General features: G+C 32.0%; 9 protein-coding genes, 1 long non-coding RNA gene, 1 other non-coding gene and 2 pseudogenes across 25 annotated transcripts; 5 read left to right on the plus strand and 8 right to left on the minus strand.

Moving 5' to 3' along the window:
- The first annotated feature begins 8,188 nt into the window (after nt 1–8,188).
- On the plus strand, nt 8,189–10,316 carry LOC111281084 (LOB domain-containing protein 4-like). Of its 2 annotated transcripts, XM_089756949.1 has the most exons (3): nt 8,189–8,561; nt 9,688–9,981; nt 10,121–10,316. In XM_089756949.1, exons 1-3 carry the CDS (start codon nt 8,385–8,387, stop codon nt 10,130–10,132), a joined length of 483 nt encoding a protein of 160 aa, XP_089613075.1. In that variant the 5' UTR covers nt 8,189–8,384; the 3' UTR covers nt 10,133–10,316. The 2 variants fall into 2 exon arrangements, with proteins under 2 accessions (XP_089613075.1, XP_022724417.1); XM_022868682.2 differs by having other exon boundaries at nt 8,190–8,561; nt 9,688–10,316.
- Nucleotides 10,317–14,184: 3,868 nt separating this feature from the next.
- On the minus strand, nt 14,185–15,190 carry LOC111281184 (photosystem I reaction center subunit III, chloroplastic pseudogene; annotated as a pseudogene).
- A 1,191-nt stretch (nt 15,191–16,381) lies between these two features.
- On the minus strand, nt 16,382–22,579 carry LOC111281315 (cyclin-T1-4-like). Of its 4 annotated transcripts, none has more exons than XM_022869038.2 (7): nt 22,448–22,579; nt 20,653–20,997; nt 19,554–19,635; nt 19,080–19,214; nt 18,240–18,415; nt 18,005–18,156; nt 16,382–17,678 (listed from the first exon to the last, which is right to left on the minus strand). In XM_022869038.2, the coding sequence occupies exons 2-7, from the start codon at nt 20,877–20,879 to the stop codon at nt 16,654–16,656; spliced, it is 1,797 nt and encodes a 598-aa protein (XP_022724773.2). In that variant the 5' UTR covers nt 20,880–20,997; nt 22,448–22,579; the 3' UTR covers nt 16,382–16,653. The 4 variants fall into 4 exon arrangements, with proteins under 4 accessions (XP_022724773.2, XP_022724774.2, XP_089613465.1 ...); XM_022869039.2 differs by having other exon boundaries at nt 20,653–20,945; nt 22,448–22,547; XM_089757339.1 differs by lacking the exon at nt 19,080–19,214.
- Nucleotides 22,580–22,818: 239 nt separating this feature from the next.
- Nucleotides 22,819–29,859, minus strand: LOC111281314 (vacuolar sorting protein 3-like). 3 transcript variants are annotated; one of them, XM_089757338.1, is made up of 15 exons: nt 29,098–29,816; nt 28,574–28,886; nt 27,840–28,115; nt 27,303–27,499; nt 26,918–27,059; nt 25,710–25,982; nt 25,525–25,597; nt 25,300–25,348; nt 24,692–24,977; nt 24,437–24,492; nt 24,230–24,298; nt 24,003–24,114; nt 23,736–23,825; nt 23,496–23,666; nt 22,849–23,142 (listed from the first exon to the last, which is right to left on the minus strand). In XM_089757338.1, exons 2-15 carry the CDS (start codon nt 28,706–28,708, stop codon nt 23,050–23,052), a joined length of 2,022 nt encoding a protein of 673 aa, XP_089613464.1. In that variant the 5' UTR covers nt 28,709–28,886; nt 29,098–29,816; the 3' UTR covers nt 22,849–23,049. The 3 variants fall into 3 exon arrangements, 2 of the variants coding, with proteins under 2 accessions (XP_089613464.1, XP_022724772.2); XR_002689112.2 differs by having other exon boundaries at nt 22,819–23,142; nt 24,437–24,478; nt 28,574–29,859; XM_022869037.2 differs by having other exon boundaries at nt 28,574–29,843.
- Nucleotides 29,860–30,843: 984 nt separating this feature from the next.
- PEX1 (peroxisome 1) lies at nt 30,844–39,642 on the minus strand. 4 transcript variants are annotated; one of them, XM_022867863.2, is made up of 17 exons: nt 39,290–39,642; nt 38,998–39,171; nt 38,768–38,867; nt 37,982–38,458; nt 36,373–37,113; nt 35,857–35,948; nt 35,326–35,399; nt 34,930–35,152; nt 34,659–34,752; nt 34,365–34,519; nt 33,837–34,067; nt 33,048–33,248; nt 32,458–32,583; nt 32,315–32,376; nt 31,864–31,981; nt 31,316–31,600; nt 30,844–31,229 (listed from the first exon to the last, which is right to left on the minus strand). In XM_022867863.2, exons 1-17 carry the CDS (start codon nt 39,488–39,490, stop codon nt 31,191–31,193), a joined length of 3,393 nt encoding a protein of 1,130 aa, XP_022723598.2. In that variant the 5' UTR covers nt 39,491–39,642; the 3' UTR covers nt 30,844–31,190. The 4 variants fall into 4 exon arrangements, 3 of the variants coding, with proteins under 3 accessions (XP_022723598.2, XP_022723597.2, XP_022723600.2); XM_022867862.2 differs by having other exon boundaries at nt 34,885–35,152; XR_016335156.1 differs by lacking the exon at nt 31,864–31,981 and having other exon boundaries at nt 34,885–35,152.
- A 357-nt stretch (nt 39,643–39,999) lies between these two features.
- LOC111281377 (E3 ubiquitin-protein ligase WAV3-like) lies at nt 40,000–44,350 on the minus strand. The gene is made up of 2 exons (XM_022869120.2): nt 43,994–44,350; nt 40,000–42,191 (listed from the first exon to the last, which is right to left on the minus strand). Exons 1-2 carry the CDS (start codon nt 44,177–44,179, stop codon nt 40,236–40,238), a joined length of 2,142 nt encoding a protein of 713 aa, XP_022724855.2. The 5' UTR covers nt 44,180–44,350; the 3' UTR covers nt 40,000–40,235.
- A 5,578-nt stretch (nt 44,351–49,928) lies between these two features.
- LOC111280497 (putative potassium transporter 13) lies at nt 49,929–54,838 on the plus strand. The gene is made up of 9 exons (XM_022867960.2): nt 49,929–50,222; nt 50,857–51,088; nt 51,186–51,434; nt 51,684–51,734; nt 52,006–52,266; nt 52,353–52,405; nt 52,670–52,784; nt 53,236–53,490; nt 53,581–54,838. The coding sequence occupies exons 1-9, from the start codon at nt 50,181–50,183 to the stop codon at nt 54,558–54,560; spliced, it is 2,238 nt and encodes a 745-aa protein (XP_022723695.2). The 5' UTR covers nt 49,929–50,180; the 3' UTR covers nt 54,561–54,838.
- A 194-nt stretch (nt 54,839–55,032) lies between these two features.
- LOC111280498 (uncharacterized) lies at nt 55,033–55,599 on the minus strand. Its single transcript, XM_022867961.2, has one exon. The coding sequence runs from the start codon at nt 55,486–55,488 to the stop codon at nt 55,273–55,275; it is 216 nt and encodes a 71-aa protein (XP_022723696.1). The 5' UTR covers nt 55,489–55,599; the 3' UTR covers nt 55,033–55,272.
- Nucleotides 55,600–56,507: 908 nt separating this feature from the next.
- Nucleotides 56,508–56,589, plus strand: TRNAS-AGA (transfer RNA serine (anticodon AGA)). The gene has a single exon. It is a non-coding gene; the product is annotated as a tRNA-Ser (tRNA).
- A 313-nt stretch (nt 56,590–56,902) lies between these two features.
- Nucleotides 56,903–62,094, minus strand: LOC111280557 (uncharacterized). 5 transcript variants are annotated; one of them, XR_016335088.1, is made up of 7 exons: nt 61,577–62,094; nt 60,767–60,954; nt 60,598–60,669; nt 60,123–60,196; nt 58,319–58,524; nt 58,065–58,128; nt 56,903–57,975 (listed from the first exon to the last, which is right to left on the minus strand). It is a non-coding gene; the product is annotated as an uncharacterized LOC111280557 (long non-coding RNA). The 5 variants fall into 5 exon arrangements; XR_016335087.1 differs by having other exon boundaries at nt 56,903–58,213; XR_016335086.1 differs by having other exon boundaries at nt 58,065–58,524.
- An 11,868-nt stretch (nt 62,095–73,962) lies between these two features.
- On the minus strand, nt 73,963–78,099 carry LOC111281208 (zinc ion binding / transcription regulator). 2 transcript variants are annotated; one of them, XM_022868866.2, is made up of 6 exons: nt 77,944–78,099; nt 77,737–77,850; nt 77,587–77,667; nt 75,733–75,834; nt 75,407–75,460; nt 73,963–74,384 (listed from the first exon to the last, which is right to left on the minus strand). In XM_022868866.2, the coding sequence occupies exons 1-6, from the start codon at nt 77,944–77,946 to the stop codon at nt 74,160–74,162; spliced, it is 579 nt and encodes a 192-aa protein (XP_022724601.1). In that variant the 5' UTR covers nt 77,947–78,099; the 3' UTR covers nt 73,963–74,159. The 2 variants fall into 2 exon arrangements, with proteins under 2 accessions (XP_022724601.1, XP_022724602.1); XM_022868867.2 differs by lacking the exon at nt 75,733–75,834.
- Nucleotides 78,100–94,511: 16,412 nt separating this feature from the next.
- On the plus strand, nt 94,512–95,140 carry LOC111281375 (auxin-responsive protein SAUR71 pseudogene; annotated as a pseudogene).
- Nucleotides 95,141–99,487: 4,347 nt separating this feature from the next.
- Nucleotides 99,488–100,726, plus strand: LOC111281224 (uncharacterized). Its single transcript, XM_022868889.2, has 2 exons — nt 99,488–99,779; nt 100,109–100,726. The coding sequence occupies exons 1-2, from the start codon at nt 99,621–99,623 to the stop codon at nt 100,589–100,591; spliced, it is 642 nt and encodes a 213-aa protein (XP_022724624.2). The 5' UTR covers nt 99,488–99,620; the 3' UTR covers nt 100,592–100,726.
- The last annotated feature ends 12,605 nt before the right edge of the window (nt 100,727–113,331 follow it).

Genomic DNA, 113,331 nt, shown 5'->3' on the forward strand with positions numbered 1-113,331 from the left:
TAGAACTTTTGCGAAACTTAAAATCTTGTGAATTTATCCTTCTTATGAATCTGAAAGTCCCTGTGAATCTAGAATCTTTGTGAATCTAGAACCTTTGTGAAACTTGTAATCTTGCGAATTTATCTTTCTTGTGAATCTAAAAGTTCCTGCGAACCTGAAATCTTTGTGAATCTAGAACTTTTACAAAACTTGAAGTCTTGCAAATTTGAAAGTCCTTGCGAACTTGGAATCTTTGCAAATCCAAAAACTCTGCCAATCTTGGAGTCTTGCAAATCTTTCATTCTTGCGAATCTGAAAAACTTTGTAAATCTTGAATCTTTACGATTTCATTAAACTTGGAATATTAGGATCTTTCAACTTTTGTTACGGAACCTCACAAATTTTTTGAATGTCCAAATTGTGAATCTTTGGATTTAAAGTTGAAATTGTGAACTTTATTTTTTTGACTTGTGGTTTAATCTCAACCACTCATTTCGATCTTGGCTCAATGTAGATCATTTTATTTTTTTGACTAACGGTTCAATCTCAGTCACCTGTTTTGATCTCGATTTAGTCCAAATCGTTTTGTAGTTCAATCTCAATCCTTCTAGCATACTTTGATCACTTTTTAAATCTTGACTTTCAAACCCGAACAAAATGGATGTCTTTTATCTTTGTGCAATTCATGTTTTACAAAAAATGCACAAATAGGGGTAGCTGTAGATACCCTATTTTGTCTAAAAATATTTTTTCAGAATTAGGCTTCAATCGTAATTGAGAGATTTTTAGGATTTAATTTCAGAATCAATTGACATTAAAAATGATGTGGAGAGATTATCAGGATTTAATTCCATAATCAATTCACATTAAATTGATAGAGAGAGATTTTGGAATTTGATTTCAAAATCAATTCTCATTAAAATGGAAATCAAATAAAATCATAGATTTAAGGGGAAAAGATTGAGCATGAATTTCTATATAAATCTGTGATCAAAGCAAATGGGGGAGAAAAAAAAGATTATGTAGAAACTCTTGAGAGAAAAGAGAAAATTTTGTTTAGCAACCAAGAAGTTTTAGGTTCTGGATTTGATTTGTTTAGATTTTCTAAAGTTAGGATTTGGTGTTTTTGAGTTTGAATTTCTGTAAGGTTCTGCATTCTAGGGATTCCTAGGTTTAGCTTTCTAGACAATTTGTTGGGTTTCTGAAAATTCTCTATTAGTTTTTGAGATTTTTTCATCAATTTTTAAAAATCAGTTAGAAAAAAGACAAAAAGAATAATCATTTTAGAAATAGAGGTATACTTAAACACTTATGAAGAAAAGCCTAAAATTTGAGGCATCTAAATTTGTATGTTTTAACATGACACAATCGCAAGTATTCTCTTCCTATTTTTCACTTCATTTTCTTTTTAACTTTATTTTTCTTATTTTATTTATGTTATTGTGTTTATTTTTATTTACTCTTATTATTTCTTATTTTAAATTGAAAAAATACATTAATTATATTGTAATTTTTTTTTGCGAGTTTCATTTTACTTATTTACAAAAGAAAATAAAAATAAAAAAAATTTTCAAATAAATTTATGAATCCTACCAAATTATTGGAGAATTTTCATAAATTTAAAATTTTATAGAATCCACCAAACTATTAAAAAATTTCATAAAATTAATTTTAAAAAAGACAAAAACAAAAACAAAAACAAAAAAATGTTTTAATCCTCCAAACGATTAGATGATTGTTTTCTAAATTAAGTCTTACCAAACTATTGAAAAACTTAATGAGATTCTCAAAATTTTTATAAATCTTTTTACAATAAAATCTCACCAAACTATTAAGAGATCTACCTTAAAATAAGTCCTACCAAATTATTGAAAAACTTTACTAATTTTTCTAAATAAAAATACATTAATAAATTCGATCGTGAAGCCTCTTAAGAATGGGACACTAGTCTCCATGAACACTCTTGAGGTGAGAGATTATCTTAAATTGCTACTAAACTATTGAGACAATTTTAAGATATATTTTTTATATTAAATTATCTGATAAATCATAAATATGATTAAAGCTTGGATAATCTGAAATTTAATTGGTACCATCTTTTGGATGGGCGTTGTGAGGGTGCTATAACATTTTTCACGTGTAACCATACTTCTAAATCTAAGCTCTGATTTCGTAGATCAGAATCTACTATTTAAAAATACCTAAGTCAATCTTGAAACTCCTCTTGAGATATGATAGATTTAATCAAGTGGTCAATCACACCTAAACAAAAAGATTGGTGGTGACTCTCTTTCATCCATGTCTAATAGTAGGTCCACAGATCTATACGTTATGATATATCACAAATAATAAGATTAACAATATGTGCAATGCATTTCAAATGAAGATATTTTTCTCTCAAAATACTAGTTCTAGCATTGTTAAATTTCTTCCTCAAATATGCAATTGCAACATCATTAGAACTAGCATTATCAACTATAACAGTAAAAATCTTATCAATCCCCCAATCACGAAAATATTTTTCAACTGCTTTACCAATGACTTCGCCTTTGTGACTAAAAATAGAACCAAAATTTAACATCTTTTTGTTTAGTTTCCAATCTTTGTCTATGAAATGAGCCATAAGACACATATAAGTGACCATTTGTAATGAGATACATGTGTCAATGGTAAGAGATACTCTTGTGGAAGATGATTTCATGAATTGCTTCAAATGAATCTTTTTCATCAATATAAAGTTAATAGCAATCCCTAGCAACTGTCTATCGTGATGGTACATGAAATCTAGGACATGTAATTGACATGCAATACCTAAATCGTTTCGCCTCCACAAATCTAAATGGCAACTTATCTAGAATGATTATTTTGGCTACACCTTTTCTAACAACATTTTGATTAAATTTTCATATGCCTAAAGATTCCACTCCTCTTGACGGCAACACCAATTCTATTTGAGTACCATCATCCTCACTAATACAAGAAAGCTTTTTATAAGAATTCATGTGATTCTTTAAAGCAGGTGTTTCATTCTTTTTAGGATGAGCAAAAAATTCTCCATCACAATAATTACACCTGGATTTACGATTACATTTCTCATTAACAAATTTAGTAATATGGTCTCATACCTCTACCATGGCTTAGATGCTCGTCTTGTCACTTTAAAATTTGTAGTTTTACTTTTTGTTACTTCATCACATGCGGGAAGTTGAGAGGCTAATTGTGTTTTATTAGGTGTAGAATCTAAAATCATATCATCCACTTCATTTGACATCTTAAAAAAAATAATAATCAAATTAATCCAAACAATAAATAATAAATAATTAAATTATATTCAAATAATGAAATAATAATAATATAGTGGCCACACAATTATTGAACACATTGGATATTCAAATAATGAAATAGTCTGTTGATTAAACTATATATTATTGTTTGTTTTATCAACGAACAATTTAAGTATTTAGCATAGTTTAGGCTAATTTATTTTAGCTTTTATACCAGACGGGAAGAGTAAAGCCCTAAACAAGGAAAAAATAAAGGTTATCAAGATTCAGGAACTTACGATAGCTAAGTCTCGTGCAACAAAGAAAGATCTCTACAACTATCAAACTCTGATATTGTGCAAATCTTGTGCAACAAATTAGAGGGAGCGGGAGACTAAGAGGGAAGCAGTGGAACAAGAGTCTAAAAGGAAGGCAAAGATGTAAGAGACTGAGAGAGAGGCAAAGAGCAGAGAGGGGCACGGCGTAGGTGAGCTAAAAATAGTAAGTTAAATTTAGGATTTTTTGAGAGAATATACATATTTATCATTAATTATTATAAGATCGGTTAATTCGGTTATCAATTTTGAAAATCGATAACCGATCGATTTAACCAATTTAATCGATCCCAAAATCAACTACAACCGAAAATCGACTAGATCAAACCGGAATGACCATATTTCATTGGTTTCGATTGGTTAAATTAGTTTGAATCGATATTTACTCACCCTTAATGAAAAGTATCATATTTTAAATGTGTTATCACTATTTGATACAAATATGATACGAGTAATATTATGTCCTAATCATAGACACGAAATACGATTATATTAAATTTATATATAATTTTTTTGTAATATTTTTATATCGTATTATCGTATCATATTTAAAATTATTAAATTTAAATTCGATTCGAATCAAATTTTATCTGTTTATTAATTTTTTAAATTTAAATATTTTATTTTTTATATATTATTTTGATATAATTTTTAATGTTTTTTATTATTATATTTTTTTTGTTCTAACGGACGGGTCCAAAAGTCAACTGCTCGGTGCCCAGGTCCCGCATTAGGATTGAGACTATTTCTTCCCCCCTGATACTGACATTTGCACGTGCTCTCTCTCTCTCGATGTTCCACAGCAATAGATAGATGTCATGATTTCTTGTTTGTCTTTGCAAGAGCATAAAAAATAATTCATATTAATTAATAATTATCGTAATTCGTACCAATGTTTTGGTTTCTTACTTATAATTTGCTATAATTCATCAAATTTTGTATATTATTTAATTTTTTCCCTATAACTAAAATTGATTAACTGAAGAATAATAAACTATCCATATTTGAGGTCAACTGATATTTTTTTATTGCTCTGATTGGCCAACGTGATAAGTTGTTGTAATATCTTTCTTTGTTGGAAAAAAAAAAGGCCAATTTTGTTACAAAGGTATCATTATTAGAATCTTATTGGGTCGAATTAGTTCATTGGGCTTAATGAAGCGGCCGTACTATTCCTCCTTTTACGTTGAGTCACAATTAAATAATCAATTTCTACAAATAAGAGTGTTCTTTTTTTTTTTTTACGTAGAGTGTTTTTTTTTTAATTTTAATATAAATTAAATTAAATTAAATTCACATAAAATAAAATTTAGTTTAAAATTTCATAATTTCCTCTTTATTGCTAGAGTAAAATTTCATTGACAGGAATCATGCATTATATAATTTCAATGCTATGATTTGATGCCACATTGAAAGTCACATTCTCGTTGGAAACATATTCTAATAATGAACTAACAAACCTAATAATGTATATGCAAGAGTTTTGAATTTTACCGCATTTATTTGTTTATTTATGCTTATATTATCTGATTTTTCACCTGATCACACCGAAAAAGTGAAAGCTGAAAATGGCCAGCTATTTTAAACATATTTTTAACTTTTGAAAGGTAAAGGAGTTGAAATTTATAGCTAACCCATCCACACACACACACACACATATATATATATATATATATATATATGGACTATCAATTTTCAAAGGGCATTTCCAAAGTTAATTATTCAAGCACTTCCAAGTTGGAAATATTAAGCATGCACAAAATCCACCTGACTGGTCCCCCTTAAAATGGAGAGTGAAAATATATATATATATATATATAAATATTTATATTTGTCAATGGAAGTGGTATAGTAAAATATCTTATCCATGATATCCCATGATTATGTTGGTTTGGTTAGTGTAGTTAAGGCAGTAATCACTTCACTTTGCTTAATTTTCAATATCTATAATTTCATCATCTATCTTTAGATTACAGACTTTGATTAAAAATTTTATTCATTCATATATATGATATATATATATATACACACATTAAAGATAATAAATGGATACCCATAATTATGTTCGTTAATTGGTGTACGTTAAGATACTAATCACTTTAATTTGCTTAAATTTTAATATCTATAACTCCATCCTCTATTTTTAAATTACTGTATAAAAAAAATTATCTATTCATAAAAATATATACATACACATTAAGGATAATTAGTAGATACGCATGATTATGTTGGTTTAGTTAGTGTTAAGGCACTTGATCACTTCAATTTGCTCAAACCCATTAACACATTAATAATAACAAGTAGATATCATTTTGCAGTGCATGGGGTTATATATACTATAATTTAGTGTAAGCTTTAATTATTCATGATGTATAAATATACCATTATTGCTTAAATTATATAATTTTTTGTAATAAACGAATCGCAGTTAAAATATGAAAAAAAAAAAAAGAAGTTAAAACAAAATTAACAAAGTCAATGTTGAAATGTTTGTATACTTTGCCAAACTAGGCACTGTTCATTAATGCACTTGCAACTTAGAGCTAAAACAGCAAATTTAAAAGAAGGCCAGCCTTGTATAAATTTCCTAAAATTAAAATTACATAACAATTAACAAAGTAGCTTTCCTACTTTTTAATTTTCAAATTCCAAAGAGCTCAGTATTTGGAATTCCAGATCAATTATTGTAATTGGCATTAAAATCTAGATGGCATGTCAATATTTTCCACATGACTTTTATTACATGTTTTCAAAATGTGAAATTATATTTAGAAAAATGAGTAAAATTGTCACGTTTAATAGTATTTAATTCAATAATTTATACATATTTTTTTGTTATTCAAAAAATTGATTTCAAAGTCCTCGTTCCAATTAAAAAAGTAAAGTTATCATATATGAGTACGACAATGCCCTAAGTTTCAGAAAGAACGTTCTTCCACACACACATATATATATATATATATATATTTTTTACTATGATACATAAAGATATAAATATAATAAAATAATTATTATTTTATATTATATTTAATTTATATAAAAAAAATGATAGAATCATACATTCTTTTAATATAAAATAATTTAATCTTTTCAAAATAAAAAGAACTTTAAAATTATATAAATTTAAAATTTAAAATTATATTAATAATTTAAATTATATAAAATTTTTAAAAAATAATTTAATTAATAAATAAATTATTTTATCGTACTTTTTATATATATCAAATATAAAATTATTTAATTTAATTTAATTTATAATACTTTTTTATTATATTTTATTATAATATTATATATCAAATATATCTTATATGTGTACCGTAAAAACTTTGAAAATTTGTTGTCTTCTCGAGTTGAAATTATTGACTTTTTGTTGGTTATATCTTGAAACTGTTGAGTTGTGTGAATACAGCCTAGGCGTACGCATGCTTCTTAGTTGGGTTGAGTAGTTTAAAGCAATAGAACAAACAAATGAAACATAGAAACAGGTAAGATTGGTTTGTGTTTTTTTTTTTTAGAATATCCCAAAAAATTAAATTTATATTTCATTACTTAAATGCCTAATTTGCTTGCTTAACTAAATCTTAATCTCATCGTAATCTTGCAAGCAAATCATCACTAAGTTGACAGGTCGTCATGGTTATTTACTTTTGTACAAAATAAATTAAACCTTCTGTTTTGAAAATTAATAGTAATCATGCAAATTAAAAAGTAAAATTGAACCTGAGATTTAATTTAATTAATTAATATATTTATTTTTTAAAATTAAGATTTAATCTTTAAATTTTTTGTTACATCTCATATTCGTCTTTATACTTTCAAATGTCATTTATTGATCCTCAAAATTTTAATGTTATAACAAATAGTATTTCCATCAATCATTTCATCAAGTTTGACTTTAAATTTTATTTATTTTATACTATGATAAAATATATCAATAAGATAATGTGAATGAAATATTATTTTGAAATCTCGTTTCAAAAGTCACCATGTCCGATGTCCATGATTTGATCTTATGAAGAAGAAATAAGAAAAAGAAATTGAATTAAACCAATTAATTCCAGTATCTTCAACTTATTGATCAGTATATTCCGATTCCCTAACCAGTCCATGAGTTCACACTAGCACATGAAGAGAAAAAGGGAGAATTACTATAATGATTAATGTTGAATTATTCATTAATTAGCATGTTATGCTCCTAGGCATGCTCATGCATCATTTTCACACCACTTGAAAAGAGTTCTAACATGCAACATATACCGCAATCAAATTTTATGGACCCTACCAAATAAAATTACCCAACTTAAGCAAATCCCTAGAAGAAAAATCAAATCTTTCCTCTTATATAAAAAAAAAATTATCACAAGAAATTAAAACATGATCATTTTCTATAATCCAATATCAATAAACGTTTTATGAGAGGATTACTACTAATACATTATATATCTATAAGAAGGGAATAAAATAGAATTAATTAGAAAAAGTTTATAATAAAATGCATAAATAAAAGATAGGAAATTTGGAGCCAAAGGTGTCATGTCACTGGAGATGTCTTTTGTCCATCTCAGATGTACTGACCTTTTTTGCATATTTAATACCACCCCACTTCTCCCCTCTAAACCCAGCATACCAAGTCTCTTCTCTCTCTTTTGCTACCTTTTCTTCTTCTCCTTACTTACCTGCTCTTTTCTTTTGTCCTTCAGCTTCTAGTAATCTAGGTTATATACATCAGCTGCAAGAGAAACTAATTAATAATTAAAATTAGTAGTGAGGGTAGCCCTAGGACATATAGATAGACAGGTGGGCAAGCATGAAGGAGAGTGGCAGGAAGCAAGGTGCAGCCTCACCATGTGCAGCATGCAAACTTCTAAGGAGAAGGTGTGCCCAAGACTGTGTTTTTGCTCCTTATTTCCCTGCAGATGAGCCCCAGAAGTTTGCTAATGTGCACAAGGTGTTTGGTGCTAGCAATGTCAACAAGATGCTTCAGGTTTCTATATTACCACTTGTTCCGCTTAGTTTTTTTCTTTTCTCACCAACACACTTGGTAGTGTTTGGGAGCGCCCTCTTTGCTAAGAGTAAAATATGACTTCTTCATTCTCCCAAGCTTAAACTTCACGAATTAAGATTCACTAAACCATGAGAAATTTAATTATCTTCATCCTACATTACATGCCCACAATTAAAGCCATTACTTGATTAACTTATTACTGTATGCTAATAGCTTAATTTGAGCAGATAAAAAGTAATGATCATCTTAATTTGTTGAAGTGTGTTGGGAGAAACTGCTGTCCAAGTGAGGGGGAAATCATATGCTAATAGTCTCAAACTTTGGCACAAAAGTAGAGATTAGGCTAGTCATGAGTTGTTTCGTTTCATTTCATTTCATTTTAATTAGGTGGAGATGAAACCAAAAATAATCAACAGTTCGTGTCCCTGTATAGAGAGCCTCCAGATAAATGACAAGAACTTGTTCCATTCTTTTCTCTTTTTAAGTTGCCTAGATTTGCTATCTAGGACCTAGCAAGCTAGAAACTCTAGAACTGAAAATCAAGTGTTCAGCTCTTTGATTACTCCACCCACACGTTTTAATCCTTTTTCAACATCATTTGGAGATCACGTGCAGATGTTTCCTAGTTGCTTTTCTAATGAAAATTACAAAAAAAAAAAAAAGTTTCTTTGACCAACTCTTTTTTCTTTCGATTGAAATAGGGAAATATTGTCTTTTCACTAACTAATAAATAAATGAGTTATCAAAATCTAGCCCCAAAAGCAAGCTGCATGGATTGAGAGCATCCAGTAAAATATAAATCAGAAGTTGGCGCCCTCGAATCACTTAGTAAAGATAAAAAAAACATAAAGTAAAAGAACATACCTTTTCATGCTTTCTTCCTCTTCTTTTGGACTGTTGACAAGTTCAACTGAATGCTATTGGAGTTCTAAACATGGAAAATGCTGCAAGGCGAAGATATCAAAATGATGTCACCAATGAGCTCATAATTTTGGGTTTCAGGCCCATCGGCCCACACCATAACACCGATGATGTGGCGAAGACTATTGTTGTTTCCCTCCCTTTTGGGCTCTCCAAAGCTGACCAATTATTACAAAACTTGCAGGAGTTGCCGGTTCACCAGCGTGGGGACGCGGTCAGTAGCATGGTCTATGAGGCCAACGCCAGGGTACGTGACCCCGTTTACGGCTGCGTCGGAGCTATATCATCACTACAGCAGCAGATAGACTCCCTTCAAACCCAATTGGCGCTGGCACAGGCAGAGGTGGTGCACCTCCGGGTGTGGCAGACCGCAACCTCTTCACATCATGGGTTCGGTCCTGACAGCCCCAGTAATAGCGGGTCACCCTCATCTAAGCTCGTGGGTTCACAAACCAAGCCCATTTTTGACATGGATATGGTAGTGGACCACGCTAACTTGGGAGAGTCCATGTGGTCATGCTAGCTTTATATATATATATATATATATAGGCTAAATTTTTGTCACCCTATGCTTAATTTCCCTCTTAATATAATCCTGTAATCCTTTTTGTATACAGCAATTTGAGTAGAGAAAAAGAGAGATGGTGGCAGCAGCCGCGGCGCTGTGGCGGCTAGAGTGGTGGTCGAAGTCATTTAGCTTTGGTTTGAAAAGGGTTTTAGTCATTAACTATATATGATGTACATATATAATTTTAACTATATATAGTGAGTAATTTATATAATGGACTGAGGCTGGTGCACCAATTTCTTCTCCATTTTATCTAATTGATGTGATGACTGCTTTATACTTTTTGTAGTGTTTGTTTACCTATCATGTGCTGCATGTCAACACCATTAGTATACTTTGCCTTGGCTAATGGATAGCTTTTTATTTACCTAATTTATGGACTGAACCTTTCAACTCATGAAAAAAGACGGGAGAAAGAAAAGTGAAAGCATTCCATTGGTTTAGTTGAAAGAAATTTTATTGCAACTTTTTATTCAAGTTCAAAATTTTAACAGAAAATCAAGGACTTGGGAAATCAAGATATGGTGGTAAGAAGGAAAAGTCTAGCAAGCAATTGACAAAAAAAAAGGGGGGGGGGGGGAGTGCTGGGAAAGAACAATTTCCTTCTGTTTCCATGATGAATCTGTACTTTGATTTGTTTAACACTTTTGGAGGGAACGTTTTGAACAGAAATTGGTCTCTCTTCAAAAATAGAGACAAAACACCTTGAGCTTGAAGGTCTTGTCATTTGTGAAGCATGTGATCTAATCATAATTCAGTTGGTTAAAGCTCATGGAATTGCTATGTACTGAAAGGTCAGTTGTTTAGGTTGGTTAATGTGGCTAACATGCAAATGTAGACTTCTTGCCTACTTTTAATAATTTCTTTCAATCAATTATGTCAAATATTATATATATATATATATATATATATATTAAGATTTGGAGAAAATAAGTGTTGGATATGAGGGTGCTGTCAAATAATGCAGCACGGGATTCTACAGAAAGTCCAACCCTATACCAATCATGTCCAGATCCAGTACTCTAGCCTAGACTGAAAATGGTGAAATGAATATTTCCCATCTGTTTAGACTTGACCTCACATGGGGGAGGAAAACATATAAACCTAATTATCTTAATGTTGAAACAAAAGCAAAAGAAAAGTGATTGGCCATGAAAAAAAAAAATCAATTTTGGAGGAAGAAACTTGCCAAGAATGCAGTAAAATTGTCAAAGGTTTTACACTAATTACTATGAGCTAAAAAATTGTTGACAAATTTACCAAAAGCAAATCACTACCTCTACCAGTTTCTTTATGCTCCCCCGTAGGGTTGCCAATGGTAAAGTGGTAGGTGTATTTGAAATGAGGAATTGAGGATTGCTAGTTCTCCTCTACCCCCTCTCAAAGAAGGAAAGCTTGGGGTTGGTGGAATGTGTACATATGTACCCACCATTATGGACTTCTATAAGTCAAATCACCCGCTCATTATGTCCCTTTGCTATGATTTAGACAGGCTAATTAACCAGCAAACCCACATTTTATTTGGACCCTAAACTCTAAACACTAAGAAGTTGATTATGATTTTGAATTCAAGGGATAACTTATGGCCATTATTTACCCTGTCATCAAGTCAACGCTAGGAAAAGGACCCTTTTCATACATGCCAAGGCTGCAATTCAGATTCCATTAAGCAAACCAATTAGATTTGTTTTTATACAACTTTACATTCACTATTTCTTTCTCAGATTGCAGTTTCAGTTGTGGATGTATCAAGGGTGATTAAAACCAAGAAATAACCAGAACTAGAATGATCAAGGCCCAAGTTGGTTTGTATGTAGTCCAATAACAATGTGGAAAACTTAGCTGAAAGGAAAAAATAATTGCAAGTTTACAACTTAGATTAAGGTCCAACATTGAGGGCTATACAACTTCGGACATTGGCTAAAAAGATGGGCTAACAACGGGACCCGAGTTTTCCTGTTTCAACCGCTTGTTCACGCCTTCTTTCTCTCGCATGACTATCAGGTAGCTAATGCCAAGAAGGCTGGTTTATAATAATCTTGACCATTTATAAATATGAAGGTTTGTAGATTGAATGTAAATTGACAAGAATGCCAGTGTTATGAATGGAGTTGCCGCTCAATGGCGCTGTCTGGCATGCAAGAGCTGGAAGTGTAAATCGGCTGTCTTATAGAACACTGGTATTTGAAGACAATTTCCAACGATGCTCAACTACTTTAAACAAAGTTCAATACTAACGAAAAGACAATTTCCCACATCAATTTCTGTACGTCAGAGGAGATTCTTAAATAGATGAATGAAAACGGCTAGAACGTTGCCTTCACAACGTAATTGAACTAGAATTAACTCATAAGCTTTAAAGATATGGATTTAGTTTGAACCAGACCAAGTTCCTGGCTCTCTAATACCAGTCTCTTCTCTCCATTTAGTTTGTGCCATAACAAGGTGACAGGAGCGAACCAGTTGCAGAATGGCCATTTATCTTTATTTTTGGCAAAAGTACCCGAGTTAGCCAAGAGGCTATTAACTATTGTATTAGATTTGGACCATTTTTCAGTTCTTCAGTCTCTCCTACAGAACAGAGCAATTCTTTCTCTTTTTTTTTTCTCACTTTATTTTCGTGGAAACCCCCCCAACCTAACCTGCAACTTAAAAGTTTCACCATATTTTTTTATAAAAGACGCCTCGCAAATATTAATTAAGTTTTTATATATATTATAACGAATCCTCACAATACCCCCTTGTGAGATTAAAGTGTTATAATTTTCTATTAATCTGACCATGCCAACTTGAAACATATGTATCTCTTGTTTAGGTTTTCTTGTCTCTTGGTAATTAACATTATATCTGGATTGAGAAAAGGAGAAGGAAAGGAAAGGAAAATAAAAGAAAATAATAGAAATAAAAATTTTTTTTCTTTGTTTGAATAAACTTTTGATTTAAAAAAAAAAAAAAAGAAAAAAACTCAATAACTTTTAATTTTTCTTATAGTCATCTTTTTTTTAATACTTCAATTTAAGACTACAAACATAATTTTCTTTGATAAGTATTTTATATAATATCATAGTTTATAAATATTTTATGATTTTTCAAGTTTTAACAATAAAACAAGCTAAATTATTGTTAGAATAAATTAAAAGATTAAATTAAATATAAAATTATGAATATAATAAGAATAAATTAATACATATTATTGTATTAAACATACTCAATTTTATTTAGAAAAATACATTTATATAAGTTAGGTAGTATAAAAATGTATTAGTATATTATGTTATTTTATAAAAAAAAAAAGGTTATAATTAAAAAAAAAATTATAATGAATTACTTACTTTCTTTTTCACTATTTGTTCAAAAAATGGTTATTAGATTTTTTTTTATTAATTTTAATTATCCAAACAAGAGATATATGTATTTAAAAAAAAAAAACTTTTCTTTTTTTTTTTTTATTAATATGTATCCAAACATAATGTAAACATCTAAATTGATGCTAAAAGATTTCTTGGTATTCTAACATTATTATAACACTTTGTCACATGAATTTGGATGACAAAGATTGAAATGGAAAGTCGATCAGCTCCAAATGTTTTAACACTAGCATTACATGCACTTGAGTGAAAAAAAAATTTCATTTCAAGTACAAGAAATTTCCCAAGACGCTTGTCTTGAACAAACAATATTCAGTCTAATGCATCTCCATCTTCCTCCCTATACCAGTGGTCGATCCATTTTATCACTGTGCCCTGGAAAATCACATAGAACAAAAACTTAATAATAAACAAAAAAACAAGACAAATTTTCTGTTTTTACAATTCCCTTTCGTTTTATCTCATGAATTTCACCCTTATTTCTAAAATTTAGAATAGTACAAGACAATAAGACAACTCACAGGATGGATATATCACAATTTAAATCTGAATATGGTAAACATTTTTTTTCCTACATACTAACATACAATATTTCATCCTAATTATAAACATATCATTGTTAAAAAGAATAATATTTTTGATAATTCAAGAAAAAATATATGGCAAACAAGATACATAAATTAATCTAAAAATATTAAGAAAATTTTGATGAGATAGAGGAGAGACAGACCTGAGGCTGAGGAGATTACACGTCCTTGACAACAAGGTCATTATTGAGAAACTCCCTCTAGGCAGCGAAGGCCAAAGAAAGCCTCTGAAGAGCGGACTGGTAGCCAAAGGCACATCGATGATGATCTCATTCATGGCTGGCTTCTTGTCATCGCTTATAGCAATCAGGTAGCTCCTTCCAACCCACCCAATCCATCCAGCGATGCACAAGAACAACAGACCTGGCGTAATGAACTCACCCCAGTGACTCTGGTCACCGTTCACTATCAAATGAGGCAACCCATCAGAGCCACAAAGCAGTCCGTATTTCTCACAGTTGTCGAACGTCTCTTGGTTTTCTCGATGGTGGCTTTGATAACGAGAGCTGGTGCGCTGTCAGGGGCGTGAAGCTTCAACGATGATTCAAGCTTCTTGATCTGCTGCTTCTCACGTTTGGCAAATTGCTTGGACTCTTTGCATGGTTTTAGCCCTGAAATGTCAACTACAGCAGGCTTCGGAGCTGAAAGAAGAATGGAAGAAAGAGCAAGAGCAGCTGAGAAAGCTTGGAGTGGAGAAGCCGATGGTGTTGAATTCTTGTCTGAGGATGGAGTGCTTGAGCATACCACCAATGACCTTGAAACTTTGAGGGTTACTTAGGAGTTTAGCTTTGGCTTCAAAAGCGATTTTGAGAGATTAGTTGGGGTTGTAAGAGACATCTTGGGCTTGTTCTTTTTTCTTTGATGATGAAGAAAAAGAGAGAGAGAGAAAGAAGATAGGTTTTAGAGGAGAGAAGGGAGAGGGGAGGGAGGGATGGATTTTAGATTCTGGCAGAGAGGGAGAGACAATGGTGGGTGTAATGAGAAAATACAGGGAGTAGTACGAAAGCTAACTTGGATGGTTGTGATTGGTTAAAGGGGGTTTGATTGTGAGTTTGAAATTCTCTCTATATCTATCTTGTGGAAGTTTGGATAAAATAGCTGCTGGAGGTAGCAATTTGTATTTTTGTTAATTTGAAATGTGTAATAATATGAATTATTAAAAAATGAATATGATTTAAATTATAAAATATATTTAAATTTTAAATTTGAATACGATATGTTTAATATATGTGTCACAAGTAACATGACATAATTAATACGTATATAATTAATTTATTTTAATAAAATATAAATAAACACGAATAGTATAAATATATATGAATAGATATAATTAATATAACTATATATAAGAATACAATTAAAATAATAAATAACTATAAATTGTCTATTATTTAAAACTTAATAAATTTGATATATTAATAATATAAAAAAAATATTTACATATTAAAAGATTAAAAAATATTTAATAATAATTTAATATGTATTTAATATATTTATATATTTTAATTTTAATTTATATTACATTACTATATTAATTTTTAATATCAAATTTAAAATGATAAACTATTAAAGAATAAAGAATAAAATATTAATATATAAGACTCATATTAATATTTATATTGTATTTATATTATTAATATAAAAAAAATTATAATAATTATTAAATAAGTATTATAATTAAATATTTAAAATAATTTTTATATGAAATTAAATAACTAATTAAATATTATAAGTAAAAGATTAAAAATTAAAATAATTTTTATATGTTTATATTAAATTAAAATAAATATAAAAATATATTAAACGTGTTAGATATATTAATATGATAAAATTAAATTAAATATGCTTTTCGTACCATATCATATATTTAGACAAATTAATATATATACCATATGAATTGTATATTGTTAAAATTTATATAAACACAAATAAATATAAAACACATATTTTAAAATATATACATAATTTTTTTATATTATTTTCGTATCGTATCATAATATTATATTTAAACTCAAATAAATATAAAAAAATCATTTAAAATATATATATATATTTTTTTTTTATACCGTACCATCTGCCTTTACAATTTTAAGGGTCTAGAATTGTCATTCTAGTGGCTGGCTTGTCGTCAGTTCGTGTGCTCGACATGAGCTACTAACTACTGTTGTAATAACTCTAACGTGTGACTAACACAAAACTCTGACAGCCTTTTATTTTGTTTGAATAACCAAAACAGATATAGCTGTTCTCAAACAACCCCCACTTCAGAATGATATTTTCACAATTCAATAATAAGATGACTACGGTTAATATCTTTATATATATATATATATATATATATATATATGAAGGAAATAAATTAACTGCCTCTTTACTTTCTCTTGATGCCTCTGCCGTTGTGACGACTCAAGTATCCTCGTTCATAACATTCTGTTACAGCCAAGATATGCGCCATTGTAGGCAATCAAAATGTAACTAATTTTAAGTACATTTCAGCCAATGTTTCAGTTTCCAAAGGATCATTCTGACCATTTATGGGAGCACTGTTCAAAATATCGATAACAGCGGTCAGACATCATATCCAAAGATCATATGGATCACGCGTGAAGCACCACGACATTACTGCATCACAAATGATTCTCGTGTGCATGCCTTCTATGCTCTTTATCTGCATAACTACTCCGACCTATTTTGTGCCCATCCTCTACGGTGTCATGTTTGAAACTCGACATGTACTCATGACGCTTCTTCCCTTCTAACTGCCTCTCAGGTGGGCTGCCACCTTTTCTCTTGCGGATGTTTACCATGGGAGAAGTATCATCCAGCATTTCTCCTTCTTCAGCAGCCTCTGTTTCAAACCCCCTAGCTGACTGCCCCTTTGTAACAAAGTGGTTCCCTTCTCCCATTTCCCCATGGTCCTTAACATGATCTCGATTCTCATTCCTAGACCAGCTCTGTCGATGTTCTCGCTTGATTTTCTCATCTTCTACAGCCAATTCGACCCCATCCTCTAGCTCCCTCTCGATAAGATCATCTTCATCCATGACATCCCTTTTCTTCGTTGTTTCCCCTCGAGACTTCCTCCTTTTCTCAAGTGCAGCCTTCAGCTTATCTTTATCAATTTTAATAGCTTCTTTGGGGGACTGGCCAACTGGTCCTTCCCTAATGTCCAAGTTTCGCCCAGTCACACTGCTAGCCTTACGTGATACTCCATCATCTCTCCATTCTCCTGTTTCTACAATTTCATTTCTTCCACCAGTTCTTCTTTCCTGGTCTTCCCCCCCAGCTCGCTCCATTCCGGACCTAAATTTATTTGAAACTTCCCTCATGTTCTCCTTTGGAGGCAATTGCTCAGGATGTTGATTATCCTTGGTTTCTATATCCATCTTTTGATCAGTAATAACACTGCCCATCTCCCCACTCCCATTATCATTACTTTGATTTTGGGCAGTTCTTGATGACATCCCATGATTGTCTGCAGATGAGTAGTCGGCTGATGCCCGTGATGACATTTGTTTTTCCTCACTTCCAGATGGATGTTTTGCTGGGCCTCGATTAGATGTACCACCACCAGCACTTCCTTCTACTTCACTACCCAGAGATTGGGGGACTCGGTTTTGCTCATAAAGTTCCAGCATTTGATTGCTAACTTCTGCAAGATAAAGCAACCACAGTTACTATGTAGAAAACCCAACTAAAACCACATGAAGAAAGACACAGAAGAACAGCTAAGCAATCACAGCAGCGACCATGGGATTTCACACATGGCAATAAGCAGACTGCCAACCAAAAACAAAGGAATTACATGAAACAGATAGCTATAATCATGTATTCAGTGGGTCAACTTTAAGAGAAGTAACATCTGACAAATGCTATAAGCAAGCAACCAAAAGCAACATCAGTTCCATGGAGCCATTTAATAGCTGTCCAATAGTATCCACGAGATATTTATTACAACATTATGAACAGGATACCAACCCTCCAATTGGCGTGGGGTGACATCAAATTCTTGCCACCAGACCTTCTCACCATCTGATGGAAGCTTCACTTTAAGGAACTTGGCAGCAAGGAAAATGGCACCTGCCGCAATATGATGGGGCTTAAATTGCAGACAGAGTGATGTTCTCAGCCTGCAATCCGCTTTTCAGTGTGTCAAAAGTGATCAGGAGGAAGAGATCATTTTAAAAACTTGAAGAAACACAACTTAACATACCCATCATTCACAAAATTCCATGCAACTTGAGCAAGAGCATTCTGTGCAACCTTGAATTTCTTTATAGCCTCGACAAGAGGTTTATATGGGTGATGAACATTGAGGTCAAAACCCAAAGTGGCAAGTACAGCCCTCTCCCCAAGTAAAATTAGCTCCTTTTGTTGCTCATACACTTCCTGCAAGATATATCGAGGCTAATAAGTAACTCTAACAACTAGAATTATGCGACCAAAAGTTTAAAAACTATAATAAATAGGATAATAAGAAAAGTTATATTTTAGCAATAATTCAAAAAAGTGAGGTTGCAGGGAGATATTTTACCAAGGACACAGCTGTTGGAGGAAAGAAGAGGATTTTGAGCAAGAATTTGAGTTCAAGAGGAACAGAAGAATAAATTCTGACAGAAGGAAAGACCACCACAATGCTAGCAAGTTATATGTCTTTGCCAAGTACTTTACAGACATTGGCAATATATCACACAATAATCAATAGATTGGACAAATTTGAAACGTAACTAACACCTCAAAGGTGAAGTTCTCATAACGAACCACGCATGGGAATTTCAGCTTGTTAGGTTTTATAAGAAGAAAATATAATTAAGGGGCGGTCAGTCTTATATGCCTGAGGAATAAGAAAATGAGTGAAAAAGATACCTAAAAAAAAATGAGGGCAAATGAAACCAGAAAGATTACACAAATGGAATGGCAATTGAGAGCAGGTTAGAGAACAACTGCACAAGTCAGGGAGCAAGAGACACGAAATGGAAGAAAAGTGGCAACTCAAGCATCAAAGAGTGGAATGCAAATAAACTGGTGAAAGCATCATTAATTTAAAGAACACCTTTTGTTTGATCCTCTGGGCTGCAGCAGGATCTTTTTTGTGTATTATCTCATAGGAAACAAGAATAACATCCTTTAATGGACGAGGTGTCTCTTCAACCTTCCCAGCAAAGAACATACACACAGTAGCAATGGTCTGTCAAGCAAAGAAATGAAGTTAAGCACATGATCATAAAAACGTTCCTACTCAATGCTCTTTCTTAACAAAATTCTTCATAAGAAATACAAATGATAGGTAAAGTTAAAAGCTACTATTATAAGACTTTTCACAGGTTTCACCCCTCAACCATACTAGCACGCAGACCAACATTATGTCATCCAAAACAAATGCTAACTCAGTAAAAATTCATAATGAAATGGAATCAAAATACAAAGACTACTTAGATTTCTAAAAGAAAATATCTAGAGTAGATGGATTTAGCTTAAATAAAGAAGTTTTAACACAATTCACCAGACAATGAGAATAATAACTCACCCTTCTATCATTCTTTGCATGTGATTGTCGAATGAAGAACCGGTGACAAAAGATTATTGCTGTGGCTATTGTTACCTGGGGACTGCATCAGGTAAGAAATTCAGTCAAATTCATTCAATATGAGCCGACAAATATGAATGTGTCTATCCAAAAACATAATGTCAGAAGTGCAGATCATTGTGTGATTTGATCAGACAAAAAATGTCTAAACAACTCCTTTCAGCCTTATGATTGTCAAAAGTAAAAGAAGAAATAATGATCACATAGTATGCTTTCAGGGTTTGATTCTCATATGAAAAGCTCAACTAACACCCATTATTGGTAGAACATTTTTTCCAGAAATATAATACCAAAACCAGGCAAAGTATGACAGATATTCACACATAGACAAAGCACTCACACGTTTATGTGCATGAGTATTTTGCTCGAGAGATAAAGCATATGAGTATAAAAAGAAGGATAATAACAAACTGACACACACAGACATGCATGAGCACGGATGCACACACAAGATCATCTCCTGCACCAGTCTGCTTGTAACTATTCGTTAAGATTCTTTAACTAGAATCCAGGAATTGCTTAACAAAAGCATCCTATCCAAACCAGGAAATGTTGCCTAAATTATCAGTAGTAGCAGCTATGAACACTAATGACAGGAAAATGAATGATATTTTATATTTTTAAAAGTTTAGATCATTTCTTTCTGTTATAAAATTATGATTAAGTGATTTCAAGTTCTACTTTCCATGCAGATATCAGCACTGAAACAATTTGGGAGTTGCAATAGGTAATATCTCAATGTTTGAACATTTAGATATAATCATGTTAAATACACAAATTTAAAAACTTTCTACCAAAAATAAACATCAAAAGTTACTTTAATTTTCATGCTATAAATCATGGAGAAATTGAATAAATAAATTAATCACAGATGGGACAGACATGCATGTGCACGCAAACACACAAAACATGCAAAAAATTACAATAACCTTCTATTTCCATTATAAATGATGCTTCGTAATCAGAATGTCTACTAATGAAACCCAATATTCAAGTCCAACAGGGCAAATCAACATCTGAACGTAAACCATGAACTTACACTTTCAGCCTCATGCCCAAATCCTGCAAAAATGTACAGTATGACTTGCGTAAGTATGTCTCTTTCTTCAAGTCAATACCATCCCTTCTTGATGAGGAATTTTCTTCTATTTCTTTTCTTGAAAAATACCAATGACCTACTTCCTCTTGCTTTTCTTGAGAATTTCTAGAAGGCCCACTATCAGAGGTTGAATGATGTGAGGAATCCCCAGGTAACATGCCCGCCATATATATATATATATATATATACACACGTATGTATCTCCCAACACTATGATACAAAAAGAGATCTCCCTATAAAAGGAGGAAGACTTTATTTCTTCATAACCAGCCTTTTAGTATTATTCTGATCGGAGATATAACAGAAATGTGAGAGATCTTGACAAGCAGAACTAAAAATGTCATACATATGATGCACCTAAAAGAACAATGCCTTCATTCCAGTTTAATGACCAATTACATGACATGATAAACCACAGATGACAGAAGTTGTCAACAAAATAGCAAGGACATCATAACCAAAAAAAAAAACAAAATGCCACAGAACTGATGTGACATAGAAAATTAGGATGTTCAGCATTGCCTAATCACGTACCCCATCCTAGATTCTGGTCATGGTGCCCCATCTTGTACCAAAAACTAAATTTCCCAAAAAAGTTGTACAAAAGATTTAGGTGGTTCTTGTCATTGAAATATACTGTAAGCATCTTTAAGGATTCCATTGTATTTATAATCAAATTCTTTTTGAAGGCATCAAAACCTTAACTTTGGAATTACTTGATGAAAACCACCACAAAAACTCATTCTTCAACACTTATGTAGTAAAATGAAATTAATTAGAAAAAAGCACAGTCTAATACCATCATTCTTCCATATTTTCCTCTGACACACTCCAAAAAAGAAACCTAATATTAATTACCATCAACAATAAAGAACACAAAAACATCACATCATCAAAACATAGAAATTATAAATTGAAAGTGAAATTTGTTGACATTTAAATAATGATTATCTTACACCTATCTGTATACCCATTAGTTCAGAATAGCATAAGCACATAATTTGGAAAGACTAATCAATCTTTTATAAGAATAAATCATAGTATCAAATAATTATCCATAAACAATAAAAAAAAATTTACTAAACTTACAAACGCTACTACAAATTTCGATAATAATAATAATAATAATAATAATAATAATAATAATAATAATAATAATAATAAAGAAAAGGAATGCTATTATCAGCATTAAGAAATATATAAAAGTAGCAAGTTAAATTTCCATGAAACAAATAAGATTCACAAAAGAGACAAAAATATCATGGATACTTAAAAAAAAGAGAGAGAAAATCGCCCAAAACACATAAAAATGAGGTTTTTAAAACCAAAATAAAGGGAAAACCTGTAACTGAACTATAATTTTAAAATTGTGAGCTTAAAACATGATATTTATCATTTATCATTTACAGTAAAACTTTAAAAAACAAAAAAGAAAGAGAAGGAAAAAGCCGTATTCCAAAAACTTAGGTCACGAAGAACCCACTCGAACGAGAACCAAATTCCAGGATTGCGATTTTAGTATCCTCAAATTCGGATATCGGATGCTTGAAGCTTAAATTCTTCGAATTTTGGATCCGAAACCTTTATCTCTCGAAAAAACTAAAAAAAAAATCCACCTATTTTTTTCATTTCGTCTTTCTCTCTCTAAGATAATAAGACCAAAAAAAAAAAAAAAAAGCAAAGAATAAAATCTAATAAATTTGAGAAATAAAAAGAAAATGAAAAAGAGAATGACCTGGAGAAGGAAGCAGGCTCTTCGCTGCTCTCTCACTGCTTGCTTCTCTTTTTTCTTTTTTTCTTTTTCTCTGCGTCTGGTAAAATGAAGCAGAAATATGCAAACAAAATTGAGTTTTATATTTTAAAATGGTTTTACTAATTTACCCAATTAGCCCCTTTTCTTTTGGGTAATAAAGAATGCCCCTGAAATAATTAATCTTCTGCTATTCAGTCCTCCAATTAGTAATGCTAATGTTCATTTTTTCGTCCATATAATTTTGTGACAAATGATAACCACATGTGCCATGTTTCCGCTAAATTTGCAATCCAATAAGTAACTTAATTCACTTAATTTATAAAAAAATTATATTGATAATCCGAAGCTTGGCATTTAGCTTTTCAAATGAAAACATTCTTCAATTATTAAATCAAATACTCCAATAATTTTTTTTTTAACATGAAAAGAGTGTCAGTGTTCCATCGTTACTTCAGTATAGACAAAATTTCCTGTTCTAATGCTAGCCATGAAGTTTATCCATGACCGAAGCAAAGATAATACAGTCCCGTAGCATCATCAATACAAGACTTTGTCGCCAACTTTCGACCAAACATTCCTGTGGCTTAGCGGCTAACCAGCCAACCAGGTTTGAACACGACATCTTGCTTAAAATCACGGCCGGTGATGGAAGTTGTCTCACCTTGACGACGGAAACACTGCAGATAAAGCAGATGAAGTTTTTAAACAAACAACTTCAATGCAGATGTAGCTTCTAAACGTCAATGCAAACTGATATTAATTGAATAACTAAAACAGGCTATATCATTATGTAACATCTTTTAGCACCTAACCCAAGTTTACCTAGGTTTGCAATTGATTTAGCAGATGTTTCCTGGTAGGGATTTAAAACTAAAAACCGTTGGGGTTTCCAAATGGTAACTGTAACGAGTTAAAGAAATAAAAAGTCACTCATCCGTTGGGCAACTTAAAGTAGCAACATCGCAACCCCATTTCTGATCCAAAGTTTTGGAAAGATGAAGAAAATATGTAACGGTTAGTCATCACCAACCTTGTAACAAACAACCGTATCGTCTGGATACATGGCAAAAAGCTTGGTTCCAAGGCGGGCATGACAAGAATCACAAAGGCTCTCATCATTAATCTGCGCAAGCCGCGATCTCTCTTCCAATCTTGCAAGCTTTGCATCTATGTGTACAGCACGGGATAGATACTGCACAATCTGGGAAAAAGAAAGATCAAGACGCAGCTCAAATTATAAGGAGTTAGACAAGTCCAAAAGGTATCTTACTTGTCCTTGACGGTGATGATGAAGCCGAGCCCTCAACATTCTCAATATTGTATCCGATGCAAGCTGAAGAGGCATGTCAGGGGACAGTGTCTGCAAAATCAACACTCAGATTACCCTAATAAAAAAGCCATATGGAAAAAGTAACAATGAACTCAATAATTCCAGCACAAGTAACTCGTTAGGTCTGGCCACATGATAATACAAGAGCATGTTAGATCACATGCCAGCATAGAATCATGCATGCGTGAGAAAGAGAGAGGGCTCGACCTCTAACACTTGCAAAGGGTCCAGTGACTCTCCATGATTATGGAGAAGGCGAACAGCAGCCTTAAACATAGGCTCTTTACCATCTCGTGGATCCAAATACATATCAAGTAACCTGATATGATCATTGTCACAAACAGGTTAAATAAAACAAAAAAAGGTCAGATGCATAAGTAGAGAAGGAGAGGAAAGAAATTACAAGCGAAAAAGAAAGAAAATAAAAAACTAACTGCATGTAAGCATCTGGTTGGCCAATCTCAGCACAATACTGTTCTGCCGCTTCGCTATCCTCCAGTTTCCTGATAGGCCATTGAATGTTAAAAATAAGAATACAATAATTCTTTTTTTTTTTTTAAATCTGTAACCTTCATGACTAAAGATTATATTTACAAACTGCCTAATGCACCTAACATCCTAATTAATATTCTGGAACTTACAGCGCCAAGATTTGGAGCACCAATGACTCTTGTCCCAATTTTCTGTATAAAATAGCCTAACGAATCAAATCATAATATTAAATCAGCAAATGCTAAATGCAACAACTACTCATATAAACATTCAAAAAAAAAGAAAAAAGCAATTTATAAATAAATAAACAGTTGATCTAGGAGTTCTACTAGTGTATAGTGTTAAAAACTCAGCCAACGTAGTCAACTGAACAGCTCAAGACAATGTACAAAGTTCTAACAGACCTTTTCAAACCATAACTCTGATCTTTCTATCAAATAAAGGACCTCTTCTGGATCATACAAATCTGAAGACTGTAAAAATATCTGCAGTCGCTCCCGCACAGGACTTCGAAATATCGAATCATTCTGGATATCAGTGCTTTTCACTTGCTCTTGCCTTCCAGCATCAGGGCTCTGGGTGCTTTCTGAATCAAAGGTTTCAATAGCTGACTTGGCAAGAGAAAGAGCATAGAATGTATGGAACCGAGCGTCATCAGAATCTTGATCCTCAATTAACCACTGGAGATACCTGCATGGATAAGATATCTTTATGCAAAATCTATGCAGTGAAGATCACATCTAATATTAATAAGAGAGAAAACTTGTATATTAAAAAATTAAAGAGCTCATGTGAGCAAGGAGAATACTATGACCATACAAATGAACAATGTTTTCAGTATGAACATGGGATAGAAAGGTAAAATGATGATAAACCAAAAGTAAGAGTTTCCAAAGAATAACCCTGAGTACAATGTGACTATAATAGTGAGAGGAGATCCCAGAAACCAAAAGTACAACCATTAATTATAACGCTTCAAAAGTACAATCCATAAAATAAGATATGCACATACCTTTGGAGAATCTCAACCTTTTTTGGATCAATTGCTGCAATCACATCATCTGCTGCAAGATACTAATTAATAAATTGTGCATCATCTGGAGACAAAATTTACAGCTAAAACACTAAGCATCGTTGCATAACAACATGGATATTGTGCATGTCGATTCCAAAATGCAATTGACTGTGTACCACAGCCATAGTCCTAGACAAATTATTAACTTAAAATGAGACCCACCAGGTGAAAGCTGATTTGTTCTTTTTTCTGATGTCAAAACTTGAACTGCAAGTACTGGGTTTATGTCTGCAATCTGATAAGCAATTTCCATGGTCCATAATTAACCATTAAGTTCAAGGATCACAAAACCTTCAATTTAAAATAACATGAAAATAAAATCATTCACAAGAAATACAACTACATACCCATGAAAGATGCTGCAAAATCAACCCCTGATCAGATGAATCCTCCAGAATCTTTGATGCCTCAGTCACAGCAGTCTCCCTGCCAGATGTTACACACGCACTGCCATCATGTACACCATTTTCCACAGCAGGGTCTTTCCAGAGACCAGAGGAATAATTTCTTGCCAAGATGTGCCAAATAGCAAGAGCCTTTGAGCTCATCCCTTTACTAGCATATAGGAAGGCAAGTGTCCGCAAATGCCCAGAGCCATCCAATAAAGTTTCTAACTCTTCCTGCACCGCCCATGCAAGTGGTACAGTCACCTTCAAGCAACCTCCTGACAACGGTCTCTCTGTTTTCCAATGCATTGGAATTCTAAGATTCCACATTTTATCAATGTTTTTTTGCACACAGGGCCTAAGGCCATAATTTCAACTTGATTACAACTAACCAAGAAAAGAAAGTATTCGAACCTGAAAGAACTAGTTACTTTCCCATTCCAATTTGTGAATACATACTAAACTCATTTTACAAGGAATATTTTTCTTTTAGGCTTTGGTTGGTAGGAATGATGGAAAGAGGTGAGGATGAAAATTTTTTTAATCTAATGGTTAGATTTCTTCATAACCAGCTTCCTATTTAGTAGCTTAACCATTGGATTACACACCATTCCATCTTCACCCTTTTCTATCCTTCCTAACAAGCAAAGCCTAGTATCATTAAAAAAAGAAAAAAAGCAGTTAAATTGATGAACAAATCACTAGAAGATGTTCAACTTGAGAGTAGACTTTCTATTTATTTGACCAGAAATCTGTCATTCTTTTGTTTTGACAAGGAAATTTTTTCTTGGAACAATAAAGTTCTAATCTAACAACTAAAACATACATAATATTCTTTTTACTTATATATTCAAAAAGACTGTCAAAATCTTGTATTTTGTATATTTTCTTTATTAACTTAAGAATAAGCAAAAATGGGTAATACCAAGAGCTGAGTAATTAAAATACAATAATTATTAAGAATTTCTTACTTCCAAGCATATCTTCTTTTGTTACCTTGAAACCATCCATTCTAGGCAAATCATTGATTCAACATTTTATGTATGCATGCATTACCAGTGGGTTTAAATAACCCACTCCAGCAGACCACTGATTTAATGTAGCAAGGATATCATTCCAAAACTGATGTACGATTATCAAATAAAATAAGCAAAGAAAAAAGCACATACCACAATACAACAATTTTCAGAAGATGCCAGCTTCTCCATATCATCAACATAATTTAGGGCTCTATATAGGTACATTAAAAGTGTATCAACCCCCTCCTTCACTGACAAAGTCAAATCTTTCTGATGAGAAACCTCTAGATACCTGTAGCAGGGAACAACAACTTAGAACATTGTTAAGGATATTTCAAGCCACAAGCCATGACTGCAAAAGAATACTAAAATAAGAACAACAAATTAATAAGTGTCAATTAAAACTGGAACTCAAATCATTTCACTACCCCTTATGACTTCATCTTGGCAAAGGGAGAGAGAATATAGGGGAAACTGAAAAAAATTGCAGTAATTATATATGTAAAGCACAAAAACAGACTACACTGGAAGGCACCTGATAATGTTCTTAATTGCAGACTCCAGCAATTCAGACCTGGTCGGTGGATTAGATAAAAAATGTTCATCAACCACAGTTTCTACACCTGCTTTTCTGAGGAAAATTGCCCTTTGAATAGCCAACAACCCATCATCCACAACATCTTCGAGGGGTACAGGAGGAGGATGTAAACCCCAATACCGGTTTCGAGGAACCTGAAAAAGGTCAATTAAACTGCTATGACAGCAAACCTTCAAAAACTTGCACAAAAGAGTTCTACATGTTCTCTGCAAGCAGAGATCAGAAAAGAATGGTCATTCGACAATTCTAGTCATATCCAAACAATGCAACTCTTCTTTTTCTTCCTCGTTCATTGATCAGTTTTACAAGTATTCTCATAGATGAAATTTTATTATTATTAGTTTAAGTTGGACATTACATAGCTCATAGTTAGATTAACATAACACGATTAACACATTATCCCCCAGAATCACATGGACTACTACAGAATGTGCAAAACAAACCATCAAAAGAATGCAGTTATAAAAGACATACCAGGAGTGACCAGCGATTTGGGTCTCGCATTATAAATGGAAATACTTCAGAAGGCTGCATTGTTTCTGATTGCAAAAATTGATCCACTGCTTCCTCAAAGTGCAAGTCAAAGAGCAAAAGGAAACCCACTTGGGCAGGAAACAAGGAAAGCATTTCCTTAGACATTTCACCTTCACATGCAAGTTCCTCCACCAAGGAGATGGCTTCCTTGAAATTCTTTTTTCTCAACAAATCTTTTATTTGTTCTTCTGAAGGCACTTTTCGATAGCAAATGACCTGGAAATATTTAGCATGAAGCAGGATGATGTATCACAATATATATTATAATAACAGACAAAGCAATGCATAGGGGTTGCAACTGAGGTCATGAACCTAGCCTGGATAGCAGCATAGGGCACTAACATACAAATCATTCAGTGGGCTCAGACCAAAGAAGTCAATTCTCTAAGAAGTGATAGCTTATGCAGCACAGTAAAGTTGATGCACCTAGCTTCTAGTAACCAATATTAATATATCCACAATATTTCTTTAACCATGAAATGCAAACCATCAGCCACCAAGCTGCTAAAAGTCTTTTTCCATCAATATATAAAAATTTCAGGGAGTATACGTAAATATGTACCCATATGATTTCAATCTCAACACTGAAACATCACATCTAATAGAAATTGCATATGTAGGATTTTAGATCATATTCACATTTCAAGCAACGTGAACTACTATGATTCACATACCTTTGTGGGAGTAGCAACAGCAACAACTTCCCCACTCCTATTTTCCTCATCCGCAACAATACACTGGCCGGTTCCTTCAACACCAAAAGTAACTGTTTGAATGCAATTACCTGATTTCTTATGATACAGCTCCATCTTCCCATCCCTCACAACCACTGCAAAGGAGGACAACTCCCCAACTGAATCTGGACCACCCCTACGAAACACCAAACTCCCACCAACTGGCTGCCCATGTGCATCAACAATCACCCCTACATTGTCCACTAACAACAAAACCTTCCACTCTCTCCACAAAAGCTTCAACAACGGTGGCCTAGATAAATCGGGTAATGAAAAAATCACGCCACTTTGCCCGGTAACACACGAAAATAAACTATACCCATTAATATTACCGACAATTATTGAATCATCAAGCCAGACCATAGACTTCACTCCATCAAAACATTGCATTTCTCTTAGGATCACAAACGAATCATTTAAAAAAGTACCGTCTAAAATAAGCTCTACTAACATCAGTTTCTTACCAATAACAAGGGCAAAAACGTAATTACGTCCTCGGTTCTGCTCTAACTCCCTTGTTTTCACTCCATTTGCCCTAACTCCTCCAAATTTATCCAAAATTCGTTGCCCTTTTGACGAATTCGATGAACTATCGACTAAGTCGGCGCTTGTAGAATGGGTTCCTCGGAATCTCCGAGCAATTACTGTGACTCCTTTTAAACCATTTAATTTTTTGACTGGTTGAATCAAGAGCGAATCCGTTAAAAGCAAGAACCCATCAGATAATACTAAAACGACACCGATCTCGGCGAGAACGGATATTGATTCCACGGGAGAGTCAGAAAGGGAAACAGTGCGTAGGAGGGAAACGTTTCGGGAAAGGGAAGAGAAAGAAACGGATTCAATTAAAGGTGGGCTTGCGATTGGGTTATGATTAGGGTTAGGGTTTAGGGAGAGTAAAAGGAGGGAGCCGTTTTGGGTGCCAAGGTAGACGGTGGATTGGGAAAGAGAGACAGAGCAGATGGAAAGGTGGTGAGTTGGGAGGTCGAAGTGAGCCAAGGGCTCGACGGCGGTGCGAAACTTGGGCTTGGCCATGTGAAGGAAGGGAGGTAGAGTTAGGCGATATCGGAAGGGATCGCCATTGAAATTGCGTTGGAAAAGTTTAGAAAAGGAAAATGTCTTCAGACCACCTACCAGTAAATGATAACCGAAGGCAATTTTGTTAGAATTAGGTTAGCAATAGATCGGGTCCAAGTAAGTTTTTGCTAGCTATGAATCTAATTTGATTTTATATTTAACTCGAATTCAATTCAAAAAAAAATTTTGTTTTTTTTATGTTCAAATTCGACCTAATTTAATAATATATAAATAATATTTGATTTGATTTAAAATTAATAAAATATTATTTTTTAATTATAAATATTTAAAATATAATTATATAAATATATATATATATAAATAATTAAAAAATAAAATTTATATAATATCAAATCAAATCAAATTTACCTAAAATTTAAGTTTGATCCAATTTTAATTTTTTTTAATAATATCTTACCCAATTCAAAATTTGATTTAAAAAAAAAAATTAATCTTGTGAGATTGAACAGGATCAAAACTGTCAAAAGCGGTTAGATTATCGACCCTTATTAGAGCTTAGAATCCAAGCTTCTTTCTTAAGTCAAATTTTTTTAATATTAAAAAATTATTTTAATATATAGATTTTTATGTTTAAAAAGAGTATTAAAACTAGGGTTAATATGTAATTTCACCCATTGAATTATTTTATTTTTAATGATTTAATACTTATAAAAAAATTTATCACTTTGTTTCAAATTAAACATTTTATACAATTAATTATCATCACTAATTAAAATATCGATATGATAAATATTAACTAATTAAAATAAATCACATGCTATAATATGATTTGTTATTTTTTATCAAATCAACTTATCATTACCAAAATTAATGCAAAAGACAAATCTTAACAAAAATAGAATTAAAAAATTTAATCATGATTTCTTTTTATAAGTGTAATATATAATGTAAAAATTAAAATTAAATTTAAATTCCACCCCATCTTCAATGTTATATGATTGAATTTATCACACTACAAATTGAATCTAAATATTAATTTCAATAAAATTTATGCAATATAAATTTTTAATTAAATTTTTTTTTTCAATTACAATCACTTTTTTTTTTAATCACAATTACAACAACTTTTTTTTTTTTTTTAATTTTATGAAACCAGTCTTACTGCCCTAAAATAAAAATAAAAAAGTGATTCACATTTTGATTAAAATACATAAATAACTAATATTCAATATATTCTGGGCCCGGCCTTACCCAGATACCTGCAAGATACCTGTTTAAGCCCATTATTCTATTGGCCCTTGTTTTGAAACAAGGGAATTAATCAAGCGTCACCATCCATGGCAAGAACAACGTAGAATTTTTTTAACATACAACAATTGCGACACCAAAACTATCCTCAACCTTCATGGATTCAGGTTTGAAAGAATGATTTAGGTATAAAATTGAAAAGAAAAAAGAGGAATCCAACGTAGATCTTTCAATTCCACGAAAAATGGGCAGCGATGACTCTTTCTATTGGTCATGCCAGCGTTGCCCTCTTGCCTTTAGAATCCCTCGACTGCAAGTAGTTTTATAAGTTGGGTGAGTGACTAACGTGACAAGCTGCAATCTAGAGAGGAAAATTAGTTTGCAAGAGAGAAAAACCTGTGCACCGACGGATCTCTTCGAATCCAGAAACTGACTGTAGATGCCATAAAGTCTCTTCTTCTCAGATTCTGAAACTGACGGTCTTGCTTTCGAAGCAATAGACTTCAGAACACCATCAGTTATGACTGGCATTTTTCCAGGCTCATTGCTATTCGCACTGTTCAAATGTTCATGAACTGCAGCGAGCTGCGCATCTGAAAGAAGAGCTTGGAGATCAGCTCCACTAAATCCTTCTGTCATATAAGCTATGGCGCCTAAATCAACATCCCTGGCCAATGGTAGCTGCATTATTTGTACAAAAACAAAGATGCGTCACAAAGGAATCAAACTAAAACATTAAATCAAGTTAAATTTCCAGTTCCATAAGTAGCAAGATCGTTTTCATTCTTCACTCTGTTACAAATGTTAACAGAGTTATGAACTTCTGGGAAGCAATGCATCGCCGACAGACTAATTTATATTTTGGTTTCTATGACAAAATAAAAGAAGAAAGAAATCAGGGCAATAAAAAATTATACATTGTCTACCAAGTATCTATCACTAACCTTTCTAGAAAGAACAGTCAGAATATCCAACCTCTCACGCTGAGATGGAAAATCACAGAAAAGGAGGCGATCAAGCCTACCTGGTCTCAACAATGCAGCATCAAGTAGATCTGGTCTACTGCTTAACATAAGAATTCAAGTCAACTTTCATGAAAGGCATGCAACTAATAAGAAAAACAATGAAATAAGAAATTCGCATGCAAAATCTTGAAATCAAGTGATCATTTTGGACAAGAAATTTGAAAATGTTTTCAAAATTTGTGCTATTGGCACAGCTATATTTTACGGGTTATGCATCTCATGTCAAAATCAATCCCATCAAGATCTAGTTGTTAAGTCATCAACTCCCAGATCTATGTGCATTGGGACAATGCCTAATTAGTGAACCATAGTTAATGACATTGTGAACAGAGATGTTAACTGGAGATTAATAATAGATTTGAAAACTAACCTTGTTGCAGCAAACACAAATACACCAGTCAAGACTTCGACACCATCTAATTCAGTTAGGAACTGTTTGAAAGGAATATAAAATGAGAAAGAAGACAAAGTAACTGCAAATTTATAAAATGCAGCAAGCAAAAAGATACTGACTTGATTAACAACTCGATCAGTTACTCCAGTGTTGTCATGCCCTCTTTTAGGGGCAATGGAATCAAATTCATCAAAAAAGAGGAGGCATGGTGCTGCAGCAGCTGCCTTTGAAAAAATATCTCGAACCTGAAACAATAGGCATAGGACATGCACCATAAGTTACATTTCTTCAGTAGAAATGCATTAACATATGTCCAGAGTATAATGATGAGCTGAACTTCTTAATTGGTAAGCATAATGTTTCTACAACTCAGTATCCTGGGCCTTTGGACTCCAGAATAAGTTAACAAGTACTACAAGTTTGCAGGTTTACACAGACAATAATATATTATGGCTTCCCACACCCTTCAATTCAATACTTGTATAGCATGTAACATGAACTTGCTGCTACAATTCATTTTAGGCAAGGTTATACATACACTTTATGCATTTACATAGCTCATTTCGAAAATTATTGTTTAAATCTGCTATTCTCTAAAAATCAGCTTTTGCTTATAATAATATTACTGGCATATCAAGAAACAAAAATCAACTATCAAGGCATCTATAAAAGATAGTAAAAGAAAAAAGGCTTAATTATACTCTCTTACAGCTTGCTCAGAAGCACCAATGTATTTGTTCAGTAGCTCAGGCCCTTTCACCGATATAAATCTTAGTGAACAAGCAGCAGCAGCAGCACCAACAATGTGAGTCTTGCCACAGCCAGGAGGACCATACAAGAGAACATTAGATCGCAACCTTAAAGGAGCTTGTGCAAATATATTTGGGAACTTTGAAGGCAGTTCAATCATCTGACATTGGAGTATAAGTATTAGCAACAGATAGAGCATAAGATGCTTTCAGATTGGAATAAAACAATGAATGATTGAGAAAATGTACGTATTGGAAGATGAAAATTGGACATAACATCAATAGATAATTGAAATGATAAATAAAGACTCTTATTTTGATGGTAGTCTTAAGCCAGTATTTTACTGATACCAACTACAGCGTAAGAAAGTGATAAATGCTAAAGAACAATACCATACAAAGCACCCAATATCAAGATCCTACGGGGGAACAACATATTAAGTTAGATATCAAGATCCTATGGGGAACATCATATTAAGTCTTTTTTACAAACCTGACTAAATCTATCAAAAGAAAGTACTATCAACAGAAAGTAGAATCAAAATGTTAACAAAAAAAGGGTCCAGGTTTATCATATTCTCTTCTCACATACACAAAGAAGATAAGCATGCTGGGTGCAACAGAGAAGAATGAGGTTTACATTTTGGCTGACACTAGAAGCAAATCAGGAAAACAATACAACCTGCATAATCCAAATATAAATTTAGAATAATCATAGGCAACTTAGAAGGCCAGAAGGAAACTTGTACCTCTTTGATAGCATCCTGAATGTCATTAAGACCACCAACGTCATCCCAACCAGAGCGACCAACTTCAGGAGCAGATTTAGTAATGTCACGCATGGCAACTGGAAGGAAATCATGCATAGCATGAGAGAAATCATCCCTAACTAGTACAGGCTTCATGTGTTCCTCAGAGCCAGAATCAGAAGGTAAAAATCGACCAATGGCAGCATGAACAGCTCTATCAACCAATATTTCCTGAAACAATGAAATTCCTTGGTATCAATTTTTTTGCATAATTTTAGGATAAGCAACATAAAAGAGTATGCAATCTCTTTCCCATAATATATCACAGAATGCAACTTATCATATCCAATTTAAACTACATGCAGAATCAAAACATCGAGAAAATTAGTAACAAGAGGGATAAAGATGTCAGTAACATACAGATAGGAAGTAAGTGACAAACTTATCCAGAGGAGAAAAAAACATTAATGCCTCTTAAAAAAATACTAGGCAGAAATACATATAAACACAAACAAGAAACAAAAATACCAGATCATATGCATCATATCCATCACATTTGGAAGCTACATCCATTAAGATATCATCATGACATTGTAGGGAACGCCTCTGAATTTCATGCTTCAATATGGCCCCACGTTCAGAGGGAGCAGGTACAGGCAGTTGCACATGAAAGTCAAACCTTCCTGATAATAACCAAATTCAAGAATGCAAAACTATTAGAAAATGAGAAGATAAAGAAATTATAGAGTCGAGGTTCGTTATAATTCCAATACAACAAGAGGTTAGAATCCTTAAACCAATAAAGTAAAGATGAAGACAAACCTGATGAGCTCAAAGATTGGGGGATACTCTCCAGAGATTGCACAGAAGCTATAAAAGCTATTGGACCAATACCACAGGAGCTCTTCCTCTTTTCCTGCTCAATGTTACACGAAAATCTATTAGCTGACCATGAATTATTAAAATAAAATGCATCAGAAAAAGTGTTTGGATCAAGAGCACTGGTTTGACAGAATGGAATCAACATCTGTTAAGGCTTCAGTACTACCAAATAGGGAAATGAGGGACATATGGGCATCACAAAGATATATACCCCATATTCATCCATAATGTCAGTGAGAAAGTTAGTAAGTGCAACAACTGAGGTTGAAAGCTGGGATCCTTCTGAGTAAGATGAAGATTGGATGATGCTATCAAGATCATCAAAAATGACAACTGAAGGTGCATGATCAAGAGCTTCAGATATGAAACTTGAAAGAGCTTGACGAATGGTCACATGCTTCTCTAAAGCAAGTTGTGAGCAACATATAAAGATTCTGCATGCACAGACAAATACCAATATGAGTTTTTCACCCGTAGAAACCACCAATCAGAATTAGAAAACCATAAAGCAATGAAGATTTTTCCGAGACAGAATCAGCCATACTTATGGCATTTCCAAATGTCAACATTGAGAAGGATGCATATGCATTTTCAAATAATTTCTTACACATGAGCTAACAGGTCTTCTTGTTCTTCAAGGGACTTTGCAACAGCTCTTGCCAATAATGTCTTTCCAGAACCCTAACACAAAACAATACACCAATTTTTATTTAAGTCAAAATTATCAGAACCTATATGTCAAATAAATACAATAACGCACTCTTAAGAACAACAACAGAAGTAGATTCTAAAAAAATACTCTCAAAGAGTCATCCCTAAAAGAAAGGTAAAAGAATATTATGCACCAACATCTTTATCACAAAACATAAAGAGAGAACAAAGTTGAGAATCTAAGATTGTCAAAGAAGAAGGTCAACATAAAGTGATATCTAATTGCAACATAATAAAGATTTCTACAAGATACAGTTGAGAATTTAAGTTTTGTTTTCAAAAGATTAGAAAATGCAGCTTGTGGTAAAATCGTAATTTGCAAAAAGGGTGTTGTATGACATTTTGCGTTCTCCCCAAAGTAAAATTTAGAGAAAAGCAGGGATTTCCCTTTAATACCCAAAAGAAGCAATACATTGTAGTAACTCACCGCAGGTCCATATATTAGAACATGTCCTGGGAGAGGAAGATTGTACGTACTAAACCAAATTCCAGAAGCAGGAGATAGCAACACCATCATTCCTGCATGTAGTATTTTGTCAGGGGAACATGTTATAAGATCTTAGTTAGTTAACTCAAGGTCAAAATAGAAAAGCAAATTGTTACTAGAAAAGTTATTATCATGCTCAGCCTTGGACAAGTAACATGTGCTACCCTACTTGTCCACAAGGAGAAAAATGTAAGACAATAAAATGTTTCTCTATCTGCCATCCCTTCAAAATAACCCAGGTTGAATATTATATCAGATTTTGGCATAAAACTGAACTCAGCACACTGAAGCTTTTAGTCACCATAACAATTTCAAGAAGACCCTAAAAACACCTTACATAACAGGGTGCTGTAAACCATAAGAGATAGAACATAAGCATGGTCAGTTGTTCCTATAAAGTGGCAGGCAACTAATTCTGTTTAACTGTAAAAATTTTAAAAATAGAAAAATACCTACTATTGATAACATCAGAAGCAGTCGCACCCATCCAGCTTAATGAAGATACATTTGTACTAAACCCCTTGACAGATTTTCTGTCTTTAACAGAATACAAGGACACAGGGTTACCCAAATTTAGCTTTCCAAACAACTCTACACCTCCCTGAACATTATTCGTCTTGTTTTTATCATCAAGGGCAAGTTCATATGCATTAACCTTTCCACCGTGCAGTGTTTCCTCTGAGATGGTTAATATGTATGAAATTTCCATTGACAAATCTTTTGTCTTATTTCTCTTCTCTGAAAAACCATTAGATGAGACAAGTCCATAAGCCCCAGAATCATATCTATTCACCTCAAAGTGAAGTAGATTTTCATTTCCCAAAACCAATGTATTAACTTCCATCCCTGCAATTGAAGCTATAGCATCAAGTTGAGCAAGAAACCATGTCTGAAGAAGACACTCTAAGCCCTTCTTAGTGTCTTGATGACTGGAGTCTTCACCATCTTGGCCAGTAAATTCACAAGAAAGAGCAGCAACAACATTATCATGGATTGACCAATTTACTACCTCCAAAGAGGTTCCTGAACCAGATATAGGAAGTGAATTTTTTGTCCTAAGAGTTTTATGGCCATCAAGCACTTCAAGCCCATTACCAAGAGCCTTATTATTTGCAACCATCTTAAAATGGCATGGAGAAAGTGAAAGTACAGGAATTTCCTTCTTCAAAGCAACATTATACCCCTTTAAATAAACCCCTGCATGCATGGGAGCCTTCTTTCAAAAACCTTAACCATAAATGAAAAATGACAATGTGCATGAAATTTCAATAAAACAGCAACATAATAACTAGGAAGATAAGTTTTTCTCCTCTCCTTGTAAAATTAGCAAGAGCAAACATTGAACAAAAGTAAAGCAATGAAAAGAAACACATTGAACAGAAGGTGAATTCACTTAAGTTGGATAAAATAGCACAGGTCAAAGAACTTAGCAACGACAAATTTACCCTATAAGATGCATCTAGAAACAGAAATCTAAATGTTATATTCGTTAAATAAAAGGAAACATATATCATATAAATCAACAATTCTACAAAATTTCTTTCCCTTAATACTGTCCCTTAATACTGGAAACCTTGCAGAGTTAGTTGGCATCTAAAAAGGCTTTCCCATGTCACAATGTTTGTCTCAAATTTTCTCATCCCCATATACCCCTCATTACAATGGAAATTGCTATTTGTAAATAAACATCTACCACTTGAATACAAAGAAAAGGTAATTTCAGAAGAGAAAACTAGAAGAAATTAATTATCCTTGCATCATTTGAATCCCCTAAAGACCAAGCAATTTCCAATGAGGCACTCTAATGGAATGGAGCAAAGAATGAAGTTTGTGTTCAAAGCAATATAATAGCCAGGAAGACATTTGATGCATTCAAAGAAACATCTCATCAGACTATTCAAAGTTTCTCAGGATTGATACATAAACATGTTTAAACCGAATACTTCAATTCAGAAAAGCATCTTAAACCGCTCGTTCAATGATATCAAAAGAAATCCAGAAAACCTTTCCAAGCAAGGTAAATAGAGTAAGATGAGTAACTGATTTCTTGAAAGAATTAACATACATGAATGTAGTCCTGCTCTCAAATAAAGTCGAAGAGAGCGAGTAATCATTATATGTCCTTTAGCAACAGAATCTGAAATTAAAAGGCGAACAATCACTTGACGAAATTCCTTGTTATCAGTTGAAATTCCACCATTTACTTCCTTCGAAGTTAGACTTCCTTTCATTCTCGAGGCATCATTTTCCAGATTATTCACGCTCTCTTTGGATGATAATCTTGGCACCATAATAACCAACTGAAGAGACTCCAATGAAAATCTTTTAGCTGTTTCTTGATGAATAAAGGCAACAGAAGTAAGTGCTACCCCTAGCTCAACACCTTTGACATTACATTTATGAAACAATCTTCTGTCTGAATCTTGTATGCGTAGTAGTGCTTTTGCACCCTGAGATTCTCCAGTAGATGATTCCATGTTGTTTAAATTTTTCTTACGTCTCTTTGGAGCGACGGCAACTTCGGTTCCAGGAACAAGTTGAACTGATAAAATATATTACAAGTCAGAAAAAATTCTGTCAAGCCAAGATTAAAATTAGCACTTGACATGATTTAACAGCTACATGACAAATAATTCTTAATATGCATATGTGAATCTCTGAAAATTGTCCCTTGACATGATTCAACAAACATAATGCCTTCATAATTTCTACATGTAAAAATTATGCACTACGTTCACAATTAAGTTAATATAAAATTGGTTCTATTATGAAGCAATGGTTTTACAAACATCTAGAAAACTAGGTAGAATATCTATGTTCAGTTAGGATAATCGTATCAATATCATCTTACCCACTGCTTTCTTGGGAAAGGTTGAAACCACAAGGAAGGTTATGATCGTACGGCCATGCAACCACAGAGGAAATCGCATTCCTTCATGGAGAATCCTGACCTATATTTGTTGAAATTTATAATATAACGTATTTAATATCCATTAGAAGTTGATTTAAATTGCTTTCAGTTCGATTGCGAAGGAAATTCATCGATCATTCATTTGCTTCATTACAATATTAGTTGATTACCTGGTTTAATATAGCAGCTTCAGCTTGCTCAGAGTTAAGCTCTAAAACTTCCCAATCATCCTCGGTATGAGGTTCAATTGTGACTAATGTAGCCTTAGCCAAATTAGAAGTAGCTCGTACTTGAACGTTGGCACGATTTGGCAACGATATACATTCGGCGAATTGTTGAGAAACCTTCATAGCCAAAGAAAAAAAGCGAAAAGTAGGGGAAAATAAAAATTAAAAAAAAAGAAAGAAATCCAAGTCAAATCGAAGTCTAAACTCTAAAGGAATTGTTGAGCTGTTAGTTTACCTCAATAGCGGTGGAAGAAGACGTAGCGCCGGACCAAGCAACGATCCAGGGGTGGGCGGATTCGCTTGGGAGGCGAAGCTCGAGAGAGAGAAGGGGAGGGAGGAGAGAAGAGCGCGTTGATTGAAGGGTTTGGATAAGTAGTAGAGGAAGAGATACAAAGCAGTCTTGTACTCCTGCTACGTGTCTCACCTCAAACTCCATGGAAATGGAGAGAGATGGGGTGGGAAAGCAAAGCCGAGGTTCGATGGAGATGTAGTAGGGGAAGGGTAACTCCGGGAAAGGATAAAGCAAAGAGAGTGGCGAAGAAGAAGAATAGATAATTGGGTTGGACTTGGCCCTAACTGAAAATATTCGTCTTTCTCTTTCCCAAGGTTTTAGGCTTTGTAGGACGACACTTTCGTTTACTGTTTCCTTTTATTTTTTGTTAATTTGGTACAATGCGTTTTTTTTTTGTTGCCAAGGTATACATTTCATGAATCGATCCTTAAGGCAATTGAGATTTAAAAAAAAAAACAATCAAACTTTTAATTAAATTGATTTATGAAAAATTACCAAATTCATTGAAAATTAATAATTTTAAATTTTAGTATCTATATTTAGAAAAAAAAAAAAAACAAACAAACAAACACACACGTTCTGGGTACTCCTTTTTATGTCAAATAAAACTGAAGTTATTCAAAAAAACAAGAAGAAAAAGTTGAACCAAGCAGTACCAATCAAAATCTTTTGCTGCAATATTTCTACCATAAAAAAGCCAACTTAACATAATCCACTCGCAGAAAGAAATAATGTAAGACCGGCTAGAACTCAATCAACGGAATAAAAAATATAAAGATTGCCCCCAAAACAGTGTTGAATCTCCATATCAGTTACTGCTATCAACCTCAATGCCCCTTACCATGCTGGTGAAAAAATTGCCATACCCAGTTAAACTATGACACCACCCTTATTTATGTTGCTGAATCAGGCTGCATGACTTGTTAAAAAGCCTTTGAGGTTGATGCAAAGATCCATTAGTGAGAATCTGTGATTTCGACACCATGTTGACCATAGACGGTGTCTCATAACAAATTGTTGCGTTAGTGCTCGTAGTTGCACCTTCTTCAAGTATGATTGTTGAGTGGCCCCTAGTTGTGGCCCTCTGCCATGAGTGTGCGCTTAACCCTGAGAGAACATATGCCCGCCCAGTCTGTTCATATAACTGCATATTTGCCATTCTCTGTCCGGTTTCTCTCAGCTCTGCCTCAAGCCAGTTGCACAGGCCATCCCCAGCTTGGGCTGATACTGAAGACAACAAAGCTCTTCTTTGCTCTGACAGCAAAGCCTGCGCATGCTCTAGATCTCCCAGTTCAGCCCTCCGTTGAGCATTTGCAATAGCTTCTGCCACAGAGAGACGGTTCCTCTGTCGATCAACCTCCAAGCAAACCATGCTGTCCGTAGGAGACAAAACCTTAGGTCGTCTTATGTCAACTCTCTCGTGTCTCGACTGAACAATCTCCATTGTTGATGAATCTTTGTTCGAGCACATGACATCCAACAATGACATCTTATCCAACTTTTTCTCACCTTCAGCATGTGATGACGCTGGAATTGAGACATATACCAGAAATTCCTTCTCTTCATCTGCATATAAACTTCCAACATCAATGATAGCTTTCTGCCCCTGATAAAAGATTTCACTCTTATATCTCCCCGAGTGAATTGAACCTATTTGCACTCCAGGAGAAATTGACTGTATTGTCAGTTGGACATCTTGAGCCACAACACTGAGAAGACCACCAATGCATCGAGCAAATGCATCCTGTAAAATGTCAATGGAATCAATAAAGGAATATGTGCCACCTGATATATCAGATATGGCATGCATTGCATTGGAATCATGTTCTGAGCCAAACCCAAATGTGTGGACTGGTATGGTAAGCTGTCGGGACTCATCCCCAGATGCATTATTCCGGGGACAAAGTGAAGCTGGCAAAAGGTAAAGATACTGCAAATTATGCCTTGGATTTAAAGTGTGATTCTGTACACTGCGGTATAGGCTGTGAGTATCACCATTTAACGTATCATGGCCATCAGATAAGAGGATAATGCTTGCAATGGGATTATGCTCACGTCGCTCTTCAAGAACCTTAACCGCTTTCTTAAGACCTTCCACAATGTTTGTCCCACCACTAGAGGAAAGGGCATTGACGGATCGGATAGCATCATCATGACCACTACTGCACATCCTTCGCAATGGTAAAATTCTACGAGCTGATGATGAGAAAATAACTATGGATAACCGATCTGACGGGCCCAAGTTTTGTATGATAAAGCAAACAGCACGCTTAAGAAGAGCAAGCTTGCCAGCCATGCTGCCACTTACGTCAAGCACAGCGACAAGGTCAATTGGTGCACGATCAAATTGTTGAACATCAACATGAAAAGGTGGAGCGCTAATGCCAACAAGAATAGCGAATTTTGAAACAGAATCTGAAGCTAAAACAGCAGGAAACTCTGGTAATGCCTTAATGGTTATGGCTTGTAGACGAGTGGATGATACAGGGCCAGCATGGATGACTGGAAGTGGTTCATCATCAGAAAAGTGGTCAGTTTCCAACTCAGGCGGGGTTGGTTGATGCAGATTATGACCGAAGCCAGATACAAAAGTATCTTCAAGTGGAGCATTATAGGGAGACAGTTGGGGTTGGCCCATGCTGTTATTACGCCGAGAACCAGCAGCATTTATAGGTGCTTGGAAGGGGATGTCTTTCCATTCAGAGCGGCAAATGGGGCAAATTCGATTTCCATGTTGCACATTGGTTGCAATACAATTGAAGTGGAAAGGATGAGAGCACTCAGCTGTGAAGATGGCCAGGCCTTCTCCCTTTTTCAAGCTTCCCAAGCAAATTGCACAAATCTTCTGAACCCATAAAGAGAGGACTTAGGGGTAAAAGATTAAGAATATGATGCAAGATAGTATTAATTTTACCATATAGCTAATATCTACAACATGCATGAGAATGACTAGTACTTAACTTCATAAGAACATTCCACAACATTTGAACTACCATACCTTGGATGATTCAAGTTGGACAAAATAAGAAATCCGAAAAGAAAACACAACATTCTTAAGAATAAAATCAATTTAATCAAACTGAATGGGAATAGACTTAACCTATAATGAATTGAATGTTTAGCTTTGATTGAAACAATTCAAAAAGTGAGACAAGAAAGATGATATGATTAGAAGGAGCTCAAACTTATGCTGGAATTTCAATTCATAAACATGGATTTGGGAACAATAAAAGTTCAACATCTCTCCCTTTTTTGGGGAGGGGTTAGGGAAGCAGGCACAATTTGATGCAGGATCATGGAAAGAATTATGAAGCATTAGTGCAAAATTAGCCTTAATACCAACATATACCAACCACATAAAAACACTAATGCTTCGATCTTTCACAAGTTGGTCACCTCTAAATTGACAGAAAATAACAGAGTCCATCTCAACAACTTTGGTAGCATTAAGTTACTTAAACTCCCAGCAATACACTATTTCATTATTTACCAAGTTTAGACCCATATCCTGCTCATGGAAAATAAAATGAACAGAAACAAAATTCAATGCATGATTTATGCACTAGACAACTGGCACACTCATTGTTTTCACTAGCCAAAAAATGGAAAGATGATTCAAAGTTTTTCTTCTACCAAACAAAAATTTAAAAGTTAAAAACATTTGTACATGAAAGTCATAGCCCAAAAAAAAAAAAAAAAAAAACTCATGCATTTGCCAAAACCAAAAGCTTCTTTCTCTACTCCATGTCCTAATCATTTTTTATGAAAGATCAAGTTTTAAGATGGAGGATTCGAACCCCATTATTTATTAGTTCCGGCTTAAACGTCAAATGAAACAAACACCTAGGTGTTAAACTCCGTCCATGCACGCAGTCATCTCTCAAAAGATGGTATATAACCAGAGGTTCAAATCCATATATAACACATTCTTTGTAAAAAAAAAAATAAACACCCAGGTGTTATGCCCTGAACTTTTATCCGAATTCAAGCTGTACAAAATGCTTAAACGCCCCACCAAAACCATGTTTTCATTATGCTAAATTAAATTTCTATCAACATATTTAGCAACTTCTTTTGACTACGCTTAAAAAGCTTTGTAACCTGGGCAAATGTAAGTCCAAATTTTTTTTTCCCATAACAAAAAGTAATATAAAAGCGGGCAATGTCATTTTTAATGATCGAAACCGTTATGTAACAGTAATGCGAAGAGCATTGCATTAACGTTTCAAAGTCAGATACAGTACCCACAGTAGTTATAAACAACCGTGGCATAATCCGTAATTAACTCCCATATCTAGTTTGACTATGATCACCGTTTCCAACTCCAATAATCACTCAATTTAACAAAACGTGACCAAACAGCGATCCTTATATGTAACTTTACCCGGATACCCTCACTAGAAAAAGAAAAGAAAGAGAAGAACAAGATAACAGCAGGAGGTAATTCAGTCAATAAGCGTAAAAAACTCAATTCGGTTGGGCAAACTGAACAGCCGATTTTTTCGCGGCAAACAAAATTCACTATTTCGCCGGGACAAAAAAAAAACTCGGCCGCAGCCGGCGGGCAAGTAACCACCAAAGCGAAAAAAGAAAAAAAAAACAAAAAAAAAAGTTGAAGAGAGAAAGGAAATGAAGGGGAAAACCGACCTTAGAAGAGCGGAAGCTGAAGCTGTACGAGAGGAGAGAGGAAGAGCGAGAGACAGAGGAAGGAGAAGGCGAAGAGGCAGTGCCGTTGGCTGAGGAACAGGAGGAGAAGGAGGAGGAAGAGCGGTGTTGGTGGGTAGAAAGCTTCGGAATCAGAGATTTCTTCAGCTTTTTCCAAGCGCTCGCCATTTTCTTTGCAGGGAGAGAGAAAACAAAAATAAGAGAAAGGGAAATTTGGTTAGGAATTGGAATTACGAAAATGGCATTGATGGCAGCGTTTGTGCCTTTGTGGATATTTGGAAAACTGAAAAGAGCGGAAGTTGAAGGAGGGAGAGTGTTTAAGAGTTAAAAACGAGATATTCAGGGAAGTTATTTACGAGATTATATCCTTTATTAAATTTTTAATATTATTTAAAAAAAAATAAATTCGAGTTTATCTTGATTTATCTATTTATATATTATTTTATTAAAAATATAAAATTGATTAATTAATAAATCAATTTACATGATATTAAAATTGATATTTAAAAATTACAAATTTAAATAAATTTATGTACGTAACTTTTTTTTTAATTTTATAAATATAAAACTAATAATTCAAAAATAAATTAAGAATTTCAAAAAATATATATAAATATACTCTTCCAGAAAATAAATCAGTGGATTGAGTCAAATTTAAAACAAAAAAAAAAATTATAGAATTATATCTTTGTAACAAAAGCTTCGCATCATTGCCCTTACCGTAAATTTAGATGAACAAAAATATCACCAAAACCCTATTCATTTTTTCTCCCTCACATTTAGGAATATTAAAGAAAATATATATATATATAGCTCAATGTTTACTCTTTAAGAGATTATTATCATTATTTAAAAATCAATTAAAATATTAAAAATAGAAAATAATTCTATGATTATCACAAAGGGTGTAATACAATATAGACATCGAGAAATTTCTTTCACCGAAGCTTGTGATATCGTCTCAAGCTTCAGTTAAAATAAAATATCAACTAGAAAAGGAATTAAGATAAAGTAAAATTTAAAGATTCTTTAATGGTATTATAAAAAATATATTAGTAATTCATAATGAACAGCAATTATGAATTATAGGAAAAAAACATGATTTTTTAAGTGGAAATGATAATTAATATTGTGTTGATAACCTAATAATTTATATCATTATATTGTATGAAATATTATATTTATATCATGTTTTATATAAAAATTATGTATCACGATTCATGTCGATACAAAAATGTATAATATAATTTTTTAATTTTATTAAATTTATTTTCTAATTTTTTTTATTTTAAATCATGTTATTTTTATATCTTTTATTCATATCATTTTTTATATTATATTATTATATCATATTTTAAATTATCAATATCAATAATAATTTGGTAAGCAATAATCAAGTATGCAAGTTCACATTAGGCTTTAAATATGCCTAAAAGTTTAATATTGAGCTTTTAAATTTTGAGACAGTGAGCCCAAATCAACGAAAATGAGTTTATTTCAAAATTAGATTTATAACTATTTAAAGCTTTGGCTTAAAACGGGAGGGATGAATACGAAATTTAATTTAATTTATTTGAATAATTAATTTTTTAAATTTTATATATAATGAGTATAGGACTCAAAATTTATCATATGTTATTTTTTATTATTTTCCCATCATAGTCTTTTTTTTATAAAAAATAAGCAAGGGAGATACATATTTTCATTATATTATATATATAAATATTATCAAAAGTTAAATTATGATAGTTATAATTAAAATTTTAATATTTTATCAATATATTAATGATTATTGGTATTTATTATCATTTTAAAATAGTTGATCATGTTTTTCAAATTTAATAATCTAAAATATGACATAATGACATAACATGAATATAATACAAATATAAAATATAATTTTAAAATTTAACAATAATTATATAAAAATTTAATAAAATAAATATATATTTCATATTTTTTTATCAAAATGAATTATAATATATAATTTTTATATAAAACATGATATAAATATATAAATTTTAATAATTTATATAATATAAATATACGAATCATCAAATCTAAACACTTATAACATATAAAAATTACCTTTACTTTATTACGAAAATAATCATATCTAAATTTTCTTTCCACTACTTTTCAATACATGATATTGCAAATTAATTAAATATAATTCAAATACCCTTTTCAATACTTATCTATAATTGATTCCATCTTCAACTATGTGATTATAGTTAAATATTTTGGTTCATATCATTTTACGGGAACAATTGCAACATCCAAAAGAAACAATAGTTTTACATGAAAGATAACGACTTCTCCAATAGTATCATTTAAAAGTCAATAGTGTTTGGTATCATGTACTTTCAGTTCCCACAGTTCCCACTATTTCCAAATTCAACTCCATTAATTTTGATGTGACGCATTTAAGTACATTATAATTCACTAATTTTATCTTTTTATCTTTTTCAATCAAACAATTATTAAATACAGATTCAATAATAGATTAAAAAATCATATAAAAAATAATTTATTAATTCTATCATTAATATATAAAAATAATAATTAGATCTGATAATTTGTATATTCATAATTTTAAATTATATAAAATATTAAAATTCATATATTTATATTATATTTATATAAAAATTATATGTTATAATTTTTATCGACATAAAATATAAAATATAATTTTTTAATTTTATTAAATTTATATATAATAATTATTAAAATTTTAAATTACATAATTTTTATATTTTATATTTATATTTATATAATATTATTATATCATATTTTAAATTATTAAATTTAATAATAATTCATAAATTATTAACAAAAGCAAGAAGTCTTTTTTCCTTTTCCCAGTCAAACAAGGAAGATATTTTATTTTGCTTTGGTTTGATATAAAATATTACAAGTATTTCATGCTGTCGCCATAGCTTATCTAGAAAGTAGAATATTTAATGGTAACATAAATACTGATTATTTCACGAAATTGACATTAATTAATAAGGACGTCTTGTAAAATATAATTTTATTTTTATGAACTTTAGCAACCAATATAAGATCACAACGAACCGAAGGTACCATAATCTAAATAATTGAAAATGTCAAATACGATAATAATTTATAGAATATTCTATTAGGAATGGGGAATAAACGTGTAGTAATGGTTGGTCAAGAGTGGTGATTCTTAAACATAGAAAATAGATCATGTTGGTCCGACTTCGACGTAAGTAATTTTAGATTTTAATTTTATCGACACTTTTTATTGGTGTTAATTTTGAATGTATAATTTCGATAAAACAATGTATGTATCGTATTAATTTGGAAGTTGACTAACTAAAAAATATATATATATATTGTGCAAGCAAGCACACTACCACAAGAAAAGAAAAAAAAATCAAATTTAAACCACATATTTGGAGTAATAAATGAGAATTACGAATTTCATTTAAAAATGAACAAAAATTAATATATTAAAAATATATCAATTTTTATGATAGAATCACATCAGAAAAACTAGATATTAATATGAAAAAAGTCTAAATCCATATAAATCTCATAAAAATTTCATATTTTCAATGTGAGATTCAAGTCTTATACGTTACAAATAAAATCATAACATTTTTAGACCCCAATAATAATAATAAAATAATGGCATGATTTTCGCATACGAAATCCCAAGTTTAATGCCAAAAAAAAAAGGGCACTCGGAAAAAGTACTTCCTTTTTCTTCACTTGCTTTTATAGGAACTCTTTGAATTATTTAGTTCAAGATTCCTTTCCTTTTTTTCAAATTAAGTACGAAATGTGGGCCTCATCATAATTTTCCTTTTTTCTTAATTGTTGCTATTAAAAGGTTAATGCATCACCTCTTTTATCAAGCTACTTACCCTTTTAGGTTGCCACTCTTGCACTCTCAACACTTTCTTAATTATTATTAGTCACAACATTTAAAATTTCTTAATTAATTTATATATCTCACCATTATTTAATTTTAATTACATGATATATAAATATATGTCATTAAATTTAAAATACCTTATATATCAACGATTATTTATATTTTAATATTTATTTAAAAAAATTTTAAATTTATTAGACTCGACAAATCATATCAAACTTTGCATAAAAATTTTCTAATACCAACGGAACCTAATTTGTTTTAACCATAAAGAAATGCCGTCATAAGCATTTCCATACAAAGTTAAAAGCATAAATACAAATTTTTTTTTCGTTTTTGTTTTTTGCCCATTACATAAACTATAAAGTCATTCTATTTCCAAACAAAAATAGCATAGATGCCATCCCAAAGTCGAATAGAAAAGCCACAAGAATTTTGAATTATTTAAATTCAAGTTGGTGTATTTTTTAGGGCATAGTCCAACCCAAAATTTCAATCATTTCTTAATTAATTCGGAAAGTCCATCACCAATCAAATCACTCAATAAAATGTAAAATAAAATAAATAAATTTAATAATTTTTATATTTATATCATATAAAATATTAAAATTTATATATTTATATCATAATTTACGTTAAAATTATATATTATAATTATTGTCAACATAAAAATATATAAATGTATATTTTTTATTTTATTAAAATAATATATAATAATTCTTAAAATTTTAAATCGTATTTTTTTTATATTTTTATATTATATTTATAACATATTTTATATTATTAAATCTAAAAAATAAATGTGATTATAAATTTTTAGCTAAATTTTGGAATAACGATAAAATCATTGAAATATATAGGGATAAGGTTATCCCCTTAAAAAAAGGAAGCAAATAAATATGTTAGGCAACTTAGATAATTTGTACGGTTCAAATTTATTAGGAATTAGGCTTGAGTTTGATTTGTTAATGTAGCTCTTGTTTAAGACAAATACTGAAAATTAATAATTAATCAAGTATTAATTCAAATAATAAACATATCGAATAGATTTTCGTTATTATTAATTTAAGAAAATTTAGATACATAAAAAAATTTTTTAGAGAAAAAATAAACGATACATAATATTCTTTCTATATGAATAAAATAGATAATGATTAAAGGGTTAAATGTAGATTAAGAATTAAAAAAATAATAAAAATAGTAGAATTATTAATTTTATGAAACATATGCATAACTCAAACTTCTCAAATAACCTTATGGAACTCTTATTATAACTAAATATTTACAAAAAACAAAAAAAAAACCCATGGCCATGACCTGATCTATATCAAGTTTCATAATGCAATAAATACTTTATTTTTAATAAATAATGACTCAAACTTGTATTCCCAAATGCCAATCATGTCAATTTTTTTTTTCTTTCCCATCCAAATATAAAAGGATGGAAAAAAGAAAATAAATGCTGAAAAATGGATCATGAGATATTATTATTGAAAATTTTTAATTATTTTAAATATATCTTAAAAGAATGTATCATATTTCAAACTTTATTTGTGGAATCTAAAAATTTTATTATTAATATATTTAATAAAAAATTTTATCTGTTGGTCGAGAAATTCTCAAAGTATTATGTAAAATATTCCCATAAACATTTTCAATAATGGGATGATTGCTACATTTTCATATCTATTAAAAATTTTATTATGAGTATTCAAACATTTAATTTTATCAAATTAAATTTTTAAATATTTATTTTTATACAGTTGGATGATAGAAATGGATGTTAACAATTAATTAATTTCCATTCAATAAAAACAATAAAATAAAATAAATTTTTAATTAATTATAATAAAATAATAAAAATTTAAATAATTATTTAATTTTAATTTTGGTGCTTTTATTATACTTAAACGGGTTACGGGTATAATCAAACAAATTTTTTTTCTTAATTTTTTTGTTTTGTTTTTTTTGTCAGCGTTGTTAAAAGCAAGTCTCTGTTCCTTATTTGACACGTTCTTTTAAAAATATTTTTAACCGTCTGCCTCTAAATCCAACTTACTATTTATCTTCTCTTTCTCTCATAAAGAACCAAAAAAGGAAAAACACACTATTTTACAACTGTCTCTGCTTCTCTTCTCTTTTACACACTCTTTTTGGATTTCTTAAAGCCCTTTTCTTAAATTTTAGTTGGAATTTACGATTTCGTTTTCAATACCTAGTTTGGCTCTGTTTTTGCTTAGTAGAAAGAAAGAAGACTGTTGTATGGATCCGGAAGCCGGGTCCGTGACCTGGGAGTCTCGGCTGGTAGCGCTTTTATTTTTTTTATTGTTTTAAATTTTAGATTTTTGGGATTTTGATGTTTGTATTTGTTCTTTTGTTCATCTGGGTACTTCTGTTTTTTTTTTTTTTTGTTTTTTGTTTTTTAGTTGTTGTTGTTGTTGTTTTCAAATGTTTGTTAGTTTTGGGTTTTGTTTGTTTGCTGAGAAAATGTGAAAGAAAACCGTAGGAATGTTGATTTTGTTAATGTTGTTGATAATATTTTTCGTATAGGTTTATTCAAAGTGAAGTAAATGTGACAAGTTGTCTGAGCTTACGTTAAGTTTTGAATTTATTTTTTTCATTCATATTTTATTGAATTTGGTTTTGCTTGTACATTCGTTCTATTAATTTCCTGATAGCTTTTAATATTATGTTTTAAACAAATATTTAATTTCTTTGAAAAATTTGGAGTTTCAAAATTAGTTAAAGTTTGTAATTTGCTTTTTCTTTTTCTTGCACGTAAATTGTTGAACATGCTTTTTTTCTTTTCCTGTGTTCCATTTATTGAAGATGTTTAGAAATTATAGCATAGCATTTTTGCTTATTTTATTATGTGTAAGAAAGAATTTTGATAATGAATGAGAAATTCTAATATGTTTGATGCTTGTTTTACATGCAGAAATTTTACAAGACTACTTTGTCTCTCGCTTATCAGAGTTTTGGTGTTGTATATGGTGACCTGAGCACTTCACCAATCTACGTTTACAAAAGCACATTTTCGGGAAGGTTGAGACTTCATGAGGAAGATGATGAAATTCTAGGGGTACTGTCTTTGGTTTTCTGGACTTTGACTCTAATCCCTCTATGCAAGTATATTATATTTGTTTTAGGGGCAGATGATGATGGTGAAGGTGCTTTCAAAGACCTGCATATTTTATCACCTTGTTTATTGAGAAAAATACGTCTGCACTTTATAAGGATTTCCTGAAGGAGGCCTCATTCCTGCAGGTGGAACCTTTGCTTTATATTCATTGCTTTGCCGGCGTGCAAAGCTGGGTCTTTTGAGTGCTTCTGATGCACCTGATGATGACATATCTGCCTACAACTCTGGACTAAACAGGAAGGAGACTGTAGCTAGTTCTATTTTAAAAAAGTTCCTTGATAAGCATCATAGTTCTCGGCTTGTGTTGCTTCTGGTTGTGCTCCTGGGGACTAGCATGGTTATTGGTGATGGCATCCTAACCCCATCTATGTCTGGTATTATCTTTCTTTTTAGATGACTTGGAATTTGATTACCTTTATTCTTTTCAGAGGGATGAATCTGGAAATTCGATATTTGCAGAGCCTTTTGTTGTTGCTTTGCAGATGAACCCTATGAAATTGCATATGATTGTTAGTTGCACTTACTAATCACAAAAGTTGCATCTGTTACTTCATCAGCTAATTTTTTTCCTCTCCTTCATGGTCGCCCCCTGCATTTACTAATGAGTTGCATTCTTTATACAGTTCTTTCTGCAATCAATGGCATCAAAATTAAGGCTACTGGCCTCTCTGAGAGTAAGTCAAACTAGCGTTTTCTCTCTCTCTCTCTAGAGTGTAGAATTCTATTGATTCAGAGTCACTCAAGTTGCTCCTTATTACTGATACATTTACCATGCCCACCTGCATTCTTCCTGTTACTAGATGGAAATTTGCAGGAAAGCTTTTTGTGTATTACATTTGGACAGGAGTTTCCATAACTCCCTTTTGAATGAAGCTAGTATTTTCATCTTTGATCAATATTATTTATGCACATTGGCACATCCTTAATTTAGCTTCTCTCATGCAGCCTATACTGCATTGATTGCATGTGTGGTTTTGGTGGGGCTGTTCGCACTTCAGCATTTTGGGACTCGTAGGGTTGGATTTCTTTTTGCTCCTATTTTGTTAGCATGGCTCTTTTGCATTAGTGTCATTGGCATTTACAACATAATACACTGGAACCCACATGTAATAAGTGCTCTGTCACCATATTACACGTATAATTTTTTCAAAAAGGCTGGAAGAGATGGATGGAGTTCTCTTGGAGGAGTTGTTCTTTGCATTACAGGTTTGACTGTTACCTCTGTTGCTAAACCCATTTAATTTAAGGTAATGATGATTAGAATAATGAATTTTCGTTCTTCAATTTATCAGGTGCAGAGGCCATGTTTGCTGATCTTGGTCATTTTTCGCAGCTTTCAATCCGGGTAAGTTCTTACCTGTGCTTGTACGAAGTTTGAATAATTTGGAAAGGAATGAGCAATTATCAAATGCATGCTATGATCGGTTCCTATCTAGTTCCTTGTTTTAAAAATTGTAAATGTCTTAATGAATGTGTCTTTATATTTCTCTGTTTCCTATCTTTTTCTGTTGGTCGATTGTATAGGAGATTTGCGTATTTCTTATGTGAAAGCATGACTTTAACTGATCTGCTTTCTTGATTTCTATTAACATATGTTTCTGATGAACAGATTGCATTTACTGTTGTTGTATACCCCTGCTTAATTTTGGCATATATGGGAGAGGCTGCCTATCTCTCCAAGCACAAAGAGGACCTTCAGAGAAGCTTCTATAAATCAATCCCTGGTAAATCAAATGAATGACTCTTGTAATATTTCATTGGAGAATGCTCCATAATATTGCTCTATAAGTAAAGAGTGGTTTTGGTGTGTACTGTGTTTGGTCGCAACAAAAACATGTCATCCATATAGATTAGTAAGAACAATTGTAAATGTTTATTATATGTAAGCCTTTTGGATGAGTTTAAAGGGTAAATGTTTAAGTCTGGTCTACTGCTGAGCCAAAAAAAAAAAAAGAAGTCTGGATTGATTAAATCTTTAAATATCTGCTCCAATCAAATAATTCTACATTTTATTGTTAATGATACTATTGCTTTTTAATTGTTTTGCTGGCATAGAAGAATGTTAATGATACTAGTAAGGGTGAAAATAAGAGATACTTTTTTCCATTATTATCAGATATAGTACATTGGGCTTGAGTGCATAATCCCATGGCAAATTTCCTCTTTTCTATGCAGAGGTTGTATTCTGGCCAGTGTTTATCATTGCAACCCTTGCAACAGCTGTTGCGAGTCAAGCAATTATTTCTGCTACTTTCTCAATAATCAGCCAGTGTAGGGCTTTGAAGTGCTTCCCACGTGTCAAGGTGGTACATACATCAAATCACATACACGGACAGATCTACATACCAGAGGTGAATTGGATCTTGATGGTTTTATGCCTTGCTGTTGTGGCTAGCTATAGGGATACTGACACAATAGGCAATGCATATGGTACAATCTTGAATGCTTTCTCTCTTATCCCTCTCTTCTCCCTGCAGCTTACTCACATTCGACCTTGACTTGTTGCTATTCATTTTTTAGGTCTTGCGGTGATTACTGTAATGTTGGTTACCACCTGCTTGATGTTTCTGGTTATTGTTATGGTTTGGAAGAGGAATATTTTGGGAGCTCTAGCTTTTCTTGTTGTTTTCGGATCTCTGGAGTTTTTTTACTTCTCTGCATGCCTTGCAAAAGTTCCTAAAGGGGGTTGGTTCCCTCTGATTTTCTCCCTAATAGTTCTGTCTACGATGTGCGTATGGCACTATGGGACTGTAAAGAAACAGGCTTATGAGTCGCACAACAGGGTTTGCTTGGACATGCTTCTAAGAGTGGGCCCAAACCTTGGAATAAATCGTGTTCCTGGAATTGGACTAATCTACTCAAATGTGGCCACGGGGGTTCCACCAATGTTTGCCCATTTTGTCACAAACTTTCCTGCCTTTCATCGTATCCTTATATTTGTTACTCTTCAAACTCTTACAGTTCCAAAAGTTCCTGCCAATCAGCGATTTGTTATCAGTCGCATTGGCCCACCAGAGTTCTGTCTCTTTCAATGTGTTGTTAGATACGGTTACAAGGATCAAAGGAAGGATAGTCATGATTTTGAGAGTCATCTGGTTGAAACCATGGCAGATTTTTTACAGTGTTGCAGTGATGATGGTGAACTTCGAGTCTTTGAACGGGAATTTGCCCTGAATCAGCAGCAATCGAGTCCACCAGAGGATGTAGCTGCTTTGATGCTTGAGAATGTAGTCAGTACTGGATCTAGCAAGAAAAAAGTGAGATTTCGTGGTGTTGGGCGTAGCAAGGAATTGGAGGATCTCACAGAGGCAAGGGAATCTGGTCTGGCATACATGATGGGTAGCACTTGTGTTTTGGCGAGTGAAACATCTTCCTACTTGAAGAAGTTTGTCATAAACGTTTTTTACGGGTTCTTGAGACAGAACTGTAGGCGTCCAGCCACAGCACTTGGGGTTCCACATACCTCTCTGATCGAAGTAGGAATGGTTTATAGAGTTTAAATCATAGCACAAAGTTTTAAAGAAGTTGATATTCTTGAGCAGAGACAGGTTGGCAATTGCGCTTAGCCTTGCTGTCCGGTATACCAATTGATGCAAGCCGCAAATAGTTAATAATCGAACTAACTGCCTGATTTTTTTTACCACTGCTTCTAATTAGATTTTGAAGTTTTTAGGTTTTTCTCACATATAATACAGTTTTACTTTTGGTTTGGAGGTTTTGCAGATTTTAGTCCTTGTAGGAATACCGAATACACAAACATCAGTATTTTTCAGTGTCATCCTATCTCTCTGTGACTCTTCTTTGTACATGAAATGGAATGTTTAAGTTATTAGAGTTCAAATTCTGACAATCTCAAATAAAAAAGAAAAAATCCATTAGCTAATGTTAATTTATTTGATTTCTTATTTGCAGGCATTATCAAAATGACTGGATTAAACTGCGTTAAGCAAAAGAAAATTCACTTCAAAAGTTTAAACTAAATTATACATCAGAAAATAGACATGCTACAAATATTATTGATTAATATTTCAGCCAATATGCACCAACACAATATATCTCAATTTCACAGAAGTATAAGCATCAATACCACAAACAATCAACCTTTCTCTACACCCAAAAAGTAGAGATATGTGAAAAAAATTTTCTAAAAGAAACCCAGATATGAAATCAAATCTTGGACCTTAGAGTAGCTTCAAGTCTGAGATTCCCCTATCAAACATTGGCCAAGTTGTCGGGCTTGGTGTGTGGCGGAGGAGGAGGAGATGGGAAAGAGGTTGTTGCACCAGGCGGTGGAGCTGGTACCCCGTAAATCTGAGGGTTGGTACGGAGATCTTGTCTCCCTCTAGCTCTTCCCAGGAAGTAACATCCAACACCAAGTAATATGCAGAAGAAAATCAGTGGCAGAGAGATGACTACAACCAAACCCATTTTCACTTCTTCCCAAGATTTCTGTGTGTTTGTGAATCCCTGTTTCTTTTGCTGTCTGAAAGAGGATATGGGGGAGAATATATATAAACAGGTTTTGGGTTTCAGGTTCTATCCAGGACACAGTGGAAAGAGGTGACAAAGGGGTTTTTAAAATGTGCTTGCTTTGCGAACGGTCTCCAGCTCAACGGTCAAGCCTCTAACGGCTACTTTTTTGGTGGGCCTCAGCAGAGATCCAATCCATATCCAATGTAGACAGTTAGCATTGCCGGTTGAGAAAGTAAGGGTGACTCGGCATATGATTCTCCTAGGATGTTTCTTAGAAGTAGTTCAGTATTATGCTTTGTCCACCAATGAAAGTACTTCTCTAGTAATGCTCAATTTTGTACAAGCAGTACTTCAATCAAAGTTATTTTACGAATTATGTTTAAAAATTAATATTTAATTGATTTGAAATTTTAATTTTAATAATTATATTTTTTTATCTTGAGATTAGAATCCCATTTATACTTAAAAAAAAGCCCATAAATTTACCAAAAATTGTAGGTGACAAGGGCTACTATTGTGCAATCATTTAAATAAAATCGATATAAATATATATATAAAACATAATCCTCGAGTTAATATAAAATATTTATATTTGATAATCTAAAAATAATAATTTTAAATTATATATTTGAGATAACTTAAATAAAATATTATCGACTGAACTCAAATTCAAATCTTTTATGTTAAAAAAAATAATTTTTATCAATTAAGCTAACATTTTGTTGGTGCAAAAAATCATATATTCATCTTTATTTAATGAACTTTCATGTCTCAAATTTTCAATGTTTTGAATAGTTTGAAAAAACAAGCAAATGATTTAATTTTTTAGAGTATAATTTTGACTTCACAAGCTAACTAAATAAAATTTAGTTTTAATGGTAAAACAATTCAAAATGCCACCTTGCTATTTTGGCAAGCAATACTCTTCTTGTTTTGTTTAGAAAAAAGGTTATTTTGACAACCCACAGAAAGTTGTGGACGTGCCGGAGTGGTTATCGGGCATGACTAGAAATCATGTGGGCTCTGCCCGCGCAGGTTCGAATCCTGCCGTTCACGACATTTATTGTACACGATGAAAGTAGTTTAGTGAAAAAATTTTAAAAAAAACCTTTGAGCGTAGCAACCTCACCAAGGGCAGGATATTGATAAGGAGGGGCTGGTGGAGAAGTGCTTGTGGCCATAACACCATCTGCAACTGCAACCATTGTGGGTGGCTGAGGATTAATGCCAAGTTCTAGAGCCAGCCATTGCACGCCCTTCTTGTTGCCCTTTGTTCCTTCCCATTACATAGCAACCAAAGCATAACAAGATAAAGAAAACCACCGTGGGAAGTGAAACTATCAACACATATCCCATTTTTCAGACTTCTCTCTTCCGGGAATATTTTGGAAAAAAGTTGTTTAAAATCTGACTTGGGTTTCTTTGGAGCAAAGGGTATCCATCTAACTTCTGCTATATGCTAATGCTCATCACATGGAGAGAGACCAAACACAGAGGGACTAATTCTGTCTTTCGTCGTAAATCATGAATGTCTATCTTTGGGAAACTGTGAGCTCCAAGTACTTCTTGCTTGTCTGAACTTTGTGGAGGTTTTCGGCTTGACTTTTACCTCGTCAACTAGTGGGCTTAATTTTCTAGTTTTCCCTTCCAAAATCTTTATCGCTTTGGTTGGCAGCACGTTCTGAATTCCTTTTGATGTTTGTGTTTTAATTAGTCATGTTGTCATTTTCTATCCACCTGTTGCTTCCCTGTCCTTCCCCTAGAGTGGAAAGGAAAATGGGTGGACACTATGTTTCACATCAGCCAAACAACTTGCACAAAATTAATGCAGGTTTTGCAACACAAAAGAAAAAAAAAAAAGGGTTCAGTTTCGCATCTTCACTTAATTTTTTGGTCTCAATCTGTTTACTTTTGCAACCGACTATACCAGGAAGAAATTGGTCCTAGCAAATATTCCTGATCATGATGATTGTAATGAACTTCATAGCAAATTCCAATTCAAAAAACAATGTTATTAAAAGAATTTCAGTTCTGTCTTGATGACATAGCAGCAAGGACATACACCTCTCACCTTCCTTCAATAATGTCACTGAATACTGTGACATTTACTGGAGAAAGAATTGGTGCTGCCCCTGGGTTAATTCTTTTCTTACTATTGTTGTCATTATTATCAGATATAGTGGATGTGTGTGTATCTTCTGTCACAAAGCTGCCTGTTAAATCCTTAAAATCCCAGTCAGTTAGATAGCTTGGTCTTGTTATGACACCGCTTACTTCAATATCTCCTGCAAGCAGAGCAACTACATGGGCGGCCGCATCGTTGGTGATCCCTGAGTGCACAGAAGTGCCACTCTCACCACTCGGAGAGCTTCATTTTCATCAAACTCAACCAAACTCGGATCAACAGATCCGACCTTTGGTTATTTTCAAAAAAACCCATGCCTGGAAACATTGTAGAAATAAATCTCATGCATCATGAATTATATTTCCACAATGAGTACTAGACATGAACAAGATTTCCTAATACTCACCCATTGGAGAAAATAGATCGTCATCCTCCAAGCTATTATCAGAGTTTGGTCTACCACTGAGAATCTACAAAGCAACAACACCAAAGCCAAAAACATCAGCTTTCTCAGTGAGACGCCCACGCATTGCATACTCAGGTGCCAGGTAGCTTCTTCAAGATAATTAAATTACATTGGTTAATAATGTTTATTGAGAAAACTCCTAAATCTAGCTACTTGGGTACAGAAGCTCATCAACAAAAGGTTGACAGGCCTACATGTGTTTTCTTGTCGTCATAAAGCTTTGACAATCCAAAATCAGATATTCTTGGATACAGCTCTGTATCAAGCACAATATTGCTTGCCTTTATGTTTCTATGGACAATCCTTGGCCTAGACTCCTCGTGAAGAAAAGCTAGCCCTCTTGCAGTTGACAAACAGATATTGAAGCAAGTTGGCCAATCAAGATGCAAGTCATTATCTCCTGCATTTATAGCGCAAGCAACCTCATAAAGTTATTCATTAATCAACAAAGAAATAAATTTGACTGCACATGTATTGCATTTTCCTGTCAAAATACTGAACAAGAGAAAATAAATCTTGCACATATTATCATACCATTCAAATCCATTCTTTTATTTTTTTTCTTTGTAAAATAATAATTTGTAACAAAGAATAGAAAGCATGAAATGATTACAGAATGTTCTCATAAAAAAGAGCGCCTGATCAAGGCTTTTGTTCTCAAGATACTCGTAAACAAGGAGATGCCTATTTCCTTCAATGCAACAGCCGTACATTTTGACAAGATTACGATGTTGCACTGCTGATATGGTAGCTATCTCAGCAAAAAATTAATTCTTCCCTTGGTGATGACATAGATTCACATAAAACATTTTTGCTGAAATTTTAAAAATGCATTTGTATTTTACCATGTGTATACTTGCAGATTACGATAAATCATGCAATTTTAACATAAAAGAGAAAGAATAGAAAAAATCTTTCAAGTGAGTTTGCAACTAACACTTTTGAGGAGTCTCGGGAAAATCTAGTCCATATAAGTTATGTCAAAGAAAAATGTATGAATGACATTTATCATTATAAGTAGTATTAGGAATAATGACTCAAATCTCATAATAGATTTGTTTAGAATTAATTAGATATTACTTGATGGCAAGTTGACTTGTAGAAGAAAAATTTTTTTTAAAAAAAAATTCTTAATAGACAAATTTATATGTTTATAAATATGTGAAATCTCTATAAGGTTAGATATAAGAAAAAAATGAAAAAGAATTGTAAAGTTTTATGAGTAGACATTCCATAAGACTACTTGAGATTTATGTATTATGGATGTGTATATTTGAATATTTATGAGTGGACTAGATAAGATTAAGAGGGTCCACATAGGTATAATGTATATGTGTATATGAGTATGCATTTGTTTGTGTTAAAATGATACACATGGGTATGCGTTTGTTTGGGTTAAAAACACATCATAAGATTAGAGGAGATTAAGAGGATCTATAGGTATTAGTTATAAATGTTTGATTTGATTGTATATTTATAATTCTCTACAACTATTGGATATGATTTCTCATCAGTAAATATAGGTCGGTTGAATCGAATCAAATTAAATTCTTATCTCTTATATAATTGATTAATAGTTTGATTTTGTTTTTATTGGTGTAATTAAATTAGAGCCATTTGGACCTAACAATTAGATGGTATGTAGAGATTAGGGTTGCAAGCTTAGACATAGTTTTCTAGAAGCTAACTTTTGTGCCATTTTTTTGGTGACTTGGGCTTTGGAGGTAGTGAGGCTTGTAGAGTGTTAGGTGTTAAAAAATTTAGAGAGGGTATTTTATGAGTTGCAAGGCCTAGGTCTTTAGATTGTAAGCGGTAACAAAAGGACATTGTACAAGTTAACTACATCTAGAAGCAGCAGTATCCTTCCAATCATTAACTAATTTATCATTTCATGGGCATATGGTAGCATTTAAGAGTAAATGCTTTCTTAAAAACCAGAACTATCTGATGCTTTATATGGTGACAAAAGGACTCATTGAGAGTTTTTTCAAGTCTTACAGCATAAATAGCTCCAGAAAATTTCCAAGCTCCTTTGGAATGGGTCCAGATAAACCATTGTGGGAAATTGACTTCTACAAAGTAAAATCAATAAATAAATAATCCAAAGAATAGTGTCTTCTTGAATATAAGAAATTAGCAGATAGTAGTAGTAAAAAAATGAAAAAAATATACCTAGAAATGAGGAAAAATAATGATTTCCTATTCTAGTACTGTCTGTCATGCATAAAACAGAGTGGAATTAAGATAATGACATATATGAGAGTGACATGAAAAACCATTTAGGCTAGGAAGTGGAAGTGTTTAACCATAAAGCAGCAGCATATATATTTTCTGCCTTTCTATTATGTTTATTGGAAACTTGATCTTAAAGCCTGAAAATCATTAATTACAGAGCTAGATTTATTTGAAAATTTTCAGAGAAATAACGTCTACCATAAATGAAATGCTTTACAGACCATCTTTCAGTACTCACAGAAACTGTAGTCTAGACATATTTCCAATAAATGCAGGCAAGGGACTAGAGAGGAAGTTTTTATCAATATTCCTGCATCACCAAACAATGAATGAATAAGTCAGTTATATTAAACTAAGTTACTGCAGTGAATATGATTAACTAATGAGTACTCAGAGTGCAAGCATACAGTCTAATGATGTGGCAGATCGTGTTATTGTTGAGAGAACAATCACAAGTGATGGCTGGGTTATTAGCAGGATTCACAAAAAATAGAAAAATCTTCAGCGGGAGTAAGTAAACTGCATGGATCTCCATTATTGTTCCACAAATCTGCTCGTAAATTCCATTGTTGGAAGATTGAGTTCAATGCCCACACTGTTTTCAATTAACAATAGTTCCAAGTAAAAAACATGTTAGGAGATTACCAACAGAATTAACTATGAATAATTATGATAGTTTCTCACTACGTTAATACAAATGATTATGAAGTTTTATACTAACTTTGGGAGATTAATTAATAAAATGTTTTGACAAAGAGATCAATGAGAGATAACTTAATTATCACTGACGGACAAAATTAAATTCTTTGATGACGGAGTATATCAAAGAAGAAAGTTAATGGAAGGCTTCCAGGGAGTATCTGTAAAAGCTTACTAATTATAGGATAGTATATAGATGATCTTGATACTTTCATTTGTTTCTTATTTGCTCCACTGATTCCTATACTAGACATATCGCTGGCGAATTCAAAATTTTTTTCTGAATGTTCAATTATTATATATATATATATATATATATATATAAACTGTTGAGGAATTTACTAATGTTATAAATAGAAAAAAATGTTTAAGGTAAATTTAATTTTGTTGTTTTTCAATATTTAAAGTTGTCAATGGAAACTCTACTACCCCATTTGGATCCTTCTCTGGAGATCCATGGCTAGGAATTTTTGCATAGACCGAAAACATGAAGGGGGAGAGTCAGAGAGAAAGAGTACCTTCGGAGGGATCAGTGGTGATATCCTGGGCATTGGATTTGGTGCATGAAAAGAAACCAATGAAGAAAAATAAGAAGCAGAGCAAGCATATGGAAGAAGACTGACTTTAGCCTCAAAATCATCTTTTTTTTCTTTTTTGTTTTTTTTCCTTCTGTCTTCACAAACAGGACATTGGACGACTTCCGAGCACTGGGCACTGCCTTCGGATGGTGGAATGTTAGCTTCAACTTGAGACCGCTTTGAAGCTTTACCCAAGTTCAACTTATCATTATTTTAATGGTAAGGTCAAGCCAAAACTTAATTGCTATTGCTGCATTCTACGTGAAAAGATGGTTTCTATGCGAAAGTTTCTGCAAGTAGGATGCAAAGCATAGAAGGCAAAAACGAAGTTGGGTTTCAATCTGCAAAGCTTAAACCCCACCAAAAAAATTCGACCTAAATTGCAATTTTTTCAAACTCAGGGTGGAATATGAGTGGCTACGTAGGGTGGAGTATGAGTGGCTACGAAGAGAATGTTATTCATCAATCTAAAATCAATTAGTTAATCAATTATCTATAGGTGAAGAGACTAAATTTGAACATAAAATTATAAAAAAATTAAAAAAATTATTAAATATGAGATAATTTATTTTAATAAATTTCAATCACGTATAAATAAAAATAAAAAACACATTTTACGTGATAATTAGGAAAGAAATAAAAATAAAGTTTTTACTTTGATACTACATTAAATATAAAAAAAATCTTTCACGTGATAAATTAAAAAAAAATAATGAAAAAAAAATCGTAACTCTGATATTATATTAAATATATAATTCAAAACTAATTGAATGGAAATAAAAAAACTCAACTTGAATATAAAATTATAAAAAATTAAAAATTTATTAAACATAAAATAACTTAAAAAAAAAGATTGTATGATCTTTTCTTTCAAATCATTCAAATTAATTATTATATTATTAAAAAGTTAATTATTTATTATTATATCTGATCATTAAATAATGATATTTATTTTAATAAATTAATATATAAGTAATAATTTATTAATTTTTTATTAATATAATTTCTTCACATAATTTAGGTGAAATGAAGATTGGACATTAAAAGAAAATGATAACTGGGTCAATTTTCCAGTTATTGATAAATACCATGTGCTGAAAATGGATAAAACCTTTGCTGGCTCAATTGTTATTAATAAATTTATTCGCGAATTGTGATTGCATACCACAAATAAAAGCTTTGGCGGATATAAATTTTTTTTTTGAAAATTTTAATTTGTTCTTAAAATTTTTCTGTCATACTACTTATCGAATTAAAAAAAATATTACACTAATAAATTTTTTTATAATTTATAATTTTCAAATGTCTAATTCTAATAAAATATGAATTGATGAAGAGATAACCCACGATTAATCATTAGAAAAGCGGATAAAAAATGTTGACTGCTGAGTCAATTTTCCAACTATTTTTGTCAATTAAAAAATAAATATCATGTCCACAAAAAGGTGAAATTCAACCAACCAGGTTTTATCATTATCCAATCAATTTTGATTTTTTGTTTGGTCGATATTCCAATGAATTGTTTACATATGAGCATTCATCTTTTACCTTGATTCGAAATTTAACCATAGAAATATTTAGCATAAAAGTTATTATATATTCTTATAAAATCCAATAAATGTGCAATTCTTTTAGACTTTGAAAAAAAGAAGTGGGAATTGATTTTATCATTGAAAAATCTATACCTATATTTAGGTTTCATTTGGATTCAATTGTACTTTTAGTAAAAGTACTGTTACAAAAGAAATTTGTGCCCATCATTGATAAACATCCATTTAAATGTCAAAGCAGTATTAGGATTGAATATTTTTGTTGCTAGATGATTTTAGTTTCAGTAAAAAAACGCAAGTCTTCATCTTTTTTTTTTTATCCCTCATTTTATATTACAAAGATAAAAATATTTTTATAATTTTATTTTTTATTTTTTATTTAAAAAAATGCAAAATAATTTTATTAATTTATTATATTAAATAGATTTTATTTATTATATAATAAATAAATAAATAAAATCCTAATTAATTTTATAAATATTACGTAATTTAAATTTTTATTAATATAATTTTTACTTTGATGTTTTTAACAATATTTTTCTTTTTATTACAATTAACCTTAATGTCATCTTTATCTTTATATTCAAATACATATGTTATCAATAATTTTAATTTCATCACTAAAATATTCAATTTTATTACAAAAATAACAAATCTCACTTTTATTATTATTTTTAATCTCAACAAAATTAATCTTATCATCTATCAAAATAAACCCTTAAATATATAAAAAAACAACGAATTAATTTGTAAGGTGTACAGTAATTATTAGCTAAGATACCCAAGTAGATGTCTTTAATATTATCATTGGATTGTCACAACGCATCATGCTCATGCATTTCAAGCACTAAAAATTAACAAAGTGCAAGTGTCATGGACAACGCACGAGTCCTAGACCAAGAGGGTCACATAAAGGGACTTGCTCGAGACAATGCAGGTGAAACACTAAGAAGGATTGAAACTGAGGCCTTAAAGGCACATACGTTATTCAAGTGTACGGGCCAAGGCCAAAAACAGAATACAACAATACGTTCGAGGTGAGCTGCATGGTGCCTAGCAAGAAGACTGCTCATTGGAAGGTTCTTGAATACCCCAGGATATGGTGTGGGCAACCGGGCATGGAAGGGCCCAGAACCACTTAGAGACAGGCTAGGCAAGTAGGCACAGAAGGGTTTAGAGAGGCCTGGAGGTAGGCCAGGTGTGCGAGCACTAAATGTTCCAGAAAGGTTAGGAACGAGCATAGTGCTAGGCAGTGTAGCACCTAGGCGAGGGAAGTTTCTAGATAGCCCCAGAAGAGTGGTGCAAGTACTAAACTTGAAAAGGCTCTAGATAAGCTAGACCCAGGCCAAAGAGGGGGCATAGAACCTTTGAAGGGCTAGATGTGCAAATGAGCAGAAATACTGTAGTATCAGCCAGTGAAGCTTTTAGAAGGCCCTATGTGTGGGCACTCAGCAAAAGTGCCTGGACCTTTCTAGACCCAGGGGCTTAGCAGGGTGCTTAAAACCAGCAACTCTCTAGAAAGACGCTAGCCAACCTTATTAGGGCCAGGGCACCCTAGAACTCTTTAGAAGGCTTTTAATGGCCATATACTTAGACTAATAATAGCCATAGGTATCAAAGGGACTCAAGTATAAATAGGAGAGCCTCTCCCTCATTTGTGCATATACATAAACATAGAGATAGATAGAAAGGTGACAACAAGAGAACACATAAAAATTATGTTCCAAGAGCAAATGTAAATACACCAACAAGTAAATAAATTACTCTTGCCTTAATCCTTCATTTTTTAGCTTTCTCCTAAACTCCAAAGAGGTTGAGTTCTAGCACAAGTGCACGGCACAGTCAGTTAGTGCACAGCATAAAAGAGTTGGTTAAAGGCTTACTTAGGCATATGAACTGTAGTTTCTTGTCTAAGGCCGCTCGATAACTAGGCTTAAGCTCCCAGCATGTGACAGTTGGTATCAGAGCTAGTTCCAATTGAAGTTGGTGTAAGAGTGGGTTCTGACTGTGGTGAGATTAGAACCTTTATTACGATTGGTGTTGGTGTCAATTCAGTTGCATGGGTAGCTTGTGGTTATGCTATTGACTTGCTGTGAAAAGTGTTGTGTGGGTGAAAAAATGGCTAGTGACCCTCATACGGAGTGCATGAATGATATGCAAGAGGGCTGCCCATCTACGGGCAATGGGAAAAAGGCTAGCTCGAAGGATATGTTGTCATCCATGGACTCTAAGTTGGCTAAATACGAGTTAGCCATAGGAGATTTGAGAGATCGTTTAGGGGACACCGAGGATCTCATCCAAGAGCTTGACTCAACACAAGAGGAGCTCAAAGAAGAGATGCACGGTGCCTTAACCCGAGAGATGAAAGTGATCACGCAGCACAATGAAGCTTTAAAAGCTCAAATAGTAGCTTTATGAGAAGAGCTAGAGCAACTTAGATGGGAGTTTACTATGTTTCGAGCTGTCATAGTTACAAATGAGGGTTTGGGACCTAGAGTGGAAGTGCCCAAGCCAAAGCCATTCGCGGGAAGTTACTCAGTAAAAAAAGTTGACAACTTCGTGTGGGGCATGAAGCAATACTTTTGAATGGCTGGTACAATAAAAGAAGCCAAAGTAAGCACTGTTGCCTTATATTTATCTAATGTGGCCCTATTATGGTGGCATCGAAGGTGCAACAGCATGCAGCAAAGGGAAACTATAATCGCCATATAGGATCAATTTGTGAGAGAACTAACAAGATAGTTTAAGGCAATATATATGAAAGAAAAAGCTTAGGCGAAGCTTAGCCAACTTACTCAAAAAGAAAGAGTGGGAGACTATTGTCGAGAGTTCTTGAAACTATCGCTTATAGTTCCTAACATGGGCGAAGAAGAATCCTTGTTTTATTTTTTTGATGGATTAAAGTTGTGGGTAAGACTCAAATTGAAAAAGCTTGAGGTCCAAGACTTAAGTTAGGCAATTACGGTTGTCGAATCATTAGTAGAGTATGAGTGCACCAAGTTTCCTAAACCTAGAAACAACAGCTTGAGTCAGGAAAGCAAAAGTAATTACTCTTCATCAAAGGATGAGGCTAAGAAAAAGCCTCGACATCGCACGACAAAGGTCGAAGAGCTTAACAAGGACAATGGTAAGAAGGTTATTACCTTTAATTGCCTTTTGTGTTCAAGACCACATAGGCCCAGTGATTACCCACAACAAAAGAAACTTGTAGCCATTATGAAGTCTTGTGAGGAGTCTAATGGCAAAGATAATGGTAAAATCAGCACCCTAAAAACTTCATTAGTGTGAAGAGGCTCGATGCTATTTGGTTGAGTAAAAAAAAACAGACCTCTTAGGCTCTTGATGAGGATCAGTAGAGTGTAGCCGTAGAGAGCCACCAATCAAGCTAACAAGATCAGTAGAGTGTGGTTGTGGAGAGCCATAAATCGAACCAAAGGGATCAGTTAGACCCTTTTCATTAGAGTATGAAATAAGTTACTCTTAGCAAGAAGACGGTTTGATAGCAGACACGATAATGTCAAGGCAAAAGAAAGCGATAACCACAAAAGCATGTCAACAACCATCGGGACAAGGGTCAGACATTGATCCAGCATCAGCATGCGGTGAAAGATCGACATCCCCTAGCAATGAGGGCATTGCTAGAACAAGTGAGAAAGAATGTCACGAACCGCGCACGAGTCTTAGACCAAAAGGGTCGTGTAAAGAGACTTGCTTGAGACGATGCGAACGAAGCACTAAGAAGAATTAAAATCGAGGTTTTAAAAGCACATATGTTAACCAAGTGTGTGGTGTCACGGGCTCCGATCTTAGACTCAAAATTCGTGTAACCTTAGGCTTAGAATCACCTCATTATAGCCTAAATCAGCCTAAAACATCAACGTGCAGGCATTAGAACAATAGAAAGGGCTGAATGCGCAAGTTTGAAAGAAACAAAAAAATAAGATAGCTTGCTGAAATATGCTTTGTATTCATTGAAACAGAAGTGTATGAAGGTGTACAAATGAGGGTGAAACAGCCCTCTATTTATAGTTGAGGCTCACAACTACACTTGTTAAATCTCTAGGATCAAGGTTAAAATCAAGGAATTACAAAGATTATAATCAATCGAGATTCTATCTCCTGATTCTAAGAGTCAACCAAATATGTCAAAAGGTTCTTGCTAATCTTGTGATCTTTCAAAAGATCCTCTTACGTATTTCCCATCTTGGGCCCTGCTGGATGTGGTACGGGTATCATGCAGGCCAAACCTTGGCCTTGCGGGTTGGCCTATAGGTTGTGCGGGTGTTTTGGCCTTGCCTCCAAAGCCTTGCACTCTAACTCCCGCTAGTGCACCTGGTGCGCGGGCCTCAACCTCAGGTCCTCGTGCTGGTGCGCCTGATGTGCCTGGTGCGCCTGCCCAGGGCGTGACATTCTCTCTCACCTGATTGTGTAACGTCCTCGTTGCGTCCTCTGCATGGTACTACCTGATCTGGTCCTCAAACTGTCATAAGTCCTCTATTGGTTCCCAGCTTGCCTCACTGTCTAAAAGTCTTTTCCAATGCACCAAGTATTTTTTTCTTGGTTGGTAGTTTTTTCGTCTCACCTTCCGGTCAACTATGATGCTATGGACCTCATTCTCATATAAGGCCCTTGCTCCTAATGGTGCACGCTTTGATTCTGTTAATACTAGGTCTCCCTCATCTTCATGAAATTGTTTGAGCATGCTTACATGGAACATCGGGTGTACCTCAGCTTGGGTGGCATAACCAACTTGTAGGCAACCTTGCCTACCCTCTTGACTACTCGAAAAGGTCCCTCATACCTTCGAATTAGTCCTTTGTACAGCCCCGTGGAGCACAATAGGATACAGCTTCACCAACACCAAGTTTCGAACCTGGAACTATACGTCCCGTCTATTCTGGTCTGCCCACTTCTTCGACCTCTTTATCATCTTGTGTAGACAGATTCTAGCCAAGTCAGTTTGCTCATGCCAAGCCTTGACAAACTTGTATGCTACTGGATTCGACCCTGTATAACCTGTAATAATCGAACCGGGTGTTAGTGGTTGTTGACCTGTCACAACCTCAAATGGGCTCTGGTTCGTTACCTCTCTCTTTTGCAAGTTGTAGGAAAACTGCGCAACATCTAGCAATTTTGGCCAGTCCCTTTGTTTGGCACTCACATAGTGCCTGAGGAAGACCTCTAATAGTCCATTCACAAGCTCAGTCTGCCCATCGATTTGTGGATGCATGCTAGTGGAAAAGTTCAAGTCTAACCCCATCAGCTCGAACAACTCAGTCCAGAACCTGCCCGTGAAATGCCCGTCTCTATCACTAACAATGGTCCTTGGCACTCCTCAGTATTTAACCATGTTTTTCAAGAATAATCGAGCTACTTCCTCAGCTGGACACTCCTTGGTTGCTGGAATGAAGATTCCATACTTGAAAAACCTGTCCACCACTACCATGATGCTTCTAAACCCTTCTGCCTTGGGTAGACCGACTATAAAGTCCAGAGAAACACTCTCTCATGGTCGCTTTGGCACTGGCAATGGCTTCAAGAGACAGCCTAGTTTTTTGAGCTCCACTTTGTCCTGTTGGCACACAAGATAAATTTTCGCATAGGCCTCCACATCGTCCCTCATGTACGACTAGTAGTACCGATCCTTTAGCAACGCCAAGGTACGACTCACTCCTGGGTGTCCAACCCACCTTGAATCATGGCACTTTTGCAAAACTTTCTTGCGGAGCTTCCCATGCTACGACACAAACAGTCTACTACCCCTGGTGTACAACAAATCATCCTGCACCCAAAATCAACTAGTCTTACCTTGCTAGGCATACTCCATAACAGTTTTAGTTGTATGATCATGCGTAAGTCCCTCATTGATGCGCGGCACCAGTGACCCTTCTAGTTGGCTAATGGCAGCAAGGTTAGCCTTTCTGCTCAGGGTGTTTGCCATCAGGTTCGCCCATCCTGGCTTGTACTCTATCTAGAAATCAAATTCTATAAAAGAATCTTACCATCTCGCCTGCTTGAGGGACAGCTTCTTTTGATTCTTGAAGTAACTGGTCGTCACATTGTCCGTTCTAACCACGAACCTCGAGCCCAACAGATAATGGTGCCAAGTGCGCAAGCTGTGCACCACTGCAGTCATCTCATTCTCTTGGATCGTGTACTTATGCTCAGTCTCGTTCAACTTTCTACTCTCAAAAGCCACTGGATGTCCATTCTGCATCAACACGCCCCTTATGGCAAAGTCTAATGCATCCGTATGCACCTCATATGGCTTGGCATGGTCTAGTAAGGCCAAGACTGGCTCATCGATCATAGCCTGCTTCAACCTATCAAAGGTTTCCTGACACCCTGCGCTCTACTCCCATGCTCTCTTTTTCTTACGCAAGTCAGTCAATGGTGTGACTATTGTTGAGTGACCTTTGATAAAACACCTGTAGTAGTTAACCAGCCCAATGAATGACCTCAACTCAGTGACCTTGGCTGACGGTTCCCACTCCAAGATGACGTGCACTTTGCCTTCATCAATGCGTATCCTGCCACCTCCCACTATGTGGCCTAAGAATGGGATCTCCTGCTGGGCAAACGAGCTTTTTTCCCTCTTGACAAATAGCTTGTACGCCCGTAACACCTCGAACACCTGTCTCAAGTGGTCTACATGCTCTCTCAAAGTCTGGCTGTAGATCACAATGTCATCCAAATAAACCACAACAAACCGATCAAAAAACGACTAAAGTACCTTGTTCATAAAGGTGCGAAATGTTGCTGGGGCATTCGTGAGTCCGAATGGCATAACTAGGAACTCATACGAACCATACCGAGTGACATATGCTGTCTTGGGCTCATCTCCTTCCGCGATCCTAACTTGGTAGTAGCCCGACCTCAAATCCAGCTTGGTGAACCATCTTACGCTCTCAAATTGGTTGAACAAGTCTGCAATGAGTGAGATAAGGTACTTATTCTTGACGGTCAACTTGTTCAAAGCCTGGTAGTCTATGCACAGTCGTAACGACCCATTATGCTTGCATTAGAATAAAATTAGTGCACCATATGGTACCTTCGATGGCCTGATAAAGCCAGCATCAACTAACTCTTTGAGTTGCTTCCTTAACTCCTCCAACTCTGGTGGGAACATTCGGTAAAGGGCTCTAGTTGGTGGCTTGGCCTCGGACACTAGCTCGATCTTATGGTCCACCTCCCTCTTAGGTGGTAGCTGGCTAAGCAGTTTTACGGGCATCACATCACTAAAGGTCTTTAGCACTTTGAGCACCTCCAAGGGTGACTTGGTTTCTTTCTCCCTTGGCTCATCATACTTCAGGGCTGTCAAGAAGGTGTCTTTTTCTCTACTTACCGCCTTGGCAATTGGATGGCTAACACCACCCGCGACCTAACTCTAAACCCTCTCCTCAATGATACTAGGCATTGGCACCGTGCATCCAATATACAAATGCAATTGGCAAAAGACATAAGAAGGGCGTTAATCCGAACAAGAAAATCCAACCCAATCATAAACTCATAGTTGTCAAAAGGTATTACCTCTATGGTCTCCTTGCCTTTCCAGTCTTTAAGCTGCAACTCCACTCCCTATGCTACTCCAATGGCTGAAACCTCCTTGGAGTTCACTGTTTTAATGGTACCAATACCTTTTTACACCTTTAATCCAAGCTTTTGGGCTTCATCACCTGAAATAAAAAGATGAGAGGCACATGTGTCCATCGGTGCGCTCACCTTCTTACTTGCAACCATCAGATCAACAAACATCAAGTCCTTTGGCTTGCAGCTCCCTTTACTCTGGACAGCATTGAGCACCAACGACCCAAGCTTTACTGCCTCTGCCTTTGGTTCCTCGTCAGACTCCTTGTCTACAGCAGCCAGCATGCCCTTTTGTGGGTAATTACGCATTATATGACTCCCTCCACATAAGTAGCATGCTAGTGGCTCTTTGTCCCCATTTGCTTTCCATTTGCTTACTGGTGGCTTTCTCTCATCATCTTTGATTGAACGATCTCGACCCCCATCTTTGGATTCCCGATCACGATATTTCCCTTTGGATTGCTTCTTTGGGTCCCTCTCGTCCTTGCCCTTACCATTGGCCTTAGAAAACTCGAACTTGTTCAGAGGCTTAAACTCTATCAAGGACTCAGCAGTAGTCATGGTTTTAGCCAAGTCATGAACTCCCCTTCGTTGTAGCTCATGTTTCATCCACAATTTCAACCCATCCATGAAAGCAAATAAAGTATCCTTCTCGCTTAGATCCGAGATTTGTAGCATCAGTTCAGAGAATCTCTGCACATACCCCCTTATGTCCCCTTACTGGCTCAGTTTGTGCAACTTTGCTCGCGCCTCATCATCAACATACTCGGGGTAAAATTGCTCTTTGAACTTTTTTTGGAATTCTACCCAGGTTTCAATCTTGGCGCTCCTACGCCTAACATCATTACACCTGCGCCTCCACCACAATAAAGCTACGTCAGTGAGATACATAGCAGCGGTGCTTACCTTTATTGCCTCGTCCTGCATGCCCATGGCCTGGAAATACTGCTCCATACCTCATAAGTAGTTGTCTACTTCCTTGGCCGCCCTAGTTCCTTTGAACTCTTTAGGCTTGGGGACATCCATCTTAGACTTAGACACTCTAGCAAACATGCCATTCCCAATGACAGTCTTGCAAGCAATGAGCTCGCTGGTGAGCTTTCTATATCCTCTTGCTTACGGCCTCCACCACAACCTCTAAGGTCTCATTCTTTTGGGTGATCACGTCCATGCCTTTATTGAGAGCAGCTTGTAACTCGCCACTAAGCTCCTCCTTCATGGAGTCTAGTGCTTCAACGTGAGTCTACACATCCTCAAGCTTCTCTTGCATGTCACCTATGCTCACCTCTACCCTGGCCAGCCTATCGTCCATGGTAGACTAGATATCTCTTAAGTTGGCCTTTTTGCCTCTTCCACGCCCCTGCTCATGAGCCTCTAGTTGTTGGCTAGCAACGTCATTCTAGGATGCCATCTCCTCGACTGTGATCTAACCTGAACAACACAAACACGTAAAACCAAACTTGCCCTGATACCAATTGTTACGGGCGTCGACCTTAGACTAAGAATCCGTGCGACCTTAGGCTTGGAATCACCTCTTTGTAGCCTAAATCAGCCTAAAACACCAACGTGCAAGCACTTAAACAATGGGAAAGGCTGCATGCGAAAGTTTGAGAGAAACAAGAAAACAAGATAGCTTGCTGAAATATGTTTTGTATTCACTGAAACAGAAGTATATGATGGTGTACAAATGAGGGTGGAGCAACCCTTTATTTATAGTTGAGACTCTCAGCTACACTTATAGCTAAATCCCTAAGATCAAGGCTAAAATCAATGAATTACAAAGATTACAATCAATCAGGATTCTATCTCCTGATTCTAAAGGTCAACCAGATCTGTCAGAAGGCTCATGCTGATCCTGTGATCTTCTAGAAGATTCTCTTACGTATCTCTCATCTTGAGCCCTGCTGGATGTGGTGCGGGCATCATGCAGGCCAAACCTTGGCCTTGCGGGCTAGCTTGCAGGCTCTGCAAGTGTTTTGACCTTGCCTTAAAGGCCTTGCACACTAACCACCGCCAGTGCGCCTAATGCGCAAGCCTCAACCTTAGGTGCATGTGCTGGTGCACCTGATGTGATTGGTGCACCCGCCCAAGGCGTGACATGTGGGCCTAAGCTAAAGCCAAAGTGCAACAATACGCTCGAGGTGAACTGCATGGTGCCTGGTAGAAGGATTGCTCATTGGAAGGTTCTAAAACACCTCAGGATGTGGTGTGAACAGCCAGGCATGGTAGGGCCTAGAACCGTCTGGAGACAAGCCAAGCAAGTAGGCATAAAAGGGTCTAGAGAGGCTTGGAGGTAGGCCAAATGCACGGGCACTAAAGGTTCCAAAAAGGCCAAGTGTAAGCACAGTGCTGGGTAGTGTAGCACCCAGGTGAAAGAAGGTTCTAGACAGCCCCAAAAGAGTGGCGCGGGCACTAAACTTGAGAAGGCTCTAGATAAGCCAGACTTAGGCCAAAAGGGCGAGCATGAAACCCTTTGAAAGGGCCAGATGAGCAAATGGGCAGAACTATTATAGCTTTTAAACAGTGAAACTTTTAAAAGGTCGTGGGCACTCAACAAAAATGCTCAAACCCTTCTAGACCCAAGGGCTCAACAGGGTGCCTAAAACTAACAAATCTCTATAAAGGCCTTAGCCAACCTTATTGGGGCCAAGACACCTTAAAACTCTTTAGAAGGCCCTTAATGACTATACACTTGGACTTATAGTAGCCATAAGTACCAAAGGGGTTCAAGTATAAATAAGAAATCCTTCCCCTCATTTATACATAGACATAGAGATAGATAAAAAGGTGACAACAAAAAAATACATAAGGATTGTGTTCCAAAAGCAAGAGTAAATACACCAACAAGTAGATAAATTACTCTTGCTTTAATTCTTCCTTTCCTAACTTTCTCCTAAACTCTAAGGAGGTTAATGCACGACACAATCGGTTAGTGCATGGCACAAAAAGTTAGGCATACGAACAATAATTTCTTGCTTAAGGCCACACAGTAACTAGGCTTAAGCTCCCAACATATGACACAAGCATATACGTTCACACGAGCCACAATGCTTCGCCTAATGGCATGTTTTTCCATTTCGATAGGAATTTTGCAAGGCCATGATTCTTTTGGCTCCTACAATATAAAAGGATTTAACCTTCATCTAACATATCATAAAAACATACATAAATATGCACTCACATCATACCTACATTAATAAAAAAAATTATCTTGCAAAATTACTCAATTATTTTGAACAATAAGTGGCTTCATGTATTTTCAAGTGCAAAACTATTTGCAACAATAGCAGTTAACTATGCAAAATTTCATCACATAATTGTGTCCTAACACCAGGCTTCAAAACTTATAAAAAAATTAATATATTATCGACAAAAGCACTTTAGCATCAAAATTCTTCATAGTCATAATCTTCCCTATAACCATATTCATCCTCTTCGTCTTCTCTATATGAGTATAGAGGGGTATTTTCGAGCTCAAGCTCGTCACTGTAATTGTCTTCCTCAAAAGCACATACTTCCAAACTCGATGTTCCTTTGGACTGCTGCGTTTCAATTTGGTTGCTGCAGTTCAAGTCTATAACACCCTTCTTAGCCTTTTCAGTGACTTCGTCCTACAAGGAAATCAATCAAGTAAGTCCACAAAATTCAGGTGTAAAACTTTCTAAATAAATTTGGATTATTTCAGAAAGATTGTTGGTCTATATTCTTTGATATCAATCTAATGCTCTTAGGTAAACCATTGTGCTCTTATGCAGTTATGTCTTTCATTTCCCAATCAAAAGCACAATGATAGCATATTTAAAAAGAATCGAATATGAAACTCCAGTTCTTTCTCTGACTAGCCAAGCAAATGCAAGGAGATCAAAAGCCAATGGTCACTGATGATAGAAATATGAAGCTGAAATGTTAATGCAAAACTATAAAGAAACTTGAAAGCAAATTCTGTTTTAGAGAATTTACTGAATGCCAAGTTATTCCTACAAATACTTTAACAGACCAGGTATAGATACAAATGTAAGATCCAATACATCTTAAACTCATAATTTTATTAGCAACGTCAAGAATTAACTTACATTTGGCAAAGTTTCTCATACAAAATATAGAAAAGGCATTTTTAGTAATTATGATGAAACCAACAAGAATAAAAATAAATGTCCCACTATTTGACATTTTCTTTAACTATGTTTCGAAAGTTTCTCATGCTTTAGTATCAAATAAAACCCACCACCCACTTCTTTGACATGCTTCATACCACCTACTGTTTATGTTAACAAACCAAAGACTCACAATATGTTTGAATTCTAAAAAGATCTCTGACAACAGTATGATCTGGTGGTGTAAGCACATGTGCATACATGCATGTATTTAGCCTAATATTTCCTTTTCCTTCTTAATTAGTGGTTCTCTTCAAAAAAGAAATTCAAAGCAATCTGTGCAATATTAATCAAAAGTGTAGATGTGCAATATTCAGCAAAAATTTGTGTAACTACATTGAGTTAACAATGACAATTGTGTTCAATTGAAGCGTTATACACAACCAATTTCTATTCTAATCTACTATAATAAAACATAGCAAATATATATATATATATATATATATATAGAGAGAGAGAGAGAGAGAGAGTGATAGTACAGGTTCATCAGTTGGCTTCTCCAACGCATCATAGTTGATTTTTGAACTCAATCTCTACAAAGGAGGAAAAAATCCACATCAATAAGCCATGAAAACATAGGACCAAAAATTAATCAAGAGAAAACCAAAAATGAACTTTAAAAATATAAAGAAATATCTTAGCAAGGCAAAGATATGTTGTGTAAATAATTCATAAGATTACTAGAGAAATTTTCTTCAGTGTTCTCAAGGAAGAATGCCACAACATTAGTTACCACTTTTGTGTAGATAAATATTTTACGTCTCAAGGGACACTATACAGAGCAAACAAATTTGCTTATACTTACCTTTTTATGCTCCTTTTCCTCTTCCTTTCCTTTTACTGTCCTGCTAGCAACAACGTTCTTAGCAGAAGTAGATTTCTTTGCAATTACAGGCTTTCTTTGTTTCTACTGACAGGAAAATATGTATATAATATATGGGTGAATTTGAACAAGTAGAGCAAAAATAGAATCAGTAGCAGATCTAGTTTTGAAATTTCATGGAAGCAGCATGCAGATACACTCATATTCCTCAACCAAAGGTATGATTAGGATTAACAAAAGAGATCAGCCGTGAATATCAAAAGAGCAACAAATATAATAATAAATGTAATAACCTAGGTTATCTAAGAAGTGGCTTTAGCTTGAACTGTGCTATCACTTCTATGGCACTTCATCAAAAACAAGTTTCCAGTGTTTGATTAATGCCATAGAATTGATAGCATAGTTCAAGCTAAAACCACTTCTTAGATTCTTGACCTAGGTTACAGATTTCAATGGAAAACAAAACCAAATGCATGATCTAGTAGCACTCTGAAAAAAACAAAATGTATGAAACAAATAGAACTCTGTAATGTTGATAGAGAGATGATGGATAAAAAAATGTGCAAGTTGTTATATGAAAGCAAATATGACATCACCAATTAAGCAGTTCTATTGATTGACACCATTGGTAAACATTAAGCATTAGCAATTAGCATGGCCACTTGGATTTCGTGCAGTTTAGCACATACAGCAATATTATATTTTCCCCAATGACAATATGCTAGTGTAAAGACAAAGAGAACAGAGAAATTCCTCTTCTCATTCCTACCTCATTATATCTTTTCCGTTCCTCACTTAATCTTTATCTTCATTCACATATCTACTGTTAAAACAAGAACTACCTTTCAAAAGTTAGAAAAGGCATACAAAAACTCACACTCTAGTTTCAATTGACCCTCTTCTAGTGATCTAGTAACCAATTTAGGATTTAGTTACGAAAATTGCAGTAACTATCAAACCAGTTACGGAAAATTGCAGTAACTATCAAACCAATTTATATAACTCCAGCAGTTCATAGCTTCACTCAGAAAACAAAGATTTGCATGAACAACTGTATCCAAAAAAAAAATAAATTTACAACCACAATCAACCAAGGGGTCCTTTGGTATTATTGCCAATTTTATGCTTTATGATTTTGAAAATTTTGTTTTGTTTTGTTTTCATTTTATAGAAGTTGAAAAACACGTTTAAGAATTAACATTTTGTTACAGAATACTACAAAACAAATGACCATGTAAAGAAGTTATTGGGGGAATGAGTTGTGAAAATGGTAGTGGTTTGAATCTAAAAAATGGTACTGTTTTCACATTATTGAAAACATTGTTTTTTTCACTTCCAGTGATTTCCAAAATTTTGTTTCCAATTTTTTGCTTTTAAAACCAAAACAACCGACCAAACATAATTTTGTTTCCAATTTTCATAAAAAGTGAAAACAAAAACATACAACATAAAACAAAAATGAGCCCTAAATTATTCTGGCTAAAGATTCTGTTTCTCTTTTTATGAACTTAACCATGGAGGAAAAACAATAAATGCCTTCAGCACCTCTGCTGACAAACTTCATTGATAATTTTCAGGTGAAAAAGCAACAGCTGTCATCACAGCTCACTCTGCAAACCTGTTTCTTAAAAAAACTAGAATGCAATGCGACATTGAAACTAGATTTATCTCATTCGCCTCACTCCAAGTATTCAAACAAGTAGGAAACAATCAGTTTAATTTTTCTCTACTAATTTTTCCTATATTTCAGCGAATTATTAAGAAATGTAGTATAAACCCAAAGACATTGACATAATAATCCTTAAAAAAAATAAAAAAGAAAAGAAAATGAAATACCTTTGGGTAATCTTTGTTCATAGCTTCCCAAACCAACTTCTTGAATAGCATCTCCGTTTTGTTGTTAAGATATCCGGTAATCTACAAAGCATATTGTATTCATTAAAATTTAAAAAAATAATTAAAAAAATAATTTCGCGAGGTACGTACCTCGGCGTCATTGATATCAGATAAATCATCATCAGATTCAGACCGCGACTTACGTTTACGCAACACTCTGGTTTTGTCTGGATTGGAAGACAGAGGTCCCACGTTTTTCTCCACCTAAGAATTGATCAACCAACAAACTTCATAGTTTTCAACAAAAAGAAATTACTAAAACTAAATGTAACAGGCATAAAGAGAAGATCAACGCACCATGTTTTGACGGCGGAAACAGCAATGGCGCCGCCGGGGTTTTGGAGAACTAGGCGAGAGCTAACACTTGCCGAATCGATTTTGAACGAGGAAAATCTTCGCTCTTTTTTTTATTGTTTATTTTTTTGGAGGAGACTTTGGATCCACGCATTCGTATTTATATAGAGGCGCTTAGGTTTTTTAAACTACGAAAATTTCCTTTGATTGAAACTCCGCCTTCTTTTATGGATTGTGGGCCATGGCAGGCTGAATTTGGGATAGTAATGGGCTTCTAATGCCCAGGAATTAAAGCCCATCCTTTGACACGGATGCCCTTTGTAAACAAATATTTTAAAATTATATCTAGTTCTTAAAAAAAAAAAAAAAACTTATTTTCATGTTAAAAAAGTTTCATTCAAATCTCTCCTTTTTAAATTAAAAAACGTAAATTTTTAAATATATATTTACTATAATAAATTCATATTCATGCAATGTCATTTTCTTTTTTGAAATGGCCTACTTAATTATTCATTTTGCCTAACTAAATTCATCTTGAATTTTTGGCCAAAAAATTTCATCTTAATTAAAAGTACATATTTTTTTATAGTTACAATCCCCAAAATTTCATGAAACCAGTTCAAATTGTTCTTAAACCAAACCAAATCTCTTATTAAAAATACATCAGATCGATCCCTTAAGAGAGATTAAGATATAAATATTTTTTATTCAAGATTACTAAAATTTAAATCTTAATAATTGAAATTAAAAATTTAACATTCTATAAACAAATTACATAATTATTAACAAATATACATAATTTGGCATGTAAATGTATGCATCTAAATAGATATTAATAGGATACATAGTTAATTCTTGTACTCTTAATTACATTTTTTTTTTGTAGCTAAGGAAAATACTTAAATGAAGTTTTTTTTAAATGAAATTCATGAAATTCCCTACCAGAAACAATTAAATTAAAAATAAAATTAAAAATCAAAATTGATAGATTGAAAGATCTCGTTACATAGATTAAGTCTGTAAATTTTGAAAAAAATTTAATAAATTTTGATATATATATTTTTAGATGCACATTTTTAGTAAAAATGTTAATTAAATTGTTATCGTTAAATTATTATTGATCAATTTTAAATTATAAACAATATTTTAAATAAATTTTTTACATATTATTAATTTTTATATTGAATTTTATCAATTTATCGATTTAGATTTTTAATTAAAATTTTTGTTAAATCATTTTTAAAAATAAAAAAAAATTTCATCTGAAAAAACTTTATATAAGTTTTATCCCCGTAGCTAAATGCCTAAAACTTTCCTTTTCCATTTACCAAAAATTAAAGCTTGAACTAAGAAGTTAAGAACACCACATGTAATTAACCCATTTTTAAGTATGTAATTTAGCCTATTTAAGTAAGCAATTTAGCCTATGTTTGGATATATATAAAAAAAGAAAAAGAAAAGAAAGAAAAAAAAGGAGGGGGAAAGTTTTTTAAAGGAAAAGAAATGGTGCATGTACCTCTTGTTTGGATAGTTAAAATTAATAAAAGAAATAAAAAAAAATTCTAATAACCATTCTTTAGATAAATAATGAAAAAGAAAAAATAATTCATTAAAATATTTTTTCCAATTATAACCATTTTTTATAAAATAACATTACTACAAGAAAATAAAAGATTAGTGACAGTTTTGTAGTGGCATTTGTAAGTAAAACATCGCTAACTTTTGTGTTTTTATAAAACTTAAGGTGTTTATTATCAAAATGCCATTAAATATTCAAATAGCAGCATTGTTATTTATAAACGCCACCTAAGATTTGATATTAGCGGTGTTTATCGACTAAAACGCCTTGAATAATCATGCCTTAAAAATTGATGTGAATACTAAAAGCGTTTTTGATAGAAAACAACTTGAATAATCCCATTAAAAAAATCGATAGGGAATTACTTAAGGCGTTTTTGGCAAACAATGCTTTCAATAATCCCCTCATAAAAATGTATATGATTATTAAAGGCGTTTTCTATGAGAAACGCCTTTAATAATTCCATCAAAAATTTTTACAGGCTTATTGAAGGTATTTTTAGTTAAAAACACCTTAAAAAAATATCATATAAAAAATTTAGGATCGTACGGATGTTAACCATAAAGTGGTAGGTTCGATCCTTCCATTTAGCTTTTTTTGTGTTTTTGCAGAAATTATTTGTAATTGATTATTTTAGGCATTTTTTAGGCAAAAACGCCTTTACTAGTTGCTTTCAAAAATTTTGAAGAGGATATTGAAGGCTTTTTTGGCAAAGAAACGCCCTTAATAATCCATAGAAAAAATATAAAACCGATTATTAAAGTTATTTTTGGCCGAACTCGCCTTCAATAATTTGATAAAAAAAATTTTAGTTTGGATTATTAAATGTGGTTTTTGTCAAAAACGCATTCGATAATTCATACACAAAAGTTGAAACGGATTCTTGAAAGCATTTTTAGCTCAAAATGCCTTTAATATTTCACACGATAAATTTGAATAATCGGATTATTGAAGGATCGGATTATTGAAGGTGATTTTTTTAAAAAATACATTCAATAACATTTTGTTAGAGATTATTCAAGGTGTTTTCGACAGAAAAATGCCCTTAATAATCCATACGAAAAATATGAAATAGATTATTAAAGGCATTTTTGGCTGAAAGCGTTTCAATAATCTATTCAATTAATTTTTAGTTGGTATTATTGAAAGTGATTTTTTTAAAAATGCCTTTAATAATTCATATAAAAAAGTTAGAACGGATTCTTGAAGACATTTTTGCCCAAAATGCCTTTAATATTTCATACAATATATTTTTAGGTGGGATTATTGAATGCAGTTTTGGTTAAAAATGCCTTCAATAACATTTTATTATGGATGATTCAAGACATTTTCTTGCTAAAAACACCTTCATTAACCCATCAAAAAAATATTTTTGATATTGTATATGTCAAGTCAGTTGTAAGTTTATGCTTACAATGCCTTTAATAATTCATACAATATATTTTTAGGTGGGATTATTGAATGCAGTTTTGGTTAAAAATGCCTTCAATAACATTTTATTATGGATGATTCAAGGCATTTTTTTGCTAAAAACACCTTCATTAATCCCATCAAAAAAATATTTTTGATATTGTATATGTCAAGTCAGTTGTAAGTTTATGCTTAGAAAACATTTGAAGCTACTTGTATATTTATGCCCAGAAAACATTTGGTTTATATATGTGATACTATAAATTATATTTTAGAATTTACATAATGAACATTGTTATATTTCAATAAATTGACCACACATCCGAATTTAAAACTGATAACATTGCCATATTAATATATTTTTATGAAATAATCGTACTTAACAATATATTAAATATACATAGTATATTTATATTAAGTATACCAATAATATTAAACAAATACCCTATTCTACAAACTTAAAATTTTCATTCAACATGGCATGTTAAAAACATTACAACAATTTGTTCCTCATATATTTACATTCAACCAACAATGTCTAACCTCAAGATTTATTAACATTGATAAATGATAATACATACTCACACCATTCTTTACGGACTTCATCCAGTTCTTTTACTGTTAAGCTTTTTTTACCCTCCCACTAAAAAAAATTAGAAGTAAATGTTAATAAATTAGTTTAACTTTTTATTTTTTAAAAAATATAGCTAGTTTATGAAATTTGTACTAACCTTGAATGGTGTGGGCATAAAATCATATAAAACTATCTCCTGCATAAAACGAAGGATATAATATCCACATTTAGTATTACCGGGTTGACGAGGTACCTAAAAATTAAATTGAGTGGATTTAAAAAATATTTATTTATATAAACTCAGCATAAAAGAATAAATTTCACATTTATCGGTAATGACACCCATTTCGATTCTTTACCTTCTTATCGAATATAGATATTATCTTATATTGAAAAGAAAAAAAATTACTTAATACATAAATAAAATTACTTATGAAGAAACAGAAGATATATAATATAATAAAGTGTAATACCTCTTTATAAAAATTTGAATATCGGGGTTAGGCATTGTCATTGGATTAATTGAATTAAGTAAATATGGTGTTAAGGATTTGATGTCAATCACAATAAACACCCAATAACGACTACAAAATAATAACAATGATATACTCAGATTAGGCATCAGATCAGATTTTGGTAAGGTTGGAATAATTAAGGTTGGAATATAACTTACTGTGCATTATACGGGAGCAAATAATAATCAGTCGATCTTTTCATGCATTCAATCACATAATTAGCACGATAAGCAACTGTGTTACTCTGCTCACTAATGAAGTTAGGGTCAATGAATCTAAATCTATTAGTCAATTATTTTCCTTTGAGCTCTCTATATAAGAAGTTGCATGATAACAATCATCAATGCTAATTAATATTACACCATAATATAGATTAATACATATTGAATGTGCATATTTGTATTTATAAGCTAACCTTATATAAGCAACAATATTAACAACTGATAATTCATCCAGTTTACAAAATTCTTTAACCTCTTCCATATCAATGAAATAAAATGATGGTTTATTAAATAACCCTTCTTCAGACTCAATGGTTATGAAGTTTTCTCTAGATGAATGCTCTAGCAAATAATTAGATAACTCATCTATGGTAGCCTGAGCAAGGGTCATACTCTAAGTCCCAATATCTTGCTACAATATTTAATGAAATATAAGAATTAAAACTAAATCAATAAATATAATAAATAAATTAATATTAAACTTATAAACAAAATCATACTTTATGGGTGCTAGCGAAAGATGGGTTCGCTGTCGACTTGTAATGAAAGCTTATCCTATGTGGATGATGCTATTAAACTGGCCTACTGGCATGTTTTGCTGTATTGCTACCAACATGACCTCTAAAGCAGTGATTTTTTACTATTGCACATTAAGGCATTACACCTGGTCATTAATTCATTGCTGTTGTTAGTCAATGATTGCTTCATATTATGCATTTCTCATTTACGAGATTTTAGGTTGATTATTAAAAAACTTTGATGGCAAGATAAATTTACCAATCCCACGAACCCGACCAGGCATTTTTTTAGCGTCTAATGTTAAAGACAGTGGATCTTCACCATACTAGTTTGCTAGTTCACTATATTTGGCTTTGACAACATAATCATCTTGCAAGATAATAATAAGATGAGTTATAACAATAAATCTATACAAGCTAGTATACAATCATGTATACGACCACAATGCCAATCATGCATGATATTAAAAAAACAGTTACACATATAATTTTTTTTATCATTTCATTAATTGCTTCATTTACAAAAGATCCATCCTTTTGTAGATGTCCTTATTTCCAGACATTTCATTTGAAAACTTTAGTGCTAGAGCTCGCTGATTCCTATTAAATTATCACAATATAAGAATCATAATGTATAAAATGATTGTTCATAAATATTCATTAATAAGTATAAAAAAATGTGTAAATACATACAAGCTCATACTTCATATTTGCATTTTTTTTTCGCTATCCGATGGTAATATTATTGTTTGGCCTAAATTTTTCATTAGTTTTCATTGATTTTCTATAAAAAGAAAGAAATTACGTTAATCACATATAAAGATCAAATGATATATTGCATAAAGACTTATAAATAATTTTTTTGGTAATGGGTTTGTGTATTGAAAAATCTTTTGAAAGTCGATATCAAACAAAATTTGTCCAATCTTCAACACTTATTACATCTACATATGACACAGGTGTAACAACTAATACATCATCTTGATCAGCCAACGGTAAAATATATTGGGTTGTCAATCTACTTTTAAAGTCTCTGAATACTTTTTTAGCATATTGTAACATAATCTTTTTATAATCAATTGAGACGTCGAGCCATTCCTAAGTAATTTAACACAATTAGTATGAACATATTGAATTTTAATGTAATGATCATTTAATAAATTTTATAAAATAGTTAAATAAACATACCATAACTGACTGTCATATATCATCTTTTAGATCATCAGAAACTCATCGCCAATTGGTGTACGTAATTGAAATCCTACTATGGATGACAGCTCCAATATGAGTAGCCAACTTGACAGCTTATTCAAACTAGGCTACCCACTTTGATTGAAGTTAACATGAATTTTTATGTCATTCACTTTAATGTGTTTATTTGAGCCCCTTCTCTTTCTTTTTTAGCCTACAAATGTGGCTTGTGCATGTTCAATAGAAGGAGAATGATGTTATTCAGAGTCCATAATACCTGTGATTTTGATCGTAATTATACGAGCTATACAAAATTACTGTCTAAATTTAACATTATACGTAATTAAATACAACCAATATCATACTATGTAAAGAAACATCATTCAGTAAACCAATCAATAATGTGCTTAGACATACCTTTTAGCAAACCATTCAGAAATACCATTCAGCATACGATTCAGTAAACCAATATCATACAATATTATTCAGCAAACAAATCAATAATGTGCTTAGACACACCATTCAGTAAACTATTCAAAAATACAATTCAGCAAACTATTCAACCAACCATTCAGTATACGATTCAGCATACCAATATCATATAATATCGTTTAACAAAACAATATCACACAACAAGGTTCAACAAATCATAATATTTTTAAAAAGTACACATAAACAATATATATGCAATGAAAGGTGCTTGGACGACTATACTTATGTTGAAATTAATAAAAATATATATGCATATGTAAATAGTAAGGAACTGAAAAAAAATAGCTCTATTGAATAATATAAATAATACAGTAACAAAAAAATAGAGACATACCGATAAACAGAGAAGTGCACACCGTTGATTTGTTGAAGGTCGGTGACAACGATAAGGATAAAGAAACCAAAAGTCTGATAGAAATGTGTTTATGGGTTTGGTTTGGTTGATCAATATAGCTTTTAATCATTCTCTCTACTAACAGTTTTTTATTTCGATGTTCAAGATAGGGGAATGAATATAAAAATTATTATAAAAGGTATTTTTCTAAAAAAAATACCTTCAATAATCTATTTAAAATTTTAGTTGGAGATTATTGAAGGCGTTTTCTACTAAAAATGCCTTTAATAATCCAAAAAATAATTTTCATAGAAAATTATTAAAGGTATTTTTCCTAAAAAAATGCCTTTGATAGTTCTGAAAAAAAATTATTGAAGGAAAAATGCCTTCACTGATATTCCCATGATAAGAATAGAGAAAATTATTGAAGGCATATTATGTAAAAAACGCCTTCAATAAATTCTTTGAAAAAATTATAACAAATTACTACAGGCATTTTTTTGGAAAAAAAAACCTTTAAAAATCCCTTTAACATTATTGAAGGTGTTTTATACAAAAAGACATCTTTAATAATCTCAAATATTTTTAAAAGGAATTTATTGAATGTATTTGTTCTAAAAAAATACCTTCAATAATTATGTACAAAATTTTAAAAAAATTATTGAAAGCATTTTTCTGGAATAAACGCCTTCACTAACCATCTTAAAATTTGAGTGATGGATATTAAAGGCGTTTTTCACTAGAAGACGCATTTAATAATCTTAAAAATTTTTTAAAAGAATTTATTGAAGACGTTTATTCTAAAAAAATACATTCAATAATTATATATGTAAATTAAATGGAATCAGTGAATGCATTTTTCTAGAATAAATGCCTTCATTAACCATTTTAAAATTTGAGTAGTGAAATATTGAAGGTGTTTTTAACTGAAAAACACATTTAATAATCTCAAATATTTTTAAAAAGAAATTATTGAAAGCGTTTGTTCTCAAGAAAACACCTTCAATAATTATGTACAAAGTTAAAAAAAAATTATTGAAGGTGTTTTTCTAGAATAAACGCCATTACTAACTTTCTTAAAATTTGAGTGCTAGTATATTGAAGGCGTTTTTCACTAGAAGATACTTTTAATAATCCTAAAAAAATGTTTTAAAAAATTATTGAAGGTATTTGTTCTAAAAAAAAGCCTTTACTAATTATGTACATAAATTAAATGAAATCATTGAATGCAATTTTTTTAGAATAAACTCATTCACTAACTGTCTTAAAATTTGAGTATTGAAATATCGAAAGTATTTTTTACTGAAAGATGCCTTTAATAATCTCAAATATTTTTTAAAAAAATTATTGAAGGCATTTGTTCTCAAAAAATACCTTCAATAATTATATACATAAATTAAATGGAAACAGTGAAGGTATTTTTCTAGCATAAATACCTTCACTAACCATCTAAAAATTTGAGTAATGGAATATTGAAGGCGTTTTGCACTAGAAGACGCTTTAAATAAATTTTATCAAAAAATAAAATGAATTAGTCAAGGTATTTTTCTTGAATAAATGCCTTCAATAACCCTTTAAAATTTTATTTGTGTAATATTAAAGGCGTTTTGTACAGAAGACGCCTTTAATAATCTCAAACAATTTTTTAAAAAAATTATTGAAGGTGTCTTTATTAGAAAATCGCCTTAACTGATATTCACAGATAAAAATGAGAGAATTATTGAAGATGTATTATACAAAAAATGCCTTTAATAAATACACCATAAAAATTAGATGAAATTAGTGAAGTTATTTTTTAGGCGTAAACGCCTTTAATAATCTCAAACAATTATATTATGACTCTGTTGAAAGCGCCTATAATATATTCAAAAAATATTTATGAGAAAATTATTGAAGGTATTTTTTTTAGTAAACGTCTTCAATTATCCGATCTAATAAAATTGTCCTCAAACTTAGCACATCTAATCACCAACTTCAAGCTTCATCTTCATTATGCTCATGTGTGAAATGTGCTAATATCGATTGGCAAATGTGTCAAGTTCTTTTTAAATATTTAATTTGCATTGAATTTCTCTCATGATATGTTAATTGATATTTTCATGGAGAGTTTGTACTGTCAAGGTCTTCCACTAGAATTTCTTCAACTTCAAGAGCTCTCCAATACTAACATGATCCTTTTATAATAAATGACATTGAAGGCATATTGTGAGATACTTTTAACATTTATAACCAATATTTTCATAATCTTTCTTCCTAAAATGATGGATTTAATCAGTCCAATATTGAAATAATGAATTTGGTAAACCTAGGATAGGTATACGTGACCAACAATCTAGAAAAAAAGAATCAAAGTTTTATAGGTTGCTTGAGGATATGAATGAAGAACTTTATGAAGGATCAAAGCATTCAATGTTATCTTTCTGTGTTCATCTTTTTCACTTGAAATGCTTATGTGAATGGATGAAAAACTTTCTGATTTTATTATTAGAGTTTATGAAATAAATGTTTCCTTTTGTAAAAATCCCTGAATCTTATAAAAAATTAAAGAAGATGATCAATGATTTAAGTCTCAGATATGAAAATTCATAGTTATCCTAATGATTGCATGTTATATTGGGGTGATAGAAAAAATCAAGAATCTTGTCATTTATGTGGTATTTTTTATTGGGTAGACAAAAATCCTGATGAAAGGTTAAATGAGGATGGTGATGAAGTTTGTGTAAAAAAGAAACCTGTTAAGATTTTATGCTATTTTTTATTAATACCAAGACTTTAATAACTCTTCATGTCTTCCAAAATTACAGATTTAATGAGGTGACATAATGAAAAGTAAACAGATGATGGATCATTAAGGCATTATGTAGATTTTTTGGCATGAAAATCATTTCATTCTAGGTTTTCAAACTTTATATCTGATCTTTGAAATATTATGTTTGGACTAACATCTGATGATTCAACCCGTTTAAAATAATGAGTACTTCTTATAGTACTAGCCAGTTGTATTAATTTCTTACAATTTACCATTATGAACTGCTATGAAGTAACAGTCATTTATATTGTCTACGATAATTTTTGAGGAAAAGGTTTAGTTAATGATATAGACATCTACTTACAACATCTTATTAAAGAGTTAAAGCAATTATGGGAAGGAGTTGAGACCTATAATGCATAAAAAAAACATCAATATGCGTGCTACTTTATTATGGATTATCAATGATTTTTTTGCTTATACGAATTTATCCGATTGAAGTATAAAAGATCGTTATGCTTGTCCATGTTGTGCTATACAAACATATTTAAAGTGGTCACCAAATGGTAAGAAATTATGTTATATGGGATATCATCGATGGTTAGAAGATAATTATCGATTTAGATTTTAAAAACATATTTTTGATGGAACTAAAGAGTTAAAAAGATCGCCTTTACCCATTAATGGGTCTAATATCTTATCGAAGTTAAAAGATATTAATTTCACTTATGAAAAAATGACTCCATCAAATAAAAGAATGAGGAACATCTTTGAAAGTGTCTGGCCTCATATTATACAAGTTAGTGATATTGATACTGAAGTTGATGATCTTGATGTTCAAAGTGATGAAGAGGACGATAAAGAATATGACCTCAATGAGTCTGAGTTATAAAAAAAGTATCTTTTTTGAGTTACCTTATTAGGAATATAATTTATTATGTTATAACCTTAATTTGATGCACATAGAGAAGAATGTTTGTGAAAATTTTATCGAGACAATTCTAAATGTGAATAAAAAATCAAGTGATGACTTAAAGAGTCAGCTTGACCTAGTTGATATGGGGATTCACCCTAACCTTCATCCGAAGTTACTTTTTAATGACAAATATCGATTGCCTGTTACTTGTTTTGAGATTTCTAAATCTAAAAAAGATGTGTTTTGTAAGGTTTTGAAAAATATCAAAGTTTTGGATGGCTATGCGTCAAATATATCGAGATGTGTGAATCTGAAAGAGCAAAAAAATTTTTCATTGAAGTCATATGATTATCACATTTTGATGCAAAAATTACTTCCAATTGCTTTATGTTCATCAATGTCAAAGCAAGTCACTTCTGTGGTAATTGAATTGAGTAACATATTTAAATCTCTATGTGAAAAATGTATGAATGTGAAAGAGCTTGACAAATTTCAAGATCGAGTTGTAATTACTGTATGTCATTTGAAGAAGATTTTTCCTCCAAACTCCTTCATTATTATAATGCATTTGGTTATCCACCTTCTATATGAAGCAGAAGTTTGTGGGCCAGTTTATTATCGATGGATATATCCTATCAAAATGTATTATTGTTTAATAGATTGATTAGATTTTTATTGATGATCATGCCACTCTAGTTAAAAAGATATATGACTAATATTTTATGCGATAGGTTTCTAGAGAGGTTAAAGTTTTATTGTTGCAACAAACACTATTCGAAAGGTTCTATTGCTGAAAGATATTTAGCAAAAGAGTGTATGATATTTTATTTTCATTATTTTAAAGATGTTGAAATGAGATTTAATATACCATTAAGAAATATTAGTATGCAGTATACCGACTCTACCTATAGTTATCTTTTTTTAAGTTTTAGACAACCAATAGGCAAAGCTGAAATAATGGAGTTAGATGATAAATCTTGAGCACAAACACATCAATAAGTTTTTTTTCATCATGACTCTATTGAATCGTTTGGCACGTAAGTTTTTTAGCAAGAAAATTATTCATTATATTAAGCATAATTTATTTTTTTTATTGTTAATACTTTATCATGATGCTTTGTAGTGAGTATAGAAATAATTTGAGAGCTCTTGCACATTATCGACAATCACACCCTTGAGAGCTTGATAAGTTGTTCATAAAAAACTTTTATGAATGGTTAAGAGCAACTGTAAGTAATGCCATATTTTTCATTATGAGAAATCTACATAGAACGCTTATGGTATAACTAACATTATTAACATATATATATATATTTATTTCACTTTTATAGGTTTGGAGTGGAAAGCTTGTTAGTGAAGAAGTGAAGTGTCTTTCACAAGGTCCGAACAGAATTGTGAAACGATATAAAGGTTTCATCATAAATGAATTTAGATTTCACACTAAATCCGTGAGAGATTTAGAAGTACATAAAATTCAAGAGTTATTGTTACTTCATTAACTACTAACTATGCTAGTGTTAGGGACACAAATCTTTTAGAAAAAAATATTGATTATTATGGCATGATTAATGACATCATTGAGTTAGATTATTATGACAAGTGAAAAGTTATCTTATTTCGGTGTGATTGGGTTAATGTGAATAGTACGATAGGTATTAAAAAAGATCAGTATGGATTTAAACTTGTAAATTTTTCTCGATTAATTCATACTGGACAACAACTCATCGATGAACTTTATGTTTTTTCATCTAAAGTCAAACAAGTATTTTATTCTGAAGATCTCAAAGAATTGCATTTGTTTGTTATTCTTCAAAATACACCTAGAGACTTATTTGATATGAAGTTAGATACAAGAGATAATGTTGAATATAAAACTGAATGTTATCTTTTTGCTAAACAAAATTTTGATGAAAATATCTTCAGTATCTACGATCAGTGGGTCCGTAAAGATGTTAATGAAGACATTTATAAACCATGATGGATCATCTATACTTTGTAATTCGAATGTTTAAGACAAAATATAGTAAATGATTGTATGTAATTAATGTCGCATTTGCTATTGTATATTTATTATATTGTAAATCATGCATTATCTTTGGATTTAATTAAATCGATATGTTTTTTATGTATCGTAGGTTATGATTTCTTAACTTTTCAATGTCTTTATATATGTTCTAAACTAATATATTTTATATATTCGCTTTTATGATACAAGTAAGCTACAATGTGAAATAGTAGATTGAAAGGAATACATATAAAAGATATTATTTCAGAACCATCTGTGGCACCTATTGATATTAGTTATGGACTGAATCCTTTGGAGGGGAATGAACATATTGTTGAATCTAACTCAGTCACTTTTAACCCTTCAACTGATATTGGATCTGACAATATGAGAGGTCCAAGTTTAAATAGTATCCCGTCAATTGATTATACTTTAAATTTGAATGCATGTATCATATACCCTATATTTAGAATTTGATTATAATGATAAAAGTATTACTATTTTACAAATTTATTTTTTATTTTTTGTAGTTGATGACAATGGTCAACGGAAGACCAAAAGCCGGACAACTTTGAAGGAATTGTTTGCACTAACTCCAAAAGAGTGTATTGTAGTGTCTGCAAACTTTGATAGGCAACTAATTGGTGAAGAGGCCTAACTATTGGCTGGATTTCTAGGCATGTTTGCCCATAATGGAATGAAATTACCTTTTCATTATGAAACCCGGCATAAAGTTCTAGCAGAAGTTAAGGCTGATGCTTTAAACTTTATTGAGGTATTAGTATAATTAATTACATATAAAAAATAATTATTTTAAATTTGGTTTGTTGATTAAAACTTTTCTTTTTGTATTATTACAATCAAGATTTGTACTTGAAATACCAACTTCATTTTTACTTAAGTCATTGAAAAAGAAATGAAAAGATTATAAGCATAATTTAAAGAATAAGTATTTCGATTGAAATACTACTGTAGAAGCGACGATGAAAAATTTACCTCGTAATGTGATTAGGTGACAATATAAACAATTAGTTAGATTTTAGTTCTAAAAAAAATGAGAGGTACTAATTTATAACTTTGTATAGTATAATGAAATAATGAATGTGTTTTATGCTTTAAGTTGGTAATATTTGTATTTTTACCATATATGTAATTATTTTTTATGATAGGAAAGAGAACAGATTGGGATTGGTAGCAGAAAGCAATAGAAATATAGCCACACATGTTGATCAAAAAGTTTTGCAAGAAAGCAAAAAGAAATAGTAAGTTTATGATTTTAAACTTATTTCAATGAATGAACTTTTTATGCCATTAAAAGGTAAATATACAAATTAACAGTTATTGTTCTGTTTTAATAGTTTTGATAGTTTCAATACATGATATTAAACTTACCGAAAGTTTTGAACTTAGTTGACACGGATGATATGCATGAAAAAGTTATTGTTTACGTCTATTTAGGTAAAAATACAAATTTGTTGTTATTGTTCTATTTAAACAGTTTGGAATAGCTTCAATACTTGATATTAAACTTGTTCGATTGATTGAATTTGGTTACTATGGTTGATATAGGTGAAAAAGTTATTGTTTATATCTATTTTGGACTATTTTTGCCTTTAAAAGGCAAAATTACAAATTAAACTTTTGAATGGCTTTCAACAATTTGAATGGCTTCAATCCATGATATTAAACTTGTTCAAATAATTGAATTTAGATGCCATGATCGATATGTGTGAAATATCAAAATGCTTTTATTATTTGCGTCTATTTAAGACGATTATGTTATAAAGGGGCCAAAATATAAATACATATATTAAAATTATTTGAAATTTTTAAACTTAATTGACAGGCATGATATGCATGAATAAGTTACGGTTGATATGTATCCTATCAAATAACATATATTTTTGTATAGGAGATTGAGATGGACGGTAAAATTGAACATGTGAAATTTTTTTGCTTAATACACATAAAAAAGATGGATCTTACATGAATGTCGAAACACAATAAATTGTGATAATTTGTAACATCTATTTTAACAAAAAGTAAATATTTACTCTTTTTAACATATTATCAATTAATCATTAAACTTGATAGTTATAGATAACTAATTTACAGGAGAAAACGAAAGAGAAAGAGAAAATGACTGTTGAGATTGAAGTAGCATCCGATGGTTCTTTAACATGCAAGAATTGAAAAATCATATATTCATAAAAGTTGTTGGAAATAAAAGGCATGGACGGGTCTGAGGCCTTGGACTGGATCTAACACCATCTACCTATTATGGACATAGCTCTTAGCAATTTATATTTTTCACAAGTCAATCTTTACGAGACATTTCGATATTGAGAGAGGAGTTACAAACTATGCAACAACATTTTCAGCAACTGAAAGTAGAAAGAGAATAGAAGCATGACAAATTGAGGAAGAATGTGCTAGAATGGAGCAAGAACGTATAAAATTTCAACAGTTGTATGATCGATTCGATCATCTTATGAATTTTATGCAATAACAATTTTTAGAAACTGTTCTCGTTAGTCCACCAACTCAAGTATTATATTTAGTAAATATTTATATTTTTTAATATAAAAAAAAGTTTACAATGAAGTGTTAAAAATTGTATGCTATTATTCAGTAGGTTATTAAGCACGATAGTGACCAAGATGAAAAAATTCCTTTATCAATTGACAACTTTCAAAATCTATGTAGTCATCAATTTTATACATTTTAATTTTTATTTTGTTAATGTATTAAAAAAATTGAATGTTTTTATATTAATTATTAAACTTTGTGTTAATTAGATGCTTATTTGAATGTGAATTAAGTTTATATTAATTTCAGTTTTTGAATTTAAGCTCGTTTATGAAAATAATAAATATTAACAAAAATTTTTTATTTAAAAAAATATTTCTTAATTTTACGGTGTTTGTGTTCAAGAATGTCGCTAGATGAATAATTTAGTGATGTTTGTACCATAAAATACCACTAAAAGTAACGACGTTATTACTAGAAAATACGCTAAATTAGTGACATTTTTTTGATACAAATGTCACCAAAGTAACGACGTTTTTCTTATAAAAACGTCGCTAAATTAGTGGTGTCTCAAAGATAAAAATGTCATTAAATTAGTGGCGTCTCAAAGATAAAAACGTTACTAAAATAGCAACATTTTCTAAATACAAATGACACTATATTAGTGGTGTTTTTTAGATTCAAATGCCGCTAATATAGCGGCATTTTTTAGAAACAAACGTCGTTATTTTTCGTGACGCGTGTATAGCTGACACTCTGATTGACTTTTTTGTAAATGCTGCAAATCTTTTAGTGACGTTTATAAACGCCGCTAAACGTTAAAAAAAACGTCATTAAAAGCCTAAATTCCTATAATGCATATAATATACAAATATATTTTTATATTATCTAACTTATATAAATAAATCTTTTTAAATAAAATTGAGCATGTTTAATACAATAAGATATAATTAGCTAGTTATTGATTTATTCTTAATTTTATGTTTAATTCAGTCTTTTAATTTATTCTAATAGTAATTTGGCTTGTTTTATTGTTAAGATTTAAAAAATTATAAAATATTTATAAACTGTGATGTTATATAAAATACTCATAAAAAAATTTTTTGTAAGAAGTGTGTCAGTTATATAATCAAATATAATATTATAATAAAAATCTGTATACAATAGTTTTTTATAAAAGTAAAAATTTTTCAACTTTTTTTTTTTTTTCAAATTGAGATATTAAAAAATTGAAAATTACAAGAGAAACAAAATGTTATTAAGTTTACAACTCTTTTCTTTCATTTAAATTAAAAATTTATTCAAAAAAGAAAAAAATTTATTTTCATTATTTTTTTTTCCTTTGCTTTATTGACATGATGAGACACAATGCATGCGAGTTATATATATATATATATATATATATATATATATATATATATATATATATATATATATGCGGCCATCCATCACTTTCTCTTAAAAATAACGCATGCACCAAAGCTAAAAAAATATTGATTCATCCTCTATATATATATATATATATATATATGCGGCCATCCATCACTTTCTCTTAAAAATAACACATGCACCAAAGCTAAAAAAATATTGATTCATCCTCTCTCTCTATGTACATTTAAGTACACTTTTTTTTTCTCCCTTTGATTTCTTCTTCTGCTGCGCTTCTCTATCATAGATTTTTTTTTTTTTTAAGGGTGGTAATGAAGAAACTGATGCGGAGACTGTCACGAGTTAGGGTGACTCACTTGACCCAATACTCAATGCTCCGATCTGAGCCGCCTGATGCGGTGGAACTCAACAAGCAAAGATCGGACGTACCACATGGGCATTTCCCGGTTTACGTTGGGATTGATCAGGCTTCGACGCAGAGGTTCATCGTCAGTTCTGAGTTGCTGCGGCACCCGATCTTCATGGAGTTGCTAAACAGATCAGCCCAAGAATATGGGTACGAGCAAAGTGGAGTGTTGAGGATCCCCATTAACGTTGATGTCTTTGAACGTGTTCTTGAATCTCTCAGGCAAGGGCAAGAACCTTCAAGTCTTGATGAACTGATCTAGTTATTAACAAGAAAATGTAGGAAAAAAAAAGAAGATTTTTCCCCTTTCTTTTTACGATATTGCCTGTTAGGTGAGTTGATCTCGTTGCCGTTTGTATATAATTTGATGAAGAATAGGTAGGCTTTGTGCTGTAAAAAATTCCATTTTCTTTTTAATGAAAAAACAAACAACATTTTTCTACTTTTTAATATTCCATTTTCTTTTCTTCTTAAACATGATATAACGATAGTATTAACAAAATAATTTTTACTTCTGGGATGAATACTTAATATTTTTCCCAGACCATAAGAATCTATTTTCTCTTAATTTGTGTATAAATTTATAGCCTTATGATCAGTACAACTTCTTTGTTCTTCCGATTTTAATTTGGTGTTTCTCCTACATAAAATGTCCACTTGTCAAATAAGCAAAAAAGTCTGATATTTGTTGTATAGTTTGAAGTAGTACTCTCTTTTTTTGGTAGATGTTGAAGTTAATGCTACGTGCGTTAAGGGATTCTGACGTATTTGATAAAAAAAAAAACCATTGCAGTTCAAAAATTAGTATCATTGAATTTGTGCCGCTGCTGAATAAAAACATTAAAAAGGAGAAAAGAAAAACTATCTAAATCTTTGGTTTATTAATGCCTGATCAGCTAGAAACTCACTGCAAAGTAACAGAAACAAGGCAAACAGTGATGGAGGGGAAGAGAGTTTTAGTTAAATAAAAAAGCTGTAGCACTAGTTGATCCTTGAAATCTCGTTCAATAAGTTTCTGAAACATTCTACATCGCATGGGATTCTAAGGATACCAGGGTTTTCATAGCCAACCTCTTGAGCAACCATCTCTAGCAGCAAAACAAAGTATTCATTTCTGAACATATCGATGTGGATTAAAAACTTTGTACTATCCTTTTCCTTCCCAACCATGACTGGAACATACCCTTTAGGAACAGCTTTACCCTGATCCCCTTCTTTGTCTGTACTCTGCACATTTAATTGTCTGTAAGAATGTCTCCATCTCAACAATTGCCTCAGCATTTTTCTTTGCATCAGGTGTGCTAGTGCTACTGTGCTGCTGATGCTGCTACCTGCTGCACTTCCTTAAAACAAACCCTATGCTTCAATATATTGTCTTTATTTTATAAGCTATAATTAAGAGTTTTCAATATATTGCTTTCATTTTATAAGCTATAACTATAAGCAGATTGGCTGATTGGTTGAGTAATTTCTACAGCACTTTCAGTGAGTCAGAAGCTGTACAGTCATTTGAACTTCATTGCTTTACCTTGAGTTGGTCAAATACATCGATCGTAATTGATTTCTTGCACGAAATGTTCCAGTGATATTCAGCTATTGGTTTTTTATTTCTTTCTAATAATAATCAGCTTGGAAAAACTGATCAGGGAGGAAAATCATTCTTGGGACTTTTAAATAATTAAGCTATATTTCTTTGATGGAAATATTAATTTTCAAACTAATCCCAATATTTTATGTGGATTTGAGGGAGATTTGAGATGCACGTTTAATATCCCTTTGACCAGTTCCTCAAACAAGTTACTGTAACCTTTGTGAGTCAATAACTTTTTTTTTTTCATGTTTACTCGAAAGTTTTTTAGTACATAGATGCAGTAATTTGAATAGAGAAAAAAGATTGTGAGTAATTTTTAGCACATAGAATGTAGTAATTTATATGCAGTAACTTTATATTCAACTCCAGCAGTCACAAATACCAAAAAAAAAAAAAAAAAAGGTTTACATAAAATTGACTTGGCGTGCAGTGGACCTACTGTGTTTATTTCAGCCGACAATTCTAGAATTAATGGTGACAATTCTGGAATTAACGATGAAATTATGAATTTTGAATAAGTTCTAACCATGTCTGCGCTAAATTAAGATAATTACAATAACTTAAGCTTTTTATATTTTCTATCTCATATTGAACCATCATTCTCACAACAAAAGTCTATTTAAATGAGTAATAAGATTGATTTCAATAAAATTAAAAATTATTATTATTATTATTATAATTATAACAAAAAAAATAAAAAATTTATACTAATGGAACCTCGTTATAATTGACATTTAATCTCAGTTACTGGTGGTTAGAGCTTAACTACACGCAGTAGACTAAATAAATTTACTATTGGAAGTGAAACAATAACTTAAGATTCACTTTTATTATTTTTTCAAATTATTGACTAAGAATCTAAAACCTTGAATTTGTAACAAGGTAAAGATGATTGTAATTTTGTAGGTAAATTGGCCCACATGTCTCCTTGAGATTGATGGGAGACTGAATTAGAATCCAAACCCCGTACCAATGCCTTCTAAGTGAGTAATACGAACTATAGGGATAAAAATTTTTACATAAAATAACTAAAATCTTAATTTGGTTTCTGTTTTGCTTATTTTTTTTGTTTACTTATAACTTTCTGGAATAATGAAATTTACTTATTCATCAACAATTTTGTTACCTGAACACCACATCATCGTTAGCAACTCTGGCTGCGACTCAACAGATTTGACATCTGACAGTTTCATTGTTTATAAGATATAAATGGTAAAGTCAACTCTTCAACTGCCACATCAAAAGTTACGTCATCAAAATTTGTGATATGGTGACAGAATATTATGATATTAATTTCATAATTCAAAATTTTGAAACTTTGGAAAAATTATTTATTCAAAAAGATAATGACATTGAAAATCAAGCTAACGGCTAAGGTTGCGTTTAGATCACCGATTGATCGCAATGCAGCAGGATTCATACCTTCAATCATAAGTAGAAGCTATTTGGATGACCTGTTTCGGTACAATTCAACTTTCTTTCATCCCACCGAAGCCTTCAATTGTCACTAAAGCTTAAGGATTCGGTAGAAAATCAACCACTCTACTACATCTCTTCTTTCCTCTTATGCTTTTGCCATCTTTTTTTTAATCCTCTAATGTGTAGTGTAGAGATGAGATTACCCTTTATCTTTTTTTGTTATTTATATTTTTCATTTTTTATTTAAAGTTTTTCATATAACATTATTATAATTATGTAATAAATCATTTATATATTTCAATAAAAATTTAAATGTTAAATATATTAATATATAAAAATAATTCATTATTATATTTTTAATTAATGTCTTAAATAGTTATCTTTTCTTCTAACAATAATTCATTTCACCTTTATCATTATATATATATTTAAATATATATTTTACTATTAATTTTAATTTCATCGTTATAATAATTAATTTTATTTTTATTATTATTTTTAAATTTGCTTTCCCCCGAAGCGGATCTGGTTTAAGCTAAAAGCTAATTCAAAAGCGAGCGGTTGTAAACAGCATTATTTAACTTCCAGTACTAGCAACCCTCCCATTTGCATGACCCATGAGGAAAGAGATCACTTGGTATGAAAGCCCATGATGGGGGAGCCTACTGACATTTAAAAGGTGTCCCACTTTTTATGACTTTTTGAGAGCCCACTGACATGCCAGACTGCTGCGAATACTGGGTTCCTACTTTGTCTACTTTATCCACGCAAAGCAGCAGAAAAACTGCTGCCCATTTATGAGGCCTGTGGTTCTCCATTCTTCAGAGCTCACTGGATCAGTCACCACAACAAAAAATCTTCCCCAATTGCTTGACTCATAGCTGTACGGCTATCGTTCCATTCATACAACAAAAGACCCAGAGAAAAAAATTCCTCGGTTTCCCTCAAATTCTTTCCAAGAAAGTTTAATTCTAGTATTTGTAATAGATTGCCCTTTGCTTTTGGGCCGAATTGGAAGTGACACATTGTTTAAGAGATTGTTTTACCAGTGCTATCATTTTCTTTCTTTTGGGGTAATCTTTTTAAAGGAAAAAAAAGATGATTTTCTTACAAAGATATTGTGAAGATAGAAAAAAAAATTGTATTCATACGCATGAAACAATTGCATTAACGAGAAATTTCATGTTTTCAAATGTGACATTCATACCAACCAAGATACTAAACATAAAACAATACGATAGAATGAGAATTCAACATATTTGGCTAGGACCTTTGAACTTGTGAAAAGGATGTGGCTGGCTTTTAATGGTTGAGTGCTTTATGTGCGTACCCCGTGACAATCTTGAAGTATAAAATAAAATCTGCCCAAGACTTATTAAGGGCATACCTGACGCATCTCTCACGCAAGGGGCAGGGGGAGCCTGTTAAACAAAAGAGTACAAAGAACATTAAATGCCTCCATTAATGTCTGCTCTCTAATTTTTCTTCATTCTTTGACTCCTATGACACCAATTAATCGAAGATTGTTGAAAAGTCTATGTCATCCTTACCAATGTAATGAAATCTTTACAGTATTTTACTGGGTCACATAAGGATGATATTGTCATATCATGCAAAATTTGGCATTTTCATCATCACTCACATTCATAATTTAGTCCAAAAGGATTTTTAATTTCAATCAATTGGACCTTAACTTTCTTGAAGTAGACTTTTCTTTAATCTTACATTTTTGTATTTTAAACTTTTATTTGCTTTCAATTTCCTTTGCCTCTCGCATTTCTCTCAAGCCTACCCTTTTTTGTGCTGTGTTTTGCTGTTGGGACTGTGGGTGAAAGCTTAGATATGGCAGCAAAAGTGAGTAGTTCATTGGTGAGGGTATTGAATGGGCACATAGAAGAACAGCCTCAGATTCATGCTGGGAATTCAGATATTTTGATGACAAAAGACTTGCTGGGAAGTTTGTCAAAGGCTGCAACCAAAGAAATAGATCTTGAATTCAAGGTGAAAAATTCAGATATATCTTTCTTTCTCCTGAAACAAATCCCAAGAACTCATCTATGTCAATTTAATTCTCTGTAGCAGTGTAATTTCAGTTCACAATTAATTTGCTTTATATCCCATGTAAACTTTTCAGGTCACTATTAATATTTATTGAATTCATAACAGAGTATTTAATACAGAGATAATTCTCTATTTTGATTTTGCCGTTGGTATTCTTTTTTTTTTTTTGAAATGTTACTATCTTCCTACCTGCTTATTTATTGAAGTTTTCTTCTCTGTGGTTCATGGTCCATGCAATTTTTGGTTCTGTGTTGTTCCTTACCATGCAGCCGGGGAAAGTACAGACCCAAAGATGCAACTCATTACCAAAGTCACCATTATCAGCATCGGCATCAGCATCTTCTTCTCCAGATGGAAAGAACAAGAATCAATTACCAAATTCGATTCAAGAATCCAAGCTTCAAGACTTGAACTTCCCCCCAATTAACTTCTTTGAAGACATGACTTCCCTGGACTTAAAGCTCCAGTCTTCAAGTCCAAGCCCTTACCAAAGTGTCTGTACTCTTGACAAGGTCAAACACGCCCTGGAAAGAGCAGAAAAAGAAACCATGAAAAAGCGTTCATCATCACCACCTTCATTGCCTGCTGCAACATCTTCATCAACACCAAGAATGTTCGCAGCCGCATGCCCTGGTTGCTTGCTGTACGTGATAGCTTCCAAGACAAATCCCAGGTGCCCTCGCTGCAATGCATTTGTTCCATCTACCTTGGCTGTGAAGAAGCCTAGGATTGATCTCAATGCATTATTTTAATCCTTTTTCTTTTCTCTCTTTATGAACATTGATTGGAGATAAATTGTAACTCTATAATGAAATATTTTGATTCTTGTAAATTGAAAAATACAGGTTTTGATTTCTGCTTACTGGGAAATATATAGAAACTTTAGATCTCGTGGTCTTATTATATATATATTTTACATATCTCGCATTGTTGTTTCTTCCTAATTTATAATTGGGATTGAAGTCACATTTTTATTGTGATTTTTCCACAGCAAAAGCCATGAGTGAGTGTGGTATTGTTGCATGGAGTAGATCAGAAAATCGTCTTAATAATTATTGTTATCATTTTTAATTAAATAGAGGATAAGGGTGTCCGGGTCAGAGTTCTAATAATTTTAAGGCTTTGATTCATCTGTCTTAATAATAATACCAACATATAAATCAATGTGTCAATATATAATTAAATTAAATTCACAATATAAAATTTAAATATAAATCTTAATTATTTAATATATAATACTTTTTATGTCCTATCTTAAGTATTTTTTATTTTTATTTATTTAATATTATAAATTTAAATTTTTTAATATCTATGTATTATATTTTTTGTTTTAAAGAGTGAAAAAATAAAAGTATAAAATGCTTAAAAATAATAGTGCAGTAATTGAAGGAATTCCAAAAAAAAAAAAAAAAAAAAAGGCAAGGGCAAAGCCAAGTCTACATCCAGCATTAAAAGCCTGAATATCCAAAAATATTTTTTATTTAATGTTTTTTGAAACCCCAGTGTCACCTTCACAGCGACTGTGGACAGCTATATTTATAGCTCGCCATTTGCATTTATTTAAATGATTCGCCACGTGTCACGTTTACTCTACTCCTCATTTAATGCAAATGTCGTTTGTTTTTTGTTTTTGCAGCTTACGACGAAACTCATTAATGGAAGACTTTGATTGATGGAAAAAAGAGAATAGCAAAGGCAATGTTGGAAGCAACACAGTGAAAATGTTATAGCGTGGATTGAGGGCAAGAAATTGATAGGATAAAAGAAGGGTCGGCTTCAAAGCAAGTAGGATGCCTTGTCTTCTTCATTCGATGGCGACTGTGTTGGATTGTAGAAGTAATACTACTTGGATTTTGGCTACTGCAAATTCATCCAATTTTTTATTCATTGCATCAGCAAGGTATGTATGGTAAGAGATATTTTTCTTTTTCATATCAGTTTGCTTCTAAAAATTTTCTAATTGGAAACTAAATTTTATCCGAATTGGATAGTGCTAGTGTTAAGCTTTGGTCAAATTTTTAAAATTATATTTTAAAAAAAAAGTGATCAAGGGTAAGGATAAAAAATATTTTTTTGTGTTTGCTCTTTGATATCTAAGTTAAAAGTCAGATATAGAAGGTCAAAAGGAAAATAAAAAATAAAAAAAAAATAAATAGTACTTAAGTGACTCTATTTATAAATAAAAAGTAAGAGATTTGTGAAGTAAAATAGTGATGTAACTGAATTAATGTGATATTATATATGTCAAGTTGGTTTAACATGTTAAGTCGATCTAAAAATCAAAAATATTTTTAATCATTTGTTGATACTTTTTGTAATAATATATAGATCCGTAGATCTATTGCTACACATAGGCTAAATAAGTGGCCACCAATATTTTTTGTTTAAATACGATTGACCACTTAATTAAATCTATTCCATTTAAAGATAAATCTCAAGATTAACTTAAATATCTTTAAATAATAAATTCTAGTATACTAAACCAGATTTATGTTCAAAAATACAGTTACACGTGAAGAAAGTTATAACACCCTCACAGATACTATCCAAAAGATTATATTTGTTTGATTTCAAATTATCCAAGTCTTAACCATATTAATGATTTATCAAAATATTTAATATTAAAAATTGATCTTAAAATTACTCTAATAATTTTGTAGTAATTTAAGATAATTTTTTCACCTCAAGAGTATTAATGGAGACTAGTATGTCACTCTGAAAAAGTTCTATTGTCGGATTCATTAATATATTTTTATTTAAAAAAATAATTAGTAAAATCTTCCAATAGTTTAGTAAAATTTACTTTTATGCAAATCTTCTAATAGTTTGGTAAGATTTTTTTGTAAATTTATTTTTTAGAAAATGTATTAAATCTTTAAATAGTTTGATAAGATTTAATATAAGATGCAAATCTTTCAATAGTTTGGTATGATCAAAATATGATATTTTATCAATAATATCTTTTAAAAAAATTAATTTATGAAATTCTTAAATAGTATAATAAAATTCATGAATCCATTTTAGAAATATTTTTTTGAATAAATAAATAAAATGAAATTCATAAAATAATGTATTGTTCAATTGAAAATAATAAAAAAATAATAGTTAAAAATGTACAAAATAAAATGCAAATAAAATAGAAAAAATCAAATCAAATCAAAAAATAAAATAAAAAAAGGAAAGAAAATACTTGTGTCGCGTGTCGGGTCGGAGCATGAGTTAGCAGACAGGTCAACAGGTCACACGTAGATTAAGAACTTTCCAAAACGATGTCATTTTGCCTTGATATAAAAGGCACTTCTCAACCTCTTTTCATCAAACTTTAAACTCCATCTTTCTTTAGAAAAATTTCTCTATCTTCTCTCTAAAAATCTTCATCGAAAACTTCAAACGGTGAGGATGAACCCAGATTCTAACACAATAAAATTTAAATGGTTGTGGAAATTCTCAAATGATCCTAAAATCTACCCAGAAACCATCATTCCAACCATTGTGACTCTCTTGAAAAATTTAAATCCTTGCCAAAAAATTCGTAAAAAACCTAGAATTTCATATACAAACCCAGAAAAACCTAACCATTTAAAACTTCAAAAAAATCTCAGTAAATTTCCAAAAATTCAATCGTGAGTTCCAGAAACCCCAAAGAACGAATCCAACCCAAAAATCACCCAACCAGAACCTCGGTTACCTAAGCAACTTTTATTTTTCTGTAAAAACTTTCCTCTTGAGTTTTTGTCCCATCGTTGCATGCGTGTTGGAATGTGATTTATAGAACTGTTGACTATAATTTTAAGGATTTGCCTTCAATGGATGAGATTAGATCTGTCACCAATAGATTCGATTTTAACTTCCTTTGATTTAGAGATTTTGATTTCATTTGATTGAGACAAATTTTGTTTCCAATTTCACGCACACATGATTTCTGAAAAGTTTTCTAATTTTGTTTCCTTTCTTTTTTTTTTGAACTTTTTAAAACAAAATAATAATAATAATAATAATAATAATAATAATAATCAAATAAAATTAAAATTAAAATTTTCTATTGGGCTCGGAGCTTTCCAATCGGGCCCAATTTTTTTATCAAAACCCGTTTTCATCACAAAAAATCCAAAAAAAATGGGTATCTATAGTTACCCTTTTTTGCATAGTTTTTATGAAACAGGAATTGCGCAAAGACAAAATACATCTATTTTATTCGGGTTCAAAAAAATTGAAAACTTAAAATCCAAAGATTCACAATTTGGAGATTCAATGGTACACAAATTGCAAAGATTCACAAGGTTCCATTGAAAATTTCCAAGGCTTCAGGATTCACAAAAAAGTTCATAGTGATTTCAAAAATTCATAAATTCAAGATTCGTAAAGATTTTCAGATTTGTAAGAATTTTAAATTTCGCAAATATTACAAAAGTTCGTAAGATTTCAGATTCACAAGGATTCTAAATTTCGCAAAGGTTTCAAATTCGCAAGAGTCCAAACTTGTAAAAGTTTTCAACTTCACAAGAATTTCAAATTTCGTAAAGATTTCAAAAGTTCGTAAGATTCCATATTCACAAGGATTGCAAATTTTACAGATATTCCAAATTCACAAAGGTTTTAAATTCACAAGGATTTCAAATTTTGTAGAATAGAATTCGTAAGAATTTAGATTTGCAAGAATTCTTAAGAGTTTTAGGTTCTCATGAATTATAGGTTCACAATAATTGAAAGATTCACAAAAAATTTTCAAAGATTCACAAGAGATTTAGGTCGCAAGAAATTCAGGTTTGCTAGAAATTCAAAGATTCGTAAGAAATTCAAATTTGTAAAAAATTCAAGTTCATAAGAAATTTGAAGATTCGTAAGAGATTCATGTTTGTAAGAAATTCAAAGATTCGTAAAAACTTTAAAGATTTCCAAGAAATTCAAAACCTAAAGCTTTATGTTTGAAAAATTCAGGGATTCACATAAAAAATTTTAAAGTTCAAAGATTCTTGTTCAAAAAAATTCAGAGTTTCACATCCAAAAGTCAAAGATTTTCATTGAAAAATTATAGGATTCACATATGAAATTTCAAAGATTCACATTCATAAATTTTGGGATTCACTTTCAAAATTTTCAAAGATTCACATTCAAAAAATTTTGAGATTTACCTTTGAAATTTCAAAGATTCTTATTAAAAAAAATTTTGGGATTCTCATATGAAAGCTAAAGATTTTCATTGAAAAATTTTGGGATTCATATATGAAATTTTAAATATTCACATTCGAAAAATTTTGGGATTTTGCATCCAAAATTTAAAGAATCTTATTTGAAAAACTCCTTTAAACAAAGGCTCTATGACTTTAAAAGTTTTAAAAAATTCATCAACAAAAATCTCATTGTAAAAGATATTCCTCATTTGAGGAATCAAAAGTCAAAATTTTTCTCCAATCAATGCCAAATTTTGCATGCAATAAATGCCAATGCAAATGTCTTCTATATGTTGCAAATGTAACAATTCAGATTCTCACTAAATGATGTAAATGCATGTCTTAAACAATAATGCAAATGTCATATTATGATTCAAAAGTTCTCTGCATGATGCAAATGCATGTCCTAATCATGATGCAAATGCAATTATCAAAGATTAGAAAAATAATAATGTAAACACAATATATGTAATGCAGATGTTACTAAATCAATGCCATGAAATTTCAATTGTGGAAACATGATTCTTAAGACTCCACCATCTCATAGATTCTTTATCAGTTTCCCAACATTAATGATCTCAAAACAAATTCCATCATTCAATCCGTGTTATTTTTCCCATCTGGTCACAATTCACAAGTTATGTTGACCAACCCATTATTGTATTCATCACTGAGTCATCTTATTTACCTTTTTCAAATCACCTCCTCAAGCTTCTTTCACTTTTTCATCTTAGATTTCTTTAAAAAAAAAAGGAAAATTTTTTTACAAACATTATCATTCAGTTATTTATCATCATTCTAATTCATGATAAACATGATATATTTCCTTAATTCACTCAAAGGATGTACACTTGGTAATGAATAAAAGTAATGAATAAAAGAAATGGGTCTTTATTATCGAAAAGAAATATGGTCAATAACAAATCAAAGGTGAATAAAAGCAAAATACTATAACTTGTTAAATGGGATATCAACATCTAAAATAATGATTGTTTAGACAATTTTGAACTTCAACTTATAATTCTTTTTCATAAACATATTCCATCAATATCCTCAATATTTAAGCTAACCATCCTCTATATTCCTAGGATCACACAAGTTTTTATTTTTTACTTAAACCACCTTTTTTGGTTTTTAGTTTAAAACTTTTTTTTTTTTTTGCTTTTTAATTTTTTTTTTTGCACATTTTTTCTCATTTTTTTTCCTTTTGATCCATTAATGATACTTCGATCAAAATTCCAAATAGTCTAATGACAAATCTATCTTAGTTCAATTCATAATTCTCTGATTCAAGTATTCGCATTCGATCAAAATAGATTTTTAAGAGATATAACGTAGGCTAGGGTGAAGGGTTATGAAAGAAATGGATAAAATAAGCTCAAATTGTATTTGAAAGGTAATCAAACTAAGGATAATTTTTTTTCATATAAAGCATCTTGATATTTTGCCCCATTGATTTTTTTTCTTTTTTTTTTTTGCTCTTTTCATCATTTTTCAAGAAAAATTTAAGGACAAAAAGGCTTTGCCCCTAAAATCACTAGGGATAAATAAGTTTCAAATTTTACCCCTAATGTAAGGGTGATCATTAGTTAGGATTTTTTGAAAAAAATTTCAACAGACTCAAATTGGGTCGCAAAGAAAAACTTTACTCTTTTTGTGAAATGATAAAAGAAATATGATCATTTTTTATATCAAATATAAATACTCTCAATGAAGAGCATTTATTAACTAAAAATAAACTTTTGAATGAACTATTGCATTTATTGCATCACTTTCAAAATTTTTCACTAGATTTATTTTTTTTTATTCAGCAGTTCTAATGAATCAACAATTTTAATTTATCATTCAAATCACCATGAATGGTATTTTTAAAATCGAATCCTAAATTACTATTATGATTGTCTGAATATTCATTATTTAGAATCAAATAATGGATATAAGAAAAGATATAAAAATATAAAAGTACATAATAGTAATTCACATAAAAAAAGTCATAAAAATGTATCAAATTTGTAACTTTTATTAAAATGATAAAAAATAATATGAAATTCAAGTACATAAAAGAGATCCATATTCTCAAAAAATCTTAAGATGACAAGTAATTTCAATCAGCTTTTCTAAAATCATGCCCCTGAGTGAATAGGCAAAGGACTTTTATGGACGTTTAGCTCCTGTGATTTGTTAAAACTTATTGAGCCTGCTTAGATTAAATTTTGACCTTATACTTAAAGCAAGGCATGTTTCTATAAAATGATCCGTATTCTCATTATGGTAGTCACGTGTGACATTAATATTGTATCATTTGGGATATGGTGGCTTTAATACTTTCAAAAGGACTAGGGATATTAGGTCATGCTTGACTAATTCTAAAAATAGCTCAACATAGGTTATAGGGATAGGATCAATGCGAGCTCTTTCTTGGTTGGCCATAGATCTTCCCAAATCATTCACTTGACTATTAAGCCTCGAAATTGTTGTAGTAACAGGATTAGACCTATATGTAGGTTTTAAAAGGCTAGTTGATAAAGGCTTGGGTAGATGTTGCTTATGGTCAGGTAAAGAGGCTAGTAAGAAACTGATGCAATATTATTGATTTCAAGGTAGTAAACAAGATGAACAAGTAATGGATATAGAGCATAACCTTTGAATTGTTACCTCTTAAAACTTATTGCTTAGGCTTCAACTTTTTTTTTTAATCATCCCACCTTTCGTCCCACATTGACCTTTCTTTTTTCAAGCTTACCATTCTTGATTATATTTTTAATAATCTTCTCTAAAATCATCACATTAGTAAAGTTCTCTATTGCGTTTCCTATCATATTTTCATAATACGGTGCCTTCAGGGTGCTTACGAATAAGACTGTTATTTATTTTTTAGTCAAAATAGGTTAAACTTGAGTAGCTATATCCTTTCATTGTTAGGCATATTCTTTGAAGGATTTTATTACCTTTTTCTCTATGCCTTGTAAAGAAAGATGATCAGGAGTCATATTTATAATATGATAATTTAGATTGATGAAGGAACAAGTCAAATCATTTCATGATCATATACAAATTTTATCCAATTGAGCATACCACCTTATAGTAAAATTTATTAAACTGTCTTAAAATACATGCATTAATAGTTTCTCATTAGTGGTATAGACTGTCATTTTTTAAATAGTAAATGATGATATAAGTTATCAGACACTTAGTACCATCATACTTTTTAAACTTTAAAATTTTAAATTTGAAAGAATCACAATATCTGGGACCAAACAAAGGTTGACGGCATCCATAGAGCTATAAAAATCTATCCTTTCAATAGCTCAAGTTTCTTCTTCAGCATCTTCATCATATGATCAACTTTAGAGTCTTTCAAACTTTCGATTGCCTTCAATTTTGGCTTCTCATTCTCTTTGAGGTCATTTAAGTTAGAGACCGAAAATGGCTTTACTATTTTTTTAGAAAAACTTTGAAATTGCCCTTGAATTGGTGTAGATGGCATTCTTATATAAATATATCATGTAGGGACTATGAATAATTATAATGAAGTGCCTTGAGTAGATTGGGCTTGATGTGAGCCATAACTGAAGGATAAAAAGTGTCAACAACATCCTGTAATGGATGGTTTTGAGGGTTAGCTTCTTCCATAACTTTTTTTTTTGTTCAGCTTATTCAGTACCTTTAGGATCTCATTTAGCTCTTATTTAATTTCTTCTTGAGCCTTCTCTAACTTTTCAACGTGGCTAACATTATCTTGTTCCATTCTTCTAGCTTGGGCTTGGGTGCAATACTAGTGCTGAGCTATCCTCGAACCTTGATTTTTCATAATTAGTGTACAAATTTAGAATAATGTTTATAGAACGATCAGATTATGCATAAGAATGAATGCAAAAATAAAAAAAAATGTATGAATGTAATAAAAAGAATTTACCACATAACAATTGTTATAAAAAAAATCTTTATTGAATTAAAAGTTATTTTTAACTAAATTCATCATTATATTTATGAAAAGTCTAGAATTTACTAAGAAAAAAAATTCCTAACTTGTCGATACTAGCTTTGCATTTCATTAAGGAAATCTATCAATTCTTGGCCATGTGCTCCCACTAGTGGCACCATTACCTTTAATTTTTCAATCTTTTCTATCATGTCATTGACTTTGTAAGCAGCCACAATGATTTGGTCAAGCAGGGACTCCAACTGGTCATATTTTTTCACATATGCTTATTTCATTTGCTTATATTCTTTAGTTACAGCCTTCATCTGTGTTTCAATTTCCACCACCATTACATTCAACATTTGGATGTGTCTTTTTGGATGTGCCTTTTTGCTTCAGAAAGCCTTATCCTTTTCTTATAGCTTTACTTATAACAATCCATTTTCTTTCAAAAGTTTAACCAATTCTCGATTAGTGGATGATTGTGTTGTGTTAAGGTTAGTGAACAAACTCTTCCGTTCATACTTTTCTTGTTCAAGTGCTTGAACTTCCTTTTTTAGCCTTTTGTTTGCAAGCTTTAACTATTAAGACTCTTTTTTTAGGCTAGTAGAAAACTTTGCTAGGCTTTCGATGGATGTAATTGAGACTTTTCTTATTAAAATTATTTTGTGACAAATACTCCTTATGATAAATATAATGATGTGAATGCATGCATAGTAAAAGAAAAAGATTAGTAGGCATACAAAATAATATATAAATACAAAGACCAACATATAAGGTTAGTATGCAAAAAGTATATACAAAAAAGACAATACATAAATTTACAAGTAAAATAATCATCCCATCATGTGTCATATTTAAGATTTTCTAACACTGACTCTAACCTAGGTTCGGACCTTTAGGGTTTATTTACATGCTGGGTTTAAAGATTTGATAATCTATGAGTTCTTAAATTGTTCCTTATATTATTATATATTATAGACTAATAAGGTACCTCAACCCTTACTCATTATAGGCTACAAGTGGAAAAGGTTCAATTTGAGTAGGAGATTTTTGCTAGCCCATGTAGATACATGAAATATCACGAAAGCGTAGGTACTTTACTCTTTTCTAAAAGAAAGAACTCATGTATAGAGCTTATGCATGTGCAAATAAGTGACATATTTATAAATGAACAAATAAATAAATAAAATACAAACAAGGAAAAAAATCTTAAATTTATTAGGTTAGGCTAGGATAATAAGAAATCATTTACTGGTCTGACTCTAGATTTTTCTAGTAGATTCACTAAACTATAATAGCATATAGATCCCTAGACCTAACGCTAGACATAGACTAAATGAGTTGCCATCAATATTTTCTGTTTAGGTGCGATTGACCACTTAACTGAATCACCTAATTGAACTTGTCCCATTTAAAGAGAAATTTCAAGATTAACTTAGGTGTTTTTAAATAGTAAATTCTAGTTTACCAAACCAAATTTAGGACTGGGAGTGCGGTTACGTGTAAAGAATGTTATAGCACCCTCACAACGTCGATCCAAATGATGATACCTGTTTGATTTAAAATTATCCAAGTCTTAATTATATTTATGATTTAACAAGATATTTAATACTAAAAATTAATCTTAAAATTACTCCAATAGTTTAGTAGTAATTTAAGGTAATTTTTTCACCTTATGAGTATTTATGGAGATTAGTGTCTCACTCTGAAGAGACTCTATCATCGAATTCATTAATATATTTTTATTCAAGAAAATAATTAGTAAAATCTTTCAATAGTTTGGTAAAATTTACTTTGATGCAAATTTCCTAATAGTTTGATGAGATTTCTTTATAAATTTATTTTTTTAAAAACGTATTAAATCTTTCAATAATTTGGTAAGATTTAATGTAAGATACAAATCCTCCAATAGTTTGATACGATCAAAATAGGGTATTTTATCAATAATATCTTTAAAAAATTGATTTATAGAATTCTCTAATAGTTTAATAGAATTCATGAATCTATTTTAAAAATAATTTTTTTGAATAAATAAATAAAATGAAATTCATAAAATAATGTATTGTTCAATTGAAAATAATAAAAAAATAATAGTAAAAAATATATAAAATAAAATAAAAAATTAAAATTAAAATTAAATTAAATCAGAAAATAAAATGAAAAAAAAATACCTGCGCTGTGAGTCGGGTTGGAGTGTGGGTTAAGCACTTCCCAAAACGACATTATTTTTACCTTGATATAAAAGGCATTTCTCAGCCTTTTTTCATCAAACTTTAAACTCTTTCTCTCTAGAAATAGTTTTTCTACCTTTTCTCTAAGAATATTTGCTATAAACTTTAAACGATGATGATGAACTCAGATTCCGACGTAGTGAAATTTAAATGGTTGTCAAAATCTTCAAATGAACCCATGATCTACCCTGAAACCACCTTTTCGACCACCGTGACTCTACCAAAAAATTTAAATACTTGTCAGAAAATTCATAAAAAAACCCATAACTTTATATACAAACTCAGAAAAACCCAACCATTGAAAACTTCAAAAAAAAAATCTCAGTAAATTTTTAGAATTTCAATTGTGAATTCCAAAAACCCTAAAGAATTAATCCAACTCAAAAATCATGCAACCAAAACCCTGCTTACCTAAGCAACTTTTATTTTTCTGTAAAAGCTTTCCTTTAAAGTTTCTACCCCCTGTAATTTTAAAGATTTGCCTTGAATGGTTGAGATTGGATCTATCACCAACATATTCGATCTTAACTTCCTTTGATTTAGGGATTTTGATTCATTTGATTGGGGCCAATTTTGTTTCCAATTCCACGCGCACATGATTTTTAGAATAGTTTTTTTATTTTAGTTCCTTTTTTTTTTTAACTTTCTAAAACAGAAATAATAATAATAATAATAATAATAATAATCAAATAAAATTAAAAGTTTTTATTAAACTTGAAGCTTCCAATTGGCCTAATTTTTTATCAAAACCTGTTTTCATTCTAGAAAAATTCTGAGACAAAATGAAATATTTACACTGTTTAATAAAAAAAATGACCAATTTATTTTTTGAACCAAAAATACTCATACCAAATAAGATAATTTTATCGGTAAATTGCAAAGCAAGTGAAATTAAAATATAATCATGATTATTTTGATTTTTTAAATATATTTTTAAAAATAAATATCAAAATTTAAATTTAATTAGTATAATTTAATAATTTTATCCACTGCATAAAACAATTTTCCTTCAGCTCTAATGTGTCTTAAATCTCGAATTATATTATATTAATCAAGTTATAGAGTTGAGATATACTCTCATGTGTTTTGATAAATCAACCAAACCATGGTATCATTTATTTCTGAATTAGATATTAATGAAAGCATATTCTGTATTAATTTTATTGTGAGGTCCATAATTAATTAGCCCACCACTTAATGCATGTTACATTTATACTTGACCTAAACCTGATTTTGATGTAGCTTTTTAACTTTCTCTTCTAACGTACAAGAATCATATGACGGCGAAGAAATTTCAAATTTTTGAGGTGCCCTAAGATATTATTTATAATAATATCATAGTCAATTAGTGAATCGAGCTCTCGAAGTTAGTAAATACTAAATAGAGCCCGGAATCCAGTCATGGGCTTGAGTGCCAACCCACTCACATTGGGCCTCTAAATGCAATCCAAGTGCTTTGAAAAATAAGAAATATCCAAAGCAAAAATTGTTAAGATTTTGCTCTATGAGTTCAAAAGCTTGTCGTTTTGTCTTCGAAAAAATGTCTCCATAAAGGATGGATCATTTTTACTTATAAGATTATAGTTCAATTTTAACTATTAATTGCTTGATAATGACGAATTATGAGTAAGAATATGATTAGCATGAATAAGTAAAATCTGCATAACTGAACTAGAGTGCTTTGTTTTTTTAGTAGTAATTCATTGTCTTTATATATGACATCTGCTCATCCTTTTTATCCAAGTTTGACTTATTGTAGTCTAAAATTGCATATAATTAATATATAATGTATATATTATGGTGTTATGTGTCAAGTATAATCTGTTAAAACATATGCTAAGAGGAATTATGTATAGATAAGTATGCTAAAAACAATTACCAATAATTTAAATACTGAATCAAATTTTATTTATTTATAAGAATGTATTCACACGAATATAATTAAATTAAAATGGAGTAAAAGTTTTCCATGGTTGGTCCATAACAAACTTATACATTTTCCAAATAATTTTAATATTTAAAATTCATGCAGTAAAATATAAGATGCGGATCAAGCTGGACAAAGGATAGGATGTTAGGCTACAATGTGGTAGAAAAGATGTCATAATCATGATAAAGCTGCGATTGTAATCCAAGCTGCAAGGCGTTGATATCAGTCCAAAGGC

Source organism: Durio zibethinus, chromosome 28, assembly GCF_047325235.1.
Source record: "Durio zibethinus cultivar Kanyao isolate XHJ-2024 chromosome 28, ASM4732523v1, whole genome shotgun sequence".
Taxonomy (NCBI): Eukaryota; Viridiplantae; Streptophyta; class Magnoliopsida; order Malvales; family Malvaceae; genus Durio; species Durio zibethinus.

Bases quoted from the DNA above. Each gene is read 5' to 3' on its own strand.
- LOC111281084 (XM_022868682.2), top strand. From the start codon at position 8,385: ATGAAGGAGAGTGGCAGGAAGCAAGGTGCAGCCTCACCATGTGCAGCA. The intron at 8,562-9,687 runs GTTTCTATATTA...CAAAACTTGCAG, and splicing joins ATGTCAACAAGATGCTTCAG to GAGTTGCCGGTTCACCAGCG.
- LOC111281315 (XM_022869038.2), bottom strand. From the start codon at position 20,879: ATGGCGGGCATGTTACCTGGGGATTCCTCACATCATTCAACCTCTGAT. The intron at 19,215-19,553 runs GTGAGTTATTAT...TTTGCTTGACAG, and splicing joins ATGCAAAGAATGATAGAAGG to ACCATTGCTACTGTGTGTAT. The intron at 18,416-19,079 runs GTGTTCTTTAAA...TATATCTTGCAG, and splicing joins CCCAGAGGATCAAACAAAAG to GAAGTGTATGAGCAACAAAA.
- LOC111281314 (XM_022869037.2), bottom strand. From the start codon at position 29,668: ATGGCCAAGCCCAAGTTTCGCACCGCCGTCGAGCCCTTGGCTCACTTC. The intron at 27,060-27,302 runs GTGCCTTCCAGT...TCCCTGCTACAG, and splicing joins GCAATTAAGAACATTATCAG to GTATCTAGAGGTTTCTCATC. The intron at 24,115-24,229 runs GTTAGTTTTTTA...TGATCATATCAG, and splicing joins CAACCAGATGCTTACATGCA to GTTACTTGATATGTATTTGG.
- PEX1 (XM_022867862.2), bottom strand. From the start codon at position 39,490: ATGGAGTTTGAGGTGAGACACGTAGCAGGAGTACAAGACTGCTTTGTA. The intron at 37,114-37,981 runs GTATGTTAATTC...CCATGCATGCAG, and splicing joins GAGAGCAGGACTACATTCAT to GGGTTTATTTAAAGGGGTAT. The intron at 31,982-32,314 runs GTTAGTTTTCAA...TATGTTAAGCAG, and splicing joins TTTGTGTTTGCTGCAACAAG to TAGACCAGATCTACTTGATG.
- LOC111281377 (XM_022869120.2), bottom strand. From the start codon at position 44,179: ATGGCGAGCGCTTGGAAAAAGCTGAAGAAATCTCTGATTCCGAAGCTT. The intron at 42,192-43,993 runs GTCGGTTTTCCC...TTATGGGTTCAG, and splicing joins TCAGCTTCCGCTCTTCTAAG to AAGATTTGTGCAATTTGCTT.
- LOC111280497 (XM_022867960.2), top strand. From the start codon at position 50,181: ATGGATCCGGAAGCCGGGTCCGTGACCTGGGAGTCTCGGCTG. The intron at 51,735-52,005 runs GTAAGTCAAACT...TCTCTCATGCAG, and splicing joins GGCTACTGGCCTCTCTGAGA to CCTATACTGCATTGATTGCA. The intron at 52,267-52,352 runs GTTTGACTGTTA...TCAATTTATCAG, and splicing joins AGTTGTTCTTTGCATTACAG to GTGCAGAGGCCATGTTTGCT.
- LOC111280498 (XM_022867961.2), bottom strand. From the start codon at position 55,488: ATGGGTTTGGTTGTAGTCATCTCTCTGCCACTGATTTTCTTCTGCATA.
- LOC111281208 (XM_022868866.2), bottom strand. The intron at 75,461-75,732 runs GTAAGTATAAGC...CCTCCTTTGTAG, and splicing joins AGGAAAAGGAGCATAAAAAG to AGATTGAGTTCAAAAATCAA. The intron at 74,385-75,406 runs GTACTATCACTC...ATTTCCTTGTAG, and splicing joins AGAAGCCAACTGATGAACCT to GACGAAGTCACTGAAAAGGC.
- LOC111281224 (XM_022868889.2), top strand. From the start codon at position 99,621: ATGGCAGCAAAAGTGAGTAGTTCATTGGTGAGGGTATTGAATGGGCAC. The intron at 99,780-100,108 runs GTGAAAAATTCA...CTTACCATGCAG, and splicing joins AAATAGATCTTGAATTCAAG to CCGGGGAAAGTACAGACCCA.